This window comes from Ciconia boyciana, chromosome 9 (assembly GCF_034638445.1).
Source record: "Ciconia boyciana chromosome 9, ASM3463844v1, whole genome shotgun sequence".
NCBI lineage: Eukaryota > Metazoa > Chordata > Aves > Ciconiiformes > Ciconiidae > Ciconia > Ciconia boyciana.
Window position 1 is genome coordinate 15,519,973 of NC_132942.1, and position 144,179 is coordinate 15,664,151.

The window sequence follows — 144,179 nt, forward strand, 5'->3', positions numbered from 1 at the left end:
TTACAGAGAAAAATTTCTCTGTACGTTTTATTTAAAGCCTGTTGGATTCATGCCATGGGGAGTAAATTGCAATAGGAATTTTAAAAAGCCTGGATTGTTTCAGGATACTTGCAGTTGTTACTAAAATAACAGTAATAAAATTTCATGGTTCAGAGCCTTCACCGACCACAAAAGGAGTCAGGAAAGCATTTCCCTCTTATCTACACAATAGCATAATTGGCTCAGGGCGTTGATGGATATGTATCATCCCCACACAAAACAACAGGTAGCAGATGATTTACCGAGTTGGGACTTCAGGGACCAGTGGGCTAGTCTGACGCAGCAGTGTTTGCAGTCCTTGTGCTGATGTAGGAGCATATTCCTGAGACTCAGATTCCTATGCTAATATTTTATTATTATCTCCTTTTCCAGTATCAGGAGAACAACTGAATTGAAATTCCATGCCTTTTACTTTGTTTGTGAGGCTCTTGGTAAAATTCATCCCCATCTTTGACTGCTTCCTGAGCACCATAATCTAAACTCACTTGGGGTACCAGGAGTTCTAAGATCTGTCCTGCTCTACTGCTCTGGAAAACTCAGGACTTCATTCATCTGCCGGTCAGCAGCGAGCAGGAGCAGTGCAATAACACTGACAGCAACAAACTGCAGGTGGTGTGCTCACCTGTGCGGGCCTGAGAGTGCTACGTAAAACATGCACCAAAGGTAGAATCTTCTCAGATAAGCAGCGTTTTGGAAGAAAATAGCATTGCAGAGAGAAAGCTCCCACATTGAACTTACCTGCAGTAAAATAATTCTGAGCGCTCACAGCCTTATCCATGGATTCTGTATGGTGGGGAAGTAGGACATCAGGACCTCAGGCTTTCAGGAACATCAGTTAATAGGAAAGTCCCAACTGACTGCTTAGGCAATACTCAGGTATTCCAGAGGAAAGCATTTTTTCAATATGGCTGGAGGTGGAAATAAACAAGTAAATCTGCTACATTGCCTAATTAAATTCTCTAGGTAACATGCAGTTAAATCAAGGAAGCTGTATAATGTATGCAATAACATTTTTATGCAAAAACCACCAAAACATTTTCCTCGCATATCTGAGGCTTATTTCCACCTTATATTACAGATTCTTTTTTCCACTTCTCTCAGTTGTTTTGATTTTAAAAAACGTAGTTCACCCAGACAAACTATACCAAACTCATGTATGTACATATAGCTGTGCTACTTAGTCCTGAATATACCACCTGGCATGTAACACCTTCCAGTGCCCTTCCCGGGGTAAACCATAGCCTTTTGCATCTCCTTTGACTGCTGTCATTCTTCATGATGGTTCCAAGAGTCATCCTGCCAGCTGTCCCACTGCTGTGTGCGTTCATGAGGCTGACAAGCAACTGAACTGTTGCACATTTTATGAATGAGCATAAACTTAGACTTGATGGCACTTGCACAAGAATTCAACGGACAAGGAAGACTTTGTTCAAGCACTGACATGTCTTTGAAAGGGCAGCAAAGCAATTTTCCCTCCCTGTAATCCCATCAACCAAACCCAGTCAAACTAGAACTATAAAACAAAAACACATCTGAAATAAATGTTCCATGGCTTACATACCAGTATTTATTTGCTTTTAATTCAAAAGCATGCTTTCAGTTAAGTTGATTTTTTTTTTTACATTTTCAAGACATGTTTTTGGATAGTCGAGCATTTTCATACAGTAATTTAGAAAAATCCTAAAGAGAGGATGTATTAATGTTTTTAAGGTTAATGACATCTTTAGTCTATTGAGCTGTGTCAGACTGCTGCTAGGATTTTCTCCTGCAGCAACTGAACACATCCTTCATGCTAAGGACCAAACTCCCAGCCCACTACTGCTTCTGTTAATACTGACAGGTAAAAAGGTTTGCTCAGGATCATGCCGGGCTGGTGTGGGAGACATAAGGAGATGAGTGTTTGAGCTGAGATATATATGACCCAAAATAATATATGAAGCAAAGAAAACTTTCAAAATTCCTGTATTGACCTTGGTTTATACTGTACATTATAGAGACAGGATTTCTGTTTCACAAGGATAACGAGAAATATAGTGTGATTAATTTTTCATCAGCATGCATTTTTTGAAAATGCAAACTGACTTTTATATATATATAAAAACTGTCATGTCTTCATTTTCCTTTTATCTTCATTCCATCTTCATAACACAATAAGAACTATAAGGAGTTTCTAATTTAAAATTAAAAAGGGGTGTCATATTTTAGAGGGTAAGGACCTAGTAAGTTTGCTTGACTAAGATATATTTGTATGAGCCTATATTAGGTGCTAATGACACATCACTAGAGGCATTTAGGCTTCTAAATCCCTTTGATACATCTATTTGTATATCTTTCAAGTATTGAGCATGGATCTCATTAGAAGAAGTGATGACATCCAAATAGTGGGTTATTGTCTATTATTGAGTGCATTCTTTATTCCCAAAAGGTTAGGGTTATTCAGACAATTAGGCTTCAATACAAACTTTTCACTAGGCTCAGTAACAGACATATCAATTTGTAATATGGTTTAGTTCTTTCTCCTCTCATTCTGACTATTTCTTGGCTGTAAAGGAAAACTTCAGTAATGCTGTCAGTCTTTCTAGCTGCGGCTGAATTTCCTTGAATATCCCTGAATCTCTAATACCCTTGCTTATAACATTTCCCTTGTCATAAGCTCATCGTGGTTTTCATTTAAAGCATGTGTCAATAGCAATTCAAAGATTTGTAATTGATTGTTCTCAAGATAAATCTAGGGAGACTATGAAATCTCCTTTGTTTTGGCAATTCTTTGGTTTTGAGAATGTCATAATAGCTGAAAGTATAATTAAAAGAGCCAGTTTAGTATCCTGTGGGTCTCCTGAGATCAGTTACACTTGTCACACAAAAGAGTCAATCCACCTATGGTGGAATTAAACTTTGGACCATGACTCTTGCAGCTATATGATATGATGCTTTTTCAAATCATCAGCCTTGGGTATAGATTACAAAATAATAAAGTAGCTTCTTATGGTTGCTCTTTATAAAAAACCCTGTAGTCTTTCACTCTTAATCTCATACCTAAAAACTTCACTGCCCTTTTATCAGCAATTTCCTCTGATTTTAATGATCAGAAGAACTGAATTTCAAGAACTGAATCAGAAGAACTGAACATTTGCACTGAACTTCTACAAAACATATGGGTTACAGAAGACACTATTCAGTTCCTCTGAATATTATGGTGCTGAGGAGAGGGGATAAATAAGCCAATAAAAGGAAAAAGGAAAGATGGTATTTCCCCTTGGAGGCTAAAGTTGGTCAGGTTTAAATTTGCAAGCAAATGTGCAAGGTTCTCTTCACTAAACCCCTCCGGAGTAGGACTCTGCAGCTTTCTAATGATTTTGTCACATCAGAATAGATGTTAGGAAGACTTGCCTGAATACAGGGAATGTGTCCTTTCAGATATTCCATCTATTTGTCATTTCAGTTAGAGTTTGGATGGCTGACTTTTGATTATGATACAGATCTGATGTATACTTGTAAGAACCACAAAGAGAAATAGCCCTTATTCCACCATGTAGCAATTGTCAGCTACATGTCTAATGCTGGTGGGATTCTTGAAGTCAGTGGGCTCATTTCTTTCATGAGACAGCAAAGAGCTCACTAGGAGTTTTGTAAACTACTACTGTAAGTTTTAACTCCTCCAATAATGACTAATAATGCAACCTGATTATTATTCTGACATAGCTTTCTGCTGCTGGAGCGAGTCTGGTTTCACAGGCCCCAGGCAATGTGGGATGACATCTGATATGATAGAGTGAGTCCAGACTACATGATGCTTCAGCTCAACTTACTGGGTGATCTATGGAGTGGGACATCCGTGGCAGCTACACTGGAAGCTATTCATCCATCTTTTCACATGGTGGTAGCGAGCTGAGATAATAGCTAAATCTGTGAAAAGAATCAGTGAGGACATTACGGAAGACAGTGAGGAGGCCCTGGGCCTTTGTCTAGACCTCTTGGGACTCATTCTGCTAAGGGGAAAAGAACACTTTTCACGTTTGTGGTACAAAAATACTATATGTTACGGATTAAAGAAAAAGATCAGCTTTCTTACAATAGCTGAAACCACCACTAAAATTTCTGAGATGCAGATAGATCCCAAAACAAAATGGGAGTTAGGTGTTCAGATGTCAGAGGAGTTGCACAGTTTTGCCTAAAATTTGCATGTTGTTGGAGATAATAATGAGTCTTTTATTAGTATCTAGGATCAGATAATAATTCTCTCTAGCCTGTCAGGTAGGCTGGAAGCCAGCATGTGTTCCTACTCTCCCTCCCCCTCCAGTCATTCCCTTTTCCAGTAAAAACCATTTTGGCATCCTTTAGGAGGCATGCTCACTGGAAAAATTCAACATAATCAATGAAGTTACAGTCTCATTGTACAATTCCCCAAAACTGTGGGATTTCTCTCTGTTCATATCCACAAACTATTTGACCTTTTGACTTATTAAAAATGTCTAAATAGTTCTCATGTGTTTAGAAGTATTTGAGGTATTTAGATGGAAGAACAACAGACTAAAGTATTAGTCTAATATTTCTGAATGAATGGGATCTCATTTGATATGTCCACCGTTAATTCACAGGATTAATTTTAGTAACACTGCACACTGCAGGAATAATTAATTCAATATATTTGTATAGAATTCTAAGAAAAGTAATACAATAACTTTATATTTGTTATTTGGAAAGCCTTGTCCATGAAAAATTTAGGCAGAATTCAGCACTCTGGCTGTAAAGCCGCTGTGAGTTGTGCTTCAAGATTCTCACTGTTCAGAGCCCTGATATGCAAACTACCCGAGAACAGTGTTGCAATAAAGGGAGATATGATAGCAGTCTCACTGATTTTCATGCCTTCCTAGGTTTGCATCAATGATTTGGGTTAAATTTGAAGGTAATTGTTCACCAAGTTAAAATGCTGTGCCCTCAAATTTGTATTCTAAGATACATTCAGCCATATATTTAGTGAATGGTTGTTTGATGGGTGGCTCAGTAATTTTAAATAGGTTGGTGAAGGGGAGTGCAGGTGTGGAGAAGACTGCCAGAGAAAATAGCCAAAAGGAAGAGGAAAAATAAGTAATAGCTAGTGAGATGGTGAGAGATGCATAACCCCAAGAATAGCATATTTTCAAATGTATTTCCACTAGGATGGATATTCACAGCTGGGCAGCTGTTCATATTGCTTTTTTGCTCTGGCACAGCAGGGGCTTGTAGTTGCGGAATAGCCTTCCCTTATCCAGACTTGCCTTTGCTTCTTGCGTATTGCTCTAAAATAAGCCAGTGGGTAGGTTTCTGCTAGGAAATGCCACAGGAAAGAGGAGCGTGATGTTGGGTTGGAAGAGGTGGGTGTAGTGATGAGATATCCAAAACTTTGGGTAATCCACTGCCATTTTGATGGAGGTAACCTGCTTTCTAGAGGTCATATGGGCAATAATGCTGAACATCCTGAGTTTTGCTACTTGCTTTGCCAACATCTGAAGTTAAAAACTTGGAGACAGTTAACAAATTTGTTCATATTATCTGCAGGTTTTTTAACATTAATTGTTTTCATGAAAAAGAATTCCATCATAATAAATGGAATTTTCAGTAAAATACTAGTTTTAGTGGAAAAATACCAGTTATGTTTATGGATTTTTTTTTCCAGAATAATTTGAAGTGGGACACTTCAAAGCTATTTCACTCTGGTGAGGAATTTTGCCACATACTTCCTTTTCCTATGAGAAGAAAGGTAAAACGAGAGCTGTTTCAAAACATCCCACTGTTTCTATCCCGCTGAAATATCAGGTACTTTAAGCTTTGTTTTTAATAACAAGTCAAAACTTAAGAAATTGTTGTTGTTGTTGTTGTTATTATTATTATTATTATTGAAATAAAATTTCCAAGATTACTTCATTCTTAGCATTATAAGTTTTCTAGTTAATACCACAGGAATCATAAAAAACATTAACCTCTGTAGTTAGTTTGAGACACAATAATTTAATGCCCTCATTCTTTTCTGTGGACTCAGTGAGGCTACTTATCCTATGATAAATTAAGCTATGGTTTTCTATGATGCCAGCTGCAATAAAGATGAACAGGCCGTCATCGTGTACTCTGAAGTAATCAGGACTGGAGTTTTTGTGGACTTTTCTTTCCCAAAGAAAAAAAAATAAAACCTTTCAAATGCAGGCATCTGAATAATTTTAATATCTAAAAAAAATGCCTTTCAAATGAACAACAAGATTTATTTTGGCTTATTTTATTAGCTGTGGCTAATGAGCTATTTCTGGTCAGTTCCCTAGTGCAGCTTCCTCATATTGTAATGAAAGTACCTTATTTCAAACAAATGTAGTGAAAGAAAGTCTACACATTGTACTACTCAGAAAAAGAGAGCTATTTCTGTTTTGTATTCATTTCCACATGCATTCTTTAAATTTTTGAAGTTAGAGTTTTGTTGTTGTGTTATTTTTACTTTATACAAATTGTTTTCCCATATCTGTGAACGACTGTGACTGAAAAGAGCAAGTAAGAGAGAAATTTGCTCAGCACGTCTAATTATGTTAAATTTAGTGCTATGAAACAGAGTAAAAGGAATTTCAGTATCATAATATCTTAATAACTGTGTGTTAACTGTATGTTATCTTAATAACTGCAATTTTGGGATGTTCTCCCAAGAACCAAAATCCATTCTCTGTTACCTGAATTAAAATTAGGCTGAACAAAGTGGTAAGATGATTAAATAGGCCTTTTTGCATATGTTAGTTTTGTGTTTCCAGACACTAAATTAACATAGCCATGCACTTTTGTAACTGGAGTCCTAAAATACATACATCAACAATTAATCAATGGAGTTTACTACACTACTTGTAGGAACTTAGTAATAGCAAAGTTCATGGCTGAGAGAGGGATGAGAAGTCATGCATTAGATCTGATTTTAAAGTAATGAAGACTGAAAGAGCTATGTATAAGCAATAACAAGAATAATTTCAGTTTTCTTTAATATATTTTTGTTTAATGCAATTAGATGTTTTCTTATGCATATCCAAATGCTCATACAAGTTCTCTTTCTTCTGGGTTTTAATGAGAAATATGCTGAAGAACAGAGATGTGTCTGTTTAATGATGTTTGTTTCCCTTGGAGCAGCATGAAGCAGTTTAACATTGTACGGAGCTGTTCAGACAACTTTCTTAATACTGAAACTTGATAACTTTGAAGGCTGATCACTTAACTTGGAGGATTCATTATTTCAGTGTGAATGGGCAGTTACATCACTAGTTCTGTCATAGCTGGCCCTAACCCAACAGCATATCAGAGGTTTAGCATTCAGCCATTTCTTCCTTTGGTCATTGCTGTGTTTATTGTCAGGGAGAGGTCATGACCAATTCAGTTGTTGCCTCATTGTACAGTGTTTAAGTTAAGTTTTTATTACACTAAATCCCTGACATAGATGCAAGCTGTAGGTCTCCTTGGCGTGGTTCAACATTTGGCATACTAGTTTAAAAATTGTATCATTTGGATATACATGCACTGTGGGTTAAAAATGTGCCTCAGCTTCTTAATGACTAAGGATTTTTGAAAATACTGCTGCCTGTTTATTGCATATTTGCAGGATTTGCTAATAATAGTCATACTGACAGGTCTTGGCTCTAGCAGTGTATCTGATTTTAAACATACAAGGAAAGGTGCAGAGTGGGCAGAGCCAGTCCAGAGGATAGAAACAGATATGATCAGAGAAAATATGATCTCTCAGAAAAGATTGACAGAACTGGGCTTGTTTAGACAGGAAAATACAGCTGACATGAGAGAGGATACCAGTCTTAAAAGGAATAAAGGTTATCATGAAAAGGAAGTAATAAATTGTTCTCCATGTCCATTGCAGATCCGGATAGGGGATAGGACAGTAAGTAATGTGATTCTTTTTCAGTGAGGGAGCTTTAGATTGGACATCAGGAAAGAAAAGCAACCAAAACCACTTTTCTAACTGTAACAATAGTTAAGCACTTGGATATGTCACCCTGGGAGGCTGCAGACTTTCCGCACACCAGAGATTTTCAAGAACAGATTAAGGAAACAGCTGTCAGAAATAATTTTGGTATAGCTTATCCTGCCTTGTTGAGGGAGATGGATTTTATGACCACCTAAGGTTTTGAGGTACCTTCCTGCCTTATATTAGAAGACTTAATGAATTTCACATTTTTTTCATAGAAAAATAATCTTTTCTTAAATGAACTTTACTATCAAATTTACTTTTTCATGGAATATGTGGGTATAGGGATGTATATATATCTCTCCACATTTATTCCTAAATTATTGCTAAGTCATTGCTAAATTATTATCCAAGCTATTAACTATTTCTCTCTCTGCTCTCCATTATAAAAATCCTATCATACTTCTCCTTTACAGTTTTGCCTATGAGATATGGGGAGCAAGAAAAAAAATGGTAAATGTTAACCCTTTGTTCCTGTCAGCTATAATTACTATCCGAAATACTGTCTTGATTGCTTTATACAGATAAGATTCAAGAAATAAATTAGATTTTTAATTCCAATTCAAGTAAAATATTTCAGTCAGTCACAGTTTTACCATTTAGCAAATATGCCACTCCATGACCTGAATTCCAATTTTCACTTGCTGTTTTTTAATCAATAACCAATGTTTGGCTTTTGCTTTGGAATTCAGTATTAACTAAGCTGTCAAAAGTAAAGCATTTAAACACTATCCATGCTTTCCATAGCTTAGAAGTGACAAACCATCATGGCTGGAAATTACAACAAATTGTCAGTCTTCATGCAGAACCATAATGCTATGAATTTTTATTTACAAACTGCCTAAAATTTAAAAGAACATTAAAAAATACACATAGTGACTATATAGAAAGTGGTCTAATAAACATCGCCAATGGTAGTGCTGAGATTCAGCATGAAAATGCTCTTCTTACACTAAAAACATTTTTGAAATTTTGTAATTTTCTTGTAATAACGTAACTGCAAATCAAGTGAGTATGTGGCATCACAATCCTTGGCTCTTGGTACTCAGAAAATGTTTGTATGGGTGTTTTTACAGTTGTCTATGTTACATTGCTATCTACTTTCTCTAGTCATATGGTAGGAGTAATGTGGAACTTTGCTAGTGTTAAGCACTTATGCTACAAGCCCAAAAAGGAACCTAGCTGTGCTGCTGAATGACACTGTTTCTGTAAGACTGTGGCAATAAAGGAGTTTCCTGGGATTCTGTTAGAGGGACAGAGGCAGACCGTATCATTTAGACAAACCAGACCAAGTGTCAGATCTGTTTCCTTAAGTAGGTCATAAAGAAGTGGACCAGCTTCTGAAAATCTGCTACAGTGAAGCTCATATCAGCACAGCAAAATTTCCAGTTGAAGGCTTCTTTTATTGAAAATATGTTTTAAAGTATTTTAATAAATTTAACTTTAGTCCAGTTGGTAGCCTCTTCTAATTTTGGTTATAAGTACTTATTTCATTCAGACAGACAAAGCAACAGTGTATTTAATCCATGTCTCTGCAGATTTTCTTGAGTCCTTCCTTTCCTCCAGGTTTTCCTTTCCTTCAGCCTACCAAGTTCCAAATATTTTCCAGGGAAGTCAGGAATAATTTTCAGGTGTTTCAATAAGTCTTGTTCACTGAATCTCTTAAACTGATACAAGGCATATAAAATAAAAAATTACTATAAAGATTCTATTCTTTGGTGAATAACCTGCTTGATTTGATTTTTTTAAAATAAGTTGAATGCATGTAAATACGTTAGGTGTTTCAAAGGCATTTTATCCCTAGTCTTACAAGCAGTCATTATTGTTGTTAGGAGTTCATTTGCTTTCCCAGTATCCCCGAAATAATGAGATAATTAAAAAAACCACCCAAACCCACAAGTATATTTTGCAGTTCAGGAAAGAAGGTTAAACTCTTTAACCCTGAAGAAGATTTTTATTAGAAATTACTCTTGCTTTCTTTAAGTACACCTGGACTTAAACATGAGTAAAGAGTCCAAAATTGCAAAGTTCCAATATTTTGTTGGTGCATACTTTGAAAATATATAGAGTGGGAACATGGAGTCCAGCTGATTATCCTTGATTTTCTTTTAGAAGTAACTATAACTGTACTTACACAGCTATGGAGAAAGTATTTCCTATGTTACTGGAAAATTTTCCGTGAAGGAACAAGTAAAGTTAGTGGTATTAATGTAGATATGTCTCCTTTCCCACAGGAGGCTTTTCCAAGGACTTCTAAGTGCTTACTTACTTTTAGGTGGAGAAAGATAAAAGGACAGGGTTTGCAAAATGTTTCTTATTTGTTTGGAATTGGTAGTTTTACAAATGCCTTTCTATCTCTCTTGTCTGTATGATATGTATCTTCCAAAATGTTTATTACTTTCCTTGGAATAAAAATTCATTTTCAGCTTCAATTACAGCATCACGTTTATGCAGAAATGTAATATTACTAATAAAATAGCTGAGGAAGGAAGCAAATTATGAGAGCCAGCTCAGCTCCTCGTTCTGATCTGTACTTTTATTCTTCATATATCTTCTTCAGAGGTGAATTCTGGATGATTTCTTCTTCAGTGCAGGGTAGAGACTTTATAGGTGATGAGTAATTCATACATGCTCACTAAAATAATTCTAAATTTCAGATATACCTTCCACTCACCTTTGAAAAAGACTTTGAGTACTAATCTGTAGCGGATTGATGCACGGACTCCGATGGAGGGGTAAATCGAAGACCCTTTATTGAACTATTACATGGCTTATATACTTTCTAATTGTTTGTACATGCGCTACTGAGAGAACTCTTATTGGTTTATATGTCTTGTTCATGCGTCCTTCATGCGTTCCTTCAACTAATACGATTGGCTATTTTTTTGCAACTTTGCAGTTCCTTTCTTCACAACAAAAAATCACGTGCTCGCCTATCTCTCTCCAATCCCATCCACCCCTGCTCCTGACACACAGCCTCCTTCCCTCAGACATAACCCAGACCCTCAGTACTTCAATCTTGTTAACCCTTTCACTCCTGCTATGCCTAATTCCTCCTCACTAATCTTCTCTTAACTGCATCTTGGTATATGGGCTAATTATGTCTTTTATGTAGTAATAATATATAGATACATTGTGTGTACTTACATATCAAGAGTGGGATTAATAAGCATTCCATCTTAATAAGAAGGAGAAGATGCTATTTCATAGGTACTATTCTGCATAATATGATGTTTTGGAGAATAAGATAATTATCATGATATATTCAATATGGGACCTAGGATTCTGCTTTGCACATTTTGATTTGGAGATTGAGAAACTTTTCCTTGAAAGGGCAGCAAGGGACTTCTTCCATGATTACTTTATGAAATATTGTATGATCAGAAATTGAGTATGAATATATGTGCACACACATACACATACACAGAGCAGCTAAAATTTTGTCTTAAAAAGCATGTTGGCCTTATATACCAACTTCATTCTTTTTACATTTGATTCCATCTCTTCCTTCTTTTCACAGCTTTAATAAAATGGGAAACTAATGAAAAATGTTTGCAGTCCTGATTATAGAGCACTGAGCAGTACCAGCTCTGAGCGCATGCATATATGAATCACAGCTCAAATGGATCTTTGATTGCTCATGTGGCTTTATACAGGTTATGATTTGTGATATCAGGGAGGACCAGAAATAATTTTCAATACATTACATTATAATGCACTTCAAATCTGCTGTGGAAAAACAAGTCAAGTGTTCTGCTAGCCAGTTGCTATCCCCATTATTATGGAATACTTTGGGAGGTTTCCTTTTATTCATACCAGTTGTGTGGTTTAATTTAAAAGTAATACCAAGCATCTAACTTGCTCCCTTCATTTTAAAAGGGTACTTCTTAAAAACGGAGAGAATTCAATCATTGGTTGGAGACATAAGCATAATATAAATAAGCCCTGTCATTGCACGTCTGATGATTTCTAATTTAAATAGTTTTTTATTAAATATGAAATGTCCAAATTACCTAATCATTGCTGGTTGCATGATAAACCATTTTACAGTACTTATTCTCTAGCATCTTATCTCCTAGCTGCAGGATGTTTGTTGATAATGCTGCCTTCGTGTTAGACAAGCAGACAATAATTTGATTGTTCTGTTTGCTATGTTGTGCAGAGCAGTACTTTAAAACTAAAATTCTTTCATGTTTTGTGCTGTGACAAAGTCTATTGCTTTTATTTGTTGGTACATTGGAAAGTTTCAACATTATTACTGTAGATTTTCTTTCCTTTTTTTTTTTTCTTCCTTTTAACTTCTCCCTTGCAATCAGTTTGATATATGGGCATTGTGTAAGCCTTATACTCACACACATGCTAGATCAAGAGTGTGGAATCGTTACCCGAACTTGCTCTTCAAGCATTCACCAAGATGGCACCAGATGCAGAAAGAGTGATATAGATGGTTTCCAATATGAGAAAGTAGGCAGAAGTAAATCAAGAGTTGTTAGTCCTGTTGTCATCATAGGTTCTGATGGATATGTTTTTTCTAAGACAAGATAATCATACTCTTAATGTCTTTTGAGGTGATAAAGTATGTTGAAGAATTTTTTAATATGTATTTTCAGTGCCAGCATAAAGGTAGTTGAGTAAACATTGAGTATTGCAGTTCTGATCTCAGATGAAAAAAAAAAATCCCCCAAACCACAATTTCAGTCAATGTCTCAAAAGATAATGAGTTGGTGTCCAATTTAAGTGGAAACAATGTTTTTTAATTACTAAATGTTGCACAGTTTCATGATAAAATAAACATGTTTATAATGATATCTCAGTTCAGAGGATATTTGAAACTATGAAGCTATTTTCTGATGCTTATGATTGTAACTGCTTCTGTTCATAGTGGGTTACAACTTTGTCAGGATATGTCAGATCCTATCCGAGTTTTTGCTAGTATCGTCTCAGAGAGCCTGGTTCAATTCCATCAAAGCCAAAGAGTAGTTTCCAATTGGTTTTGGCAAGTATATTCACTACAAATCTGTATTCACCACCCTAGAAGGAAAACACAATACTGCTGGAAGACAGATGAGTGGAGTATATTTTAATTTTCTATCACAATTCCTCTTCTACTGTTGGTGCAAAACAATTTTGAAGGTTATCGATACCCAAATGGTGGCAGTCTTATTCTGCATCTGATTGCATCTGCTTCTTTACTTCATCCCAGCCATAGTCTCTGTACTGAATGCCTTCAAAACAAGAGGCAATGTGGCATCTACCTCCAACTTTGGAAACCCTCCCAGAATGTAACCTGGTGGGCAAAAGGACGAACTATCTGATTTTCTGAGTGTGGCAGGTTATGGTAATGATGCTTGTCTACTACCTGTTTGTAGTATGGCAGAGATTTCAGGCCCACCTCATTTCCTAATCTACATATGCTCTGTTGGGCATATACAAGTAGCTGCCCCATCTGTAGTCATGTTTATTTGTTTTAGAGAATTCAACTGGCATTAATTTACAAAAATGAGGAAGGGTTGCCATCTACAATTATTAATTAGCATGCACATCTGCCGAGAAGGTGTTTCCATAAGCCTGTCTGAAGTACTTTATTGTTGTTGTTTTTTTCATTTGAGGGGGATCAATGCTAATTTTCAGTGTTTACCAGCAATCATAGATGACTTGCAGTTAAAAAGCCATCAGCTCTGTCACATTTTTCAGTGAACAGAACCCCTTTCCAGATGGCCCTTCATTTGGATAATGGACAGCCTAAGGGGATAAAAATGTCACCTGTTGTAGCTAGTCAACAATATTAATAAAAACAGAAGAATAGACCATTCATAAAATGGGCAACAGCCCAAAAAAAAATTGTGAATTGTATAGTGAATGTTTTTGGTAGCAATCTTGCTTTAAGAATTCACAGACATCCTCAAATATGGTCGTTATTGCCTTTGCACTAGCTGTTACCTTGGTGTTTAATCATGAATGAATCTATTTTTTCTTAATGAATTTTCTGACAAAAGAGAAAATATATGAATGATTACATTGTGATTATGATTGCAAAAAGATCATTATTACAAGTAGGTAAATAATAGATTTCTTGGCTTATCTCTTACAGAAAATAATTTTGGAAGGTGCTTCAGGTTTAACAGAACGTTGAGATTGATTCAAAATACTGGAATTAATTGGTTTATTTTCTTCTTATTTTGGCTGGCTTAAAGGTATTTTAAAAGTTACAGATAATCAAATGATATTGCAAATATTTACATTAAAATTAACATTTACATTTGAAAAATTCTAAAAACAACCAAAATTTTAAAGTCTCATATAAAAAAAGTGTTTTTAAAGACAATTCAGAAACATTTTTCATTAATTTCTGAAACATTCTGCAATGGCTTAGTATGCCTTTTTTTCCAAATAAATGTTTTATCTGAAAATTTTTGTCCAGCAATTTTGGCATGATTATGGCTATCTTGCGTTAACAATTATAGCTGGGAATACACAAAACATATATTTCAGAGTTTTCTGATAATTAGAGCTAAGTAAAAGAGATAAAAGCTCAAGATAGGAAACCAGATCTCCATGTAACCAACCCAAAAAGAGGTATCTCCTACAGACTGTTCTGAGAATCTCTGAGGTCTTGCCCCACGTTATCCACTGGAGGACGAGATTCTCTGCTAGAGGACACTGCATCTCCTCACTGCTGACGAAAGGAGCCTGGAGATACAGACCTTCTAATCTGAGCATGAAGCCAGGTTAAGAGGTCTGAGTGTCACTAAGTGTCATTGAGTGTCAGTGAGTGTGCACCAGAAGAGCATCAGCTGGCAGCTAGAGAAAGACAATATTTCATGGTGGGTTATTGTAGCATGATTTAGAAAACCATCAGAACCAGTTAGTTTACGTCAAGTGTGAGCGTGTGTGGGTGGCACAGGTTTGGGCACACAGATCTAAGTAGAAGTGAAATTACTAGTATGACTGAATTACTACTTACAATGTGAAATATAGTATTCATTCCCCTGTGAGTCTGAACAATCTTGAAAGATGATTTAAAATATGTTTGTGCACTGTGAAATATTAGTTAAAAATATGGGTTGTGTCAAATCAGGGTCAAACTAGTTATACCTATGCCATCCACCCTGGCACGAAAGAGTGGGGATTTCTGAGTTCTCTGTCCTCTTTTAGCATGTTTTCCATGAAATACCCATTCTTTTTCTCACACACTCCCTTATTTATGCTTCACATGAAAGCAAGAGTTAGTTTATTCATAATTCATCTCTTCAGAACCTGAAGGCAGTCATTGACAAACAGGTGATGTACACACAGGAAAATAATTAAGTGACTGTCTTGCAAAGCTCTCACCTTGAAGGAATACACCAGAGCAAATGGAAGGAACTATGTCCTCTTTATATTTTTATGTATTTATAGTCTCATAGAAATTTAGATGATGATTCCCTGTCTTCCCAGAGACCTCAGGTTACTGTGCTGCATGAGGGTTGCATGAGGGTTGGTTTTTTCCATATGTTCAGGAATTCATTCAGATCAGGCATAAAATTTTGGACTAAGTTACTTGACTAGATTATGCGGTGTGAGGAAAACCCATATTTTTCTCTAATAATAACACTGATTTCCATGGTATATCCTTCTGGAGAGAAAAAAACATATGTCAGTGACTTGTTCTTCACTTATAACTCCCAGACAAGAAATAGATCTTGAATGTGTAACAGGTACCATAGAATTTCCACTCACAAGCACAGGATTTTTTTTTTTAAATAAAAAATCTTACTCATGCTGTGCAAAGTATTTTTACTAATTACTAGTGGCTTTCAAGGGACTCATGGTGGGTACTCAGCTCCATCCCTTTAAAGGAGGTAAAATTGATACCCTAAGTATATATTTACTTTTGAGAAATCATACCAGAGTCTTCTGAAAATGCATAGAAGGTAAACATGTAAAGTGATGAAACCCATGGAGTTATGCTGAGTTGTCCTAGAGTGACTGAATTAATGTAGTGCATGTAGCAGTAGTAGTGCCTACAGATGCGAACATTTTCATGTGTAATAAGTTGTATATATTTTTTAAAGTTAAAGCATGTAAATTGGAAGTCTTCTTTGCATGTGAACAAATGCTGAACATGTTGTGCTGAGATAACCCTCCAACCATTTGGAGAAGGAAGTGTTTTCCCTTGAAATTTAATGACCCCTGGTTAATGTAAAAGCACTGTTTATGGGCTTAACTGAGATCAGTAATTAGCTTTTTGGAGGTAGGAGGTAGATTGAGTTAACGTAAACTTTGAGTGGTAATGGAAAAAACAGAGTGGAAATCCTCAGAGTGGAAATTGTTTGAAGCAGTGTTCTCAGAAAAGAAGAGGAGAAGAAAACCTTTGAGTTCCTGATGGACTTAGAGCATATTCTGGAGTCATGCACAAGAATAATTGTGTTATAACTTTTTTTTGTGGCTACATATTGATTGAGTAGCCTGAGTGGCTACCTATCTGGGGACCACTTTTTATTTTTCTGACTGTTTTCCCATTTATTGTTTAAACTTAGCGTAGATTAGGCAGTTTATTTTCATGGTAGAACCATTTTTCTTCCAATAGCAGGTGAGTTTGAAAATACAAATGTATGTCAGCTTTACAATCTGATTAAAAAAACCTATTAAAACTAAGTATTGTCCTCACAACAAGCTGATAATTCTATTCACTTCTTTCCTCCCTCTGTGCTGCTTATAGCCAGGCAGGCGGAGGTGGCCTGGAATTGCAGCCGGAAAGCCTAATCACTCCTTCAGGGTCCTTCTTGCCATGGTTTTATTTGTTCTCCATATGAAGTTCTAGCCACCAGTCATGTACAGATGATCATTACAGGGTCAAAAGAAAGACATGTTTGTCATCTTTGCTTAATTTTTAGCTTCACAGTGGGTAGAACACTCTGTGTGTGTGATAATAAAACAACACCTCTATTTCCTAAAATAATTATTCACTTATGTGAATGGGATACATACCTACCTTTGTGGTACTGGAAAGGTGGTTAGAAATAGGTAGCTTTTATATATGAAAGAAGTATGTAAGAAATGTATTTTTATTTCAAAATGAGAGAATAACTAAATTTCTATTTGCTACCTATGGAAGTAGCAAATAGAATCTTCAGCTTTAAACTTACTATAAGGAATTTAGCAGGAATAGTTACAGAAATGGCAAAGAAAATCACATAGAATACAAAATTCCAGGGAATCTCTTCATACTAATTAAGTAAATTATAGTTAATTGGGCAAAATTTCAGTCAGACCAGCTTTTATTTTTTATTTGCACAATGGAGAGTGTTTTTGTCAAAAGAACAAATGCTTTGATATTTTCCTTAAATATTATGTCATGTGAAGTGTCCTCTATCAGATACTATGTTCACTGCTTTGGTTTTTTCTGTTGTTCTGAGTATCTTCCTCATCTGTGTCTGATATAAAAACCATCTCTTGCAGAGTATTACAAGGCTATTTTTCCACTTTGAAGTGTATTTTCTCTCCCAGATCTTAGTACTGTGAAAATAAATAAATTCAATACACCATCTATATAAGAACATGAAAGATGAAATTTGGATCTCATTATGTGAGTGCCAAAGCACTAGTCATCTTCTCCAAGGTACAGTTTCATGTCATATGTATTCAAAAGCCAATGTTATTTCCAAAGAGGCTATTCTAACATTTACTACTACTGTTCAATATTTAGCAACATTTTAATGTTGGGTCAGCAGTGAGATTCCATGAAATATTTAAAAAGAAACACTGAGTTAAAAATTCCACTCCAATCCTCCAGCATTTCCCTGGAGTTTAGGTGTGCATTTGCTGCACAGATGGTGCAGCAGCATTATCACACAGTGCTGTCAGATCCCTGATATACGTGGTGCAACACCATGAGTGCAAGATAAATGAAAGCCTGAGCTTCACATTTCCCAGTGTTTTAGGGATTAATTCTACTCTTTATTGATCCACTGATGCCTCCTGGAAAACTTCAAAAAAAATCTCTCTGTGAGAATATAATTCTACATCTGTGTTATACTAGATGGTGTCTTAGTTTACTTTAATCATTTTTCATTACTATTGACATTTCTTTGAATTTATGTGATATTTTTTATCCTGAGGAGTTCATCAGCCATTGGGTCTGATTCCATCAGATATCATAGTCATCGTTTGTGAGGTCAAAGGCTTCCATGATTTATCTCTGCTATTACAGAGCCATGGCTCAAGTGCTTGATTTTGTAAGGCCTCATATAATCTTCAAATTAAATTTTGGGGATGATTTTTTTTAATTGCCCATATTTTTTTTAGAAGGTTCATATATGTACTTATTGTGTTATTATATTATGTACTGCATATATGTTACAGGTAAATGTTAATTATTTGGTATACAGTATATTGCACCAAGGCTAATACAGACACAGTGAATGACTGTGATTAATGGGTTAAGCTTTGCACTTTTCCAAAGAAGTAATGTATAAGAGCTATCTGAGCTTTGCCTGCAGGATAGAATGGACTTGTGGGCCCCCTCATGCATCTGCCCAGCCTTTATTGGAATTATTTTTGTACTGTCTGGTCAGTGCTGTTATTTTATTTGTGTTATAGTAGTTTCTAAAAGCATCTCTGCATATTCCTAGTGAGGGACCCTCACCTTACAAAGAATTCAAAGTTAAATGGGCAAAGAAAAGAAAAAGAAGTTACTTTCTCTCTGTACAGTAAGGAACTGAGTTGCAAAAAATAGGTAATTTGTCCACATTATACAATGAACCTATAGCTGGTCTAACAAGCTACTCCTTATCTGCAAAGTACAGTGCCTTAAGCCAGTTCTCCTCTGCTACTATTGATGAGTATTTATGTATATACAAATATTCATTTTGTGTTGTCACCCTGCTGACATGAAAGACTGATACCAAATAATTACAAAGGTAAGGCAACCAAAGATGAGGTTAGCAACAGTCCATCTCCAAGTGATGATGTTGCAACACTTCTTGTACGTTTTAAAAACTGTGTATCGCGTTCTGCTTCTATTGCAAAATGAAACATCTGATTACAGCAGGTTATCTGAGATGCTGTCAAATCACACGACACAAATTAAAAATGAAAGTTTTGCTAGTGCCAGATGCCGGAAATAGTAAAATATTTATCATTCTCATGGGCTGGTGCTCAGTCAGCAGTTACAAAAATCTAAATTGTACTTAGTGCGCGTTATGGGTCCAGTAGTATTTTGCTAGAAGGGAAAGTGAGATTTTGCAAGATTTCAGGGAAGAGGTGATACTGCAGTATTTCCTACCTAATGTAGTATAATACCACATACATTTGTTATGTGCCTCATTCCCCAGTTGATTACTGGAGGGTAGTGTTCAACATGTCAGAATAGCATGACAACAGATACAGTGGCAAAGTTAAAAATAAAGCAGAAGTGGAGGATGAAATATATTGACTTTGTAGCAGTGAGAAAGCAGTTCCACTGGATCAATGCTGGACTTGGTCAGAGTTGTGACATAGGCCTTTTCTCAAGCAATCACTCTGTTAATTTAAGATCATTGGTGTGGAGAAGCTACAAGAAGCTGAATAGATATTAAATACTTTATTTCATATCACCTGCTCTCTTCTTTATCCTGTATTGAAGAATTTAAAATGTGCCTAGCCTCCCATGAAGTAGCTCTAGGCTTAAAGAAACTCCACAACTTAAGACTGAGAAAACAAAATGCTAGTACAGTAATTTTCAGCCAGTGGGGAACAAAATACTCTTTAACTAGTTCAGTTCTGGTTTTATCCCTTTAAAATAAGTCAGGATTATACATTAAACGTTATACAACTGGTTTTGTAGCAGTTTTAATTTGGATTGCATTTGATCAAATGTCACTTTTATGTCACACAATAGAGTGATTTTTATCTCAGAAGAAAGAAAAGGCCCAAACTTATGCCCGTTATGTTTGCCAGCAGTTTCATGACACTGACGGATGATGGGGATGGCTTATTTCTGGGACAGTGGTCTCACCACTCCTCTCTCAGACATTCCTTCTCCAGTGCAGGGAAGTCTCAGCTGTTCCTGTAGCAGCTACAAGGTATTTTTAGATGCTAAGCTGATCCAAAAGCAAAACTCTTGACATGTGGTACCCTTAAACAGCTACAAAGCAACCATATGAGGTACCTCAGAGAGGGACCAGGTAGGCTACTGGGGGTCAGAATTGCTACATCTATCCCAAGCTAAACCATTCTACCCTTCAGTTAAAGTAAGGAAATAAATTAGCTATTGAAGGATCAACATGTATGTGGAACCCTTAAAATCACACTCCCAGAGTGGCAGTCAGCTATTCTACTCTTCATGTTCTCATAGACCTTTTCCTGCACATCGTATATCTAACAGTTTGAAACAACATCATGAAACCCAGTGTGCGTATGGTAATGATGCTTCACACAGGCATGAGAGAAAATAAAATGACAATTTGTGCATGAGCTCACAATTATGTACAATGCTTATTTTTATCCAAAGATATCAAAGATGTTTTCATATCTGAACTCTTTTTCCCTTTTATTCAAATTGGCTGTAGCAGAACAAAATGATTATGAAGCCCATTAATCTTAATTTTTCACACTGAGATTCATTTTACAGAACTGGAAGCTACAGAAATGGAACCATCCACAGCCTTCTCTGTCACTAGGATATCTAAATGTAATGCAGATTGAAAATTAAATACAAGAGACAAGATAGCAGTTCTAATAACCTAGTAATTTCTAAATAAATAGACTTAGATTGATGGAAGAGAAAAAAAACCTGTTTTCCCAATAACACAAGATAGTAATACTTGTATAAAAAAGTCTCATGTTGATTAGGATTTTCTAAAACTTTAAATTTATTCCTCCAATCTATTTAAATGTACGTGAAGAGGAACTCATACTTACTCTCCTGTCTTATATCTTCTTTAGCCACTAACAGGAAGTTGTAAATTGTAGCAGATTGGATGGCAGTATTTCAAACCTCCTTTGTATAGTTTTATCAAAAGGGCAAGATAATCGAGAACTTGGCTCAGTATATTGAATAAATATTCACTTTTCTTAACTCAATATGTAACCCCATGAAGTCCATACTCCCATCCAGTAATATAACATTAAATGCTATGATATTTTAAGAAGACTTTTTGGATTCTGTTTTACTTAGTTGATATCAATTATTATCTAAGAAAATAACAAAAGAATGTTATTTCTACTAACATTTTTACAGGAGAAGAAAAAGAATAGTTTTCCACTACTGAAAGGTTTGTGTTTTTCAGTGGGTGTACAATAGCAGGATAGGATTCAGAAAATTGTTGGTTCAGAGGTAAGCTGTATACCTGCTTGTAACTGAATGAGTATTATTTTTTTATCTTTTAACTTGCTTTTGTAATGTAATGTTTCGGTATCCCCCCAAAATAAAAATACTAAAAACCCCACTTTGCTTGCTTTCATTTAAATTCAGATCAAGTGATCTGAAACTACCAGTTTCATCTGACATTGGTAGAAAACTAGTCCAAGGTACATTAAAATTTGGCATTTTCACAGTTGAGTTCAGCAACCTGGTTACAAAAATTTCAGGATAGTCAGGTAATTTTTAGAAGTGTTAATTTTTCATAAACTTTAGGGGATGGACTATGAACTTCTCACACACATTTATAATCTGTTAGCAATTACTGGGTATGTTCAATAGGAACTTTGTATCTTCTGCTTTGATTAGGAAAGCATTAACATACTTAACTCATGTGAGTGCCTGTGAGACCTTTGGATATGTCAGCAGCTTTTCAAATTGACTCTACCACTGGATGATAGCAAAGGTGGATTGGAATCATGTTTGAGTGCTTCTGTTCCTTACTTTCAGAGACATCCCAGAGGAAGGTGCTGGGTAATTGCTCGTTCACTCTGAGAGCTCTCTCTTCATTATAAAATAAATAAATGAATAAAAGTGAAAGAGGAAATTGCACCATTTGCTAAGTAGACCAGACGTTACTTCATAATTGTTCAGCAGAGAAGAGGGAGAACCAAATCCTGTGCTCTAAACCATGCAAGCACAAGCGAAGAAATTAAGGAAGCTTCCGTATCTGTGCTGTAGACAACTGTGTTTCATCTACCTATCTACCTACTAGGTAAGGATCTTCCCTTCTGTAAAGCCATTTCGTTGATCCACGTTAGACTGATATAAAGAAAAAAAGCTGGAACAGAATGGGCTGTTTTCTAAATTATGAACTCTGTTACAGTTCTCTTTTTGTGAATTAGTATATACGTGAGAGGTTTTTGAATATGTCAGTTGTATTATGACAGAGATTTAAGGAATGTATAATAGCCAGCTAAGATGGACACACTACCTAAGTCTAGTGGTAATTCTATTCTATGTACGTTTCTTGATTTACTTAGCATACCCCAGTAGAGTATGATAGAATAGCGAGGACTAGTATCTCTCTGACATGTTCTGTAAGAGGGTGCTGTGGCCATTTAAATCCAAAAAGGCAACTGTCAGAAGCAAGGCTGCCCATGCAATGAAGACCCCAGGCAGCAGCAGAGGGGAAGGCTGAGGTAGAACTGATGTACTGCTTGGTAGGGAAAGGGAAAACACAGGATACTACTACTGTTCTTTTTAAGTCTGTGTCAGGTGCCTTGTTGTGCAGTAGATGTGTCAGGGTGTCTCAGGGATCTCCTTTCAAGCCAATCCAGACAAGTTTGGGAAGAGAAAGAATAGCTTATAATTTGCTGCCTTCCTAATAAAGAGGAGATGTGAAAGAGAAGAGCAATTGTCTGCTGGGCTGTCTGACTGAGGAACAGACATCAGAACTCTACAGGTACACAGGAGTGTAGAAAAAACGTCAGGTTTGCAGTGTTGCCTGACAGCAGAAACAAGGATATTGGATTGAGGATTTTGTAGTGGACAAGGTTGGATGGAAACAGTTTAAAAGCCAGCTAGATAAGCCCACTCAGGGCTACAGCCTGTTTCGTGATCCAGGGTGCAAATAGACACTTTTTTTCACTATTCGTTTGGATTAGAACAACAGAGTTGAATTAAATGTGAGGTCTGTTTTGTTTCAGACCCCTTAGTGTTTTGGTATTTTAACATTTTATTTCTCTGCTTTCCTATTATAACATTTCCTACTACCAGTTTTCTAATTTGAATACGTAGGCAAAGAATCATATGTTTTTCTCACTGTTAGATTAGACAGCATGCTGATCAGTCAGATTTCCCTGACACAGGCTGTCTCCTGACATTGTGCAGGCAGCACTGGGGTTCTGTGCTGATCTAGGAATCTAATGTCACCTGGAGATTAAAGCTGAAACAAACCAACAAAAGTTTGCTGAGAAACAAGAATGCTTCTTTATTTGCACAGTGGTCATTGAATAGTACATTGATATCAGGATGGCATTGGATAAAAGGAAGATTTAAGATAACTCACTGAGGATTTGGAAGAAAAAATAACAGGACATTCAGTTAAAATACTCATGCTTTTCAGTCACGTCTCCAACATCTTTTTACTTTTTTATTTTTCTAACAGGAATCCAGAGAAGACCTGTACAACCAATAATATGTGATAGTGTGAGGACAAAACATTTGGAGTTACAACAAACTGCTTTAGAACAAACTTGATACAAGAATAAGCCTTGCTGTTTGATGCAGGTTCTTTTGCCATGCATAAAGCAGTAACTATTTGGCAGTTTCCTCTCCCAAATTCTCTCTGATGTCTCTGGTACCTCTAATTGCAATATGTAAATTAAAATAAAACCAAAAGCAGAACAGCGATATGGCATAGAGAGAAGGCACAATTACAAAGAGCTGCAAAGGTTTAGGATGTTACTGTCTTGTAAATGGAGGCTACCAGGACTGATGGCAATGAAAGTATGGGGATTCCTTAGCTGCTTCAGTTCAGATAACCATCGTAGCTTAATGCCTTGATGCTATGTTTTGGCAGTGTTGCTGTATAGGTGGAATCTTCTGACATTTTGAGTAGGACCAGATGAAGGTCTCTGCTCATGCCCACACACTGCTGGAAGTCTTCCCGAGTTTCACATTTAACATCCTATTTTATGCAGAATGCCCTCAAACTCTAATCATAGGAAGCAGAACAAAATCTTTAAAAGGGTGTCCATTAAAAATATATATATACACAATGTGCTTTATTTTTTCTTACTTCTGTGAGAACTGAGCTGTACTTAAGTATAATAAACGTGCGGAACCAGAAGGCTGTCGGTTTTGGGGACTTTTTTGTGGCCATCACAGGAAGGGGAAAATGGGGAAGATTATTCCACAAGCTGACAAGTCAGTGATCTTTTTGGTGAAGTTTAAGAAAACAAAGATGTGGCTATCATCATAGACTAGCTTTTTAGTGGTGTATTACACAGTATACTTCCAAAAAAACCCAGATTTTAAAGGTAGACCTAAATGTTTATAGTTGCATCCATAAAGTTTTATTCTAACTACACAAGGTAAGGCTGTGGATATAGAATGGGAAGCCAAAGCTATATATAGAAACTTGGAGCAAGTCGCATTGTGGTAGACCAAATGATGTATTTTAAAGTCTCGGAAATTAAAAAGCTGTGCCCTGAAAGACAGGCATCTGAAACCATGACAAATGCACTTGGAATCATCAGGATAAAGTTGCTGATCTTAGAAAATTTTAAGGTTCACTGACCTATATGTTAACCTGTTTATGTGTCTGTGTCCAAAGAAGCCAACCACAAATACTATGTTACTATACAAATACTATGAGTATGTTACTTTAATTAAAAGAAAATGAAGATTGGTAAATGAGTTAGCAGTAGCCATGTATGACTCAAAAGGAGTCATATAGTTTCAAGCTTCAATAAACTAGTGTGGACTGGAGGAAGACATTCTGTCCAGCATTAAAGAAGCATCTTGAGATAAGAAAAAAAAAAAAATCCAAACTAATCCAAATTCCATGGATTTGGAAATATAAGACCCACTTAACTCTCAGAATTAAGTGTTTTCTGAGTAATAAATTCAAGTTTAAGTACTGAAAGATCTATCTATCATCTTGATTTGGGTGGAGGAAATTAATCTCTGACAGAGGTGAGTATTTTTTGAAGAAATTTGTATTATCTGATTTCCAGTGAGAAACTGAGCAAGTACAAGTGTTAAGCCTAATGAAAAATAATAGTATGAAATCTCCTGGATGTGACCAATATGAATACTTGATTAAAAAATGTGGCAACTAAGGAATCATGAAATTTTATGAAACTTTACATAAAATAAAATTTTGTGAGTATTATAAGAAAAAATAATGAATTTTTTGCTTTGTTTTTGCTAGTAATATTCACTAATACGTATTTGAAAATACAGTATCTTGCATAAAATTGTACTACTGTATGGGGAATATACTCTCGACAGAATTATGATGTTTTGATTCACCACAAACCACTTAAAAATACAACTATAAGAAACTAGTGCACAAACATAAATAATAGTGGTAGTGTTTTTATGTGTCCATATAGTGAGTTTCTTGGAATATATTATGGCAGTCGTCATTTATTTAATCTTGAAATACCCAAACTATTATTACCTGTATTACACCCAGTCTTGTAACAATACTAAACGTTATTAGTGCCCAATGATGTGAAGTCAAGTGCTCATAAAAATAGCCTCTTAAGCATAGTACAAAGAAAACAACATCCTAAGAGTTATTTCTCATGGAGTACAGGACATTAAAATGCTGCTAGATGATATCCCAGCTTGGGTTTAAAGAATTAATGAAGAACAAATGTTCTAACTGACATGTAAGCATGAAATTCTCTCTGTGGGTTGACCTTCATTCTTCTGCAGTTAGTTAATGAGGGTTCTCTTTGTTATCTTTCTTGCCGAAGAACCTCGGGGCCTTGTATCATTATTGAATGAACACAATGTCACCTCAGCTGGCAGAAATGTTTTGTCTTTTGTCAGGAAAAGAAGTTTCCTCATGTCAGCTGGTGAAAGCACAACACAGCAACAAGCAATTGAGACCAGACATTTTGATTCAGCTAGCTTAGCCCAGTGGAGATGTTTAACCTGCTGTAGTTGTTTTGATCAGAATATTTAGGCTTCATTATTATATGACTCTTGCATCTACTTCTGAAGTTTGTGACTTATTGTTACAAATTAATGATAAACAAAAGCATTTTATCTGGAGAACTACTCTCAATATTCCCCTTTTAACAGTTAATTACCATTTGTTGCAGAACAGTATGTATTTTTTGAAATGAACACTTAAAGACCAGATGCTCTTCATCTGATTCAAAATGACAAGTGTATTGTTAACTATCAGTGGATCTTGTGCGGTGGGGATCACATCTGCTCAGAAAACTGGAGCTGTAACTTAGAGCTTTTCTGTGAGCTGTATTATATTATGCAGAGCTGTTTAAGGGGTAGAACGATAATTGCAAGTTTCATCCAACGTGAGCCCATTATTTGAGGTGTCTCCAATACTCATACAGTTTCCCCATTGCTCAGGGCACCCATGGTCATTATACACAGCAGCAAAAACAACAAAAAAAAAGAGTGAATCTTCTGTCTATATGCTTAAAAGTGGCACAGGGTGAATGTGCACATGGGAGGGGAGAGAAAGCATTTGTTGAAAACAGTGTAAGAAAAAGTTATTCATGAATCATTCACCCAGGTGTATTATACACAAGATAGCCTATATGGGACGTTATCATGGACATACAGAAGACCTCTGTTGAAGAAAGTACTAGGTGTGCAGATAGGAAGTGGTAACAGAGTTTTACAAATAAAAAGGCAAATACCTTTTTTCCATCCTTTTTGGCTAGTAGGAAAAAGACCTGACACTGAGGAACACTTTCCTCAGTTTCCTGTCCTGTGGGGACACATGGGGATGGGACAGATTCCACCCCTCCCCAGCTCCAGTCACATATGAAAATGACTTAAAATCTCAAGCATGTGGAACTACTGCTATGCTAGAGGTGAGACTGGAAGAGAGAGATGAAAGATATTTCTCTATACTGGGGATATAGGTCAAGCTGTTTGGGTGGGAGTAAAACTGACCCGCTCAAGACAACAACACTACTTCCCTTGGCTTCAAGTGAACTGACAATTTTCCTGTCATCTGCAATTTTTGTATATTATAGCTGAAAATGCATATTGATTGGAGAAAACTGAAATTTTCTGTCGGAACAGACAATTGAATTTGCAAGTATGACCAGCTAAATTGGAGACCCTAGTTCTGGGCTGAATGGTTAAATGTTTCAGAAGCACTGAAAAGGTATTGGGCAGTATAATTTAAATGTCTGACTTATGCCTCTTTCCATCCCACAAATACATATTCCGATTTTAAAAAATCACACTAGGACCAGTCTGATATCTTTCCAAGCTTTCTGTGAAAAATTAGATTCATCCTAGAAAAGGAAAAAATCCAGCGATCAGGCCTTTCTTTGGAAAGTGAGAGACACAGGCAGGAATTTTTATTCCAGTTAATATTTGTCTATTTTCTACTCCGAGATGTCTCCTCTCACTCTAGGATTCTGACCAGAACTTACTTCTGCCACTTTTTCTTTCAGAAGTGTGGGTGAGCTAGGATGTTTTAAAATAAATTACTTGTGATAAATCAATATTTTTCAACTAAAAAGAAAAAAATGTGGTTGAAAATTTCAGATCAATCAGCTGAACCTTTGTGTGAGATAATGTTGATTATTTTATTTAAATAGGGTTGCCTACTTTAATACTGTGAAGAGCAATAGTCTGTTATAGTCCATGTCATAAGGTAAGGAGCAACAGCAAATGAGACCTGAAATGATGTGATGTATTCAGAGGTATTGTTACGTTGCACTTTCCCTTATACTCACTTTCCTTTTTTTTTTTTTTTGAGGTAAGAGTATTAGATATGTATTATCATGAATCCCGTTTGTTATTAATATATAATGGAAAGGAATGGCATTTGTGCAGGTTTGTTATCCCAATATTCAGCTTACCTTCAATCCCATAAACTGCATTTTTGAGCCGAAAGGCACATATGTTTTGTTAAAGTCATTAAAATAATGCTGTATTAAATACTTCTCTAAAATAAGTCAAGTACAACTGTGTTACCTTCTGGTTATTAGGATACATATGTCTAATATACATTCATTTTGGAGTCCCTTGGGGGACAGCCTTGTTATTAATACAGCAGAGAACAGCTGAGTGAGCATATGGTTTATTAAGACATGCTTATATTAATTATATGTGGCTACTATTCAAAAGTGTCACTGGTCTATAACTGAGAGACCCTTCATGATCACTACTTTGAAACTCAGAACTCAGTAGGATTACTCTTGATCTAATCTATTTGTCTTTGACTGGAAAAATCATTAAGTTTGTGTCTAAGTTGGAAATTAATGAAACGCTTCAGAACCTAATACCAAGAAAACTCAAGCGATTAATGAATATACAAAACTGAAGGAAATTTTGCAGCGTGACAAAATTGCACATGGAAGGTCTAGAGCTCAATGTGTTTCTATAATACCTTATGCAGCAATCTGATCCATAATGGGACCTTACACAATGTACATAATAAAGCAGAATAATACTTGAAGTTCAAAATTAAAAATCAGTTACAATCCTGTCTGCATGACTTCCATCCCCATACTGCTCAACTGATTTGCTTTTTGAATATTGCAATTCCTGCTCTATTGCTTAACACCAGTTAACATTTATTATGATCTTTTATTTTTAAGGCTCTTTTTAATTCCACGAGGTGACACAGTACATGCTGTGTCCTGCAGTGCACCATTGTGTCTTTTACTGGAGTGCCAGGCAGAAGATTGTACAAGCCTGAAAATAAAATTACATGGATTTAAGCTTGGAGAAGAAGACCCAGTGTGGAACAAGCTCAGGACTATTCAGTTTCATATTTCTTCTCATTTTAAAGCTCCTCTGATCCCAGAAAAGGTGCAGTCAGTGCCTAACACCTAGAATCACACGTGCCATGTCTGCTTTGCCTGACTTACAACAAGTCTTCCTGTGATACTGCTGAAACAGAAAAGGCTGCACTTAGCCTTTTCCATCACTTGGCTCCTTAGCTAGTGCCTAGTTTCTTGCCCAGTACAGAACTGCAGGGAAAAAAATTGCACTGAGAGGAAAGATTGTTTCATTAATGTTTCTAATTGTTCTGCGGATATGAAAAGAATGACATGTTGGATACTTTCCTGTGTTAGCAGAATCTGAAAATTTAAACCTAATGAGTCAGGCCCCAGGACTCTGAAAGTAAACCAATACAATAAGTTCAATCTCTTAGTAATATTTTCTAGACAATGCATTTTATTTACACTTTTGGAAAACTCAGGTATACTTTTCAGTATTTCTTCAAAGGCATTAGGGCAGGATCTATTAATAAGTTACATCTGAAGCCCTACACCCATCATGCAATTAATCATGGGGTGTTGAGGCTTTAATATAAACTCAGCTATGAGATGTGATGGAGCAAAGTTGGTCCAAGTATGAAAATAAAAAGAATGTAGGTACATCTGTACTTCTGGGTTTATCACTAGGTGTCTTAAAATGTTCCCGGGATGTTCAGCAGCCTGCGTGGTGGGTGACTTGGAAGGCAGGGTGTCCACCGGGGCTCCCTGAAGAGGCTCTTCCTGCACGGTGGTGCCATTTGTGCCACTTCTCTGAGCCTCGGTTTCCCCAGCTGTGAAGAGATAGCACACGTACAGCCTTGTAGACCTACTATAAGAGCTATGGGTTTTGGTCTGGAGCATTTCATGGTTATCCAAAAAACTGAGGCATTTTAAATCTCTAAGATCACTTTTTAGAAATATATGCAAGAAATCTAAACCCTAAAATACCCCAACAATGAAATGTAATTCTAATTTATAAATATATAGCTGTCATTCTCAAAAGTTATGAAGTTCAACTATAAAATTATCCACAGAGTAGAAATTTGCAGCAATGTTTTGTACTGCTTCAAAGACCACAATAAAATACTAAATCAACTCTCAGTTTGACTGGAAAACAAACAAGCCACAGGTGTCTGATGGGAGGTACAACAAGCACAGTATTTTTTTTTTTAGCGTGAAGCAGCAGGTGTTTGGAATTAAGCTGAGCATTTCTTTACATAACCAGCTTGGTAGAGAGTCAACAAATATGTTCTTGTCTTCGGGTGAGAAGGATCAGCTCTGGCTCAGTTTCCCAGCCCTCCTCAAAAGGTGAGTGCAGCGGCTGGAGGAAGGGTCTGGCTGTGTGGGATTGGCCCTGGCTCCTGCCCCTGGCCCATTTACCCCCTCTGTGAGGAGCCTGGCAGCTGCGGTTGCTGGGCTGCTCCTTGGGCCCACAGCTTGGGTCTGTCGAAGTGTTTTGCCACTGGTGAGTTGCAATGCGTTTGGTGAGGAAGTAGCCTGAAACAGTGTGGGAATGCAGGAGCTGATTCAGGGAAGAGGACTTTCATAGCTCCCTGTGGCTCAGGTAAAAAAAAGACAAAGGTGATGGGTGGGTGGTGTTGGTTGGTTTGTGTTTGGCTTGGTTTAAAAGGTACTCTCAGGAAGTGAGCTGGCATTTTCCTATGCTGTTTTGTTTTTAATAAACTAGTTCAAGGTGAGAGGGAGCTACCTGCAGTTAGTGCGTGGCCATTTGAGGCACATGTGTGGGCGGTTATTGTGTCTCACAGCCCAGGTGTGTGGCGGTGGCACAGTGAGGCTGTGAGACAGCAGTTATGAACAGTCTTATGGCAGCAGGCATGACTAACCTGGTGAATTTTAATAATGTCTTTGGTAACGCTGGATTTATTTGGGGAGATACTTAATGAGAAACACCAAATCAGGGATCCTGAGGTTGAAAAGTATGGAAGGACCAAACCACAAAGGAAGATGTCAGGTGGCTGTGAGGCCAGGCTGCTTTTTGTGACTGGGTGCAGAAATCCTGGCAAAGCTGTGGGAAATGCTGTGGTGACCTCAGGGCACTTGTGTGCTCCTGTCAGCTGGTACTGCACTGCTTGCCTCGGCTTCATGCTGGTCCCTCCTCCAGCCTCCTCTTCTCTTAATTAAAAATGGCTGCTGGGAGTGCAGTGTACTGACCCTGTGGCCTTGGATACTCAGAGTCAGAGGTGTTGTATCTAACTCTGGGTTTGTCTAGCTCTTTAAATGACTTGCCTACATACAGCTTTATTTTCTTTTTTATTAACCTTTAAAACAGGGGAAGCATTTTACAGTGGTATTGTGAGGGCAGACTTTGATAGGTAGCCCTTGAGGGTAGTCTTTCCTCTACAAAGAAGAGGCCATAGTAGTTTTAAAGGCGCATTATTTGTAGCTTCTTATTTTGGCGTTTAGCTTCTAAAACTAAGCGGAAATCTTGTAGCTGACCCAAAAAATGTTTTTGTGGCTATTTATTTAGTTGCACGAATTATGTCAAAGAAAATAAATAAATGTAAGTATAAAAACAGTAAGGCAATAAGACTTTTCTGGTTTCCCAAAATATTCCCCTGGTCTTATCAATTTCCTTTTAGTGAAGTAACTAAAAGCATTCTTATCTCCGTAAGAAAAGTCTGATGCAAATATCAATGTGCAAGCTTCCTTCATGTGTATCTGATATGCTTTTATCAGCTACCTATAAGCAACAAACAGAAGAAAGAACAGTGACAGGAAACTAATGTTCAGAGAGAACAGTGCTGGTATTAGTGGAATCCCACTCCCTCCCCAGTACAACTGGTGAAGCAGCTGCTTTTGTGGAGATGGCCACAGTTGGAATGCAGTTAGTCCCAGTTGAAATGGAGCTGTGGGTGGCATGGTTTCCTTACCTACCTCTGTGGCTGCTATGGGTCGACTTAATGTTTGCAAGTATGAAAATGCAACTCTTGCTTTGGATGGTGTAGAGCAGGAAAGGTCATGGTGATAATCCACTAAAATTCCTCTAGAGAGGTGTGATTTCTTGCATGGCCAGTGGCAGTCTGGAAGGGCAAGATGCAGTCAGCAAAAGCTTCATCCCAGTTTCTTGCTAAAATAGGGTTCCTTTGTAGGGTGTGGTTTTTTTAAAGAAAAAAACCCACCTTTTCTGTCTCTTTCAAGCTAACTTTGATCAGTGTTGATTGTAATAGCTGTGAGTATAAAATGAAGGAGTTGTTCAGAAAGGCAGTAGTCATACACTGCTTCCAATGAGCCAGAGGTGACTTATACTATTTGGTGTAGTCTTCAAGAGCAAATACAAACACCTGCTTTATTCAGTGCAGGCAGGCATCTGTTAGTTTCATTGAAAGATGCAAACATATATTTGAAGAATGTTTGGCTATTAAAATGGAATATATATCTCTTCTTAAGTTTCAGACTTAAAACTCTCTTGTTTCTGGGTTTTTTTTTCCCCTTAACCTAATTAGTAAACACTGCTGGTGTTTGACATATATTAAGTGTCCTGGAAGTTGGAAAACAAAGCTCCTAAATGATGCTGTGTTTGGCAAAGGACTGAAATATTCTGACACTTTTACTCTGAAAAATACTTGAAATGCAGCAAGCTGAGTATTTGAAAATTGACTCGGTTCCATAAAGTTTTGATACCAGAAGAGCCAGGTGTTGTACTTTAATCACACTAGAAGAAGCAGCTGATGCATAGTGCAACAGCAATAATTCCAAGCAAGAAGCCTACAAATAATCTAGCTACAAATTATATTGTCAAGAGAATTCAAATACTTTGTAATATATTCTAATACATATTAATTTGAGAGCCCTATAGGGGACAGTCTTGTTATTAATACACAGAGGAACAGATGTGATAGCATATGGTTTACCAACTTGTATTTATGTTAATTCTATGTAAATAGGATTTTAATAAGGTAACATTAGTCTATAGCTTCATTTTCCTAATATATCTTTCTTCTTTGAAGATGATAATGGGATCATCTAAATTGGGGTCTAGGATCATAGAAAAGGTTAGTGGAAAGAGTCCATCTTGGGTAAGACAAAAGTGGGTAAAAAAAAAAAAATCCCTTATTGAGCATTTTGTGATCACTTAAAACTTAAATGATTAAATTCAACTGGAATTATTTTATTCACCAGTACTACCACTTCCAAAAACACTGCCTGATACCTACTTTTACCAGTTTTAAATTCTTATCTTTTCTGTGTTGAGTGTTTGCAGTTTGAACTTCCATTCAGCTGGCTTGGAGAAGCTTGCAAAATTTCATAAAATCCCATAAAATTTCCAGCATCACCTTAAATCTGATGTCTATTGAACTTGCTATGCAACTCGCCTATTCCTGTCAGTTGGAAAAGCTGTGAATGCAGTTCCGAGTTAGCTTAGGTTTCTCAGCAGCTTTCTCTGGGGCACAATTTTTTTTAATTATGCTCCCAGGCACTGCTAGGAGCCATTTCAGTTTGTGATGAGAACAGAGTAAGCAATCTGTGTTCCTGTAAGCAGGTGAAGAAATAAATTACTAATCAGCACTAGTGCTTCAGAGGACTTTGGAAAATTTTCTGCCTGCTATTAGGAATTTCTCTTTTAAACAATTGAATCAATTTTCCAAAGTATACCAGTTCAACTCAACAGAATTTTGTCTTTGAGGTAGCACAAAAGTTTAAGTTCTGTTCCTATGGCCTAGAAACCCTTACACTGCATGACCTGTAACTTCCAGTTCATGACTGAAAAACTGTAGATAGAGGTGCAATTTAGTTTTCTCCCCAATAGTTAGACATATGGTGGCTTTGTTTTTTCAAGGAAAAAAAGAAAAAAATTATCTGAAACTTGTTTTGAATTTCTAATGTACAGAGAGCTCTGGGTTTTTGTGGGTTTTTTTTTTGGGGGGGTGTGGGGAGTGTAAATACAAAGCTTCTTTAAGCTTAAATGTGTAAATACAACTTACAAAGGAGCCTAGGAAAACTTTGTGTAGGTATGTCATAAATACTTTGTTCATCTTTGGTTTTGTTTTTCCTCCTGGAGGAAAGGGAGGCTGCTTAGAATATCCTTTGTGCCAGAGTTGTATGTTATGTTTTGAATAAGTAAGCCAACAGCAGGATTTTGCATTGTAATTATTTGAAAAACACTGATGGAAGTAAAACTTCAGTATAAATGCTACAAAAAGCTTACAGTACTCTTTACCTTTCTGTTGTGTTCCTCAGGTCTTGGGTGTAATCTAGGATGCAGAAACTCACTCCCCACAAGGTTTAAGTTCTATGTTGGGCTAAAAGAGATGCTTCTACACTGTAAAAGTGCTATCCTTCTGGCCATCTCTCATGACTCTGTATACAGAAAGATCATATGAAACTTTCAATGGATGGGGGTGGATGCCACTTGGATCTGACTGGCTAGTTGTGTAGCTGCATCAGATGATATCTGCATTCCTGACTTCATGCTAGTTGCTTCATAGCTCAGTAAATTCTTGCCTGGAAAAGTTCAGCCCATCATCCTGGAGGACTTTCATCTTCCACTGAAATTTCCACTGACTGCTCTGGGGCTTTGAAATAGTCCTAGCAGCATTTGTGGTACCTTCTGTATGTACGTACTGCCATTGATCACAGATATGGCAGACTTGCTATCATCTTAACTGGTTTGTCTTGTTTTGTTGCTTAATATGAGTAAACTTTGTAAAGCAATTTGCCATATTGTGATTGTAAAAGGCATTGCACAAAGCCAAATCCTGTTCCATTATCTAAATCTATTCCATCACCTATGTGCTATGTAATAATGCATATGTTGTAAGAGTTAATTCTTTCCTGCAAAACTCTGCTGCTAGGGTCTTGTTGTGAAGAGTAGCAGTAACACATAATAATCTCTTTAAGAATGTTTAGAAATAGTAAATAAGCATTTGGGCAACATTATGGAAACAGCACTTAAGGGAGACAAGAGACAATGAAAATACGTTTTGATTCCCTAGACAGATAAGCAAATACACTGAAACAATGTGGAAACTAAACAAAAGAGAATTTAAAAAATTTAGGAGTCTTATATTCCTTTGTCTATATCTATAATAAACCATGTTTAAAGTGGTCAGCAAGCAATATTTCCCCTCTCACCATGAGCTCCATCTTTGCTTATAGTGAGAAGCACTGGGGATTCATAATACATCTAAAGTGAAAGGACAGTTTGTGTCATCAGCGGCAGAGGGATATCGCATCATATATCTTTATTTGACAAGAGGTGGCAATTTAATCTGACAAGTTTCCTGCCAATGAGGACAGCTTTAGGAGTTCAGCTGCCTTGGTAAAGATTTGACATGTCATTGAGGGATGTTGTGCAGAAGCTTGACAATAAACTGGAACTTGCTAATGCAGTTTAGGATTGCTGCAAAAATTTATTAGAAACCAGAGACTGTAAAATTACTGTACTCCTCCAGAAATGTTTTCTTTCCCTGCTGAATATATGTGATATTTAATGCATTGCACATGTTTAAAAACTTGTTTCCTGATCGTGTAAAACAAATCTATTACAATGCACATGAAATGGCAAGGAATTCAATTAAATGCACGTGAGAATAAGCAGAATGGGAGAGCTGCCTTCTGGAGACAGAGGAGAAGTCTGTATGAATTTAAGGTTTGATTGCTGAATTTATATGTCCTGCTTTGAAGTTGTGTTTATGTGCCTGGAGACAGCCCTGAGTGGTTTGTGGATTTTAGAAGCATGTAAAATGTTGGGTGAGGTGTGAGGAACCCATGTATTTGGGCCCTAGGCTCATGTGGGTGCTGGAGCAGAAGCTTGCAGACAGCTTTTCAGCAAGACTAGTTTTCTAAATGCCCTTTTAAGTCTGGCTACTATCTGAACATGGAGCAAAAATATCTTTGCATCTGTTTCACTAAATAAGTCATTAATTTTGATATAAAGTAAAATAAAATTATTTAATATGCAGCTGATGGTTTAAGCTTGGTCTGGGGATTTTTGAGGTGTTTAGGATAGGCCGTTCATAATCCCAAATGGTGAAACTGCTCTCATAGCAGTTCAGCACTCTGGGATGTGTTGACAAATGCCACCTGGAAGGATATTAGTTATGATTTCACAAAATTTGTGAATAAACTTCAGAATGAGAAGTGTGTATAAAAAAAAAAGACTGTGAAAGAACTGCAGGATATGCCAGAGTGTATTTGCAAGAAGTGTTCTAGGATGCTATGAGTTATAGCCTTTTTTGAATCGCTTCCCTGTTAGCTCTTGATAATCCTTGGAGAAAGACAGACATGTTTAATACACCTATCTTTCCTAAAGTGGATGTCTTTTTAATTTCTAACTAGGCAGTCATCTTGAGACTTCATGTTAACAGAAAACAGTATCATTGCTTGAAAATTTCATTGATTGCTGATGAAAGATGAATCATGCTCTTGCTGCACACTTTGTGAATTCAACTGAGGTAGATGACTCAGCCAAACTGTCTGCAATGGTGTTTGGATAGTTTTTTATAGATTATATAGATTTATAGTTGTCAATATTTAGGTGGGTCATAATACCAAAATCCTGACTGTTCTTTCTAATGATTACCTTTAGGCAAAAGGGAAGTAAATCAAATGACTGAATCTGTTTCAGTATAGAGTAAAGCTTGATACATATGAAGTCTTGGAAAATCCAAGAAGTATGCAAAGCTGGTTTAGTTTGTCCTAATTTGTCCCTTTTATTCCATTAGTACAGAGAGAATGTATTGACCTCACAAGCTAATGAAAAGCTTAAAAAAACCAAAACAAAAAAACCCAACCAAACAGTCTCCAGAGAGTCTTTACAATGATTTTCAAACACATTACAGCTAATTAGGAAACTGAGGTTAATATGGGTGTCACTGGTGCCCAGAGCAAGCCTGGTAGAGTGTAAAGTGAGGTGTACTCAGGCTGGACTTAAGCTTTCACCTAGCTTTGCTTTTTCTGAAGACTCTGTGTAGCTGCAGTTGCTCACTAATTACACACTTTGGCTCCCCTTTTGGCATATTTCTGGCATGTGGTGACATCACTATTCTAATCGTATTTTAATTAAGTGTACTTCATGGCCATTGACAGCATGTCTTGGCAGCTGGGATCTTGCTGGGGAAAGAGGCTTGAAAGGGAATCCAGTTGTGTAGGTTAGTTAGTGTTTGCAGCAGGGAACTCTTTTAATAAAATTCCTTGGGCACCGACTAGTATTTTGTAAGCGATAATAAAAGATTGAAGGTCACTTTGGGAACCTGGGATGTACTTAATTTTATGATGTTAGGCCTGATAACATTTTTTTCTTTTCCTAACTCTTAAGATAGCTGCTATAATGTTGTAACAACTTAGCAATTGAACTGCAGAGAGTGAGTCCTGTTCAAAGCCAAGCCATGTTAGATGGTATTTATATTTTGGTAAGGAACAAGAATATCCTGCTTTGAGTGTAGTGTAACTGTTAGAGCATACTCATAATAGATCATAGATTAAACTGGTAAAATACAGGTAATTTTTTTGTTTAAATTAATAGTGTGATAATACACGTATTACAAAAAGTAGTCCCAGACTTCAGGATTTTCTGGTAACTTGGGACTCTATTTCTTTAGCAAATTGTTTTGCAGGAGGCAGGTAGGGTGCTGTTTGTTTGTTCTAACAAAGTAGTGGGCTTCTCTGATAAGTCTTGCTGTCACGTATATTGTTTGTATATGTTTATTCTGTTTGTCTGCTAGAACTCCACGGTTGCACTGGTGCAAAGCCTGCAGCAGCCCCCCAGCCTTCAGTAGTTTCTCTGCTAGAGGGGGCCAGTGAGCTGCAGCATGCGAGAGTAGGTCATCCAGAGAGCCACTCTGGGAAGTGCATTACTCAAGCTGTCTTATCCACCTTTTTGCTCTTTATTTGTTTCTCTCCCTTGCTGCTTCAGGGGGATCAGCTGCATGTTGCCAATTAGGCTCATCAGCATTGTCAATAACAGATGTGGAGCTCCTGCTAATCCCCCACCCTTGTTAGTGGACTGCAAGGGCTTCTGGCTGTTTGTGATGAGATTTAACCCTTATCCCCCTACAGGGAGCCAAGTCACTCTGTCAAAGACCAGGAGTCGTTTTTTCTGTTCTGTATTTTAAGGGTTCTTTTACCACCACCTTAGCCCCAGTAGGTTTGATTAGGCTCTGGTTTTAGCTATGGATTCCAGCTTGCAGGAAAACATAATTAATTTCATCACAAATCAATATGAAAAGGATATTTTTAAGAACTCTGCTTCAAGCTAAAGGTAATAGCACAAACTTTCGTTACCTGTCAAGCAGATTACTTGGGCATGTCTTGAAATGCAAGCTGCAAGCAAAACTTCTCGGTGTTGCCAGCCAGCATGCCATTACAGGATAAACCTGTAAACATGTTCATTAGAGAGGATGCTCAAAGACTTTCAGCTTTTGCACTCTTACTGTCATCTTTGCTAAGGGCAACCCCTCAACGCATGTTCTTCATTTATTCCAAGATGAGGCACCTTCAGTGCTTGTGCTACAACTACTTTCCTCCTCCCAAGGGAGTGATTCAGTTTAGGGGGAATGTAACACTTAGTGACTTTTGCAACCAAGTTGAAATTGAAGCAATCTAGACTATAAATTCGTTCCTGTGAAAAATGTGTCTTGCAAGTATACTTTTTGAGAGAATGTTATAAATAATGTTAATGCTTTTTGGCATCTAACTCATTGCAGGGTGGGGGGCGGGGGGTTGGAAGGGTTGGTATAAAGTTCTACAGAGCCTGTAGTGGAACAAGGAATCTGCAAATTAGTTCTCTGCCCCTTAAATTAGAGTGTGGGGGGATCTCAGCACAGTGGTTGAATTTCAATTTTATTCTTGAGGTAGAATAGGAGGCTTGCTGCAATATTGAGTCTGAATTATTGTATAAATACTAATGGTGTTAAGATTAATATTTAGCATCTAAAGTTACTATCTCATAAGCAACCTCTACATTATGAGACATCAAAGTATTTATGTACATGATGCTATGGACCCTTGAAACTATAAAACAAATGTAAACAAAATCTCAGATGAGTGTTTTGTGAGCCATTTGCTAGTCTGAACAGCAGCCGGTGACAGAACAGCACTAGTGAGCCTTCGCATTTAGGTGCCAGTGCCAATAAGCCAAGAACACTGAAAAGCATAGCACAAAATTGAAATTTAAATAATTTCACAAGATATCTTCAGTTTTTTAATTTGGGAAGGAGTATAGGAGAGCCTCATACACAATTTCTATCAGGAATGTGAGCTGTATAGGGGTAGAAAAATACATACTGATCTGAAATGGGGTAAGAGTACTTGATTCATCTGAATTGCAGCACTGAATAATGGCCTTTGTGCTCACCAGTAGTGCTCTTGATACATTTAACTATTGAGATTGTATGTGTGTTTTGGGATACCTTAAAATCTGAAATCAGACTAAACCAAAGCACTTTGCTGGTGCATTTTTTTTCTATTGATCACTGCAGTAATCTCTTCAGAATTGAACAGAACATCCCAAGTTTTTGTTCCACTCACATTTTAGAAGAAACTTAAATAGCAATAACAGATGTGCTTCACAACACCACGGCTGATGGATTATTGATTCATAACAAAGTTTTAATCCTCTGGATGTTGAGTAAATTATGAAGCTATTACATTGATATATCTGCGTTGCATCTCGTTTGTCATTAACCAATTACAAAATTATTTAACTCTGGTGCTTTGTCGGCAAAGCTTTGTTGAAATTGGATTTGAAGAAATTGGTTTGTACAACAACATTTTTAAGTGAGTTATGAATCACTTAATGAGTTATCAATTGGTGAGTGCTTAGAAGTTCATATTTGAATTCTAGCTGAGAGGAGCCTCTAGGTTTTTTAGAAGGTAACATATAAGTGTTATACCTTAAAAAGGAGTTTAATATAATATTTTGCTCAAGGATGAGTTTGTTCTCATGTCTATTTTGCTGAGCCCATTGGGATGAGGTAAGCATTTCACAGAAAAATGTACACTGGGGTGAACATGCAGGTCTATATCGCTCTGTAGATGGGCAGAATAGAGGAGTTTCTGAAGGATATTAAGTTAAAACAAGAGGTGTCAACTGCATACGGATTGTTCAGATACAGCTGCTATACTCAAATCATATACCCTTGCCTAAATTAGGATTAAATCTCAATTGTTGCATAGCCCTATATGTTGATTTGTACTTTCTTTATATGTTTGAAAAGTGGGTTTTCATTTACTCGTGCTACCAGTTCCTGAGTTTATATCTTCATGTTTCCCATGGCAACAGATTTCTCTGAGCAAGTATCATTTTCTTGCTTTAGGTGTTAGCAGTGTTAGCTAAGGTATGAATGCAATTTTACCAGCACAAAGGGCTGGTAAAATATAATTTATAAGGAATTATTTCTCTGAACCTTAATTGTATTTTTTTTTTTAAAGATTAAATTGGTGTATGATTTCTTATCCATACAGTGCAGGTAAATACTGCAAGAGTTCATAACAAGATTTTATTGTAAGTAAAATGCCTTTAATGCTTGAGATCAGAACTCCTGTGAAAAGTTGAGGCAATAGCTCAAGCTGGCTGTTTGCTTATTGCTTTTATGCTTGGCTTGTGCTCACGTCTTTAATGCTTGGGAGAGATTGTGTGATGTTAATTACACAAAATAAAACACCATTCTCCTCTCTTCACAGAAATATCCATTTATATTTTGACATTTGTTGGTGGCTTCTGTGGAAAGGCCACCCTTTCCCCAATAAATTCCATTATTATAAGTTTAGCCATGTCCACTAATGCTGTCCCGATCTAAGCATTTTCCCCCCAGGAGTTACATTCACAAAATGTGAGCACATATATCTTAAAGAGCAGAAAGCTTTCTTCCAAGAGAGATGAGGTTGACAGAAAGACATTGTAGCGAGGAATTAATCTTTACTTTTCCTAGTTTGTTTTATTCTATATAATAACTCCCCCAGGCAACAAGAGTTAGAATTTACACTGCTGCAACTTGAAGCATCCAAACCAATGGAATGTAAGGCTAAACCAAATGTCTGTCTCATAATTAACAAGCAGTCAGAAAACACAAAACACAAATGCAACACTTCACTTCTGTGATGAAAACATACATACTTTTCATATTAATTGCTTATTACTGTGACTATTTGAGTTCTAAAACCTTAGATTATTATGGATAATAATTTGACTGTGCTATAGACAGCTACTTGAATCAAATTCTAGTTCACTTACTGTGAGTGGCATAATCTGCCAAGCTGGTCTTTCTTCGAAAAGCCAAAGGAGCAAATTCTTCTCGTTTATATGCATTCAATGAAAGGGAAGGCAGATAAAATAGTTAAAACAAACAACACCCACCCCCCATTTGAAGTTGACTTTTTATTCTTAGTAGAAAAATAATACTAGCTCTAACGAAGAGCCAGAATCAGATAATGATGAAATCACTAGAAAGTACTCTATATTAGACACTGACTATGTATTGCAGTTTGAGAACAGTCAATTTTGTGCAGTTTTGCCGCCCTGAATATTGCAAGAGCTTTACAACTTGACCATCTAGTCACTTGATTTTTTTATCTTGTAATATCTTCTACTGCAGTTGTTAACCCAGCAGTTGGTTATGTTGATAAGAACACAGTCTTGTAGCAGAGCTTAATTCTAAAAATGTGAGCTTGTTCTTATTTTTATGTCATATTCTGCCTTTGTTCTGTCACTTGTAATGTAGAGATTGGAAATCAATGAGTTTGACTATACTTGTTTAAGTGCCAGGATATTTTCCCACTTTTCAAGTGAACGTGCTGTAGCTCTGTGATAAGTAACATCAAAGTGCATTTTGTTAATTTATTACTTTCCACAGGGTTTAATGTTTGCTTTTTTCCCCCTTTGCAGCTGTATTCCTTAGGCCTGCGTTACCTCGTAACTTTTGATACATGATAAATAGGACCATATAATTTCAGTAAATTGGTTAGTTGTTAAGTAAGATGACTATTGTTTGAATAGCTCTACCAATACTGTTTCACCATTAAAAATGAAGAAGGAACTGTAGAAAACCTGGCAGAAGAGTATTTAGATGGGTTAAATATTTCAAATGCTATGGTAAATAAGATATGTAGATTTAGGGGCTTTTTTATTTTTCCTTGGTAAAAGAAATGGCATCACTTCTTGTATGAATCCCACATCTTGCTGTTGAAGCTGATTTCCATTTGAAATAGAAAAGGTTAGCTTTAACTTTGCCTGTCACTTCTCAGCCACAGGTTTCCCCAGGAATAATTGACACGCTAATTTATACCTACCTACAGTAAAATGTAGTTCCAAAAAGTTGCTCAATATTTAGCTTAATTACTAATGTGTTCAGTTTTTTTCTAGAGAAGTCAAGCTGGCATGAAGTGTTTCAGAGTAACAGTCATGCTGGCTTGTTACTTGTGCTGATTGATCTGTTTCACGCTCTTCTTGCATAGATTAAAGAGATCTGAAGTAGTTATTTTAAGTTTGTTTCTATTAGCTGGGGATATATTTTGTGCCAAATTCTCAAAGGCTTTCAATGTCCACCCAGAAATTACTAATACATAATAAACTGTAGGTGAAAAATGTGAAACCTATGTTTAAAAATATTTATCAAAAGCCATACCTGCTGGTACAGATGGACAGTACGTGCTATGTGCTGGTTTCTGCATGTTCAGTGTGGATGGGCATGGAACATGGATAGAATGAATATTTGAAGTGGTCTGAAATATCCTTTTGTCCAAGAGTTAGTTAACATTGGCTTTTGTTCTAGTTTAAATGATGATTGAAAAGATACACCAAGTCCCCAAACTCACTCACTGGAAAGGGTAACAATTGTCAGACAGTATTCACTGTCAGCATTTGAAGGATGACACTCTTGCAATGGGAACTAGAAACAGTTTAGTTAGCACTGGCCAGCTCTTATAGTTGCAAAGCATTTATTCTTAATCAGGGTGCAAAAATGGAAGGGTATCTCTTCATATGGTAATTTTTTTATAGTAATATTAATAGCTATTCATGAAGAATAGAATCTGGATACAGCACAACAGCCCTCATCAACTTTATTTTTTAGATAACATTGTATGTGTTTGATAAGGCATGATATTGATAATTCATCACAATAAGAAAAAGATTAAAATCCTTGTTTAATAGGATTGGTTTTCATCATATATTGAATTCTCAGAATTCAATATCGTAAATCTTTGTTAGAGAGGGAGGATATTTCCTTTGCAGGTCTGCTGATCAGATTTCTGCAAAATTGCAGACATGTTAGAAAAATGACTAAAAGAATAGAAGTATGAAATACTTGCCTTCATAATTCTCCTGTTCTTTACCTCCTGATGCAACCTTAAATTCGTGTTCTTATGAAAATCTGAACCTGACACAGAAAACAAGAACAAAGAATTTAATCAGCATTAACAATGGCAACTGTTTTGGATTATTTTGGCATAAAAAGGTCATAGAAGGGTTGTTAAATTTGTCTGGTTGTGGTAAAGGTGTCAAAACCCCAATGTTTCATTAATCTTTTGATTCTTCTTTCTATTTCCATTTATAGGTAATAAGGTGACAATGTTTGCTGGTTTTTGTGATTCAGTTCTCTTCCTCAGAATGGGAACAAAATTACTTCCCTTTCAATGACAGTAGGATAGGGTGCTATTGTGTAATTGGACCCAGCTTGCTTAGGTTTCCAGTAAATTCCTGCAGAACTAGACTTCTGTGTGTAGAGTCTGGTTTTAAAGATATGTAGCTGCAAGAAGAGGAATTTTTCAAAAGCACTAATGTAAAATTGTCAGTTCCCAAGGACTTTAATCAGCCATCCTCTAGGTAGTGTTCAATAATGTTTAAAGAGTAGTTAAGGAATACTCACAATTTGAGTATTAAAGGGTGTTGGGTTTTGCTTATGTAAAAGGGTTTGGGTAAACTGGAACACTTTGCTTCTAGGTTTGAAGATGGAACCCTATACTACAGCTTTCAAACTGTACAACAGCTATTGCATGTACCTTGTATTGCTCTCGTGTTGCAAGCACGAGAACAAAGGTAGCAAAGACTTCTGAGATTTTCTGTTCATGTTTTTATTAGTCTGTAACCAGAGATTTAAGAAATGCATATCTAAGAATGTTGAACTATTTACAGAAACTAAAGTTACCATTTTGATTATTTTTATACACATCTGCACACACCTTTTTTCACCTCTTAAATATGGATCACTTCTTTATCAAGCATCAGCCAGCTTTATAGTGTTTTTCACTGGTCATTCTAGTGTTACCATAAAAACTGCTTTCCCCTTGCACCTACAAAAGTCATAATTTGCTGCAAGCTCAGTGGAGCTATTTGTAATATTATTTTAGGTTTAATTGTTATCATGAGCCCAATGGGCAGATTTACTCTAGAAAATGAGACTACTGGTTAAATGGGAATAGGCTTTTTGGTTTGACTTATTTTATGAGTTTGCTACACGGACAAAAGTTTTTGCTGTTGCATGTATTTCTACTTGATGCTATGCTTCTAAAGCGATCAGGTTTTTTAAAAAATTAAGTTTATTAATCAACAAAGCAGAATTTTTAAGAAGAAAAGGAATTACAGTAATTAGCAAGCAACTTGATCCTATGTGACTTTGTTTATATAAAGTGCTATGATTTATAAAAGAAATATTCATGAGGAATGTTCTTTGAGGTGACTGAGAAATGCAAATCTACAAAATGCTCAGGCCTGGATGACTTACCTTGATGTTCATTTCAGAGTAAACAACTTTGACAGGGCAATTAGAAATCAACTGAGTGGTTCTGTTATACCTGGCAAGCTAAAATTTAGTGTATTAGTTCATTATAGCTTAAGCTTCACATTTAAATATCAAAAATGTAGTTATTGTATTTACAGATTAGCTTTGTGTTTATCTGCTTTTTATGATATGTGGGCATCTGTCTTTGCTAATCTTAGGAGAATGTAATCAGAGCGGGGTTTATTTCTTTTATTTGCAGTATTGGTAGCTTTCTCCCTATGGCAACAAAAGCCTTATGAAGCTTTTTTTGTCTCTGGATGTCAAAACTATAGATTAAGACCCACCCTTGAACCCTAGCGATATGATGTTTTTCAATGGCAAAAAGTTCTCCATTGTAAATGAGTAAACCAACTGAGTTTTTGTATTGATATTTATGAAATGGGAGGGAGGGGGGAAGCACAACTTGGTTCCATTCAAAAATCACAATTCCATTTTAAGTGTGGATTTTGAATAGATTTGGGAACTTAAAGCTCAACTCTGAGCACTGAAAGCTGTGTTCCTAGTGCATGTTGATTGTAAGAATGCAATTCTGGAAGTGAAGGTGCAGGGGGGCAGAGGCAGTACTTGTCCAGGGTTCTTTCACTGCTGCAATCTGCCTCACCAGGGTGGGTGCAATAGCAGCTTCACTTCAACGTGTTCTTCAGTGGTTGTATTTGTAAAAGGTGTGCAGATATCTTTGACTTCTTGTGGTTAGGGTACCTGAGGCCTAGCTGGGTCATGTCATTACTGAAACTAACTCTGCAGTAATTCCAGCCTTGGTCCTTAAATTGGTTATGTGCTCTGACAGTCAGCTGCTTGGATCCCCTTAACTTTTGCCCATAATGACTTTTTCTTGTAATCTAAAGAGGCCTTCTATTAATGCCTGTTACTGTAATGTCCCATTCATAAATGAACTGCTGTCCTCTGGGGCCTCAACTGAATTTCTGAAAATGCTTGGGCTGAAAACTTTCTTCTAGATTTGAATGAATTCTAGGAAATGACTCAAATAGCTGTTACGCTACTTAAGTAACTGTAGCTGACTTCATATTCTTCTGCTTTCTGTCACTTCTAATACCATTATTTTTTACCCAAATCTCTTCAATACTACTTGCTAGAAAACATCTAGATGAAGCAAAAATAATGTATTGCCTGAGGTATTTGCGTTAACTGGCTGCTCATGGCTTGGACAGGTGTACTCTTAGCTGGGTAAAAACTGGCTGGATGGCTGGGCCCAAAGGGTTGAGGTGAATGGAGTTTACTCCAGTTGGTGGCCGGTCACAAGCGGTGTCCCCCAGGGCTCTGTGCTGGGGCCAGTTCTGTTTAATATCTTTATCAATGATCTGGACGAAGGGATCGAGTGCACCCTCGGTAAGTTTGCAGATGACACCAAGTTGTGCAGGAGTGTTGATCTGCTTGAGGGTAGGAAGGCTCTACAGAGGGACATGGACAGGCTGGATCCATGGGCTGAGGTCAATTGTATGAGGTTTAACAAGGCCAAGTGCAAGGTCCTGCACTTGGGCCACAGCAACCCCATGCAACACTACAGGCTTGGGGAAGGGTGGCTGGAAAGCTGCCAGGCAGAGAAGGACCTGGGGATGTTGGTTGACAGCCGCCTGAATATGAGCCAGCAGTGTGCCCAGGTGGCCAAGAAAGCCAATGGCATCCTGGCTTGTATCAAAAACAGTGTGGCCAGCAGGACTAGGGCAGTGATCGTGCCCCTGTACTCGGCACTGGTGAGGCCACACCTCGAATACTGTGTTCAGTTTTGGGCCCCTCACTCCAAGAGAGACATTGAGGTGCTGGAGCGTGTCCAGAGAAGGGCAATGAAGCTGGTGAAGGGTCTAGAGCAGAAGCCTTATGAGGAGCGGCTGAGGGAACTGGGGTTGTTTAGCCTGGAGAAAAGGAGGCTCGGGGAGACCGTATCACTCTCTACAACTACCTGAAAGGAGGTTGTAGAGAGGTGGGGGTCGGTCTCTTCTCCCAGGTAACTAGTGATAGGACAAGAGGAAATGGTCTCAAGTTGTGCCAGGGGAGGTTTAGACTGGATATTAGGAAATTTTACTTCACTGAAAGGGTTGTCAAGCATTGGAACAGGCTGCCCAGGGAAGTGGTTGAGTCGCCATCCCTGGAGGTATTTAAAAGACATTTGGATGAGGTGCTTATGGACATGGTGTAGTGGTGGTCTTGGTAGTGTTAGGTTTACGGTTGGACTCGATGATCTTAAAGGTCTTTTCCAACCTATATGATTCTGTGATTCTGTTATTTAGGGTATCTGGCTTGGACAACTAAGCAATTAGGGCATTTACTTTGGACAATTAAGTAAGGAGCCTCAACTTCCTGATTAGTCAAAGGAGTCTGAGGAAAGCTACGCTCTTCATTTAATGGTATGATTACCCATGTGCTATTTCTAGCCTTCAGTGAATCCTAGTAAGGGTACTTGCACATCTAGTTACATCATGCACTTCCTTAAAGAATGGGCATTCCAGTGTCTGTACTTCTATTTTTTTTTTCAAAATCTGTCTTTAAAAGAGAATCTTTTCCTGATAGCCTCCACACCTCACCACCTTCCCTGCAAACAGTCCCCTTCAGAAGGGGGGGAACTCCCCTGTTCACTTGAGCCCTCTTAAAGAGTTCTGGGGCAGGCTCTACAACTATCAGTCCTTTCTGGGCTATGTCCCTTGTTTCACATATTCTTGGACTCTGTCTTTTACTTGGTTTTCTACTTGAGCCCATCCAAAGTCTGCTTTTCAGCTTTGCTGCTTGCACATCACCCTTTACTGTGCTTCTATGTTCCTGAATTTCATATTTGTCTTAATTAGGAATTTTTCTGGTGCTGTAAACTAGTTAAACTTGGGGGTCCATGAAATCAATAAGCAATCAACTGATTGTGGAAAATGAGAAGAGGAATTGACTTTTGTTGCATTTTTCTGGCATTGTATAAGAAAATACTTCCCTTTGTTACTGTAGGGGACAGGACCAGTGTGCCCGGCACTGAGGATTCAAATGCCACCAGGCGGAGCTGGGCTTATGCCTCTGCTAGCTGGGACATCGGCTGTCTCTGTACCAGGATGCCAGTGCAGCTGTCTTCCTCCAGTCGTGTGGCTGTTCTGCCTGCAGGCTGAGAACAGTAGCTGTTTGCAAGGGCAGGTGTCCGGCTCTGCGAGCAGACGTTCCTGCATCTGGGTGCTGTTTGTCACTATAATGAGTTGGCTTCTTACCATCTCATCTCCAAATGCCCTCAATGTGTTTGTAACCACTAGTTTGCATATTGTGGCCACAGACTGATTTATGGGTTCCTGTCTTGCTGACCACTCTGCTGAAGCTTCTTGTGTGCTGCTAAAGCATTTGGAATGTTTGTGGCTTTAAAGTGCCTGGACAGTCTCAACATTATGGTAGCCAAATTGGGCCTCTTGCCCCAATGAATACGATCCTCCCCCCAACATATCCTTATCCATTCCTGCATTGGGTCACTTAGCCAAAAATAAAGTTCTTTTATGACTGCCAGTATTAAATAGTTCCTGCTTTCACTATTGGAAAGCGACCAATAGCTGCATATGAAGTTTGCTTCATTTTCTGGCAAACTATTGTAAATAAGCAAGAAGATAAGAGTTCAGGTAACAATCTCTTTACTCAGCTCTGCAGCATAAGTAGCTGACATAGTATTTGAATGCATTTCTCTTGACCTTCATTCTTAGGACCCTCCTCTTGGAGGGGATTTCTGTCTGATTGCCTGATGACACAGACTAGAGTTTTTCTTTGGGGAACTGAGGAAGTCATTCTGATAGTCTGGAGGGAAGCTAGGAAAGAAAGGCATGTAACGCATACTGCGAGTGGTGTGCAGATGCCTTTGGTCTTTGCTCAAAAGCTTGCCCTGAATTTCAGACTACTTAGGTTTATTCCAGCTCAATTATTCAGGTCTCAAAGGTGATGGTTATTGTTGTTAGTTACACAGACATAACAAAACTTGGACTCAGACATTTGTAAAAGTTTGGTTTATGAATTACACCTTGAATAATAATTTTCACTCCAGCTGGTGTAGATATAAGCTGCTTCTAAATACAGTTTATGCTTTTTTGAAGCCAAAGAAAAGTGACATATGAATATGAACATTTGTTATGGAATTTAAATTTTTAACAAGGTTTTTGCTAGTCAGTTTCCCAGTTATTTCCTTACCTGGATTTTCCCTAGTGATGTTCCCGGGGGAAAGCTGCTACATGAAGGGCACTGTTTTGCTTAAAAAGACTGGACACTAAGGATGACTATTCTATACTGAGTTCCTGCAAAGAGTGTTAGCAAAACTGCTGTAAGTAATATATTTGAAACGGATGGTATTGTTAAGGCCAGGCGAGGACAAAGCTCCCCAGACAGGACTGCAGTGCTGTGCAGGTGGAGAGCAGTCAGTGTTAGCTTGGGCCGATGCTGTGCTAGCATGGCTGTGCACACGGTCTACTTGCTCAGTGTGTGGACTGTGGGGACGTGGTGCTGTTGGCAGGTGTATGCAAGGCACTGCCTTGATTATAGGGCTGGCTGAAACAGGGCACTTCAAGCTCTGCTGTAGTAAATATAACAACTATGAAGGTAGGTTGTCCAAAGAAGTCTTGCTTCAGGGTTGTTGATGTTTGGCTGCCTTATGGTACAACCACATAGACCAGCTTTATTGCTCTTTGGTGCTTCCTGTGCAGTGCTACCTGGCTAGATATCACAGATGAAATATAGCCCTACAGTATGCCAGAAATGCTTAATTTGGAAACAGTGTCACAGAAACAGTCAAAGTCTTCAAGCGAAGTACCTGGAACTAATGCCTGGAAAAAAGTCAGATAAAGTGACTGGGACTACTTTGTTTGGACAGACTCTCTTTTCCCCCATCAACTTCTTTTTTGAGGAAAACTTTGCTTCCCACAGAGATCGTAGATATTGAGAAACAAAAAGTTTCCTCAAAAGGTGATATTTCAGTCACAACCAAAAAGCACACAAAGTATTTAAGCACATGACTTCAAATCAGTTCAAATGAGAGGTGGGATAGTCTGCAGCATGGCTTTTCTACTTTTTTAGTATTTATTTCTTGTTTTTGAAATTTCAGCAAAATTAAAGTTCATTTTTCAACCAAAAAAAATCTGTTGTCAATTGTTTACTAGGAAAAATATTCTTGAAGGAGAAATACCAGGTTTGTGCATGGGAAATGCATCATTGTGGAAAACTTCAGCTGTTCCTTCCTTAGGAGGTGTGCTTCATCTTTTTACCAACAGAGGAATGAAGTTACTTTTCTCAGTTGCCCTATCATTTAAATGCAGAAAGAAGGATGATGGGCTCTTTACCTATGCCCCTTTGCAGACAACAATACACTGCATTCCTTTCACAATTTTGTCTCATAGACAAAGTAAACATGCCAGTGCCCAAACAATTAAATGGAAAATACATTATATTACAGTGCTGTATGAATGGCACAGAATATTCAGTAAGGCCTGAAATAGATCTGAGTGTAGTTAAGTCAGTGGTCCAGGTAATGGTTCAGACTTTGAGAGTAATTAAAGCAACTTGAATTGACTTCCCCCAACCAGCACAGCTTAACAGGGTAAAATTGAGGGAAAGATAAGCACTATTGTGTTGCATTAATACTGAGTGCTTCTCCAGTGAAATGCATGGTTGTATGTGCACGTACTTACATGCACAGGTGTGTGCTTGTTGGAAATAATTCTGTAGGGCATTGCACTTAAATTTGAAAGGTTGTTAGCAAGGACTTTGTGCCCAAAGGGTAGCTTGTAGGTATCATTTAACTAAAGAAGAGGAAAACAAATGTCTGAAAAAAAATAGGTCTAATTTTAACCCTTCATTAAATGAGCAAGAACAAGTTTGGGTTTGTGTGCTTTAGACATGTTTGTCTACTGTGTACAAATTGCTTGCCAGGCTCCCAACTCATCAGATAGATGGTAGGCAATAATAGTGTAATAGAAGATAAGTAACTAAAACTCTGCTTTGGTTGGTAATAGATAGGAGTAGAAATAATTCCGCCAGTTTGAGTCATGAGCCAAATGTACACTAATGTCAGTAGGAGAAAATTACTGTTGATTAAGTTTAATGTTGATAAAGCCTTCTCAAGTGTGTGCTTCAGAGTTTTTTTCCAGTATGCCCTAGTAGGGTGAAAATGAGTGACACCAAGGCCTCATTTAAATGTGAAATAGGATTTTCTAAAATATCAGTGGCTGGTGTGTCACTTAAAAGTCAATTTTGTAGCTTCCAAAAAACGGATGGAAATCCTTACAATTTGCCAGGCCAATGAGGTGTTTTGACTGAAACTTTTCTTCCTTCCATAGCTTTCAGCAAAGAAGCAGGGAAGGAAGGTAGAAGTGCTGAAAGTACTGTGCCAACACTTTAATGTCATGTTTGATACTTATTTGGTTATCTAAGCATGTAAATGGTGGCTGATTCATAGAAATACTACCTAGTGACTCTCCAGTCTGTTCAGATTTCCTCTGCCAAGACTTCATTGGGTGAGCTGGGGAAGAGTTGAAGATTTCTTTATAGGTTCATAAAGGTCTATTATAGCTCTAGGGACTTGAAACGTATTTAGAATTGCTCAAAATATGAGAAGGCTTGGGTCTACCTGACTTCCCCAGGACAGGCTTTCCTGCCCACAGTGGGGGGGGGGGGGGGGGGACACACACAAACAAAAAACCCCCCAAAAACACAAACAAAAAAAGCAAATGCAGACAAAAACCTCCTTTGAAACTGACCCCAACAACACATCCCAAACTGATAACTTAGCTACTAGTAAATCCCTCTGAGGCAGTAAAACAATGTACTGATATCAATCCTGGTAAGAGTTGCTTATTAAATGTAAACAGTACAACCTTGATTACAATTTGGTTTGGTTTTTTTTTTTTTTCCCCAAAAGACACTTGAAAGTATTTTTCCTCTTCACATATACTAGTTTCCTTGACTAAATGGGGTGGTTGAGAGGCAAGAGGGTTCTTATCTTTCTTTCAAAGATTCCCGCCTAGTGGCAAAATATTATCAACAAGAGGCAGGGACATACTCCTTAAAAGCATGCTTGGGAGAAGTCGGATAAATGCTGCTAGCTGCAAGCTTTGTTTCAGTAATGAACCATGCACAAAGAGTTCACAAGAGCTAAATAAATGTGCAAGACTTTACTATTTTTCTCTAACAATATTAAAATAGATTAGTGCTAATCTGGTAAAACAAATGTGATGATACTTGTTCCTAGAGAAATTAAATTCTACCACTTAACCAAAAACCCTTTCAGCTCCTACATTGAGGAAAAAACAATTCTTAGGATATAACAAAAACTGTATCTGAATAAACTGATACCAAATGCTAACTCTAATTAGTCTATTTCTGATAGTTATCAATTCATATGTTATGTATGCAGTAACCAAAAAGAGTGGGTCTTAGTTGGGATTTTAGATGAGATTAAGTATTCTGACAGATGTTCAGCACAAAAATAAACCATTCCCACAAAGACTGTGTGGGGTTTTTTTGGTGTCATTGTGTCCTGTCCTCCTGCCCCAGAAAATGTCTTATGAACTGCATATTATATGTTTGAGTGAATATCTTCTCATATGTTTTCCTCTCTAAACATGTTTCTTTTCTGTATGTTACGGTTGCCCAGGTAAGATATGCAGTCTTTGTGAGTAAGAATATTTAATGCACATCTACAGGACAATGTGGATGGCTTAATTAGATTTTGGGGTGTGATAGTAGCAAAAGTGCATTCAGGGCTAATTTTTAGTGGGAACATGGAGAAGATATGTTAATTGCATAAGACTACAGAAGATGATGGTGATACTGTCTCACCACAACCTGAATTGTTTTCACCACAACCTTTGCTGTTGTTTCCTAAATCTGCAACTGCTTTAGATTGCTCTGGGTCCACTGCAGTATCAGTGAAGTTACAGTACTGTCCAACAGATACTCAAACTGTTTGTGTGTATGACTGTGCTTCATGCATTTCAGCAAAACTCTGTTGCTTCAATTTCTTTTTTTTAATTCCTAATTAAATCAGATCTCTATGGGAATGCTTTTAAAGATATTATTTTAAAGCTAATAAGACGAAAAACATCCATTATAACATTGCTTGTCTCGTTTAAGTAATTTCTCTTTGTTTTCTGCTTGTTTTGGGATTGCGCTAATTCTAAGTTACTGGGTTAGTGAAAGCTAGAGAAGAAATAGAAACACTTGGGGGTGAGAAAAACAAACCTTCTTGATGCTGCCAGTGAATCTGAATCCTAATTTAATTTGTCCCTCCTTGAGTCATTGCTGGACTGGTATATAGCCTGCCTATTGCTAAATAGTGTGCAAGCAGGAACAATCACATTTCTTACTGAAATGGTCTAGAGTTGCATTTTTTTTCTGTGGAAAAACTGCTAGAGCTGACATAGTCTTAAAAGACCAAAATGGAATGGTGCAGTAGCAGATCAATGAGCTAAGTGGGGAAGACTGTGAGAAAACTAATTTATGAAATATAGGAAGTACATTATTGTGATTGTGCTCAATGTGTGTCATTCTTGATTATCCTGAAAATGCCAGCGTGTAGGCATGTGTGATGCACTAGATGTGCAAGTACACATTTTCCAGTAATGTGAACAAATATGATATGTCTTGATTTTTTTCATGAAGATCTCTTTTTGGGGAAGAAAATCCTCCAAACTTTTTTGAAGGATAAGTCTCTCCAATGACAAAGAATGACAAAATCACCCTTTTATAGTACTAATAGATATAAGCGAGAGGATTAATTATTGACAAAAGACATGGTAGCTTAGACTTGCTATGATAAATTAGTTGCATCATTTGTGCAAACTCAATTTGGGGGCACCTGAAGAATGCAGGCACCTTGAAGAGAAACTGTTCTCAGTGAAATTGTAGATATTTACAGAAGTAAGCTTTGCTGTGAAGAGCTGTAAAACTGCCGCAGGGCATAAACAATGTTTGAAATGCATTCAAACACACTAGTCATGAATTATAAATGCCTTCGTGACCCTTCCTCAGCAAGATGGCCACTGGGGTTAACTGTCATCTAGTCAGGTTTTATGACCCAATGGAAATGTGCATGTTGGCTTACTTTGTGGTCCTGCAGCCACAGAGGAGCTACTAAAAGCAGAAGAAAATAATTACAGTCAGAGAGATTTGAAGAGAAGAAAGAGGAAAGATATCAGCTTTCTAACTTCAGTTTTTGTTAGCACAGTGTTTATTTCTTTAATGCTTTGTAAATTAATTATGGCAAAGAGAACTGCAAAGCTTGTGCCATTTTCTCAAAAAATAGTAAATGTAATTCTAATGCTGATAACCTTATTTCTGTAAGGCAACACTACTGCTTAATTTTATGCTCAGCTGGGAGGCTTCTTCAGCAGACTAGAAGTTGATATGGAAACCATGATATACACAAGAAAATGTAGGTTCATAGAAAAGAAGAAAGACATGTATGTCTTTCTGTGGTTTTATGTGGTAACTTGTAATTCCCGTAAGGATTGGGTGTAGTACAATATAGTGATCCCCACACCAGTTGCTTTCTGTGTGTACTCCCTAAAGCAATGATGTTTTCTATACCTTTACTAGAATCATAGAATGGTTTGGGTTGGAAGGGACCTTTAAAGGTCATCTAGTCCAACCCCCCTACAGTGAGCAGGGACATCTTCAACTAGGTCAGGTTGCTCAGAGCCCTGTCCAACCTGACCTTGAATGTTTCCAGGGATGGGGCATCTACCACGTCTCTGGGCAACCTGTCCCAGTGTTTCACCACCCTCATGGTAAAAAATTTCTTCCTTATATCTAGTCTAAATCTACCCTCTTTTAGTTTAAAACCATTACCCCTTGTCCTATCACAACAGGCCCTACTAAAAAGTCTGTCCCTATCTTTCCTATAGGCCCCCTTTAAGTATTGGAAGGCTGCTATAAGGTCTCCCTGCAGCCGCCTTTTCTCCAGGCTGAACAACCCCAACTCTCTCAGCCTGTCCCCATAGGAGAGGTGCTCCAGCCCCCTGATCATTTTTGGGGCCCTCCTCTGGACCTGTTCCAACAGCTCCATGTCTTTCCTGTGCTGAGGGCTCCAGAGATGAACACAATACTCCAGGTGGGGTCTCATGAGGGCGGAGTAGTAGAGGGGCAGAATCACCTCCCTCGACCTGCTGGCCATACTTGATGGTCAGAGATATATCTAAAAGTTGGTTTTGTTAAAACAACTGAAGTTTTCTAAAAGTTATCAGTTTTGCTAATATTTGCAGTATATAAAGCCCAAATTCAGTAGGTACTGTGCAAATAAATTGAAAATAGAAACATTTCTGATAGTGAATGGGAATTGGAAACTGCCTAGTAAATCCATCAGTGGCTGGTGTTGCTATGAATATAACAAACCTCTGGTGGTATTCTCTATAAGGATCTGAAAATGAGGTGAGGTCTTCTGTATCCAAGCAGAAAGCTGGAGTGTTCTACAGATTATCCCTGGTAACTGAAAGGTGATTTTCTTCTAATACTGCAATGTTTGTTTTCAAACCAGCCTAACAGTCTTTGACAAATTATTTTACTGTTTTGGAGAATGTGCTGGGAAGCTAAAGCACTTGTAAAGGAATCCCAGTACTCCACTCTATAGACTTGCTCTGCCTTTGGGAGAGATGTCCTTTTTAGAGAGTTACCTTGAAGTTCCCCTTTACTCAAGCCAGATTAAGGTAAAATGCAAATAAAGGATTTATTTTCATAATACCCAGAATACACAGAACAGTTGCAAGTGTTTATATAGAAGATATAGATGAAGGAATAAACGGGGCAGGGGACAGAGAAATCTGAAAGTTCTGTCTTTTCTGTATCTGTTTCATTTGCTGCAGCTGCTTTCCTGAGCAAACCTTATCTGGGATCATTTTCCTGTGTATCCCCTATTACAGGGAGCATTTATCAGAAAGTGACCTCTTGAATGCTCTGGATTACTTATCATGGTTCTCCTTTCTGTACAATAATCTTTCAGGATGCATATGTGACAAATGGTAAAGGTGACTTTGAAATAGCCAGTTAGCAATAAATTACTACTTCACCTTACTGGTTGTGCCAAACTGAATGCAAAAACACTTAGTGTGACCTGGTACATCTGTAGTAATCAAGTCAATTTGTGTGGAAATCCTACATGTACAATTTTAAGTTGCAGATATTTCAGAGGAGAAGAATCATGAAATTAGCTCAGTAGTTTGCTATTCCTAGATACATCAGCCCACGCCCTCCTCTCCCCCCCCAAATACAGAAGAATTTCCTAGTTATTCATTAAAACTGTGTTTAGCTGGCAGTTGAAGACTTCTGTGGGTATCTGTTTGATTTTAATTAAAATAGCAAAATTCATTATTTTACTTCTGGAAAAAGTGAACATCAGTCATGCACTGACTGTGGACTACAGGTACTGTCATGTGAGCTGACCGTTCAGCATCCTCCTGAATGCTAGAGTATCAGTGGCAAATTGTTTGTCAGCTGTGATCTTTCTTACTAGGCACTTTCCCCAGGTATTGCCCTCTGAGGCACATTTTTATTCATCCAGGAAGTGTACCAGTTAAACTTGAGAAAGAAATAAGAAAGTTGGTGTTGGATGCACTAAGCAGGATCCTCTTTGCAACAATGCTCTCAGCAGGGCTGAATGAAGAGCATTTGGAGTGCAGCACTGATGGCAGACGTGGTAGACAAGTTATCGTCAGATGATTTTTCAGCTAATGACTGTGCAGTGCTTTGAAGAGGTAAAGTGCTATATCACTGTTAAGCATTATTATTATTATTAGTATTATTATTATTATTCCATTCCCAAAAGATTACAGAGCAGATAAGGTTTTTATGGTATTTTTCCTTTTGACTTTTTTCTAGTGTGGTTGAAAGTAGAATGTGAACAGGGCTCTTTGGCTGTGGCAATTTAAATGTGTGCAATTTAAAAAAAGATTAGATGTGATGTTTTTAACTATCTCATTCAAACTCATTCCAAAACACTTAATCTTCTGAGTGAAACAGTTCTACTGCCTGAAAATTAATCCAAAACAAGATTCTGTGCTAGCTGTAAAGAGCTGGATCAAGCTAATTCATTTGTTGGGTCCAATCCATCCATACAAATGCAGGTAATACAAATCCTGCTTCTCATTTCATAGCCTTCTCTAGACTATGCAAACCCTGTACTGTTTTATCATCTTTAATAAAATTTGAGCCAGGGCTAAGAAATCTGCACCAATTTCTGAAGCCAGAAGGAAGACGGGGAGGACAATAAATCTGTAGAACTAGATTATTTACGAATCTCAACACCTGCATGTTGTTTTTCCCGAAAAACAATAATAAGGATGAAATTGTACTCTTCTGTAATTCTACCAATAGCAGACTTCACATTACACTGCATCTCTCATCAATATTGGTTAACTTTAACCTTGCATTACGACCTTCTTGTCCAAGTCCCATGGCTTTTAGAGAGAGAGCCAAACACAAATAGATTTGTGGTGTTTTTTTTTTCCTTTTCTGGAATGCTTTAGAGATAGCAATGCACATTCATGTATCTTACCCCTTAAGTCTGATGCAACATAGTTAAAACAGGTTTTTAGTAAGAATTGTTGCAGAATTTAGCCAAGAGAGACAGTTGTTTTGATTTGAGGGAGGCTTTGTTTCATTATTTTGAGTCAATGCACACAGTACACCAAAGATCTTGTCTTTGCTTGATAATGGTATTTGGACACTGGGTACAAGCTAAGTTAATTTTGAACGTGCGGTCATCTTCTGCTATGGTGAGAGGCGGGTGGTGCCTAGCTGCTTACTGTGTAGCTTGCTGTTGTTTGAAGGGTGGTTGAAAAATCCTGTTTTTCAACATATGTTGTTACAGTTTTTGAAGTTCTGATACAGTTTCAGTACTGGACAAAATCCTGTCAATTTTACTGAAATTTTATTTTGGAGAGAGGGAAACATTTCAATGAGGAGAAACAATAAAACATTATTTTTTGTTGTTGTTGGAGAGTGAAAGCTTTAAATTGTGTTATTTATCATAGTGAAATTTTAAATGTTAAAAATTCACTTGACATTTTCCTTCATACAAAATAATGAAATCTTCATGACCTAGATTTATCTTCTGCACAGCTGCTCTTTTAAAATGAAGAGTTGTTAGTATCCCACCAAATTTATGGGAGGTTTTGCTTTGAAAAAAAAACATCTGATACCCTCAGTGACAGGTATGAGTTCAGCCTCAAACTTGATTACAGTTGTATACGTAGGGAGGACAGAGATGGACTCTTAGTGGTATCCAGTTACAGCACAAGAGGCAATGGGCACAAATTTAAATACCAGAAATTCCCCGTAAACAACGGAAAGAGCTCTTTTACTGTAAGGGTGATCGACCACTGGCAGAGGCAGTCTGTAGAGGTTGTGGCATCTCCATTCTTGGGGATGTTCAAAATCAACAGGACATCACCCTGAGCAACCTGTTGCAGCTGCCCCTGCTCTGAGATTGGGGTGGGACTCCAGGTGCCCCGTCCAACCTCAACTATTTTATGGTTCTGTATGTTTATGAGTGTGTAGTCAATTCTTCTGAGTATTTTTGTTTTTAAAATATATACGACATTTGAGGGAGACTGTTGCACTTGGGGGTTTTTTTGTTTGTTTTGGGCTTGGCTTCTTGTGGATCTTGCTCCATGTCTCACTTTCACCCCGTTAAGTATGTATCATGGTTAATTGTGCTGTCTGTCTTAACTGAAAGTAAATCTTATAAAATGATTTTTAATCCTAAAGTAAAGGATCTGGGTGAATGAAAAGATTGTTACAGATTTAGATCTGGAATAGACCTAGATCCATTAGACAATGCAGTGGTCAGGTCTGAACAGGTGCGGGATGAGCATACTTCATGAGCCAAAATTTTCGTGGAAGATGTTGAAATAATTCTGTTCAAAAATGTAGTAGCACAAGCTAACATGCAATTTAAATAATTAAGTTGAAAGACAGACAAAGCAGCAAGGTTCTAAACAGCTCAAATTTGAAAGTGTGTTTCAATCTATTTTATTATTTAAAAAGCCATAATATGCCTTGTGAATCTCAAACTACCAAGCAGCCTAACATGCTAATACTGGGCAGCAATTTTTTGGTTTTTTTTTTCTTATTCTACTGGTTCCACCAGTCAGCATGTTTGTCAGCTAACTTCTGGCATGTGAAGAAAAAAATAAAATTTGTCATTGAAGACTGAAACTTGTCTCTAAAGTCGAACAGTAATATAAAGGTAGTTAGGTTGAGCTGGATATTGTACAATGCATCCTCCGCTGATTAATTTGTCTATTCTAATTCTGTCTGATCTGGTATCTGACTTATTTAACACTGCAGGCCTGAGTTAATAATGTCTTCAGGGAATTGGACACTGTGCTGATGTTAAACCATCTTATTTGGAGGAGTAAAAGGGGACAAGGAATCTCTTTATAGTTTGGGACTTTGGTAATAAGTTGCAGTTGTCCACGTTCCTACTGTTAGCCTTAATATAGTTAGTTTTGGTATTATCAAAAGAGCAATTAACACCTGCAGATATGCTCACAGATGGTATCAGAGAAGAACAGGAACTCAGTTTTACACTGAAGCTCAGCTTAGACTTTTATATCTGAAACATCAGTATAAAATTAGCTACACGGCACAGTTGTGACCTATTTATATTTCTAGATGTGGCTTGTTGAGTCATGATAAAAACAATGCAATTACTATGAATAATGGTTAAGTTACAATGTTACTCAGTGGGAGTAAACATGGACTGAATGTAAGGAAAGTGTACTCCTCCCTGGGATGAGGTGAGCCAGCCAGATTTGCTCTCAAACGTAGCAAGGTTCAGCAGAAATGATACTGCAGAAAACAGTTGTAAACTTGGAAAAACAAGACCAGTAATCAGTGATGGCTGTGAAAACTTGTAGGCAATAGTGTATCGGACCTGAATATGCATTTTTTGCAGGACAGACACCACAAAATCTTTGGAATGGGAATGGCAATAGTAAAAAAAGAGATATAGGAATCAATTGGTGCACTACAATCCTCTTTCATTTCCTGTAATGAATAATGTGTCCATTCTGTAGTCAGTGTGTCTTACTGTGGCAAAGTATCTTGTGGCAGGTTTTCAGAGCAATAGCACCTGTTTTAGAGTCCTTCTGGAGACCAGCAGGAGTACAGCAGCATTATAGCACAGACGTATACACATGCTAGCTATGAGTCAGGCCAGATACTAGTAGCACTCTTGGCAGAACAGAGCTCAACAGGAGCTGTAAAACATTTCAAAGATGATAAATTATATAGTACTGAGTTATCTGCCACCATAGATCAACTGCCACTGGTTCCTGAGCCAGTTTGGTTATGGCTACTGGAGGTATGAATGCGTTTGGAATGAGTATTGCACTCCTGCTCACACTGAGACTTTGTCATCATCTTTGAAAATTACAATCACAAGTGAACTTCTTACAGTTATGGTGGAGAACTTTGTGTCTCTTCCCTGGTGTTAAAATTTTTGCTCTCAGGAATATCCCATAGAACTAATTAAAATAAATCCTAACACCAACAACAAAAACACTGAAAGTCAAATCTAGTCTGAAGTTGTGGTAATCCAAGAGTTAAAACCTCCTGTCATATTTTCCCATTGAGTAGAGCTATTACAGGACAATACTTCCTTGTTTTAATTTTGTGTGAGAGATTATAAGGTCTAATTAAGTAATATTTCTAGTGATCTTCTAGATCAAATACTTAAAAATGCTTTCAAATAAATTTTAAAGGTGCTTCAAGAAAGAGGGTTAAGTATTTACAATAGTTATAAATAAAAAGTGACTCATTGACCTAGAATAAATTCAACTTTATTTGTAAGGTCATCTTTGCTGGTTAAATCTGAATCTATAGTGCTGAAAGCATTTTGCACAAGGATGCAGATTTATAAGGCAATTGCCCAATCTAACTGACCGATAAAGTTAAAGAGAAATAGATTCATGGCAGCCTGTTGCCCCACTGTGCTGCCTGTAAATGAGTGAAAGGAACAAGATAAGAAGAGTGATTTGAACTTAAGATGTTAAGGCGTGGTAAAGAAAAATGGCATACCCTTTTTAACTAATGTTTGTAAACCTACAGATAATGAGTTAGTCTTGCTGTATTTCTCAGTTTGATTTTACTTTTTCCAAGGCTGCAGATTGGTTACTCCAGTACTAGATGTCAATCCTGTTGTTCCAGTATTGTCTGAAAGACGCTTCTGCATTATTTTCTCTTTAGTGAAAATTAGATATCCCTTCTATAAGATGTTTCAAAACACTAAATAACTGAAGCTATAAATAGAAAGTCACTAACCAACTTCACTCACATGACACAACTTGCTGACTTGCCAATAAATCTACTAAATCTACCTCCAAAAGTATTCTTGTTTGATCTTGTGCCATTCACATATGAACACTTTATATATTCATGTCCCAGCTACTTTCCAGTCACTGTCCACAAATGTACCCCTGTGGGAAGAGTGGGTGTACTCTTTCCTCAGGAAGAGAAGAGTAGAAAATAGTAGGGTGTTGCTTCTTTCTCTTCCCGCCCCATTTCCTGTAGGCTTTTCTTCTGTATCTCAGTGTCAAGAAGAGAGGCTAAGGATTGGTGACAAGCTCTAGTGCAAGACAAGGAGAGATGTTAAATGTTAACTAACATGAACTGGAGATGCCTTGTGTGTCCATTCTGAATTTACTCTGATTCTAGCAATAAAACATTAATACCTGTAACATAATGACAGGTAAGGGGAGGACCCAGCTGTAGTGATCAGTTGGATACAGACAGATATCTTTACATACAAATTCTCAATGTTGGTGGTATTTGTTGGCAACTAATAGATAATTGCTTTTAGACAACTGAGAAACTGATAGTGTCTATCATTCATCATCACTGCATAGAAAGAAGTGGAAAGATGAGAGCAGGTGTTTGAAACTGTTGATACTTGCCTTTTGACTTCTGGCACTCTTTCTCTGTGGAGTTTCATATTACACTAGGGTTCCCTTACATGCTGTTCCTTATCGGTTTTGTACTTTGCATGAGCTGTGGTTGGGGTCATTGGTTGTAGTAAGCCACCATGTGCACTGGATTTGTCACCTTCCATGTATCCTCAGGAGTTCTGCAAGTGCCCTTCTGGTTGGAGGTGAAATACTGAACTCCTGTTCGAAGTAGTCAAAACAAACAAAATGATGAGGACTTGAGGAAAAAATGTCATGGGTCAAATTGAAGGGAAAATATTTTTTTGTTTTTCAAATAAATGAAGACTCCACTATTTCAGGTCAACTTCTCCTGTATTATATCTGGTAGTAATATAATGTTAAGTCACTTCTTGCTATGGATTCTACAGTGTCATGGGCAAAACAGATTTATCACTGCCCGTGGGCTGAGAAACTTGGATGCAGCCACAGCAGTGGGTTTCTGGAGCTGTGGCTTTCACCATCCCAGAATAACCTGACCTAGAATTTGCACCTCAAAGCCCCCTTCTCATGCCCCTCCTGGAAGAGGAGCCTTTGAATACTCTGACACTTGTGTGCTGTGTGTACTCAGCTTTTCTTTTCTATACCAGCCCAAGCAAAGCAATATAGATGGTAGGTTGGATGATCCCCTCTTCTAGCAACTGGAAATTGCATCTAAGTAGTTTGTAGAAGTGTCACGTGCATATACCAGCAGTGTGGCAAAATCAATTTGGATGGAGAAGTAAAAATGCAGACTTCTTGTAATGAGTAGTGTGTGTCACATTTCAGGTTGGCTCCTAAGAATGCTTTGTCTCTTCTCAAAATATGTATTGTCTTTGTCTCTTCTCAAAATATGTACTTAGAAATACATATTTTGTCAAGAATAGTGAGCTAGGATAGGTTTACTGATGTTTGTAAAAGGACACAGCAAATCGGGCGCAGTAAATGGTTAGCAATGTCTTGAAACACTTTTCAGTTCCAGTTGGCTTTGAATAAGTCATGTTTAAGTCCATTAAAAGTTCTTTTGATTGAGCAAAAAGCATAATTCCATAGGAAGTATTGAAAAGCATTCTTATTTTCTTAATCTGTAATGAATGAAGAAGTAAACAATAATTACTTGCATCACAGTAAAGCTGAACATCTTGAAGGTTCCTGAACTATGAATTTAATGAGTTACACTGTAACTAGCTTCTAGCAGCAGAGCATTTAGTTTCTTCTGGAGTTTTTGTACCTCTTGTTAATTAACAATAAATATTCACAGGGGAAAAGAAAAAGCAATTAAAATAGATGTTGTGTCCTTAAGAGTTCCAGATTGAGAAACTAGTGCCTTTTTCTTCTGGGAATCGTGAGGTCTTATGTCATTAAGATTAATTTCTCGGATAGGTGGTAATAAGGAGACTTTTTTGAAATACCACTTACTTGCACTATTTTTTCAGCGGTGGGTGGGAGTCAAATCCTATTTCTTTGAGTGCAGTTATGAGGCATAACAAACTGTAACAGCAGCAAAGAGTTTCCTTCCTTGCTTGCTTTCTCTAGCCTTATGTCTACATTACTGGTGCTTTATAACCAAGGAATGATGTTCATCCAAGTAAATGGTCTTTCACCCTTGGCCTAGTTATCTGTAGTGGTGGGCTAGTAGTTCAGCTTAAAGAGGCTGTGTATGTACTCTTCCTGACTAAAATCATCTGGAGTGAGAATAAAAGATTTTGCTTTATGAAAGCAAAACACAAGAGCTGCCCTGTCATCCAGTGCTGTGAAAGGGCACCTTCAAAACCAGGCTTTCTTCTCCAGTCAGTTGGGATAGGTGTACACAACCCCTGTGCCCTTGCTGAGAGCTGGCAGGTGCAAGCCAAGGCTGAAACAGAAGCCATGTAATGGTGCTGCCAAGGTCCTATATTTGCACAAATGTGCCCTATCTTTTCATGATAGTCTCCTGGACTACAGGGAGCAACTGCTTTTCTGTTCAAACTTGAAGCTATTTTTTGTTGCTGTTCCAAAAATTGCTTTTTTGTTTGCTTATTTAAAAAGCAGTGAAGTCTGCTTAGAATAATTCTTCAAAATGGTTTGAAGAGAAATAGCACCAATACTTCCTGAAAAAATTACATCCTTTCACTTTTATTTTTTGGTCTCAGTTGAGACAGAATACTGTCTGAAAGGAAGGAGGAAAACTCTAAGATGGAAAACTGTTTCCTGTTCCAGCGTGATAAATAATTACAGTGTGCTGATTGTCCAGTTAAATCCTAGAAGGTCTAACCTCTGTGGCCTTGATAATGTAATCCTACAGGCTCTAGTATAATTGCCATGGTATAATACCAATGTGGCGGTGTAAAGAGTAAGCTCCTTGGAGCATGCACCAGCTTTTGTTCTGCATTGGTGTAGTCTCTAGTTCTCTGGGCTGTGACAGGAGCTCCTATGGGCTTTGGAATACCAATACTACAACATTGCAGAGCTTCAAGTAGGTTTTTATGTTTCATTGTTGGGGTTTTTTTGTGTGGTGTTTTGGTTTTTTGCTTTGTTTGTTTGTTTTAAAATAAAACCAGAACATATACTCCACCCATCCCAGCAAAAAAAAACCCAAAACACCCAAAACTATTTTCACTGAAGAATTGACACTGATTATTTCCTTTTGGGTTTTGCGTATTTTAGAAACTACTCTATTTCACTTCCCCCTTCAGTTTAGGTTTCTGTCTACCTGAAATATTTTTTCAGTTTTCCATTCCACTTCTCATGGTCAAACGAGTGTTGTCTGAACTCAATACTGCATACTCTTGAAAAAGTCTGAATAGGCTTTTAAGGTAGACATTTAGATTTGCTTCAGGAAAAAAAAAGCACTAAGTGAAATCAAGGATTTAGCAGAACTGTTTCAAGATTTGAGATGTTTTAAAAAAGCTGCTGGAGATAAAAATAAATTACAAGTAATAAAACACTGGCACAATGGGGTTTCTTAATATATTCATTTGCTGCTTATGTAATATCACTGTGCAGATTTAGTATTTGACAGAGTTGTATGTAGGGGGAAAAAAAAAGCCTCAAAACACCTCCCCAGCAAATAGAAGAGCTCACAAGACAAAATATTGTTCCCTTTGACCACTAGGTGATAGTCTTGCTCAACTTATTCATTTTATCAAGGTCATTTATATAAAGATTAAAAATGTTGCACACTGAAGCTCTTAAAGAACTGGATTCATGAAAAATAAATCTTTTTTTCTCCTGAACATCAAACCAAACTTTACTGTTTTTCTGGTTTATAAATATTTGAGTAATAACACAACCTTTTTTCCATTGCTGTGTTGGATTTATTTTACTGTGATTAGTCCCCAACAAACATACAACAGTATACAGTAAATGCACATATACTTATTAGTCTGGCTCAATGACACCAATGCAATTAGAACTGTTGGCTTTGGTGTAGACTGAAGTGTTGACATTTTAAATTTGATTTTTATCATTTTTAGTCTTCATAGCCAAAGAGAGGCTAAAATATTTTTCCAAATGTTGGTAGCTTCATATCTTCTTTAAAGGACTAATTATATAAAAGTCATCTTTTTATGTATTGAAACACTGACACACAAAAATGTTTTGATTTTTTTAAAGACCTATCTCAAATCGGTATGATAAAAACTCAAAATATAACATTTGACACTTTAAACATCAAGTCTTCACAATATTGAGATCCTTTCTGGAGAATTTACTAAGACTTGTCAAGACTTGACCAGCAATAGCATAAGTAGCTTAATTAAGCTAAGAAATATCCAATATTTACAGTACCAGAGGTGAAACTAGTAACTCTGAAGTATATTGCTTAGATCAATAATATATTAACTTTAATTTTTGTAGTACTATTTTCTTAATTCTTAAGATTATGGTATCTCTTTAACATAATTTTTTTAGAAGAGTAACAAAAGCTTCTTGATTTTCCCCCCCACACACACACACACCCTGAGCAAGAAAGGGGCAAATACTTGTGAGTACTTTGAATTGCATTCAATGTCTTTGCTTTGATCTGCTGACAGTCTGACATTGAAAAGTATTTCTCTACATATCTACCTTTATTTTCATGCCAGAAATCTCATATGAAGGTGAGTATGGGAATAAACTAATTCTATGGAAGTAATATGCATACTGTTGTAGTGTTAGGAGTGGAAGCAGGACTCCAGAGAACATGCTGTAATCCATATTCTATGAATGTGTCCTTTGGAAATACACACTGTTCGGGTTTCATTTATTTATAAATCATCTGCTGAATGTCTCGCTAAGAAGATACTAGTGCTTTGTCGGGACTCAACTGCCAGTTTGTAAAATCACTTTCAGGTTCTTTTCTGTGAAGCTCAGGGCATGTAGGGCCCAGAAATTGGGCAGAATTTTCTGAAGGAGTTGTCATGATCTGGAATCAATGATCCATTAATGACACCTGCATTCCTTTTCCAGTGCTGGCAGCAGTTACCCTTCCTTCTCCTACCAGTCTACAGAGTGTGCAGATGCTTTCTAAAAAGCAACCAAATTGGCTATTAAGGTCATTTCTATTATTGGCTTCTGCTTAGAGTGCTCACTCCTGGTGCATTGTCAGTTGATGTTCAAATCTGAGAAAGTTGTCTTCGCTGGTGTTGATTAAAATACAAAATACATTACCTTCCTTGCTGTGGGGAAGTGATTTCACTGAGACCATGATTCAAAAGATCTCTAATCCTGTCTACCTGTGGTCAGTAGTAAGCTTTTCTTAGTCCTGATCTTATCTGGAACTAGGAAGATAAAAAGTTCTCATGGTTTAAAAAAAAAAAAAAAATCAGCCTCTTAATTGTACTCTGGGGATGAGTGTGTGATGAGTTTTAATGTGTGGTTTATGGCTTCTTGAGATCATCTTCTTTAGACATAGTCAGGTCCCAGTCTTCTGTCAAAAGACCATTCCCTGATTTGAGAGCCTTTTTCCAGGCATGACTATCTAAAGTAGAGCTGTATTATATGACATCCATCTCGTCTGATCCTACCTTGCCGTTGCTTCTGTTGCCTAATCATCCATATTAGTTCCCCCCAATTCTAAAAGACATTATTGGAGATCCATAGGACACAGAGCTTCTGGGAAGAAGCAGCTAGAACTGGCCATACCTAGACAGGGAACAAAAGCTGATGAGAATTTTGAATTAACTGAAAGAGAGGGTCAAAGAAGATAGCTTCACAGAAAACAAAGAACACTTTCATTTTTTTAGCTTGAGGAATCTCAGTCTACTGCCAAAGCCATCTTAACCCATCAATGTATGCAAGCTTCAGCTGAGAGAGGAGAAGAAGGCAAAAGCAACAAAAAGTAAGGAAGCAGGGAAAATATTGCTGTGACACTTTGTGAGGAGTCAGGAAAAATGAACATGTGCAGCCCTGAATGGTTAGGCACTCTGTGATGAGCAGCTGGGAGGAAAGCTAAGTGACATCTGCAATTACTGATGTATTCACATATACCACCTTCCATTCAGAATAGGACTTAGAGCTCATTCAGATACAAGCTGATGACTGATCTCAAACTTGCCGTCTGCTTTTTTTTTAATTTCCTACTGCTGCTTTGTGTGGCATGTGCCTAGCCCCTGCAATATGAGATCAAAACATCTTACTGCATACTCACTCCAAACACAGCAGGCACTGGAGAAAAACAGCTATTGCTGTGTCAGTAAAACTGCTGGACCTTGGGCCAGTACTGTGATTTCTTGCACTTAGCTGGCTGAAATTCCATTTTGCTAATTAAGTGGATGGTTTCTTGACTAGATTTTGTATTTTGGTCTGCAATAGGCATTTGTTTTTAATGAGGGGGAGGGGGGAAAGTGCCGGTACTTGCAGAGAAAAGTTGAACTCAAATTGGGAGATACAAGAGTTTTGCTGTCATCCTCCATAATTCCATTTCATATTACAGTCCTCTAATTGTCTTAAGTGAGAATGAATGAGCTTTTGCTGCTGCCTGTAGAGGTCGTATTTCCACATGATTTTCATGGTCCCATGCTTGTGTCACCTGTTCTTTTCATATTCTAATAGATATTGGGAAGATAAAACTAGTAAATGACATCTTGGTAAAGAAAGAGGGCTCAAACCCAAGCCTGATTTAGAATCCATCTTGACTTTGGTCAAAAGTATTCTGCAGCCATGCAGTACCTTTTTGTATAATTGAAAAAAATCCTAGAAATGAGTGACCTCATGAAGCTACTCAGTGGCAGCAGTAAGTAGAGGGTAGCAAGGATGGCATGGCGATACTGCTGAACTTGGTAGTATCAATGATATCAAAATATAATTGTTAGAGGGCTGGAGTGTGACATATAGGGAGAAACTAGAAGAGCTGGGTCTCTTCAAAGAGGAGATTAACAGGAGGATCTCACTGCCATCTTCAATTACTTAAAGGGAGTTTATAGAGAAGATGAAGATTCCTGGAGGTGTACAGCAAAAGGGCAGAGGAGACAAGGCATGAGCTGCAACAAGAGAAATTCCAGTTGAATGTAAGGGGCGGGGGGGGAAACGGGACAGGAAGGATTTCACAGTGATAGTCAGCCACTGGAGCAGGTTGCCAGGAAGAGTTTGGGTGATCTCCATGGATGGAGATGTTCAGAACTCTGCTGGATATATGGCAACCTTGTCTGGCTTTGAGGTTGGCCTTGACCAGATAATCTTTAGAGATCCTTTCAAATCTAAATCAGTCTGATTCTACTGCCCTACTTGCATGGCCTTTTAGAGTGTGGAGTTATCGTGGCCCTTGTCGTACCACCTGCAACTGACAGTGTGAGAGTCCATAGTATTCTCCAATGACTTGCAGTATGACAGACTAAAACTGCTTCCTGTTGTCAGGCTGGGGGACAAGTGCATGGTCTGAAGGGCTCAGCAGTAGTATAGCACACATCTTTTTAGGATAAGCTTCCTCAGGTAGTGTCATGCTGCCTGGAAAAGACCTCTTCCAAGATACCCAGGGGGATTGCATTGCTTTTGTGAAATAAGGTCCCCCAAGCATGCATATGGGGAACTGGGCTTTCCACTCTATGCAAGCAAAGCAAACAGCAGGGAAGACTGTTCAACCTGAGACCCAGATAGCAGGGTACACACTGGCACAAAACCACTCTGAAGATATTTGGCAATTTGTAGCATCCTTTTGAAGTGAACAGTGAATTTTTGAATTCGGCATGAGCTAGTTGAAATCTGGTATGCCAGCTGATGCAGTATTGCGGTACAGTACAGCTACAGACCAGCGATTCACGCTCTGATGGAGTACAGTGGCCAGGCAGCTGACTCCAGCCAAGCATGTATTCATTTCTACTGCTTTATCCTTACATCTACCTAGTGAAAATGATCTTAGAGTTTCATCCCCATTTCTCTGGAATATCTCCAAGGAAAAATGGAAAGTTTTCATCTCTCTGTTGTGTTTGTCTGGGAAGCAGTCAGTTTTGTATGGGTTCTGTGAATAGCGTGTTTATATTTTGAAATTACTTACATAAGCAAGCTAGCTAGATATTCAGAAGAGACAGTGTGGCTTTTAGAACTAATTTGTTAGAAAACCTATTAATGACTGTAAAGCACATCTTGTTACAATTTTTTTTTCATGTATGTCATGCTGTATTTTCATGTGTGTATCACTTTTAGTTTAGATTCTAATTACAGTATACATGCAGCTATTAGAAATCTGAAGCTACCAAGTATTTCAGAGTCTTTTAATTCTTTTAGTGCATTCCACCCCACTGAAGCTGCACAAAAGCAGGCTTTCCTGTCATTTTTAACTCTAACACAAACAATAGTAGTTTCTCTGCTTCAACAGATTAAAAAAATAATTATACTGTACTTGAATAAAATAATCTATTAACAAAAAGACTCTACTAAGCAGTGTGTCAAAAGAAATACTGATCTTTTGTATTTTGCACACCTACCTGAATGTGTGAGGTGTCCTAAAGAGCTTGAAAGAACATAAAAGCATATTTTTAGAGACTGGATTTCCTTTCCAAAGTTAGAGTATTCTTTTAGGGAAAGAAATACCACACTTATCCTAATGTTGTTGAACTCAATGATGGAAGTTTAGGAATGCTAATGATGGAAGCATATATGTATTAGTTTCTGGCTGATTTGATATTTTCTCCTTGAATAATTCAGATAAATTATTTGCCTTTATAGTTGGACCATGAAAAACACTTTTGGATTTATTTGTAACTAGAGTATAGACTTTCTCATCTAATCTTTTCTGGAGAGGTTTTATCTGAAAACTGAGATGTGAATGATACACTAGGTAACAGCTACTTTGTAATTATTGTACTCTCCATGTACTGAGGTTGTATTTTCAATATGGATTTAACTAGGGCTTTATATTCCTTAATTTTAAAATGAAGATTTGTTTAGGCTACAAAAGCTTTGTATGAAAAATGTTTGCAATTGAATGTAATATCATAAAGCTTTCAATGGTTTTGCCCTTTTCCCAGAACCAGATACATAATAAAAAAAAGTTCTGGTACCAGATGATAAAATGTAGACTACTTCTGAATACTACAGAATACTACATCTGACATGTAAAGCTAGAGGTTCTTCAGTGTTTCAGTTTGCATTTAGGAGTATGAATTGAGTGTGTGTCAGTAGTGTGAACTTAAAGTATCTTCTTTGCAATTTCATTTATGGGCTCAAACATTGTTTCAACATCAGGAACCTTTTTCACTTTGAATTTCACTTAATGGCTTTTGCTGTAAGTTCCTATACTACGGTGTCTCGTTTTCTGCAGTGATAACAAAAGCTAACTGCCATCACATAAACTTAAAGGATACTCTGTTTTCTTCAAAACATACACCTTGCCAATTATATTGTTATGCTATTTAATGTATAGTGCAGCTTGTTGCTTAATACTGTCGTATATGAAAATAAAATGATTGTGAGGTGATAAATCTGTCACTATTTCTGTTCAGTGCAATGTGATGTAGCACTGGAACATGGAAGGACTCCACAAGAGTAGCAGTGTTAACAATTATAATAAACCTCACGTATCTTGATCTTAAAATTCTTCATCTTTATGTATACAGGAGAAAGACATTCATGAGAGAACAGTTACTGTATTTCTCTTCTATTTAATCAGTAAAGATGACTTAAGTCAGGAAAGAGAATTAGTAGAAGTACAAAGTGAAAGCTTAACAAGTGGTTGGGGTGAGAGTCTGTTAGTCCTGGAACATGTCCAAATGACTTGCACAAAGGTGCAAAAAATGTATTAGCAAGGGGGGGTAAGATTAGTCATAGTAGGTGGACTTTAGGAATCCCCAGTTACTGAGTGAAAAATTTAACTGACATCTGTTATTCCTTTCTCTCAAAAAAAAAAAAAAAAAATATTAAAAAAATTGTTCTGCTTTTAGTATGTGGAAGAAAGTTAGTACTTGCCATTAAGCAGAGGCTTTCACATGTGGCTTGTTACAGAGCTGTCTAACAGGAGACACATGTCCTGATCAAGTTAGTGCAGTCATTCAAATAAGAAAAGGCTTTAGCATGAGAAGAATTGGCTGCTACTGCAGAAGGGAAATATGGACACGAAGGGCTCATTTCTGACTTACCTTACAGAGCAACAGAACAGCCTCGGTGTTAGCAAGGGCAGCATTTGAAGCCTAATATAATGCTCCATTAATACATGTGACTGCTTCATTAAACATGTTGGCATGACAGAATAAATGTGCCATCCCATAATGAAAGCTGCTACCTAGTGATGGACACCATGTCAAAAGGTCAATTTCTGTGAAACAGCCTGTTGCCTGAACCTCCTTTTTAAGCAACTGTTGGGCAAAATATGTGAAAATTCTGGTAGATTGATCTATGAGAGTGTGCTCGAACCCACCAATGTGTCTTGCCAATCACTTGACCATTCCATAAGATTTTCTAATTGCAGGTTGACAGAAAAAAGTGTTGAGATTTTTTTACTTGTATAGCCACACAGCATACTGTAACCAGGAACACATAAACTCTTACCTGTATTAAACATGAAATGTTTTAAACTAGCCATTCTGGCTTAGAATAGGAATATAAATTCTTGTCAGATTAATTTGGGCCTAGTGATTTCCACTCCCCACCCCCCTTAGTTCTCTGCATCTAAACTCTCTAATGTAAAGAACACGTATTTTGTTCTTTAACAAACATTTTATAACTTCTTATGTCTGTATGGTATTAGCACAAAGTACTCTATGCCCACAGCTGGAATCCTAGGCTCTCTGTAGTAGAAACAGTAAATTATCAGGCATAATAGCTGCTCTGCACTTGTGAAAATGTCTGTCTTAACATGAACTTGGTGAAAAAATACTGTTCCAGAATAAGACTGTTATTAAAAAGAATATTATTATAAATAAGAATACTTATTCCTGAGTGAATCCATACTAATGCTACATAAACAATCTAAATCATTTCTGTTTTGACACAAAATTTTTGAGCTGCCTTTTCCTGACATACATTTCATTTTATGTTCTTTCAGGAGAAAACTTAGCTGGTTCTCATCAGAGTACATCAAATACAGCACTCCTGGTAAGAATATCTGATTATTTAACTTGTTTTATAAAACAAGTTAAATAATCTGGAATCTGATACATTCAGCTGGTTTTTGTAACTGCATTTAACAGTTCCATCTTCTTTTCAGCAGCACTTCTAATTCTTTTTATTCCTTTGTTCCTTTCTCCTCTGCTTTGTGAATTTATTCTACAACTTCATGAACCATGCTGTAAATCTTTCTGCATTCAGTATTTCAGACAGTCACAAGCAGCATGTGGTATGTGAAATCCAGGAGTTCCAAGATCTACCTTTTTATCCTTTTGTGCTTCTCTTAATTCTGTGAACTTTTTGGCATCATTAGTGGTATCAAAATTGAGCATGTTGCCCTAGCAAGGTCAATATAATAATGACGTTGCAGTGGAAGAGGAAAATGTTCAGGAGACCCCTTCCTTACTCCCCTGTTTTGCTATTTAAAGACCATACAACAGGGATTTTTCAGCAGTGTCCCATCCTTTCTCTCTTGAGGAACATGTTGTTTCTAGTTCACTGATCATTGCATCCAACTTTATTTTTTTTTTAATAAAAATTATGGTATTTATAGTTAGGATGTGTTTGAAAGCACTGTCTATCTAACTATGTTTTATTTTGCTTTCTGTGTTTTGGATAATAAACTTAATGGTCTGGTGTAGAATACTGTTACTGCACTTAGTCCTGATTCAGCAACAAATACTATTTCTGGATTATTTGAGTGTGGAAATAGTGCTGGTACATCAGGATCTACCATTTTTCTACTTTTCTTGCTCTGTAGATCAAGAAGCTGACTGACAAAGGAACTTTGTTTCTAACTTTGAGGGGAAAATTAGTAGTTGATTACTATGCAACCGACTGAGCTCTATTTGTCCATCTCTTCGGATGTAAGAGTTGTTCATGTTGTCATTGCGATACTCGCATTCCCTTTTCTTTCATATTTAATTTTTCAATTTTAAAAAGGCACTTATGAAAAAATAAGAAAAAGTGATTATATTCTTTAATACAAATACTAGAGATCCAACTATTTGAGTTACTTGATGTAAGTGAATAACTTGTTTGAGTAGGAGAAACAACTGATATACACACAAGATACATCCACAAAACTGCCATCGAGTGTGTAGCCTTCATTCTTAGTTGAATTCTTCTTTTGTAAGGCAAACAAATGATAGCTTCTTGCATAGCACAGAACTAAGCGAATATGCTTTGGTTGGTTTGACCTATTCTGATAATTTCTAGTGCTCTAATCTCTAATTGAGCTTGGGCAAAAAATTACATCTTCTGACTCTTAGAATGACTTGGATGTATTTGATCTGTGGTTATAACAATTTCTTTTTTCTTCTTCTTTCCTTTTTTTTTTTTCCTTACTGATGAACTGTTAAAATTGAGGAGGGGAGGAAGCTACCCCTTCAAGTTCTTAAAAACAGCACAAAGGAATATATTCTAGATCAGGTTCTGAAACAGTATGCATCTCTTCCTTTTGACTATTCTGTGTTTATAAATGGAGTGCTGAACTTCAGTATTAGGTGGCCATTGGGGATCACAGAAGCCCAGACATAGTAGCTATGAAGCATATGTGCAGTTCTCCAGGAAGGGAGCAATTCTTAAATACATAACTTAAAAGGGAGTTATGCTTACAGAGGTGAATTATCCCCTCCTAAGTACATGCCCTCATATTTCAATGGAAAACATTTAAGTGCACAGTGTGTAAACTCATTTCAGGTTTAAAAAAAACAAAACAAAAACCAAACCCCAAAATCAAACAACAATACAACCCCCTGAAAATTATGTACCAGCACTTCAATACATTAGCAAGTTGACTCTCAGTTACAGAAAAGCTCAGAATATGATAGCGGCTCTCTCACAATGCAAATATTTGTAAAAAATAGCATGTTACTACTAAATTGAAAGCATTGCAATTGAAGTATGTGGAGAGGATTAATAGACACAATGCTTGATGTCAAAATGCATTTTTGGATTTTCTGGATCTATAGAAACTTTTTCATGTGTTCAGAAATAGAAAAATTGAATGCTGACCCTAAGTGAGACCCAGCCGTTTTAGCTGTGTAAGTTGGAGGGTCCAGCTTTTTCATCTTTTGTTTGCTGGTGATAACAAAAGTTCTATTTCTTTTTAATTTGGCAGTCTAGGAGAAAGGATTTTTTTTTTTTTCCCCCCAATGAATGTGTGTGATGACTTGAGTTGCTGAACTCTATTTTTATGCCCACTTCCTATTACAATCAGGCAATTTATTCAAAAAACAGAAACCAGTTCTAGTGTCGTAACTGGTACTGCAGTCTGTGGTAAGAGCTGCATTCTGTTGTGTACGGGGATGACCTCCTGAAGTCCTTCCAACCTGAATTATTCCTTGATTCTGTGATTCATATCAAAGTACAATTCTATGGGCCTAATTTTTAATTCACAGTTTGCCATCAATCATACTGGTCTGAACTATGCTCTCTATAGTCCATAAAGGATTCAGCTCAACCCAATGAGTGGTTGCACTGCAAATGAAAAACATGGCATATTCCCCTGCCCCCCAAAGTTTAGTAACTGGCAATAAAATCTCCTCTTTAAAGTTAGGCTCTGTGTCTGACTTGAAGTTTTGGGGAATTATGTTTATGCACTTGGAAAAATACTAAAACTTAAGATCTTTGCTCTGTTTTCTGAAGAATAGTACAGAACTGAGATGGTTTTATAGTTAGGTATTAAACATAACTGCCTGTGGTCAGTCTATTTACAGATCTGTCTATAAGGTCGAATATACATAAAGCCTGGGGATGAGCAAACAGAAGATTCAGATGACTACTCACTAGCCCATCTTCCTTGCTGTCAGTTCTTTTTTGTTTTGTTTTGCCTCTTTTTAGGATCTCTATCGTATCCAAAGTATCACCACCTTTCCTCATAGCAGAAGTGGGGAAAGCATTTATATTTTCTTATCTGAAATAGTTTGTAGAGGAACTCTTCGTTCATCTAGAATTACTGAATTTGGGTGAAGGTTCAGATTGATTGCACTTAACTTAAACCAATCTTTTTGCTCTTCCAAATGAGCTTTCCTTGCAGTTTAGTTCAACAAAAAGTCTTAGTTCTCTTTTGTATGAGAAAAAGGTGTAGTTGCGGAAAGCATGTATCTTCTACTTCCTTGAGTATGTTTGTGACAGAGTTTGTATTCAGTCTCATTCCAGTAAGTGTATAAATCTAATCCAGCAATAGGTATTCATCCTTGTTGTTAGTACTCCTACACTATCATTCATCCAGTGACCTCCTATTACAAAAAATTAATTGACTGAGCTTCAAGATATAACACTTCTGTGAAATATGTAAGAAATATACAGGGGTCACTTCATACAGCACTGATGTGCAGTCACCTTTGGAATAAGAAATGGCAACTGTTCAGCTGTGTGCCCTCAGATGATCACTACATCAAGCTGAAGCTTCATTCAGAATTTAGGGAGCTGAGAATGTAATTATTATAACTGGTATTTGGCTGGTATGCTTAGGTCAAATAACACTCTCCTAACAAAATGAACTGGGGAAATTTTTATCAGACACAAGAGTTGGGATCCTGATTTCTACCTTAAAAGTAAAAAATTAAAGAAAACCCCAATAAACCCAAAAAACAAACCCAAAAAAACCCAAAACCAAAACAACCTGTATGAAACTAGAGACTAGACTTCATGTCTGAAATAACAAAGTATCATGTGCTAAATGACTGATACACCCCTGTGTTACTCAGGTATTGATTTGAAGTCTCTCCAACATTGACTGAAGCTAGCTCACAATATTTGACAGAACTTAAGCTCAAGACGCAGGATAAACTCAAATGCCTAAGATGCTTCAGATATATGAGTTGATATCAGCAGGTGACACTATACCACTGATTTAAATCCCTCACAAATCATTTGGTGTCAACAGGAAAGAGAAGTAAGTGGAATTACTGATAGGATATTGAATGAGGAAGCACCTGCTTGTCCAGGTGTTTGTTTAGATAGATATGTTTACCCTTCCACTACATAAAACAATTAATGATTTTTGTGTTTACAGTCTTAAACTGGGTATTTTTCAAACTTGAAATATATCAGCTTTAAATTACAAAGACTCAAAGGGCAGGATTAAAAAAGACAATTTTAGCATTAGCTAATCTTTGTATTTAAAAAAACCCCAGTATCTTAAAACATCAGGATTGATGCAACTCCATTCAACTGAAATCAGTCAATGAAATACTATTTCCAGGAAAGTCCATTTTTTTAAGAAGTCATTGTTTTTGTAGGGACAAGCTATTAATTTTACTATTAACTTCAAGGGATGTTAAACTGGACCAGAGTTAAGGTCTTAAAAAAATTTTGTCTCGAAATGTACAATCACTGTGATTTTGTTGTCACTGGGCTAGCACAGAAGTACCTTGGCAAGGGGCAAGTGCATTACAGGAGTCAGATACATGGCTTGTTTCTGCCCTGTCTGCATTTACTGGAGGAGGTAGTGATGTGTGTCCTGAAGGAGGATGCCTAATAGGAGGCGTCCTTGGTTTCAGCCCCTGTAGTGTAATTCTCTACTGCAAATACACATGGGGTCAGCAGGAGAGTCTGGGAAATTTTCTAGTTAGAAGCCAGACTCATATCCCTCCTCTGGTGAACTTTTCTTTATCTATACAGAAAGAGCTGCTTCCAGCAGGACATATCAAGGCAGACCTACTTTATGTAGCTGAGTGTCTAACATGCTTGTGTAGGTTTCAGGGAGGTTCAAGGGCTTGCACCAGTTCTCCCATGTCAGTGCCTTCATCAGTGTTGCTCACTGGTCTGATTCTGAAGTGCTTCCCTCTCATTATTTGTAAGCAATTTGCTGTTTTATCAACAGGAAGAAGGGAAGAACCCCATTATGAGGGGATTTTCATGTGTTTACAAGCAAGTGAATTATAAGTATGATGGAGGTAAAGGTGTAGGTGAGTCTTTCTCAAACTACAGCATGTGAAGCTCGTGCTTAGTACTTTCTCGGTTCCTTTAATCAGGCAGAAAAAAAAATTATTACTTCCTCTCAGAAAATACAGCAGCAGCCCAGTTTCTCTAGGATAAGGCCAGAAGTAAAACACAGCTGCAGTGCTCGTCTGCTACTCTTTATATGAGCCAAAAATTTCCCAGATACCTTTGATTTTGGGTCTTATACTTTTACCAGGGAGAACGAGTTGCAGGTCATAGTTACGAAAATAATTTTGGGTTTAGACTATTCAGTCAGGATGAGGTTTGCACTTTCAACCTTTTAAGAAGAATCATCTTCATGTGCCAAGTTGATGGGTAGATTTATAAATCATTAAGAGTGAATGCATTTCAGTAAGGCTTGTATTTTTAGAGTTAAATTTCTTGAAAATCCCATCTTAAAAAGACTGACATAATTTCATGATTCTTTATGTAAAATGAAATATTTCTATTATTTCCAATGACTAACCTCCATATAACTGCTTCCTAATAAAAGAAAATACTAATAATTTTAAAGGAATAATTAAACACGTGGGAAGAAGGGATATTGAATTGAACAAGGAGCATTTGCTTTAATCCTTGAGAAATAATAAGGAAATGAAGAGCTAACACCATTTATGATCACAGTCCTGTCAGAGCTAAACAAAAGGGTGCTGCAAAAGATGTGATAATGGCTCAGAAGGGATCACATCCTCCCTGGTGAACACGAACAATTATCAGTTAGGTGGTATTTGTTATCGTTTTGATTAGTTGCAGTGTTACTGAGCTATAAGATCTACAGCACTAACATCTCCTAATCCTGCAGCATGAGGTAGCAGCAGGGCTGTGAAGTGTTGTGAGACAGCAATGATGCTGGCACTCACCATGAGAAATAGCCTGTTTCGGTACCTGGTTCCTATATACATTTTAGGATACTTTTATGGTAATTCCTCTTTTTTTCCTCACTTTGGCTTAATGAAACTCAACAGCATTTTGTTACAAGAGAGCTTATTCTCCAGGAGTGTTTGGGTGTGGTGGTGTTTGTTGTTGTTGTGGTCCACCCCCCAGCTTCCCTCCCCAGCTCTTATTATAATCCATTTTCTCTCTTTGTTTTTTTTCCCGTGAGATAAAATCATAATCCTCTCTTTGCAGCATCACAGAATAATAACATCATGCACACACAGAGCGCATCCCCTGTCTTACTGAGCTTTTTATTTCTCCAAAAATATTAATAATGCTTGTGGCCCTTAGGGGAGGGGGAGGGCAATATGAACCAAAGTGAAACAGTAGTCCAGTTTGTGTGTGGTATGGACTTTACAAATAATTTGGAAAAAAAATTAACCAGTTTGCATTAAACCAGTCATACTTCAGCCTTTGCCCAAAGCCATAGGAGGCAAGGCTGCTATTCTCAGACTTAAAAGCTGTGGCATTTAAAAATGCCATCATTTGGCTTTATGCTCTCAGGTGTCCAACACCTTAAGTGTAAGGTAGAGACTTTGGACCCTTCTGAAACTAGAAAATGCTTGGTGCATGCTTCAAGGTAAAGGGATTTGAATTGTCTAAGAATTTTGATCTTAATCCTAGCTTGATAGTGGAACACTGTGAAGGTCTCCCATCATTAGGGATTGCTCCATTATGAGGTTACTTTTTGAAATCCTAAAACTTTCTTCATCTTCTGCATCAATTACATTGCATATCCACGTATGCACTGGACTATCTTTCCTGCATAATGTCTGGTTTCGGCTGGGATAGAGTTAATTTTCTTCCTAGTAGCTGGTACAGTGCTGTGTTTTGGATTCAGGATGAGAATAATGTTGATAACACACTGATGTTTTAGGTGTTGCTAAGTAGTGCTTACACTAAGGCAAGGACTTCTCAGCTTCCCATGCTCTGCCAAGTGCACAAGAAGCTGGGAGGGGGCACAGCCAGGACAGCCGACCCAGACTGGCCAAAGGGCTATTCCATACCATATGACGTCATGCTCAGTATATGAACTGGGGGAGTTGGCCGGGGGGCAGTGATCTCTGCTCGGGGACAGGCTGGGCATCGGTCAGTGGGTGGTGAGTGGTTGCATCACTTGTTTGTTTGTTTTTTGTTTTTTTTTTCCTGGGTTTTGTTCCTCTCTCACTCTTTTGTTGCTTTTATTTTCATTACAATTTACTATAATTATGTTATATTTTTTCTCTTTTTCCCAATTATTAAACTGTTCTTATCTCAACTCATGAGTTTTCTTACTTATGCTCTTCTGATTCTCTCCCCCATCCCACTGAGGGGAGGGTGAGTGAGCAGCTGTGTGGTGCTTAGTTGCCAACTGAAGCTAAACCATGACAATAAGCAATTAGTTGAGAAAAGAAAAAAATATTCCTGTAAAATTAAATAAAAAAACTAGGAAAGATGGGTAGTTAAAAGGAATACCATTACAGATGTAGCTTCACTACTAAACTCTGATTTATTTGCTATTTTTGTATTGAACATAAGAAAAAAGGCATAAAAGAAAGTGATATTTCATGTGAGAGATAAACCTTAATAGGTTTATCAGGTTGACAGCAAAAGAAATAATTTTAAGTTCTCAAAATGCAGAAGAAATTTTTAGAATTTCTCCTTTCTCTTCAAATTAAAGGTGAGTCAGGGTGATGGAGGGGGAGTTGTTTTAAGATTTTTTTTAGTGAATTGCAGTGCAGGTGAAGAAGATTAGACTGATAGTTTTGGGGATTGAACATTACAGGTAGCAATAGTAATAATGTTCTTGTCCTAATCCATAAATTTAAATTACAATAAAAAACAACTGATGCTTGCAAAAAGCTATGTTTTCTGATATAAATTTTGAAACAAAAGTCTTGGACAACACTTTTCAGTTGAGGTAAGAAACAAATGCTTCTAAAGTTCTGGAAATAAATAATTTAATGAGAAGTGATTTTTTAATTTCAGTTTGGCATTTAAATGCAAAGAGTTCTTTTCAATGAATTTAAAGTTATAATGTCACTTCATTTTGGTTTGGCAGTTAAAAAAAAGAAACAAAATGACATTTCAAAATGGAATAAAAATATTATTTTGAATCAATGTTAACATGAAAGGTCCCTTGTTTTCATAGCCAAAAAATCCCTCTGGAACAGAATATGTCACAGTTAAGCAGGAATTAGTATTTTTTCAAAATGTCTTATAAGAAAATGTAAATTATTTTATATGTATAAGCATCAGCTTTGAGACTATTTGCATGTGAAATACGTTGTCTGTCTGTATCAAAAACACACCTTGTTTGAATTCTGTATCTCTGCTGTCTTGGAAATACTTCTCAGCTCTTTGTAGTTCAAGCTTTGTTAGAAATGTGGACATAGGGCTTCTACATGTGACACTGGGCAGGCTGCTTCAGCTTTCTATGCCTGTTAAGTGATCCCACTCCTGTGAATGCCCTTCCATCTCTCCTGACTTCAATTTCCCCTTGTGGGTGCCAGAACTCGATGGAGTTGCACAAAGGCTGGTGTTATCTGTGTGGCAGGAAAGGTCCTTCCCTGTCGTGTAATGGTTGAGCATGGTGTGCAGAGAGATTGGGGTCCCTTTCCTCCTAATCTCAATCCTACAGTAAATTCACAGCTGTTGGACTTATTTGTGTGTGCAGTGCTTCATCCCTCAGCTAGAGAATCTACAAATCAAGATAAGACTATACTCAACTGTGGAAGAGTTAAATATTGGGTTGCTCACTCTATTATATTTTTCTTCTTTCCTTTCCAAAATGAGTGTCTCGTACCTTGCTTTGCAGTGTACTCTTGCTTGTACTACAGAGATATTTACTGTTTTTTTCTCAGCTTTTACAAGCAATTACCAAAGATGCAATTTTGTGCTTAATGAGCAGCTGAGCACTGAACCTTTTTAAAAAAAAAAAGCTTCCACTCTCCAAATATTAATAAATCTTTGAAGTTAAAATATTTTAACCAAAGCATCCAATTTTAAACACCCTGACTCGAAATACTTTCCTTTTTCAAATGGCATTTTTCTTTGAGGAATCACATGCAGCATAGCAAAAAGAAGCAAATAAGTCCAAGCAGACTTGCAGGGTTTTCTTATTTGTTTGTGTATGCTCCTTTTACTATGTACAGTGTCCCATATTTTTTCGTATTAAGGTATTATTAGTCTAGCACTATCTGGAGACTGACCAGCTTTCCCCCTTCCACTGCCTGCTGTATGAAGCTATCTCACTGGCATTGTTTTCCTGTTAGTTTAACATCAGGCTAGGGCTGGCCATCTGCCTGTGCACCATCGCAGCAGGAACCTCCATCTTGTTGAGCCCCCCTCCTGCTATTGGGTCTAACCTTGATGTTAGAGCAGGTTGCTCAGGGCTTTGGTCTCTCGAGTTTTGATTATCTCCAAGAACAGGGATACCCTCTGCACCTCCTTGTCTGGGGTGATGCAAGTATTAACAGGCAATAGAGCAGGAAGCAAGTTACAACCTCTAGTCTCTATTTCTAATTAATTAAAAGGGGTATTTGGTGGAAACTTTTCCAGTTTAGGTTTTTGTCAAACTAGTCAATAAAAGAAGATAAATTACTGTACTTCTCCACAGTTTGCACTTGAAAAGAGAGAAAAGAAATACTCCAGCTAAGTTCATAAGTTTTTCACTCAAGGTCTTTTGGTATCTCTAGGAGCTTTTGAGTACGCTTTAGCATTTCTTGGTTGTCATTGAACTCAAGCACTAGGTGTATGAAACCAATACTTTAAACATCAGAAGAAAAAACAGGTGTAGATAAATCAAACTGGATGATATGCTGCATTCCTATGGTGAATTTTGCAGAGAAAACAGACACAGAGCCACGTGCTTGCTTACCCGTTGGCAGCTTTGCCAGTAAACAGTGATGTAAATGCAAGATATAGGAGAAATGAACTTGACACACTTGGTCTATCTTTAGCGAGATTCATAATATCAGAGTTAATCTCGAACAGGGAAACAAACCCCATATATAGTGAACATGTGTTTCAACAGAAAAACAAACGGACAAAAGAAACCTTCCAGTGTGCCCACCCACCCTGTTCTGATGAATAGCAGCTTGTGCTCCTGCTTGCTGCTAACTGCAGTGGATATATCCACCAGGGCCGGGGAAATCACTTTTCTGAAATGCATGCTTAGTATGGAGAGGCAGGAGCTTACCAAGCAGCTTTGCTGCAGCAAGGAAAGCCTACAGTTCAGTAAGAAGTGTGCATGTTTTCGTGGGTACAGAAATTATAGCTGGTTTGGATAATGTGGATTTTGTCAAGCGGACCCTTTAACAAATACTAAATGTTCTCTCATTGTCCAGTTTGCATTCATGTTTCCAAGAATGAAAAATGTTTTTTTTAATTTTAGTAAGTTGAAGGCAATGCTATTAGCAATGTCAGCAACTGGAGAAGTAGGGAGAAAGGTGTGATTATGGCACATAGTAATTCTTCACTGACATTGATATGCCTGGTTTGCAAAGTTATAAACATACACTGTGCAACTGTGTTGGCCCACTGTGGTGTTTTCTACTTGTTTTTTCAGCTTTAGGTGCAAAAGTATGACTCTGTTTTGGTTTTTTGTTTGTTTGGCTTTTACTTCACTGGAAACACTGAGAGTGAGTAATGTGGAGTCCCATGCCCTTATGTAGGGACATTTCAGTTTACGTTCAACAAGCTTATTCTAGTAGTCAGTCACTTGTAATCAAGATAATTTAAAAACATGCTAATAGTATTTCACAGTTGGATAATGGCAATACGCTGAACATGGTACCCCTAGGTCTCCAGATATGTAGAATGAAGTAGATGTGATATTCTCTCCCTGTAATTTTCCTATTAAGAATGAAAATACACCATAAGATTCAACTACACAGGGAGAGATACTAGTAAGGTCTTTGTGTTCTACTTATCTGCTGAGTGCTTCAAGCCATAAATAAATAAATAAAACAAACAAAAAAATATTCAGCTTGTCAGCCTCTGGGCAAAACTGCCTTCTGTTGTTACAGCCCTGTAGGTAGTAACACTAAAAAGTGTTAGTAGAAATACAAAAGTGAAAATACTTTAGAATTTGTTTTTCTTTTCTTTCCCTTTTATTCACACCTAAATTTTGCATTCATTTCATACCTCTGTTTGAACAAGCCAGAGGGCTCATATATTGATGAAAAGTTAATATGTTCTGTGTGTGTGTATATATATGTAAGGACATGCAACATATAGATATATGTATGCTTTTGCTAGGGAATGTCTTGCATACTAAAACATGCTCAAGTAGGGAGAACACTTCTTCCTATTTTCTTTTTTGTTTCTTGATACCTTCTTCAAACAGGGTATATGTATAAAAATGCATCTTGAAGATCATAGATTTATAAGCAAGCTACTGTATTTTTTTATATTTTATTGGCTATTGCATTATACTCTGATAGATTCTCTCAGTGCTATCTAATCTTAGAACTGTACCATGCAGCAATACATTTATGAATTATTAATTCCTAAAAGGGTCATATCAAGAGAACATTTTCAATGAGATGGTTAGAAAATGAAAGTACAGCATTGGGCAGAAAAGTGACTGCTTAAATGGAAGAAAAACTCTTAGCTAGCATAAAAACTATATGGTATTGTGTTATATTTGCCTTTTTCAGGAGTTGTATGTGTGCATGTTCTGCCCTTAAAGGCTTGGGGTTTTCTACTTTTTTTCTTTCTTTCCTTTTTTTGGTTCTTTTAAGTTCTCTGTGTTGCAGGATCTGACTGTGCTTTCTATTTTTGTCTGTATTGTCAGCTGAATTCTAATAAAAAAGTAATAGCAAAGTCAAAACTAGGAAGATAGTGACTTTTTGTAGTACTTGGAGCTAATATTATCCCAAATATCATACTTTTATTAAGAGAAAAATTATAAATATTGTTATGAAACCTTCTATAATTGCATACAATCTCTATTCTATCTGGTGGAATTCAACCTTCAGTTACGAAAGCAGGCAGACTGCTGCCTTCTAGAAAAGCTCAAATGACTAGCAAGAAAGCGATGTGCTGTTGAACTTGCTTTACTGCTAATGTGTGCTACAGAATATGGTGTTTGCATTAGCAATCTGGGGCTGGCCATGTTCTCAAGCCGGGGAATGATATTTAAATAGCTTTCCACAGTAGGGTAAGAACTCAGTAACTGTACTGAGATGAGTGGGAAGCACTCACACAAAGCAGTGCTCCAGCTCTTGGGAAGAAGCTGTAGTGACAGTCAGCTGGAGAGATTAATTTGCATCTTTAACTGGCAAGGCTGTTTCTGAAGTGAACATCCAATCATAGCTTCAGATTTCTGAGGGCATATTCTGTGGTGTATTTAAAGCACTGACTGCAGTCAGGTGAAAAATTCATCTGTGGCTTCCTTTTGGTTGTTTACATCCCATCTATATAGTCTAATGAGATTCTCCTGAAGGGTATATGCTTTGGATGTGTTATGTCTTTATTAGCTACAACTCTTAAAAGAGTTTTAATTTATTATTGATTAAGGAAGATTATATCATGAAAGTATATTTCAGTTGATCTCTTAATGTAATTGGTAAACTTAGGCCCATGGTGCAGAGACTGTAAAGAAAGTTCAAAACTGTTCCTGTTTCAGTTGTTTTGCTTGAAACATGGTAGACAGAAAAAAGGTCTTGTGTGACGCATGACTGTGCATTTGTAATATATGGCCATGTGTTTGTAATGCATGTCATGCATGTGTCTCAGCACAAACAAAATAGTGCTGTGGGTAAAATTATATTTGTTAAGCATGTTTTTCTTATTGCCTATTACTCTTTGAGCACCTAGTAGGTTTTGTATGTTTATCATACTGATGGTGCTTCATAGCAAGGCAGAAGCTCTAAACTCAACTTCTTTGAGGGGAAGAGCATTTCTTATTTCACCTGATCTTCCAGTCCTAGAGGATCTGGTGAAAGGCTTTCCTGGAGGCAAATATACCAAATAAACTAGTCTTTTTTTTTTTTTTTTTGTAGCTAGATTATCAGCATTTTCTGATACACTGTTTCCAGAGCTATTGAGTTTTCTTCCAGTTAAAAATTGTCTTTGAGTCAATAAGAACTTTGCTGAGATGACCAGTAAAGAACAGAACTTACAGCTGCACAGCCCAGCAGGTGTGTGCTGCAAAGTATCTAGACTGCTTCAAGCTTGGCCAGCCTTTTGCCTCATGAAAACGGTCAGAGGAATGCAGACAGAATCCTAGGACCCTCAGCTTCCCCCAGAGAACCTCACAGAAATTTAAGTTTTGCATTTCAGAAGTACTTAGACATGAGACTACTCTTCAGTTGTTGGTTTCAGCCAAAGTTAGGCAGTTAAACGTCATTTTAGGGTTTGTGCATTAATAAATTTTTATTGAATTTCTTTCTGTATTTTGCTGAATTTTTCCCTTCCCAGTGTGTGAAAACCTGTTAAGTTTCCCAAGAAGTTATAAAACTAACAGATAAGGACTATTGAACAGTTCTTATATGCAGTAAAGAGACTACTACTAAATTAAACTTCTGAGTTATGTGGTAACACACCCAGATGATTGGGTTCTTTTAAGTTTTTTGTTAATGAATATCTGTAATTGGTGGGGAAAAATTATTTCCATGAACTCTATTCATCCACTTTATTTTTAAGACGTTTCAGTACACTTATGTCCACTCCAAAAGTTACATCTTCCAAAGGTAAACCTCTGAATGTGAGATAACAGACAGTGGCTGCAAAGCCACTTGAAGTGTTTGTCCTACATGCAGGTTGGCTATACTCAGTGTAGATTAGTAGGATATTTTAGTCACATAAACAGATGGAACATGAGTGACACTTTTGGTCCCCTTTACAGACTAATGTTTGACACTGACAAATAGAATTAGGTTAAAGCTCTGTTGATGTAAAGGCATAAATAGATCTGCAGCTTCTTACATTGACCTGCAATGAAAACAAGCAGATGTTTTATGCTTAATGTTTGCTTGTGAAGATGATTACCACAGGTTTAGGTAATATATTTACACTGGCAAAAATAATAAACATGATTAAAAGACCTCCTTCAGAGTCTTCTCCCTGCCCATTGAGTTAATGTGGAAGCTTTATTGACATCTTGACCCTGAAAATAAAAGAAAATGGTCCTTTCTGACACTTCATCTACCTATCACTTTATTAGCTGACAGAATCTGGCACAGAAATATTAACTAGACATAATTAATTTGCATTGATTTCATCAATCAACCTCTATCTAACTAATATAATCAAGTCCTGTAATTTGTTTTAAAAAATGATAAAAGATGTAGTACTCCATATCCAATTACAAAAGGAAGAGGAAAACCAGTGGATGTTATAACAGAAACTTCCCCTACATTACATGGAGGTCCAACATAAAGTGCCTGGACAGTGTAGCTATTATTTTGTATTTGCTGCCTTGTACCTAAAATGGCAGACAGAACACAACATGTTTAAAACCAGCAATCTGCTTCCATGTTTGTGTGTGGTGCTCATGAAGAATTGTGGGAGGTCATAGTTTATGTTGGTGGGGGTTGGGGAGATGGTAAGTGCTGACTGAAACTCGCCTAATTTGAAAGAAGGTCTTTGGGGGGGGGGGGGGGCGGGGAGGGAAGGGCATATTCTAGCAATTTAATGATTGCAAAAATTCTATTCTCATGACATCGCCATTCTATCCACTACTATAAATTCTCTACTGTTACTATGTGGAGAACATGCAATATGTAACTGCTTGGCAAATAAAAAGAATAGTTGTGCCACCAATTCCATGTTAGTGGATAAAAAGATCCAGGGAGCACAGGGAGGGTAAACAAATGTGACTTCAAGCAATAAAAAATTTAAACAATACAGGCTAAGTAGAGATCTGCATTAACACTGTGATTAACATACATGAAGCTAACAGCTCTGCTTGGGAGAAACTTTTTTTTGTTGTAGGGCCAGAAGTAGGGGTCAGTCAAATCTGCAATGATAATGTGAATCTTTATCTTGTCACAGTAGTTGTGTTAGTTGCTCCTTAAAGGGTCGAAGTACTGTAAATAGAAGATACCCTGAAATGCACCTCTAATTGTCTGAATGTCTTACATAGTGATGAAAGACAACAGGTATCTTTTTTCAAAAGATCTTTTGATAGAGTATCACATTAAAGGGTTGTTCACAAAACTGCTTTTTCTGTGTAGTTTTTTGTCTGAAAAGATCTTGAAACAAGTAGACAACTCAAGGTAGAGGATGGCATTCCTTAAAAGACTGGGTATCTTCTGTAGAGAGATTATAAATACTATTGAGATTAAAAAGTATTTCCTTAAAACCTACTCCATGCAGTTCATGGTCAAAGTAAGGTGGTTTTTTTCCCATGAAAAATACTTGGCTGTAACTCCAAGTAAATACAGAGTCATTAATTCTCCATAGTTCAGAGATGTGAGACAAAGCAAGTCAGCACAAATTAACAACTAAACAGAGGCAGGAAAAGCCAGAACACCAGGTCTTTGTCAACAAATACCAAAAGTAGAAACAACACAAAAACTTCTATGATATTTGTATTGGAAATACACAGTTGTATGGAAGAAAAACATCTCAGTAACACAGATAATGAGCACACATTTTGATAGAAGCAAAAGAAAGGATTTCACAGGTAAAATAGTTAGATGTGGTTATTCGTGTTTTGTCTGATGCTAAACTTCATTTTAAAATTTCTTTTAGAAACACATTGTCAAATTCTAGAATCCTTTTTTGTCTAGAAAGAAATAGAATAGTAATATGAATCTTAAAGTAATTGAAGGGAATTGATTATAGTGGGTCTCTGATCTTGCTGTCACTAGTATGTATTTCGTAAGTCCCTATGGGTTGAGAAGTCAGGGTGATATTAGATCTTTCCTACTTCTTTAGTATAATTACATTATTACCGATCATATTTAGTTTTCTGGCTTGCTTTGCTTCGGTCTCCCCTTTCTCATTCTCTTCCTCTTATGCAGCTCTTTTTGTTTACTTTCCACATTTTTTTATCAGTGTCCTTATTTGTAATATTTTGCAATGACTCCTTGTCACTGTTCAGATTCTTGTATTTTTGTAGACTTATCACTGTTGTTTAATTTAGATAGCATACTGCCTATATGAATGGGTGAACTGCATATTTCTTTATCGAGAGTGCTGTATCTAACACATTCAGTTTGAGACCAGGGTCTATTGAAGCTAATAGAAGTCTGGATCTCACAACCTGTTTTTCTAATAATTGATTTGACTTAGAGAGGGGTCATTTGTTTATATAATTGATCTCCCTCTTTTTTTCTACACATACTTAGTCTAGTTTCTCAACTTCCTCAGCAACAAACTTTCGCCTATATGCTTGATGTCTGGGTAGTATATGCTTAGAGCATGTGATGATTTTGTCACTGTTTGGGGAAAGAGGTAAAACAAGGAGTTAATGTATCACTGTGGCTAACTAACCTGTAGAGTAGTTCTGCAGAGCAGGTTGAAATCTTTGTGTTCTAATATTCATAACTCTCTGCTTGGTAAGCATTTTGAAGTTATACTGTCACTTATCCATTAAAGTAGCAAGGAAACTGTTTACTAATTTGTAGCAGATAAACAAAAGGAGGAAGCATAACCTCTAGCTGATATAATAAATGAATCATTTATACAAGGCAATATAAACACTTAGCTGTTTCCATTCCTGTTTCTTTTACTGAATTATTTTCCCTCATTTTCTATCTATTTCTGAACACTGTTCATATTAAAGGGAAAAAGGTCTGTATCTCCCAACTTTATTTCCTCATTGTTATTCATTGGTCCAAAGAAGCTGAGATGGGCATCTCAGTATATTTAATCAGTAGCTCTCTGCAAGGGAGGTTAGGAATCATCTCTGTGTATCAGAACTGATATGTAGCGATGCCCGTCAGAAGAGATTAGTAGGTCCATGTTGAGGTGGAAGCAGCAGGGTAGAATGAAACCTGAAGCTGGGTTAAGTAATTGGGTTCTTGTTCAATAAAAGTGCTTGTTTGTGTGTTGTAATGAAAGAACTTCGGTGCAATGGATGTCTGAATCCAAATATCCTCCGGATTTTCTGATGGATAAAGTGATAAGGGTGAAAGGGATTTAATTTAGGACTATTGAAAAACTTTAAAGAGATTAGAGAAATTCGTAAATGTACGCTCTCTCTCCTATCATGGTGGCTTTTGTGACTTACTAGAACCAGACTGGGTGAGGAGAGGGACCCAAGGAGATTAGGGTTTTGATTTGGGGTGGGGGTGCTCCTGGGGATGCTGCTACTATTAACTTCCTATTTGAGGTGCAAGTGTAGAAAACATAATGAAGAAATTTTTTACTTTCTTTGTGTTCTCTTATCTGGACTTAGGAGGATGATTCTATAATCTTTTTGCCAAAGTCAAGGTCAGTAGTGCTAGCAAGTTTTATTTGAACACTTTTTTATTTATTCTTTGCTTCATATTAAGAATTTTTTCAAGGCTAGGTTACACTGTTAGATCTACTGAATCTCCACTGACCATGTCTCTTAAAGCTAATATCCAGGTTTTTTGTGATATTCTATTTAGGTGTGGTGGCTTTCTCTGACTGCATAATTATGTTCCTGTGAAACTTTAAATTCTCCAGCTTCATTAGATGTGTTTATATAGACAAAATAACAAACATGTAAGAAAGGAATGCTGAGGAAATGGATTATGAAATCTTGCCTGCCTTTGAGACAGCACTTGTAATGTTATGTCTCTAAATCTTTCCTCTGTGTCTGAACAGAACTACAATACCTACCTTGGAGCTAAGTTTTGTCTCAAGCACAGTTGTCCATAAGGGTTAATTGTCTTTTCCCATTACTAAGTTAGCTTCAGTAAAGATATGAAACTCCTTGAAAATACTGATGATTTTTTTTGTAGTTGGTTTAATGTACTTATCTAGACACAGATTCAGAAGAGTTAAAGGTAGACTAAAACCAAAAGTTTTTAGAACCAAAATGTTTGTTTTCTTGAAGCATCAGTCCTTGGAAAACTATCTCTGATTTTATACATACACATGCATGCACACATACGAGGGGAAAAAGCTCCATGCTTCAAGGAATCTCAACAGTGTGAAGCATTTCCCTTCACTTGTTTATATATATAGTGAAGTCATATAATGCTTGTTTTATAATATTGTTAACTTCAGGCATTCTGATGTTGCTCGCACCTCTTGTCTATGGCATCCTCTTTCTTCCCTTTGTTCCTTGAGATTACAGGATGAATTAGGGACACTTTTTCATGGCTCTTGCTACAACTACAAAGGGTAGAATCCCAGAAACAAACAGAAATCTTGCATGCTTATTTGTTCTAAGGATTCATATAGTAAACACTTCCAGAATTGTATTATTAAAAAATAAGACTTGCAATGAACATGGGAGTTGGTAGCCTGTGGCAGCTCAGATGATAAATCTGAAATGCTCAGAGAAACCTTTCCTTGTCATGTGGAGTTTTTCCAAAAAGCCTTGCTCTGTAGGTATCTTCAGTGAGAATAAGATTTTACTTCTAGTTAAAAAAACCCCACAAAACAACAAACTATTCTTTTCAATCTGGGACTGGAAGATATTCTGCAAAAGTTAACATATCCTGTCCTTGTTGTGATTACCATATTCTATCTATGCATTTGTCCTCAAGGTCATTGTAATGGGATAGTCAAGGATTTAATCCAATTTGGAATGTAGATGAGTTCTTAAATGTTTGCCATTTCCGCAGATGATAACATCTTCTGATCAGGTCTTAAAATCTGAAATCTTGATTTTTCTGAATCAAGCTTTGTCTAGATTTCTTTTTATTTTAGTTTCCATGATAGCATAATAGAGTAGCCAGAAGAAGTAATCTCAAAGTCAGAAATTTTTCTTTGGCTTGTGAGGTCAGGGGATGGCTACATAGCTCATTAATTTCCTCTGATATTGAGACTAGGCACTTCCCTTTAAGAAGTGTGTAACTGTTGCCTCTGTCTGCATGTATAAAAGGAAATTTTCAATATTTCCCCCCTACTGACATGAAACTCTCTACTTCTCAGCTGACAAGTTTAAATCAGATGATCAGATTGTCTGTGCCTATCTCAATCTTATAGCTGCAGGAGACAATATAATTAATGTCCCTCTTATAGAAGAAGCGGGGGGGGGGAACCCTGTCTTATAACAAGGCCATTTTCTCTCAGCCTGGCAGACAGGAGTGTAGGTGGGCTTTTCCTGATGATAACTGATATCATAGGAAAAACCTTGTCCTTACAGTTGTATACAAACAGTGGTGCTACCTGATTGAATGGTGCTCATTTTGTCACTTGGGGCTAGGTGGAAGTAGAGGCTGTGACTCATAGTTACAAAGGAAAAGAGGTGTTATCAGCAGTAGTCTGGTTGATGGTGCAGCTCCACAAGGGATTCCTGGCCCCAAAGGAGGGGAAAAGTGTTTTGCTCATCTCCCTTGACATGCTTTTTAATTGGCATCTGTGTCTGCTTGCTTAAACCTTAATCATATTTTTAGCTTATACCCTCCAAAGCTCATTCACTGCTTCTGTTGTCAGAGAATATCAGACAACCACCCGAGTCTCAAACGGGTAGCGTTTGTCTTGCAGTAAGCAAGCCTGTGGAGTGTCCTCTTACCATATTTTGACAGCGACTACTGGCAGCCTATAGAAATAGCTTGTGTGCTTGATAAATGTTGTCTCTTACAACATTTGCATGGATATTATACTGACATTTTTTAGTGGGATAGGTGTATCAGATACTGGTGACATAATTTTTCCAAGCCGTGCTACTTATTAAGAATAACCCTGATCTCTGCTTTCCCTAATTAATTCAAATGATTAAAATAAAACAATTTCAGGAAAAGCAGAGCTGAGTTTGGGGTCTAAGCTTGTATTTTTCAAAGGGAGTGGTGAATGGCTGGTCAAAATATATTCAGGTACAAAAATGTACACATTTCCTCTTTTGTGCTTTTTTATACATTTAGAATAAAATTGTTTCAGGGACAGAATTATTTTTCTCTTTCATTAGCAGCATATCTTCTAAGATTTTGTTCATTTGAACATTACGAAATTACTTGATAAATAACCACAACTTTTTGTTGAGTCAGCTAGTGCAGAAAAAGTGCATTTCTCAATACTCTATTTCCAGAGATAACAAAGTTTATTGTAAAAATTGCTTATGCATATTTTTCTTGGTTAAAAAAAACCACCAAAACCTGCTTCAATTTCATGAAAAGTCAGCTCTGAGAAGGAATTTTACTTTATTGTGAAAACAGGATGATTTGCCCTGCATCAATTTCTGTGTTTGTATGTCTGTGACATTTTTACAGTGATGAAAGATCTCCCATGATCTGAGAATCCACCCAAACTGGCTATCAATATGCCACCTTAATATTTTTTTGAAGGATTTAACCTACATTTCAGTTTGTCAAAATCTGACCCAACTTAAATTCTATGTAGTTTCATTTTTTGAGCTAAAGATTTCACAGGTAGGCAGTGCCGGTCTGAAATCCCCACTCAGTCCAATGACTGCAAACCTGTTCATGTGAAGAGAAGCACAGTACTTCTGTTTGTGTCACCGTGTCCTATTCCCCATCCCATGGGAATGGTACTTAGTGCTCCAAGTGCTGTCACTCACATGACTGTAGAAAAGGAAAGTCAATACTTGTGAACGGAGATGTAGGCCTGTTTTGTTCCATGGAACAAAATTTTAGTCTGAGACTGGCTATTTCTGTTCTGCATTTTTTTAATGCAGCAAACTCTGTTAAAAAGTTTTTTAATATGGCTTTTCTTACCAGAATATATGGCCTATATTAAAAGTAGGCAAGCTGTTTCTTAGCTGGCTAAGCCTATATATTATTGTTATTTTGAATGACACAATGCCTAAAGGGTAAAGTGGGCTTACACATCTAATGACAGGGAATTTGTCTCTTAAAACTGACATTATTGGACAACTTCACAAGGATGATGCTGATTTACACCAGCTCATGTTCTGAACCACAATATGCAGCCTGTGGTGGTTAATCACAGACTATGTTTGAGTGAGCTGTCTCTGTAATGAAAATGATGCTAAGAAGAATGACGAAATACTAAGAAGAATGAAGAAGTAGTTCTGAGTACCAGGGAAAGAAAGTAACCTTTAAAGCAATTGATGTTAAACTCAGTATTTTCCCTGTGCCAAATTCAGTGCCAACTGTTTGAAAAATACGAATAGGAAAATACCACTGAAAATAGTCCCCTTTTAATACCTGTTCTGCACAACTGTGTAAAGCTTTCTTTGCTCCTTTTCAGCACAAATTTATACAGTATTTTATTCCTTTGAACCACTGTTTCATCAGAGGGATAAGATATTGTCAGCTTTCTCAGCTTCAGTCTCAAATGCTATTAATATTACCAGCTAAGCAATGACTCTAAAATCTGTCCTTTATTGGTGGAAATATGGATGCTTCAGATAGCTATAAATAATGGCCCTTTCTGGGAACGAAGGAAATATTCCCCACAAAGTGAACAAGTAAATGAGAAATCACTCTTGTTGATGTGTGCAGACCGTTCCTCTGCACTTTTTGAAAAAACAAACAAAAACCAAAACACCCGCAAAAACCAAAATCATTTTTTAATAACTAAATATCATACAGAGGAGGAGAGTCAGCTGCAGTAGCTCTCCAGGTACCATAAATCATTTGTCAGAGATGTAGCTAAGAGACATTTGACCATTCATAATTACAGAAGCTCTGATAACAAAATAGTGGGGGGAAAAGAAAAACTGTAGGAGCAACATACAACTGAAATAGAACTACCATTTTCTTTTTTGGGGAAATAAGCACTGTAAAATATCTTTTTCATGATATATTTATCAACACTTTTGTTATTTAGGGAGAAATAATTGGCACAATTAGTACTTTTGCTGGTAAATGGACAATTGCTCTATGACAGGAATTTCATCCCACAGCCTTTATGGAAATAATTATATCATGTTTTAGTGTTATAAGAAGCTCTTGTTGGAGCGAAGAAATAGAGGAGCTAATGACATAACATTATCTTACGTGTCATCCCACAGTGCTTAGCAATCTATACAAGTGTGATATTTTAAGCCTGTGCCCCCACTGGGTAGCAGCTTGTTACACTGAACGGTTATACGGAGATTACATTGTAGACAAGAATACTGGAGTAAACTCCTATTCTTAAAGAAAAAAAAAAGCCTTGAACTTTTTTTCTCTCATATTTATTACTAGCTGTAACCATCTAACAGTGCATGTACTGAAGAACAAGCTATGCCAATGAAGCTGATTTAGCCCTTTCTGCCATTGAACACCTTTCTAGCAGAGCTGCTTCTTCAGGGATACTATGACAGACTCTGGGCAATACCCCTTTTTGAGAAATCTCTGGAAACAGATCTATGCAGATTATGTATAGAGAGAAATAAAAACATGCAGGGATGCATAATTGTCTGTCATTATGTGCTTGGGTCTTTTTTCCAGAAGCAACCTTTTTAAAGCAGTATAAAGCCCAGTTCAGAGTAATTTGAGAGAAAGAAAATGTAGAAGTCCTCTTGTGCACTAAACCCGGAAACTGGTAGTGAGGGTTGTGTGAGGAAGGGCTGGGATCTAAGGGTGATTCCAGTACCACCATCTCTCCTAGGTGCTGGTACCAGGTGTCTGGCTGGGGTATGACTGTGGTCACCAGCACTGCACTGTTTACTGCATTTCAGTCCACAGCGCTTCTGCAGATGCATTGACTTTACTGAAACTCATGGGTGCTGTTGTTCGTGCTTTTATAGACTCAATATATGGACTAGAGAGGATGAGCTGGCAGGTAGTAATGTACAACTGACATCTGCTTCGGGGTCCTTTGTGTGTTGCGCTTTGCCCTAATACCATCAGACCAGGGCTAGTGTGGAGGAAAGGATGTGAGCATGGCTTCTATGCTAATATATTTAAAGGTGTTTGAGATTTGGGACACTACAACTTTGGATAATAAAAACCAGTGAAGATAAAATAAATGTCTTCAGGAAATGTTGCAAGTTTCTGCTTACATACCACCACCACCACAACAGCTGAATGCATATCACTTTAAGCCTTTAAAATTCGGCTAATCCAAGCCTTGTCTTTTCTCCTCCCTTTTTCTTCATTAAAGTGATCAATCATCCAACTCAGTCTTTCTTGCTCTGGAAATTTGAAGTAAGATGAAAAGAGAAATAAAACCATAATTAGGACAAGGTTGAAGGGAAAAAAAAAAAATTCTACTTAGGGAAGAGAGAACAGGGTATCATGTAAGTGCTCAAAGAAATAGTGAATTGCGAGATGTGTATCTGTTATTTGAATGCATGACAAGAATTTTTGTGATGTGTAATTTACAGAAAGGCACAATTTATATAATGTAATAGCTGAGAGCATGCAGTTGTGCGCTATCAGATGAATAATTGGGATTCCACAAATCATGTGTCAGGAGCCCTGGATGGCAGCTAGGAAGAAAACAGAAGATAGATGAATAGTCTGGTAAAGAGAGAATTTTTATTTATAAGCAGCATATGAAACAATTTTGACTGTATTTTTCACTAAAAATTGATGTCTGCAAACTTTCTTTTAAGCTTTTTCTTTATAGGAGGAAAAACTCATCTTTAGAGGGGAAAACTATAGTTGAAGGGAGTTAAAAATACCTCTCATTTAATCTGGGTAAAAGTCAGAACACAGGGAAGAAATGGTTTTTTTCTGTGTCTTAAATTTTCCTAATGCTTGAACAGATGACATCTGCAAGCTTCTTTAAGATAATGATTAAGTAATGGGTGCTGAGTGTGATTATCAGTGCACTGGAGGAAGTTCTTTTATGTTGTTTTTGTTTAGTTGGTTCAGGAAGGTAACTGTCTTGGTTTATATAACCACTTAGCAAAATAAAGCTATCGTAAGCTGAAAAAACACTTTTCTCTCATTTAGGCATTGCTTGAGAGAGCTATATTGCTACACAGTACATTATATAACACCCCTAACATTGAATAAAAACTGTAGTAAAATGGCTCTGCCACAGCTGAAATCTCAGCAGCTTTCTCAGGAGGGTTGTGGCATGAGTCACAGTGCCTCTAGTGTTACAAGTTTTAAAACTATAAGCAATATCTCTTGGTGATCCTGCGTGTCACACAGGTCAGTAAGGGCCCTTTCTGTGTCTGTATATTCTTCAAGCATAGCATGGGTAAATTCCCTTCCATTTGTTTGGCACTAATGCAAATAATAGCTGGATCTGTAGGTAATTTAATTTATAGGGAGGAAATTCCAGTCTGAACTTTGGCTCTCAGTGTTAGATTGAATGCTGATTTTTTTTTTTTTTTTTACTGGGGGTGGGGGGAAGTGTTTCTGAGAGACCATCTGTTTGCTCCTTCTTTCTGTAGAGCTGTAAAGGTAGAGAGTGTAGAGAATACTACAGCAATGAATTTTTTTTCAACTTGTTTGAATCTTACTTCTCTACAGTCTCCTTTAACCAGTTATTCTAATAACTTCTATAAATCATTTTGTTTAGCTTCACTAAATCATGTGAAGGAGGCACCAATGAGGAAGCTGTAGAGCATAAGATGATTTTTTAAAATAGGTTTCACATTGTGTTTGTAATAGTTCTGAAAACAGAACAATGATTTCACCTAACCACCTTCTGTTCCTAGGACACACTGAAAACATATTCAGTTTGTATTATAGCTACCTAATTTGATAGTATGAAAATGGCCAATCTACTCCAATAATGACCACAATGACAGAGTCAAAGGGAAAACAAATAATAATGTAAAATATATTTACCCTGCAGTCCTGACTATATGAAAACAGACCTACACATCAAAACACTAACTTTCATGGTCAGAGTCCTGTGTGAAGGTTAGCGGAAGCCTGCAGTACAGAAGAAGAAAACTGAGTTATACTTGGTTCTGGTTTGTTAGCTTTCCTCATTTTTAGAGAGAAAAGGGGAGGAGATGAGACTGTAGGAGCAATAGGTATGATATAAGGTCCAAGAAAGTACAGTGATATGAAAAGTCTGAGTGACATTGACCCAAATATAATCTTGCTAGTAGTTTGCTGGATAGGAGAAAAAAGGATTGATTTTTTTTTTTTTAAGCTGCTGCTGTATGATTTCTTAACTCTTGTGGTTTTGCTTTCGCTCTATTGATCGCTACTGATGCTTATCTCATAGTCTGCACGAAGTCTATCCCAAACAGTTATCTGTTCAGGCCTCAAGTCCACTGCATGCTTTCTCCAGTTGACCTCAGTTAACCTTTCTTACTTTGTCAAACATCAAATGCTAGCAAGAGAAGTCAACCCTCCCCTTCTGGGATTATGATTATGACTTTTGTGTGCAAGACTTCGCTGTTTATGGAAACCTTTGCTAAGGAAGGCACTGTTGTAGTCCAGACAGTTGAGGCAGTTTGGATTCAGGTTGATATTCCTTTGTAAATATGAAGAATTAGCCCCAGACTTAGTCAGGGAAGGTTCTCTTTTAGCTTTCCTTTGCATCTGCAGAAGACTGCAGAGGAGCAGATTCTGATCTCATAGTATTATAAATCTGGGATACCTAGCTCTTCTGAGCATAATGCACTAATACCAGAATAAAACCAACATAAATGTGATCAGAATCTATTCCTCAAAGTACTAATTTTATAAGGGGAAATCCATATCTTGAGACAGTTTTAAGATGAAAATATATTAACTGATTTATTTAGCACCTCTTTAAGGTCAGATTTTTTTTTAACATTCTTACTTGGAATGAGGGTTATAGGTCCCAATTAATAATAAAAGCAGAAGGTAATTGGAGCAGATTTTTTAAAAAAATATTTATGGTATTCCAGGCATTAAACTCAAGGTTAGTATGTTGAGCTGTAGTTCTCTGAATGTGAAATTTGGGGGCGGGGGGGCAAGAGAGACCTAAAGTACTATTCCTTTTATTATGGTATATCTGAAATAAGTAGTATCTGACTCTACAGCTTGTTAATGTTATCTGGCATTCTGTAGTAGATATTTAAAATCAATGACAGAAGCAGTAGTGTGTAAATACATACAAGACATTATAAACAACTAACAGAAAGATATTTCACAGAGAGCTCATGCTATAGGGTTTAGAAAAAGGGAGGGCTGGACAGTGAGATCCAACAAGGTGCAATTGCATAATGATGTGGTCCTTGGTACTTGCCCACTTAATTGCTGTCCAAGGTATAAGTATTGTCTGTTAGCTGAAATCTCTGTTCCTGTGCCAGCATTTTCTGCCTCCACAGTAGGACAGGAAGAGATAGGTACCTTTGCCCTAAGTAAAGCATATCACCTTAAAGTCCTTGTTTATACCCTTTGAGATAAATCAGAATTCAGAGAAAGTAAACAATAAAAAGGTATTTTAAGACTGCATTTTCAAAATACACAAATTTGAGAGGCATTTTAAAAAATCCAAACTTCATCAGAATTGTTGACTTTACTACAATTTCCTGCTTCCATATTATTCATATAACAAAGAATGGCTCTGAAACACTTTCTGTGCCCTTGTTCAAGCCACAGTCCTTGTATGAGCATTCATGGGAATTAATGTAGATCCTCTATCCAGATCTTTCTCATGAGGGTACATTTATGCCTTGATGCTCACAATGTGTGGAACAAGTGCAGGATTTTGATTAATATTTACGAACTCTTAAAGACATTTGTTGTTTTTGAATATGAAAACTCTGTGGATGCTGTTTATCTGAACAGTGACTGCAGAGATCTCTATAAATGAAAGCTGAAATAGGTTTACTGAACTGTATGGAGAAAGAGGCCTTCAGCATGTATTTTTAGTTCCTGGACTTTCATGGCGTAAGAAGAGAAACACATTAATCAGTGCATCAATCACTGCTATATGCAGACGGGACAATATATTATTCATAACCATGGCTTGAAGATATCAAAACTGATCTCAGTTTCCATAGAGGCAAGCCTTCATAATGTCCTCTGATCATATACAAATGACATTTGATTAGCACTCACAGATAGAATCATTTTTATGTAAAGTTTATGCTGCAGTAGGAAACTGCTCAGTTGCCCTTTTTGAGATAAGGCTAAAAATAAATTTCCTTTGAGGAGCTGGACTTTTAATGTGAAAAAAGAGTAGGTTTAGATTTTACACTAAGTGCAAATGCTATTTGATGCTTTCAGACAGGCTTCATGGTATCCTTTCTACCAAAGATAACATTACTGAGTGTGCCCCTATACCATTAAAATTATTGGGACCAAATTATCTTCTGTTGTGGTAACTTTGATCCTAAAACTTCCTCTGCTTCCAAACATCATCCATGCTCAAAAAGCATCAATTTACCAATAAAACGGCTGTTATTCTGAATTGTGTGGCATGCACGATTTATTTTAATTTCTTTTAGAAGTTACAAACAATTCCTTTATATGCAAGAGAGATGTGAAGAGACAGGGGATTAAAAAAAAAAGTATTGCTTGTGTATAAAACATAAATGTGAACTTTTATAGAACTAATTTCATTAAGTATTTGTAATGCTTATGCTATTGAGTTGCATGCATGCTATAGTCAAAAACTGACTGAAGGATGTATAACACCACTGTTAAAATGCATGATAAATCATTATCACTTCTCTTAGCATTCAGATAATTAGCTTGAGTGATTCTGGATTATTCCAGTTTTCAAAAATGTGTCACCTAGAGTCATAAAATTCTATTTTAACGTAGTCTGAATGAATGCTTACTTGCCTGAAAGTGTTAATAACTACTGCTTTATTGAAATAGCAATAGAAAAAGAACTTAAGAAAGCATTATTTCAAATATATATTAAAATGTGTTTTTATGATAGTGTCAAACTGCATCAAGATTTTTTTAATATTTGCTTTCAAATTTTTAATTTAGAAATGACCTTTCAGCAAATAAGCATTTGGCAGTGAAAAATGATGTCACAGAAGTACGTTCCCTTTTCCAGTGCTAGCTGAACTACAATACAGAGTGAGTGAGTGCGAGCAAAGTGTAAAATCAATAAAGGAAGTTGATTGTTTTGTAATATCCCTCCATTTCCTCAGCAAGTCATAATAACTTGTTCTGACTTTTGCAGTACCGAGTGCATTCCTGCTGTTAAAAGTAAGAAAAGGTGTTTGCACAATACTTTTTAAGTGTGTAGTTGGAAAAAAATGACCACTTAAAGGTCATTAGATTTTCTGTTTGTTTTGTTTTACAGGTGTTTACAATTCAGAGGAGTGAAAATAAACTTACTAATCTGCTTACATAACAGGGATATTAAAAAAAAAAAAAAACCTGTAGGAAAAATTGTACCTAAAATATTTGACAAATCTTAACCTACTCACATTGATAAAACAAAAGGATCAATTCTAAAATAGTTGAGCAGGAAGCGCTCTCTTTCGTGATTTAACAAGTTGAATTTAAGTATGTAAGGCTCTAATCTGATAAAAAGCTGTTTGTAAGCTTGCGCGTATTAGTAGCATTGAACTTAAAGTAGGTATAGGTATGCTGCATGTACACCTGGAGTCTGAACCTGTGCACTGATTTATAACCTTCTCTTTAAAACCTGAAGTCTAAATTTTGGTGTCTCAATGCAGGACCCTCTGTACTGGGGTCTTCAGGGCCAGTCTGCAGGAGAAATTGGAGGAAGATTCATCATACTGTGTGAGCAATTAACTTAGTTGTCATTTTCTGAATGCTTGTTACATAAAGCTATGTAACATGAGGAAACAAGCTGGTGAATATAAGTAGTGTGAATTTATCAAGAAAAAAATCAGCTTAAACCTTTCTACCTTTTTGCTGTGATGGACGGAAATTATTAGTGAGTCTCAGTCCATGTTGAGGGATATTCTAGGTGAGTTCCCTAGGATATGTCTTAACCATGCTTTTGCTTAGTGTTTTCATAAATGGTCTGCATAATGAAATAGAAAACATGGATGCTAAATGTGTAGATGATACCAAACTGGGAGGAATCATCACTGTATTTAAGGATAGCATTAGATTTCAGGGAGATCTCAATGAACTCAAGAAAAGTTTTATGTTGTTTGGAGAGAAAAAAAAAAGGATTCAGTGTGGTGAGGATATTGGTCATATTAGTCATAAGGATAAGAACATACGTAATTAGGAAAAATCAACTCTGGAAACTGTGAGTGCATAAGAGTGATCCAATACTCATAGTGGTTCACAAAAAAGACAAAAGCACATAAGCAAGGTCATAGTGGCACTCATGAATAGGAGCATAATGTTAAAACATAAACCTTTCGTAAAGAGCACTTTACTCAGTTTTGGGCATCACACTTTAAAAAAAGACTGGGACCAATTGGAGAAAGTGTAGGAGAGAATTAAGAATAATCACAGGGAGCAAACCCAGTATTTCCTAAGAGGAGAGGAACTGGCATTTTTGGGGTTAGAATAGTGGAAACCCAGTGGACTCATGAAAATACTTCAAATATATGGGCAGCCACTGCAAAGAGAAATGAAGATGACCTACTCTGATCTTTATTTTGAAAAAGGAAATAATATAAAAATGTATCGAAGGATAACTTGGATATAAGACATTTAAAAACCTTTTCTAACAGTAAGAGTGCTGAAGATTGGAATATTGCTTTGGGAAACTGAGGAAGCATTGTTATTGAAAGTCTTTTAGAGCAGGTTATGCAAATGTCTTTCTGAATCATAAGCTACAATGGATGGATTAAATGGTCTAACACCCTTCCCACCTTATTTTTTTTTATATTCTGTGATTATTATATCTTTATGCATAAGGATACGATATGGGAAATAAGTCTTTTCAGAACCAATCTCTATCTCAGTGAAATAATCAGAATGAAGCTCTAATCCACAAATGACTGGAATACATTTATGTCAGTCATGATTTTGAGCTGCTTGTGTTATCCTTCAGCAAAGTTAAGTGAATAATTTGTACTGGTAAAAATGTTAATGGAAAGTGATTGCTCACTCTGCTACTCAAGAAGTAGGTACAATCCTATGGAATGTATCTGGCCCAAAATAACTGGGGAAAGCTTGTACAGTTTCGTTGGAAAAGTACATTAGACTTTGAAATTACTCTGTCATTAGTGTGTGTAGGATTTATTTATTTATACTCTTGCTATATTTTTACTGCATTGATTCATGCTTTTTGTATTATTGGGTTGAAATGATGCCAAGTTTTACATTTTTAACTCCTTTTGAACTACAGATTGTGGGAATAAATTCCATTTTTTCCCCTTACTCTTCAGTGTGCTTTATCTGCTCCAAATTGCAGTATGAACCAGTGCGGTTCAAAAGTTTTCCTTAATAGGAGTCAAGTATTTTCACTATTTGAATGCAAGAAGAAGAAAATGAGTTTTGGTTATTTATAGGGATATTCTGCAGCAGACAATCCAAACACATTTCGATTCAGATCAGATTGGAATGAAACTTGAGAAATTAAAGCTCCAGTATTTAGTATAATGTTTTAGGGCTTAGCTATGCCCCCTAGCAACCCTACACTATCTGTTACTTCTGTTCTCTTAAAAAAAAAAAAAAAAAACCCAACCAACCAAACAAAAAAACCCACAAACAAACAAAAAACCCCCAAAAAACAAACAAACCCCCCAAAACCCACCCCCACCCCCAAACCCCACCAAAACCAAACAAACAAAAACCCCCACCCCAAACAAACAACCCCCAACAACTGTAAAACTAAAACAACATTTAAACTTCATGCTGGAAGTGGATTTCTGTCATAGTTTAGCCCCAGCTGGCAACTAAGCACCACACAGCTGCTCACTCACTGTCCCCCTGCCCAAGTGGGATGGGGGAGAGATCAGAAAAGTAAAAGTGGGCACACTTGTGGGTTGAGATAAAGACAGTTTAATAACTTAAATAAAACAATATAATAATAATAAATTGTAATGAAAAGGAAAATAACAAAAAGAAATAAACCCCAAGAAAGATAAGTGATGCAAATGAAAAACAATTGCTCACCACCAACCGATGCCCAGCCTGTTCCCGAGCAGCAGCCACACCCTGGCCATCTCCCCCCAGTTTATATGCTGCGTTTATACCATGTCATATGGTATGGAATAGCCTTTTGGCCAGTTGGGGTCAGCTGTCCTGGCTGTGTCCCCTCCCAGCTTTTTGTGCCTCTCCAGCCTTCTTGTTGGTAGGCTGGTACGAGAAGCTGAAAAGTCCTCAACTGCTTAGCAACAACCAAAACATCAGTATGTTATCAACATTATTCTCATCCTAAACCCAAAACACAGCACTATACCAGCTCCTAGGAAGAAAATTAACTGTATCCCAGCTGAAACCAGGACAATTTCAAAATGAATAAAAAGCTTAGTAGAAGCTGAAGCCTAAAATTCTCCAAAAAACAACTTTATGCAGGTTTTTAAAATCACAAGAACATCTTAATGCAATACATCTTCAAATTATTTTGCTCTCCCTGCTGGAAACATAGGATCCTCTAAATAATGAGAAAAGTGTGGTGCGAAAAATTAGGTGTTTTGGAAACATTAAGTGAAAGACAGAGACAGAGATTTGCAGAGTGAATGAAGTATCCTGCCAGGATGCAAAATTATTTCAGGCCAGGAAAATTGAGTCCAAGCTGTTAGACATACTGTGGGTATCGTGTTTGGGCAAAGGAATGAAATGCTAGATTGGAACATTCTCTAAAGTGTTTGAACCCAGCTGGTATTATATTTCACTTTGTGGTTGCTAGCACAGTCACACTAACAGAAGTTTTCAGCTACAGTTGGCAACTTCCAGAATGCTATTCTCCTGAGGGCGGTGAAATTTGCTCCCAAAATCTCAAGTCATGAAAGGTCATGGAGCCAAACATGCCAAGAGAGTCTGCCTGAAAGTGTTAGATCTGGGAAAATCTGATCTGATCACTGCTCTTAATGTAGCTATCAGAATGTCTTAGTGAGCTGCTAATTACATGTTAGAGAAGCAATGTGTAGGTGTTTCCCTTTTATTGGCCAGGTTCTGCCTGATCTTGGCTCAGAAACAGAGCAAATAATGGAGCATGCAGGAAACAGGGGACCATAATGTTGATGACCAGCTAGTCCTGGTCAAACCCAGCAGTGCAAGATATATTGCATGAAAAAGTAGTATAGGCTGTGTAAAATCTGTGTAGATCTGTGAACCTCCTCTTTAAATGCCAGTAATACTTTGTGTGTAAGAAATACTGCATGTGTAGCATTTCAAATAATAGGGATCATGTTTTAATTATTGTGTTAGATTGAAGTAATCTCCAGTGTTATACAGCTTTGTGGTCATAAATTCTGACAAAGACATCATGCTGAGTGGGCTGACTTGTTATTGCATTTTAAAATGCTGCAGGCAGAAGAAAAAGTGGAAGCCAAAATTTATAGGCTCAAAAATCTTGAATTTTCAGAAAATATAAGTTTTAAGATAGTTTGATGTTTAAAACTTGGGAGACAAAGTTTGTTACAGATGTGGAAGTTTCATTTCAATACAAGTATAATAAAGTTTGAAATTAAACTTGAACTACTGAGCAAAATTACTTAATACAAATTGCTTTTAGAAACAGAACAAGACATAAGGAATAGTTATCATAATGTTCACTCATAAAACCATGATATACTTGGTAGACCACAGCAAACTTAAGTATAAATGGCATTTTAGACTTTTCATTTACACTTGTACGGTTGTGGTTCATCACAGACTAATTTTTAAGGCAGAGCAATATCAAATCATTGCTCCTTATCAATTCTGCAGACAACCTAATAACTGCTAAATCATCAGCTAAAGGCATTTAGCATGTACTGAACCTAAAAATGCAGGCACTTTTCAGATAATATACAGTAACTACAAAATGATTAGTATGTTGCATCCAATGCCAAAACCTTAGAGAGAAAACTACTATATGCAGCACACATTTGTGCAACTTAACTTTGTTCTTAGCCATGGATGTATTGATTCAGGCTTTGAACGGACAAACAATGTGCATGGAGAACGTCTGACTTCCAGAGTCAAAGGGTAACATCTTAGCTCAAACTGCAGCTAAAGCTGACAAGATGGTCCCTCTCAAGCACGCAGAGGGCAAAGGGAATGGAGCTGACAAATGTGACTCAAACACTGTTTAAAATTTTAAGATTATTTTCTTCTCCCTATCTGCCCTCCCTCATCTTCTGCCTGCTGTTGTGGTTATTGGTTGAAACCTGAGAGACCTAACAAAATTTGACAAGGTGCGTGGCAAGACTTAGTTGAAGTGCGGAGGAATGCTAGGGCAGCGGGGTCTGTATGATGGAAATAGCTAACAGATAAAGCACGTCCCCATGTAGTTATGGCTACATCCTATGGGATTCTGCAACTTTATTAATACTAGGCAAATCTGATACCTAGTGGCACAAAACATAGTGGTTTTTTAAGGAAGCTTTCACCTCTCTGAACTGCAAAAGTCATGCCCAAACCTAAAGGATTCCTTAACTGAAACTTCTATGGAAGTTTTTGTATATGAAGCACTAGAAAGCCTTTATGGACACAAAGTCTCACAGGTTTCCTCTAAGGTGGGGTATTGATATTGTCTCTCTCTACTTTTGGAAAGCATTGAAGTGTAGGAGAACTGACTTATTCCTAAAGACAGGTTTTTTCCAAGAGTTTTTCTCATCCAAAAAGGTTTGGATACTTCTGATCAGGATCTAGATTTTCAGGATTCAACATGGAATTTTTACTTGATGTAGACCTGTGCTCTGAGGTTGTTAGTCACCTTCTAAATAGGAATCTACTGCTTAAGGAATGACTGACAAGGAATGAAATGCTACCAGCATAAAAGAATACTTAGTGAAACTGGGCAGGGGCTAAAATCTGTATTTTAATAACTAAGTAAAGCTTTGGGTGCCCACTTCTTATGAATTCAAATATTTGTTCTTTCAGCAAAGGAAAGGAAATTCTGGATGATCTTAGGTGGATAACTGTGGCTATGACATGCAAGCTTAATGAGCTTTGTTACTCAGTACATTTTCAGTATCAGTTAATTCATGTTTAAGCTGATTATAACTGCATTAAAAAATTCCATTCGGTGCTGAAACAATTAAAGATATATCTGCACATGCTTTTACGTATACCAAAATGCATTTATATTTATACAGAAACTCAGTACAACAATGTAGTAGTATTATGGGAGGCAGCAGCAATAGTGGTTACCAAAAGTTGATATTTAAGGGTTAATACCAAGCACCTAAACGGAAACTTTTTTTTTTTCTGAAAAATCTGGCAGGTTGCATCATGATTTTCCTTGTTTTTGTGGAAGTTTATAGCAGGTGACAGTTTGAATCCATATTTGATCATTAATGCTCATAAGGCTGTATTGCTATAAGCAACTTACTGTGTGGGTCTAAGTTCAGAAAATACTTGCTCAGCTCCAGCATAGTTTTGAAATTGTTGTTTACTGCTTGTATTAGATTTCAGTCAATCTAAAAATGATTTCTGACCACTTCTAACAGTTGGAAGCAGTGCCAGAACTTCTGAAGCAATTGAAATGAACTTTAAATGAATAAACAAGAAAAGGTGTACTTTATGAAGAAATAAAAAAAACTAGACTACAAATTAAACATTAGTTGAAAACTTTCAGTACAATATTGTGTTCTTCTAAAACTGTAACAAATTTCAGTGATGCCCGTTTTTGAGAAAATGAGGCTTTAACTATTGTATTTCCTAGAAAAAGAATCTGTCTGAAAAAAGGAACTGCCTCTAAAAGCAATAGAGGCAGTTCTAAGCAATAGCTCATTACCTCTCTTTTGAGACTTGGATTTTGTACCATTCACTGCTGATACTTGGTTATATAACATTTACCCAAGATAGTGAGAAAAATCTCATTTGTTTCTTTTATTTATTTATTTATTTTTTTATTCAGCTTTTAAGGAAGATTACTTTTTTTTTTTGGGGGGGGGGGAGGTAATTGCATTCCATTAGGAAAATATTACAGAAAAGTTGTGTTTATTTCACAGTTGTGTGACTCTGGGGAAGTAATAACTGTGGAATAACCTATCCTGCAATTTTACCCTTTTTGCTGTACTCTATGATGTCTACATGTAGATCATCATTTTGCTAAACTGAACCTGTTATTCAGAACCATTTAATTTTGTATGTCTATTTCTTAGAATGTGTTTTTAATTTCATGTATTAATGACAGATTGATTATGCAGACATTTCATTTAGATAGACACAATCAAGGCTGTGATTTTAGCTATGATTGGTTGGATGTATTCTACTGTTTCTGATCCTAGGGTGAATGAACACTTAAAACACTTCTGCTGTGAACAAACTTCATTATGAATGTAAAATTAATTGCCCACAAGTTTTTTCTCATAACATCTTTTGATGTTCAATTTCTATGAACATTTCATGCCAGTTAAAATCTGTCTCTCAAGAAAAGCAAAAGCAGAAGAGGCCAAACGTCACCAAAGCAAGTTTCTTGAAAAACTCATCTTTGCAAACCTAGAACAATTCCTGGAACATTAATTTGAGTCTACTTTACAGATAATGTTGAAAATATTGATATTTCAAAGCTCTCATTGTCAGCCATGTTATATTTTGCAGATGTTAGAAAAGAAATTAATAATTAGAAACACTGATGCTAAAAATAAATCAAACGTCCCTCTCATTTTAATAAAATACTGTTTTGCTCTCATCTGAGAGACCTCTGTACTATCAAATAATTTTGTTCACTGTGTAAACAGGCAGTGGTATGTGTGGTTATTCCAATGGACAATGAATGTACAGTTACCAAAGGGATTTAACTTTGCCTGAAACTGTAACAGCAGAATTTTCCTGAAAACTGGTGATTTAAAGCTACTTGCTCCAGTCTTTCTAGTTTTTCTGATACAACTGAAATTTGGTGATGACTGCATGGCAGTCACTGTGGGAGGCTGCAGGGTGGCTTCTTCAATCATGGCGTGAAGAGGTGGCAGCTCAAGTGCTGCAGGACCGGATCCTGCAGCCCAGGGCCACGTGGAGCCCAGCTGCAGTGAGCAGGACAGGGAATGTGCATGCAGCCCACGCTAGTGAGCAGTTTGCATTGAATTAGAACCACTTTGTTTTAAATGGAAAGAGCGCTCTGATAAAATACAGGAAGAGTGTGAAAATGTGTTTGCAGTCTGGAACAGTGTGGAATTGTGGCAAACAAAACAGGCACTTTGGCAAAGGATAACTTACCTATGTTTTAAAGTGGTCTGTACTTTTCCTATTTTTTTTTAGTCAGAACCCCAAGGGGTTGACAGCGCAGACCAATGGTAGGATTAAGGCATTGAAAATAAAAGTTCTGCAATAATTTGCTTTCTCTCTGACTTGACTTTGCTCTCAGTGCTGATAGCAGAGGTGAACTGCTGGCTCTTCTCACTGAGGCTCCCAGCTGAGGTGGCTTGAACAGTTGACAGGGCAAATGATTGAGGCCACAGTGTCAGAAAAATGATCGAGGGTAGGACTTGCGCACTGTGTGAGAAGCAACGTGGTGTTTCCCTGACAGAGGTAGTGAACGGGACCCAAGGCTGTCAGCAGTGCCACTCAGTTGACCTTGCTAGGCCTGCAGTTTCCTTAAGATGGAGTTGTGCTGAATATGATTACATTGTTCTCTACTTGTTGTCCTACAGTGTCCCTTTTCCATATAACTGCTGTACAGCATATGCAATCTTTACTCAGTATTGTGTAACACGCAGCGTCACTGTAACTGCCTGAACCTCAATTATCCTAAATTACTTGTTATCCAAAAAAGGGTCTTGTCCGCTGACACATCTGTTAGACTGAAAATTGTCTTGATCATCAAGATGTATTAAACGTCCATTTGCCTTCAAGTTTCCCTCTGGGAACCTGCTGTAGTCCAGGTCACCTTTTACTATGTTTGGTACAAAGTTATGCAAGTTAAATATATATATATATATTTTTTTTTTTAACAGTACAGGTTGCTGAACAGGTTTGCTGAATAAATAATCAAGCTGGTCCTCCAGGGACCCACTATAATAGTGAGTGTGTCATTTTTTTAAGTTCTGCATAAACTTTGCTCTGATTGCTGTCTTGCATGATTTACCTACTTTTTTTTTTTTAATACCTTTGTTCCCCCTTATACTCTCAATTCCTTCCTTAGGCAAGAAAGTGTGCAAATGTTTCACAGTGGGTTTTCAACAAATACTTTTTAGAACACAGAAACTACATTTCACCCTTCATAGTTGTATTCCATCAATTGTATTCTGTCCTTTTTTAGCCATTTGACAAACAGTTTTCGTCCAAGCAAATGTTCACTAAAACATGTTTCAAGCTCTCCTAGACATGGACTTACTGGATTTTTTGTTTTTAATGAGAAGGGGCACTGCTTTATGCAGTAGGAAAAATAAAGGTTCTCCAAACTTCAGAGTCCTTCCAGATGTAATAAAACGGAATAGAAGGATCTGTTCCATACACCTTTTTCTAGGACTTGAGATGCACTTTTCTGTAAATATCATTTGACTCATGAGGCATGAGAAAATACTAAATGAATTTTGTGACTAGCTTATGTAACCCAAAAACCAATGTGAGTTTCACATATCTAATACAGCAAAATGTTTCAATCAATTCATATAGTCCAAGTCTCACAGAAAATGATGGAAATCAGGAATTTAAAGCAAGAAATCTGGAGAAAGTGTAATCAGTTTAGAGAACTTCTTATAAGAAAAGCATAAGGTAAATCATTCATTCTGATTTATTTGCTCAGCTTGCAAATCTTCCATAATGTTACTTTTTCAGCTCTACAAATCTAATAATTTGACTTTTAGGACCATCAACTTATCTTCCTCTCATTACATCATAGCGCTTTTACAATATGCCCTGCTTGTTATACCAAGTAATTGTTTCTATCAGTATTACCTTCTCCCTTCTTATCCATCATCTCTCTGATAACATCCTATTTCTTTGCTAGCTCTGTTTCACAGTGTCTGCATCGTATTAATAATAGCACAGATGGAAAAGTTCTCTGAGGTCACTCAGTACAATCCATTTTCTGATGCAATGTTGGGCTTTTATATATTCTTCAATATATGTAGCCTGATGGTAAATGAGTCAAGTGACTGGATTTTCACAATCTCATTCAAGTCTTAATGCACTGTTTTTTTCTTCTTTCTCCCCTTCTACCTTTTTATATTTCTTCCAGTAGCTGAAAAGTGCTTCTTGACAGATAAGAAATTGCATAGGCTTATGAAATCTCTGGCACAGAGTCAAGCACATCATATTCTTAACAGCATTATTAATATGTTAACAGGTGGAAGCTTATTATTGTTCAGTGCTTTAAGTGTGAAATGTCTTATACTCTTTTTTTTTTTTTTAATTCATTTATGTAGTTTCCAGTTAACTTGATTAACAGCTTGGCCAGTTAGCTTCTTAAATTGTTTTATTTCATAAAGACAAAATATAGTAGTTGGAAATTCTTTTGGTTTTGATTCAGCTACGTCACCCACTTTGGCTTTTAGTCTACACAAAATCTAAATTGAATGGTTTTTTTTTATCAGTGTTGAATAACTTTTTAATGTTAATTGCCTAATAAAACTGGCAGAAAACAAGAAAATGAAAAAGGCAGGGAATTGTCACATCAACTGAAGTGGTTGCTTGCTCCAGTTGTACAAAGCAGCTTCCCATATCTTGTCAGCAGGCATTGCATCAAAATAAGAGATTTTAACAATTACTGACTGATGTAGCCCCTTTTAGGCTTTTTACAAGCCAGCTGTTTAGAGCAGTGAAAATTGCCACAACAGAGATCTGGAATAAAGCAAGAGATAAACTGCTCTGTTCAGGGCAGCCTAGGCACGTGCTCTCTAGTATCGCCTCTTTGAATCTTCACCTTTTTGTTAGAGTGTGTTATACTGACTTTTCTACCCCACACCACCTGATTTACATGTAAAATATATAATGGTTAAAAAAATTATAATTTAAAGCTTCCTAAAACTGTAAAAGGAAGAGGTCGTAGGAGACTCAGAGATAACCTTCTCAAACATGAAGAATATTCACTTCTCTCCCTCTTGGTGAGGGGCACAGATTTGTCAACTTGATCCAATGACCTGGTAACCTTGGCTTTATGGCTAATATGCTGAGGTGCTCTTAATCACTGCATGCTTACCAGGACAGTTGTCTGTCTCAGCTCCACACTGTTCTGTTGGCAAAGGTGATGCTTACACTGCAAGTCTGACTGTTCTCTGCAGTAGTCCTTCTCCCACTACAGTACAAGCTCATATACACACACGTGTGTTATGTATGTCAGGGTAATACTGTGTAGCCCAATTTTATCTTTTTGCTCATATAACTATTTGATTTTTGATTTTGAGTATCCTGTGAAGTCTCTAATTCTTTTATGAAGACTTAGAGTTGAAATAATTTTAGTATTAATATACTGTATAAATTAAGTATTCAAATCTAAAATATCAAATCCACAGGCATGTGCTTCTGTTTAGAGGCAGTCTAATAATGTCAAAAGTGAAAGTAAGTAGTGGTCTGGCAATTGTTCTTTCAAGTGATCTTGGCCAAGTGATTTTACTTTAAAATATTCTGGCTGTTTCTTTTCTCATGCTTCATTTAAATAAGATCTACAGGAGAAAAATTCTCTCCTACGTTGCAGAGTACCTAGTTCAACAGGGCATCATTCTCTTGTCTTCTGGAATATAAATTTTATTTGCAAATATAAATTAAGGAACATATAGCTATTGTACACAGAATTTCCTAATAAAATTCCTGGTTAGAATGATCTTCCTAAACTGTGCATCTCAAATACATTACAGAGAGCCAGTATTGATCCTTCACCCCCTACTTTGCACACACACACACAGTCACCTAAGACTATTTGTACCCCTGAAAATACAGGGCAAGACTAGAGGGGGTAGTCTTGATTTTTAGTAGAAATTCTCCTCATATTAGAAATTCTGCCAGTTCAGAAATGTTAGTCAAGTCTTATTTTACTAAGGCTTCTCTATGAGCAAATTAATGCAATGCAGTAATGTATTTGCAGTGTACATGCGTTAACATTATTTTACTGATACCACTTTATTTGGGAAATAGCAAAACCTCTATCTCTAGAAGCAACTGTTTTGCCAACATAGTGTTGTACCTACAGCAGACATTGATCATAGTTATACTGGGTGACATTTTTAGGGCTTATTACAATTTGCAAAAGACACCTATTCAAGCTATTTGAAATGTTAAGTATGTGTTATAGTTCCACAAGCACTTAAAGGTAATATAATCCCGCCACTGGAGGAAGCTTTCCCTTCCCTTCCATCCATTTGTGCTGACTGTGAAATGAACCAGACAATATGTTGCTATGGCTTAAACTGGCATTATTCCTTCCTCCCCAGTTTAGTTTGAAACCCATCGATTCCCTGCATGGGTCATTTCAGAATGGTTTGGAGACTTGCACATGTAAAGAGGGGAAGAGAGAAATGAGCAGCTAAGCATGAAAAGGGCATCTTTTGCATCAGTACAATTTCTGCCAGGTTAAACTGCTTGCAAAACTTAAGTGTTACCTGTGTTATGCTCACAGTGTTCAGGGGATGAAGAAGTGGGAGATAGGAGTAGTTTTAGGGATCCTCCAAGTGTCTTGTTAAAAATTCTAATACATTTCAAGTTTCGTATTGGTCAAATGTTTTCAATATTCTTTCAGTTGTTTACATCTGTTTTTGCATATTTGTGGGACATTACCTGTCACACTCTTATTTATGTCACAAATAAACTGTTATTACTGTTTTGCCAACAAGCTGCTCTAGGCGATTCTTCTCAAATTTCTAAGATGAACTCCACATATCTTAGTAATTCCTTGGGCACTACCGTTAGTTACTAAAACTTTTCATATTTTAAAAAACAAGGTTTCTATCAGACTGCATCTGCTTTACTGGCTTAATTTTCCTGTGAGGTTGTAGCACTGATTGTGTCATCCTAATCACTTGAAAGAGCTGGCTTTCTGAGTCTGTGGATTTGCCCTTCATTTAGTTTTTGTAACTTGTGCCAAAGCTAATCTCAACTTTATTTTTATTCTTGTGATTTCTTTTTAGGGACAAAAAAAGTTCCTGCTAGTCCTTTTATGTGGAAGCACTAGCAGGACAATAAAATCAGTCATTGATACTAAGATGCTATTTTGTACAGTGTAGGAACTCTGTATCTACCAAAAAGATCAGATCCTAAATTAAGATCTGTTCAAATCTTCTATCTACTGATATCAAAGATAAATTCAAGGGTGGTTAACAGAAGGAACAGGAATATTGTTATGCACTGTCTGTGGTGGAAAAACTACCGCAAGCTCCATCCTTTACGCATCAGGCCGCAACACGCTTATCCAGGGTCTAATACGTGGCCTTGGTCAGGTTGCTAAGGGTCCAGGTGTGATCAGGTGGGAGTGGTTAAACATGTTCAAACACATTGCCCAAGCCACAGTGGCACGCCCTTATTTGCACGCCCTTACCTTGGGAAAATGCAAGGTAAATCAATTCAGCATAAAACTCTTATGTTTCAAACAAATCAAACTTTTACTATTTCATTTGTCATGTACAGATAGAGGAAACTGAGCGAATGCTACCAAACGTGTTGAACTACCACTACACCAAAGGTAGCTGAGCCTTTAGTCTCTCTGTTGGTATTTGCAAAAGCATAGTAATAGTTACTTAAAGGATTTCTGTGACTCTTTGTGAGGTATTTAAAAAAAAAAACCTGTTAAAATGGAGAGTTACAAAATGTTAGTGAATTGATCTGTTTTTATTTCCAGCTTGATCTTTTGGAATGCTTTGTTGGTGGAGCACCTTATTTCTGGTGCTAAGAATTAGTACTGCTTTTGAATGAAGCTGCTGTGTTAAACATCACTTGTATTTCAGAATGTTTTGTGCATGAGTGACCATGCTGATGGTAGATATTTTGTTACAGTGAACATGAAAGTCTACCTAACATATATGGTAAGGCTTCATAGGTAAAAACTATTTCAATCTGGTATTTGTGGTTGTAATCTACTGTCTTTGTGTGATAGCTGCCACTTTTTGTTCTTTTTTAACAACAGTTCTTTTGTGATATTCCTGAAGGGTAATATAGCTATTTTGAGGTTGAAATATTTGGGTCTGAGTGTACTTTAACTTTAGATGCCTGACTGCATATCTGAAGGTATGTAACTGCGTAGTTGCCTTAAGTTGCCCTACAATCAGCAAGGAGAGAGGGGTTTCAATCTCCATTTAGTAAGAGAGAGGGAGGGACTTTGAGGAGTTTATAAACAAGACAAAGCCCCCCCCTAACATGTGCTAGGGAGACAGAGGAGGGAGGATTTGGAGGAAAATCATGGTTGATGAATGCAGATAGATTTGGTAGCTTGCACAATAGCCGATGTAGGCAGTGCTCTGCTGAAGAAGAACCTCAGAGCAGTGTCAGAGCCTTGGCATGCTGAGCGAGTTGCTATGGCTACTGGCACTCAACAAGCCAGGTGTTGAAATCGGGGGAGAAAAATGTTGCTATTGCATTCAAAGTTATGACACTTGCTATTTTTTTGCTCTTTTCTTTTAAAGGTTGTTAACTGTCATTTTTCACCCAAGCTATAAATTGGCTCTTTTGGTGAGGTTCTGTGTGGAATTTAGACACTCTTATGCCTTCTGTGCGAATTCCTAATTTGATGTAATTGGCTTTTTGCTTTGGGTTTTTCTTGGAGGGAGGAATAGAATATAGGAGAGGAGAGTGAAAGAAGAGAGGGTTTTTACTGCAGGGCTGATCCTTTTCTTACATGTGTTTTGTTTCTGAAATAGTATATGTAGTGTTTGTCCTGATTTAAAGACTAAATATCCCACTGTTTAATCCAAATTAATATAGCACAGGCTTGTATTTTGATATCCAATATACTGAATTAAATATTATGATTTGGAGCCAAAACTATTAAAGAAGTGCTATTTGATGAATGCCTGACAGCCCACTCTGTACCAACACTCACCTAAACACTGAGTCGTGCTGATGGATCTATCAGACAGATACAAGATTCCTGTAATACGCTACATTGAATATGACGCTGACTGAAAACCTTTTCAGTGTCCTAGATTATGAAATAAGTAATTTCTTGCAATTATCTGGGAAGCAGCAGTTTTATTCACAAACAGAATTTTTCTAAAATTCAGTAAAACGTATATAAAACAATTGTCATGATTATTGCAGTTGATGTTTTATCTACAGTGGCCTTACACTTGAATGCTTAGTGATAATTTGAGTGACATCTTTTATTTAAAGAATATAATGCCCTTTTTCAAATGCAACGTATTGAAAATCTTGCTCATAGTGAGAGAAAACAAAGGGAAATAATCTTCCAGTTAAGTGTCTGCTAAATGCAACAAATGGAGCCAATGATTTGTTTTGTGTGGGTTGCATTTTGTTCAAATAAAAAAAAATTGTTGAGAACTGTTTTCCTGATGAATACTGTGAAAGAAATATTTTTAAAAAAGAACGTTTATTTTGAAAAAAGTGTTCAAACACGAACACATGTATAACACATATATCACATACATATGTGTGTTCAAATACGTATCTAAACGATAAGGTTTTAAGTCTTTGTAAAACATTTTAGATTCCAAGGAAGTTAAAACAATCCTTGTGTTCTACTCTTGTGCTTACTGGATATTCCTTAAGACAAACCATGTGTAGTAACTTTCTGGAGGTCTGGAAATATTCCTCCAGAGATGTATTCTGTTGTCCTTAAGTCATCGTTGTCTAGGAAAATTCAATGAAGTTCACATGAATGCTCAGGAATTTTTGCCCAGTGCAGGAGTGCAGTATCTCTGCAGTCTGAACTCTCATGCAGTAAATGTGTAACAGACTTTGATCTTTTGTGCGTGATAGTAATGATTTCTGACTTCAAATCCCTGTACAATGAATGAGAAAAATCAGATTCTTTCTGGGTATTTACGATGTTTTGGAATAAAAAACCCCAAAACACTATAGAAAGGATTGTATTATCAAATTTTGTAATAGTGATTTTGACAGTATTTTTATTGGTTTTATACATAGTTTTTATTTAAAAAATCCTTAATACATTAAAGTAATAAAATGGTAGGTATAGTAAATGTGTAGGTGTTAAAAACAAACAAAAAAACCAAACAAACCTGTAACAGGTAGGATTTGGAACTGTGTTGGGGTTTTTTGTTTGTTTGTACATGAATAGCTAAAGATATACTTCTGAGGGTTTAACTGAAATTGCTAACAGGGTCAGATCACCTTTTTATCTTCAGGCAGTAGTTGGTTTTAAAATGTAGCTCCTCTATTATTTTCTATTTGTCATGTCAAGAGAAAATAATCATCTTGATAACATCAATTAAGTAATGCTTTTGAGATTATGCTGAAGTCCAGCATCATGATTTACCCATGGCATTTGAACAGCAGTTATTGTGCAAGCACCATCTCTTCAGAAGCATGAGCAGGAGTCTAAGTAGTTTCTCAGGCTAGTGAAAAATGGTAAAAGTACATTCATGTTCTTTATTAAATGTTTCTTTCTATGTATTTTGGGTCTGAGATTTTCAGCAAGATACTTATATCCCAGGAAATACAGTAGGAACTGAACCTTAAATCCTTTGCAAAGCCCAGCATATGGTAGTTTGTTTTTTCCTCTCCAAAGTTCTTGGTGGAAATAACCAAAATAATTTTGCTCTGTATCGGAATTGCCCTTATAAATATCTTACTGGCTTTTGTCAGGCAATGCTGTCATCCTGTCTTATCCTTTTATTGATACTTTACAAAATATCCTCTTTCTCTCTTAACCACAAAAAACTCTGTAGAAATTACTCAAAAAAACCTATCCTACACAAGGGTTTTATATTCCTCCTTTGTGATGTTTTGAAGTGCTGTTACAGTGTACAGGAATTCTTTCAGATTTTTATTCCATTGATATTATAGAAGTATGGCTGTCTACGGCAAGGTGTGAGAGTGTTGTACAAGGAGAGCGGTACGGATGGTGGGAAACAGCACAACTTTACAGTCATCAGGATGCAGCAGAGGCTCTTTCTTTGCTCTCCATTGCTTCTACATATACCAAGAGGAGAGGGGTGCTTGCTAAAATAGCTTCTGCCAACTGAGCAGGGAGGAACTGAGAAGTCTGCTTAGCTTGCGGTCTGAATGAGGTGCAGGAGGTGATAAGGCAAAATATTGGGTGCAAGATGGTGGTACCCCTCCTGTTATGTCTCCCCAGTGCAAAGGCCAATTTCTCATCACAGGTGGTTTTGTTTATTCTCTGTGGGGGTAGGAAGATTGTCCTTACTTTCTGCATGGTGGATAAGGGCCATTTCTCCTTTTGTTTTTAGTTAAAATTAGGTCTTGTAATGTAGTGTGTATTGCCCTGCTTCTCTGGACATTGCTGTCTCCTCTGCTTTATTTTTCAAAGCTTCAGAAGGAACCTGAAGGGGTAAAAGAAACACCATTTTTAAATAGGACCTTTGTGCTTTCAGGCTTTTGGAGAACAATTGCTACATCAGAAATAATATCTTGAGTGTAAAGATTTCCAGAACAGAGGAAAATATTATTGAATCTCTCCTCAGTTAGAGGAATGGTAGCAATATAGCAAAGCATTACCCAACAGACTGAAACTTAGACTATTAGAACTATCCACATGTTATCAGCATCTCATCCGGAGGTACTGTACCCACATATCTGACAGTGTTAGAAAGGTAGTAGGTTTGCCTGGATCCTCAGTCTCTACTGCCTTTTTTTCTTCAGCCTCAAAACAAAAATGTTCCTCTGAACATCAACCCTTTGTCCTGTCAAAGTGAATGCTGCAGATGCATCAAATACTTGGTGGAAAGAAAACCATGTTTTACATTACCAATATTGTGAAAACAACATAATTATAGAATATTATAATTATACAATAATTTAAGTTGGAAGGGACCCCAGAGGATCCTGCTTGAAGTTAGGACCAATTAGAGCAGGTTGCTCAGACTTTGGTCAGTCAAGCTTTGAATAGCTCCAAGGATATAGTTTCCACCACCTCTCTGGACGCTCTGTTCCAGTGTTTGATGATTTTCAAAGTGATTCTCCCCTGCCCCCCAATATCAAATCAGAATTTTTCCAGGTTGCAACTTGTGTCTGTCACCTTTAAGTGAATTTTCATCAATTTTGCATTTTCTAAAAAAAAAAAAAAAAAAAAAAATAATTCCTGGGTAAGCCTGGGTATGTGTTTGACTATGTCACACTGTGGGAAGACTAGTGGCTTCCAAGATCTCAAGTCACGCTTGAACCAGGTAGGCTGACAGGATGCATAGGATAATGTCCTCATGCTCTATCCTATTTGTTTTCTTTTACGTAAAAGTCTTCCAATATAAATTTCATAATTTAAAAAATCCAGTTTATTTCATATCTACTTACTAAATCTGTCTTGAAATTTAGTGACAATTTATAGCATTGACTAATTAGAATTTACAAAATAATCTGTGCAAACTTAGTTCATTTTGCCCCTTACATTTTGTAATATTTTTTCTTGCTCAACTGACAGCTGATCCTATTCCAGAGACTTCACTGCACTGAAATTCTTTTGCTTCTTTCAGTCCCCTGTTGAATTCTTTATATTGGTGCATTGAATAAAATACAAGTAATGCATGACCACATAACTAAAGAATGGATCCTGATACAGCTGGGAATCCTGGGTAATAGGAACACCCATGGGTTGTCTGTGTTGTGTAAAAACAGTCCTAAATATATGAGCAGACAGCAAGGTCAAAATTTTAGCTCAAACAACAATGACCAAAGAATGCAGAAAATAAACAGTGTTAAAGAGTATAACCTGTAAGCATTGCTTCAATTACAATAACAAGAATTTTTTTTTCTTATGGAATACAGTGAAAATCTGTAGAACTAAATTTCATGTTGATGTAAAGTAGCTCACCAATACATAGAGTTTGAGTGACAAATTGTGCTTTTCATGTACCTGTAAAAAAGTCCTTTCTCTGAACTTGGCAAAACTGCCTGAATATTTGTGAGTTTACCCTCTTCACTTCTCTGCATCTTTTTAGTCAGCTTGTCACTTCTAGCTCATGCATGTGCTGTAGCCACAGGTTTGACAGTTTTTGTTCTTGTGGTGTATTCAGTTTTTTCAAAAGTTGGTTTCTTTCTTGTTTATAGCTGCAGTTCATCAGGCCTGTGTGGCAAGCATGTAGACAGTATATCTGCTCAAGTATTTTCAATTCTGTTTATTATTTCATCCAAATACTCAACTTCCTTAATTTGCCCTTTGAAAGAACTGTAACATTCCAAAACATTTCTTTGTATCATACTACTTCAATGAATTAACAATTAAGACATATGTAAATTAGACATAAGACAGTAGAGTTCTTAGCACTGACTGGGATCTCTGAAATCTTTCAAAATTAATCCTTGCGTCCTCTATATACTGAATAGATTGTTACCCAGTCACGCAAAATATATTATACACAATGTTAGAAAGTTGTGTACAATTATTAATTCAGTTATGGGTTGGACAGCCAAGGGCTTACATCATCTCTGTTAACTACAGTGCACTGAAATTAGATCTGTGTGTAGTTTTAAGGAGTTAATTTACGCTCACGACAGAGACTGAAGGGTTCATGAAATTACGCATATTTCAGAAACTTTGTTTATTAAAAGTATATAACTAATAATTCCTGACATTTTATAGATCTTTGGGAAATGCTAAGAATAAATTTGAGGAGACTCACTCCCAAAATGTAAACATCCTTTGATTTACTTTTTTGGATCGTAGGGATAACTACTTAGGAGACGGAATCACATGGCAACTAGCCAAGACCTTCCAGTGCGATACGACTAAATTATCAGTCTGTTTAATCAATGCCACATATCCTCTTGCTAGAATCAAAATATAGCTAGGATCCAGTTTATAAAGTTGCACTTAGTTTGCCATATCTTGCTATTCAATATTTCACTCTCTAAGTGACTGCTGAAGTGATTTACTATGGGTGTCTTTTTTTTTTTTTTTTTTCCCCTCAGCAAAGATAGAGATGATGTTGGCAAAACCTGGAATTTTTTATTCAAATTGTAATTTGTTGATTGCAGCACACTAATCTTTCCCAGGTTATAGAAATATAAATCCACTTTGCACAGTGTAACAGTGTGAAATTACCAACATCTGGTAAGAAGCTCTTGGGGAGTTATTTCCATTTTCCTCAGATCTTTACAGGGTTCTGTCCAATTCCTCTTCACTGGCTTTCTTTTTTATTGCTGTATCCTGCTTCCAGATTAGGGCAATATTGTAATACATTTTACAATTATTATATCCAAATGACCTTACTGTTTTTGAAAATGTGATTTCTCTGTTGGTTCCTGAATGCGCTAGAGAGACTGTGCTACCTCATGTAGCTTTAATGTGAACTTTTGTTCATGCTTTGTCCTATGATGCTCCTGTTCTTGAATGCTTACATGGAGGATAATGAAATTTCTTACATTTGTCACAGAGGTTGAAAGGTTCGTAACGAAATGGGTCTCTTATTCATTACAAAGGCCTTTGGGATAAGTTAATTAGAGCAATTTAACATAAGATGCTATTGCAACACATGCTGTACATAAACTACGTGAAATGCTGAAAGCAAAACCTTTGGCTTGTGGCCTTGGACAAGGTTTTATTCTTTATAACCTTCCCCAATACATGTTTTAGGAATAGTCAGGTTTCCACCTCTGTGTATGCACTGGACCTTTCTGGCTCCTGCAGAAGTTCTCCCTGTGCCTGTCAGTGAGCTGTGCCACGTGGTACCACTGCGTTTTGATATCTGCTCCCCAGCAGTCGCTATTCAAATTATGAATGCTGAGAGTTCCTTGAAAAGCTCGTGCTGGCTCTGGCTGAACTTTGAATTAGTTCAAAGCCCATCAAGTCCAGCTGAAAGACCACTTGATTTCAGCTTGGTTTGGGGTACACCTTTTGAGCATATGAAAAATGTACGCATGTTCTGTATGAACTACACATATATTATTTTTTTTCCTTCTGGGAGAGTTTAAATCTCAAATCGATACTTCAGAAGAAAATAAAATCAGCTGATTTCAATTCATCTCACAGACGTGACTCTCTGCTAGGACTCTTCCTTTGGTGGTTAACAATATGAAAAAGAAGAATGAAATGTGACGTGTGGGCCACCAGCCAATTTAATCAGAATGTTCTGTGCAAAAAGTAGTCAGGAGTCTTTGGTGAAATACGTTGGTGTATCTGTTACCCTTAGTGATAGATACAATAAGATTTAATTATCAAAACTTCACTTTTACAAGCAGTGTTTTCTTTCTTGAGTAATTTACACTTGAAATCTACATGGAATCCAAGCACTGAAAGATATTTCCTCTCTCTTTTTTTTCTGAAAGGGAAGCTGTATGTTTGGCTCCAATACTTTCTCAGATATGAAAGGTGATGCTAGTGAACACAAACAGTCATTCTCCAGACTAGAAAATATTTCTCTCAGGTGTTATGATTTCTTGATGTTCAGAGAAAATTCTATGCTTTAATCACTGCAAATACCAAAGCATTGCCTTTCTCATCTGTTGTTTTCAGCCCACGTAGTTCAGCAAGTCCTGAACAACAACAACTTCTTCGAATGTCAGGATTGTATACAAGGACAGTACAGTTTTGCATATATGATGCACATGCAGAGGCAAGAAGGCTTATCAAGACATACATATATGTACTTAAGTAGAATCTGGAGTAGATGCTCTGTAAAAAGTAAAACCTGCAACAAAACCAAGATTTTGAAGGAGTTAAATTTTTTTAATAAGCCCAGATCCCTTATTTATGAATGTTTAGATTTTTCCCAGTGGGAGAGAGGCCACATGTCATATTTCCAGACAACTTGTTGGCTGATGATTTTTTCCAAGAAATACTGGCTTAAGAAGAGTGATTATTATGCACAGTAGGTATAAATGAATTATTTATCAAACATGTTTTCATTCTTACTGAAAACACTGCTGATCTGTTTTTCTAAGTGCTTTATTGTAGTAGTTATTTGCACACAAAGCAAGTCTTTACTTAAGTAAATGTTTATGTATCAAAATTTGTATGAAAAATGAAAGATCTATTACAAACAGAATTGATCATGCTTTTTTTGATTATGGGCTTTTTTAGAAAAAGTATACTTTTCAGAAAAAAAGAAAGAAAAGCAGGTGTGGGAACAGATGTGTTTCAACAAAACCCACATCAAAAAAAACCACAAACCACACGTCAAAAAAGTTGCCCAGATGGTGGGTGGGTACCAGCAGTTGCTGGCCCTGCTTCAGATAAGGGCTTTCTTTTGGGTCACCCAGCTTTCACCTAAATGTTCTGTCCAGCTTTTGACTTCTCCTGGGTGGGAACCTTTCTGTCTCCCATATTGGAACTTTTTCATTCTTTATAAAAAGTAACTATTAATGATTAAATATTCATCCATGGAACTTCTGTGCACAACATGCTTATCAAGTCGGTCTCTGTGACCTAGTTAATAATTTAAGTGGAAAAGCTGAAGTGCAACACTCAAAAGAAATTTTCTTTAGCTTCCTTGTCTCAAAGACAAAGAAGTACTTGACTTTGGGACTCTGTCATCCCAACTGATTTCCCTGCTCACCAGACTGTTAGCTGTTCAGAGGCATAAAGTGCTTTTGTGAGAAATTTTGAAAGGTTTTGGTTTGTCTTTGCTTGGAATGGAAAAAACCTTTTGCTGCGCCATTCACTGTGCAATATTTTGCATGCAAAAAAAGAGCAGTTAGTGAATAATCACTCCATTTCATAAAACTCACACAGATAACTCATTCTTAGCTTTCAGCACTAAAACAGTATTTTAACACTGAAACAATATGTTAGAATTTCAGCTTTTTAAGGAATCGGCTGGTGTGTGTCGGTCTGTCTTTTTACATGGAAGTAATTCAAATAATGGTATAGACATTAAAAGAGAAGACTGAAGGCATTAAAAGGAATTGGGAAAATAGACTTTCACGTGTAAGAAATTTACCTAGAATGAATATTTGAAATTGAGTTGTCTGTCCTGAAGTTAGCTCAGGCAAGGCATATGCTCTATTTATGCTGATTGTCATGCCTCTTCAGGTGAGTTTGTGACAGGATTGGTTTTGGTGTATGTATTGGTAGATCAGATGAGAATGAGGGCCATTGGGTAGGAGAGGCAATAAGTAAGTCTAGGTGTGAAACATCAAAAGCGTTCAAACACAATATTCAGATCAACAACCATGAAGAAATCATTCTTCAGTCTACCTTGCTATTTCACTGAATCTTGGACTCTGAAGAACAAAATACAATCTATGTGGGTGTAAAAAGGGAGAAGGGTGCTAAAGAGATCAGGGGACACCAAGACTATGAGCTTGTGAATATTAAGTCAAAGGAACATAATGAAGAGAGTCCGTTTTGGCTTTATGGTTTTAGTGCAATCAGAAAGATTCATCATGATCGTAGGGGCTACATAAACCTTTTAGAAATGAAAGAATGTAAACCTTGAGGTCTTCAAAGAAAAAAAAATGAAATCCATCATTTTCCTCTGAATAATTCTAAATTAGGGGGAAGAATGTGAATTTAGTGCTTTCAGCTCATTCACTTCCAGGCAAATGAGTGCCATTTGTGCTATTTGGAGGCACTGCTTGTATTAAGGCAAGGACAGAATTTGGCTTTTGAGGAGGAAAGGGGAAGATGTTCAACCACCACTGTCCCTGGGGAGCCTCAGAGGCCAGGGTGGTTTGGGGAGGGGGGGTTCTCTCAGGAGCCTGGGTTTGGGCAGGGGTTTGGTGCTGGGGGGGGTCAGAGCCCTGACCCTAGATTTAGAAGACTGTCACACATGGGCATGTGCATTCACAGAGTGAATTAAAACTAATCTTCTCCTTACAAAAAGATTGGTAGCCCAAAGGTCAGAATGTAGTAATGGGGAACTGCTTACATTTCAATTCAAGATGTTACATGGTGCTTTAAAGGATAAAACCTAGGTGACAACCATAAAAACAGTTACACTAATTGACCCCTGCTGTGATTTGTAGTTCTATAATGTAAAACAACAAACAGCAATGTAAAACAACAAATAAAAAACTCCATGCTCTAGAAAACTGTCAGCTGCTAAACATACATGAAAGGATTGTTTACCGGGTTTTCTTCACAAGCTGTCAGGCTGTAATAAGACATTTTGAAAAGACAGATAACCCTTCCCCTGCAAAGTTGATTTTGACTATGAACTTTAATGAAACAATTTGCCTCCTGGGCATTTTCAGATTGTGCAAAATCTCTTTTCTGCTAAAGTACTTACTAGATATGCATAGACACATGCAGAGTGAACTTTGAGACTGAATGAGTTAACTGCAAACATGGACACAGTTTTTAAATCACAGCAAGCTGCCTCTATTTTCTTGCAGGGAACTTATTCAAGCACAGTAATAAAACCAGACATTATGGAAAGAAGATTTTTGTTGCTGTGAGTTGTAACAAAAAATTTAAGGAATGACTTCAGTGTGAGGAGAAAGGAAGCATCGCCTTCAATTGGTTAAGAATGAGCAATGAGTTTCTGAGCTTGCGTATGTCATGCAAGGAGGAATGAGGTCCAATCAAGTGCTCTTATCTCTGAACTAGTCAGGTCAAGGAATGAGCATAAAAGGACTGTTTTTCCTCAGAGTATGATATTCCAGTTATGACGTAAATGGTGACTTGCAAAGCTGCTGAAAGTAAATGACAAATGGTAGCAGTGTGGTTGTCAAGGTATTCATTAGTACTTACATGCGTGTCAGCTGTAGTAAAAAGATCAGAGTTCCTTGTTCTAATAGGGAAGACTTCCAAGAACAACTGTCAGCTGATTTCTGACACCTGCAAGAAGACAATTAAACTAAATTGAGGACATTGTTGGGAGGTTTCTAAAGCTGACATTATGCACTGTAAAAAAAACCTCCAAAAGAAACTTGACACTAGTTGAAACCTGACACTAGCAACTTAACTTGGAGAGAGCAAAAATTACAGACATAGGTAGGCATTCAAAGAATAATGAAGTTTGTAGTATCCCTTGGGAGTAAAAATAACCTAACAGGGGTCTGCATGTCAGCAACTAACCTGCAGTCTTTTCCCTAAAAGAATGTGGGTTTTTTCATCTTCTTCACCTCAAGAACCATTTTTTCCTTGTTATAAAAAGAATCACTGTGAATCACATGCACATAGAAATACACCACAAGAGAACATACTGCAAGAGAAAATCAGCAAGGATTTACCCATGGCAAAAACAAAACCAAAGCAAGCAAAAAAATGAATACTTATTGCCAAGACAGTTTACATGTCCAGAAAAATACAGCAGTCATAGACATTGCAGAATGTCACATAGCTAAACACTGTATGACTTTTGAGTACATGTAGATTGCGGTGGTCAGAGATGAGACTGCACTACTTCTGCACTTTCCAGGTGTGAATGTCTGAGGTACAAATGGGAACAGTACAGGGATGTGCACAGTGCCAGACATTCTTTTTGGAGGGGGAAAAATTAGGACACTGTTTGTTTCACATATGATGTAGTGAATATAACTTAGATTTGCTAGTGGTTATGGAAGAAAGCTTGGTGGTCAGTCTTTTGTCCCTGCACAGCATTTTCTGCAGTCTTTGTTAAAATGAAATTTCTTTCCCTTGTGTAGCTCTCTAAATGTGAAAACACCAAGAGAGTTCAAGTAATTTACTAAACAAGTACAGGCTGAAATACGAAGCTTTACTTTTGCCAGACAGGAACACCTAATAATCCTGAGGACACGGTTTGCACCAAGGGTCAAAAATGATAATGAACTTCTCCCACTGTCTCTGGAAACCGTATGACTTAACAGAGATGCAAGGCCTGGACATTTTCCGAGAAAGGCTCAAGTAAAATTATTTATTGCAAATAAAAAGAACAAAGGGTTATCTAACTCCTGCAGATAAATTTAGGATTGATGCGATGAATAAACTTAGGGCAATAGAAACTTCCTATGCCAAGATGCAAACTAAAGGAAGAGTTAATTCAAAACTAGACTGAAGATTTAATGATGTAGAAATTCATGTAAATATTATCATCTTCTGTAAATTTTTCTAACACAAGCTATAGGATAATATACAATAATCTGAAGCAGGACGACTTAAACATTTTCATGCAGGAGACTTTTGGAAGGGAGATTCTAACCACCCACAAATGTAGAGTAAATCCATTAAAGGATTTTCACACAACAGAATACATCTTAAAAAAAGATCTGGTTGTTTGCTGGACGCAGTTCCCAGAGCTCAATATATGGTAATAGTAATAAAAAAAGAGAGCTTGGAATAATCAAAAAAAATACTGGTTCATTCAATCTATACCATTGTGTTGAGGATGATTCTCTGCTTTTCTTATGTTTTTATGTATTTCTTGATGTACTACTTCTAGCCAATTTTCTTTCCACCTTTTAACTAAAAGCATCATTTTTATTGTCAGAAGGATTTCCCTTGATAGTAGGGAACTTCTAGAGTACTTACACTGGAATGCATGATGGTTTATTCAGCTTCATGGGCGTGAGGAAGAAGGTAGGCACATACTGTAATTTTATCTTGCCATGTCAATAGGTTGAATAATATAGAATATTAATATATATTCTGAGTGGTTCTTCAGTTTGTGCTTGTTGTTTGATACAGTTGTGCAAATGCCTACAAATGTCTGGGAATTGGTATTCATTCCTGCACTGACATACATTATAATTTCCTAAGTCAGTACTTCCTTGTTATAAGGAAATAAGCACTTCTTATTATCACCTTTTGTGGGGTACACACCAAAGTGCGTTTACCTATTGTGATGCTTATTCTGAAACTGTTTGATGAATACTTGCAATTTACTCTAAACATTTATGGAAAACAGAAACAGTTTCAAGGTATTAGGACAGAACAAATTTTACTCAGATTTCCCACTTTTACTCGTTTCTGTACTATTTTAGATCTGCTTTAAGTGTATCAGTACTTTGGGATGTCCAGACAGAAAAGCCTTTGTAAAATTGCTAGTCAGCTTAATATCCAGAGTTACTGGATTTCTAGCTTAGAATTACAAAGCGTTAGTAACTCGCAATACTGCATGAGTGGATGACAACATGGCACCTAACGTGCACATTCATAAATATAAAGCGTATACATTGCAAAAATAGTCCTTATTTTACTCTTTCAGTAATGGGCTCTGAGTTTACTATGCTATAAAGGAATGAAGTAACAAGAAGTCCTGTTAGTGCAGAACAGCTCTCAAATGGTTTATTCAAAGTTAAGAATTATTAGGGAACGAATAGAGAAGATGATGTCATCATTATTGCACTATAAAGTTCCATACTATGCCTGCATCCAGAATGCTTTGTACAGGCATGGATAAAGTAAAGTTTGTATGTAAGAATGTAGTGATTACTGAAAAGGAATAGAGAAGAAAAGCAAGGAAATATAGAATCAACTAAGGTGTGAGGATTCTTCAGCTTACAGAAGAGATGGGCATTACGATAGAGATTTATGCAGTCAGGAGTGATACAAGGAACCAAAGGGACCAAACCATTTGCAGTCACTCGCAATGAAGGACTTGAGGGCAAGGTGTTAAATGAAGCAAACCCATGGCAAAATTCAAAACAATCATGAGCAAATACTTTTTCATATGACAGGTAGCTGAGCTGTGAAGCTTATTGATGCAGAGTCTTGTGGATGTTAAATGTTGATGTGGGCTCAGAAAACAGTTGAACAAATTTGTGGAAGGAAAAATCCATTGAGGTTATTTAGAATAATATTTCTGTGTCAGAAAGTCACATACAAATTGATGGACTATATTTCTGTACAGATGCCCAGTTCTTTTTCTCTTTCTTAGATAGTCTTTTTGTGTGTGCCAGAATTGGAGCAGTTTTCAAGATCATATGTAAAAGATTTTCAAGGCAGGGCAGAAAAAACTTAATAATAAGCTAATTGGGGAAAAAGCTCACCATGATGCACAAGTAGACACATTTGTATGCACAAACTGAAATCTCAGCTCTTTGGTGGTGAAATCTTAACGTGCACCGGAAGTGCATGTGCTTTTAAAACGTGGGACATTTCCCTTTTGAAAACACAGTTGCCAGATATGCTAATCTTCCATTTGTGAGAATTGGTATTATGGTTACTTACTCCAATCTCATATTTTCCCCCTACTTACTACTGTAAGACCTCTTGGTACCTGCCAATTTCACTTTAATACAAGGTCTGCATGTTTTGTTATGCATTTCTATCAGGTAGGATTCTCTTAATCTCTCTTCCACAGTCTTTCATGTGGTACTAGCTTGAACTTTTTAAGCTTCTCAAGTTGATGTGATTGTATTTCCCTTTTTTATTTTTAGTTGGACTCTTAGGCTATAAACATTATATACTGATTTTTTTCTACTTCCCCTCCCCACAATGTGAAATATGAAATTAAAAGTGTTAAGAAGGAAAAGTAAATGGCCATATAACCAGCTATTTGAAAATTTATCAAAGAAATCTTCTTACTGAATTATATTAATTTTAGAACTGCCAGCATTTAATAATAGTTTCTAATGGACGTTATATATTAGTGCCAACACCATATTCTGCTCATAGTGAAAGAAACAGTGAATCTTGCATGTGAACTTGTGCTAATTCTGCCTTGCTGGGTTTTCTTTTCAGAATGAGTCAATGGAAAAGCACTGCTGTGGCTGCATTTTATAGAACTTTTTCTGCACAACAGGAAGGCTAAACCTGACTTTTCAGGAAAGCACAGATTCACTCAAGCTCAACTCTGTTCTTTAGAAAAGCTGAAAGAGTGCAATCTGGAGTCTTTGTTTCACTTGCTCATGAAGCTCTGCTGCTTTCAGTTAAGCCCTTTCTCAAATCCAGATTCACTGTTATTCATCCCCCTCCTCCCCTACCTTGTTTTCCGAAATCATATAGGAAGTTTCTGATTCTTCCTTTAAGTTAAACTTCCATTGCAGCAACACCTACAATGAACTGAGGAAGCACATTCCTACCTGTTGCGCTGGTTTAACAGCTTGTCTTGCCTGAATTGCTATTGATTTTAAAGCAGAATACGGGTTGCTATAGCAATCCTGTACTTGAACATTCAAAGGAGAATACCACTAAACCTATTGCTTTATAAATCCTAGAAACTCAAGTTCTTAGGCTGAAACTTTCAAATGTCTCTTATGTTTTATATTGTATTTCCAGTGATGCTTCATTTCAGTTGTTGATAAGTCGTATGATAAATTTGTAAAATTAGTGTTTTGTGCATTTTCTGCATGTGTCTGACCCAAGATGCTTTATCCATTACTGGATTGTTCGTAACAAAGGGAAAAAGAATAAATTTCATGTATGTAGTCTCAGGGCAAACTTGTCACTTGTGGAATAACAATCTGAAATGTGTGACAGTACTCACACCAGCCACTTGACATCTAGGCAGGTGCAGGAGCCCTAGGAAATGTCACATGGTCAGATGCAGCTTCAGAGTGTGCAACTGGCAAAAAAGCTTCTGGCCAGAGGTAGCACCCCAGGCCATAGGTAACACCCCAGGCCACGTTATCCCTTACCTTGAAACCATGGCTGAGCTGTCACTTTAATAAATGAGTAGCCACTTTGTTTTGATCAGCATTGTCAGGGCTTATTTCAAAAGTGATTCTGATTCCATTGCACAGCCTAGCCCAGCCAAAGTCAATTGGTACAATTTCAAGGTGAATTTATTCATTCTTTATAAAAGTTCTATGCACGAATATATCAAGACAGTTGAATAAATTGAAATAAATAGACTTGGAGTTGCATAGTCTCCTAGTAATTGAAATAGTTTCCCCCCAGTATATTTGTAGTAATAATGCTACCTTTATGAAGACTGGACTGTCTACAGATGGGAAAGTGTGGAATTACCATATTGATAACATATTTGGAAAATGGAATTGGACCTAATGTTGAAAAGGGCAGCTGAAAGTTGTCCTTGCCTTCAGCTTAGCACTGAAGATAAAGTTAGAAGAAAGCCTACCACCAGATAACAATGTATAATTCCTTCTTCCAGTGAGAATTGCTTTCAACTAACTTTCCCTCTGTTTTTAATGCAGGTGTTAACTTTTAGAACAGAGAATCTATAGGCAATACATGAAAAGTTGAGTTCTGCAATAGTGTGCTGTATGAACGGCCTGTTTTCCACAACCTTAGGACAAGAAAAGAAGTTGAAGGTGTCAAGCCTGTACTGTTTTTTTGATTCAGAATATCAATTGCTTGGGTGTTTTTTCTTTATGTGTAGCAGCATCAAATGTCCACAAGCTCCAGTCTTCCTCCTTGTTTCATTTAAAAAATAATTCATGGTTGAAAATAGCTTCTATTATTCAGAAAAGAACTTAAGCTGAAAAAAAGGCATAAAAATGTTCTTGCTTTTCTACAAGGAGGAGAATGAATAGAGGTGAGGGAAACAGGAGGCATCAATTAGAAGGCAACAGTTCATTACTCAGGTGGCTTTTCAAAGTTGGCAAGTACATTAGCTATCAGAAGTGCAATTCTGATTTGAGTCTGTCTTTTAAGTGCTCTCAACAGATGTTGCCAGGACAATGGAGGTTTTGAAAGCTTTTCAAAAGAGTTTTGTTGTTTCTTTATTATGCTTCTAAAACAATACCCCAAAATAACCAGAGTGATTATCATGGCCATAAGAGGTGAAGACATTTTTTTCTTCCTCCTTGATCTGCTTTAATGTCATAAGTATCTACCACTGACTTAGATTCAGGAAGAGCTGTAATCATGATCAGCTTCCTCTTCAGCATGATGATCCCTTCCCCTACGTCCTGGCAGACAAGGACTTGGCATGCCACCTTGCCTCCAGGGTTGAGGGGTGGTCAGGATTTATTCTTTGCATTCCTTTCCCAAGGAGGAAGGAGTTTGGGGCTGGTCCAGGCTGTAGCTGCCACTCTGCAAGCTGTCTTGCCTTCATCATGGGGGACTCAGACACAGCCTGAGTGACTTGAATGCAGGGTGGAGACCCTCCTTCTTGACCCAGTGTGAGAGCTTGGGATAGGCAGGGGAAGAGCAGGGATCTGCAACAGAGTCCTAGGAAGGTAAGGGAGAAAGGCTGATCAGGCTCTGGCAACATGGGAAAGGAGGCAGCAAAGCAAGTGAGCACACACTTAGTAATGAGCAGGTACTTAACTGAATCAGGGAAGACAATGAAATGCTGAAACTTTTTTTAATTTTTTTTTTTACTCTTGCTTTTCATTCTCACAATCTTCTCACAGTCTTTCTTAATTAATGTGTCATGAATAAGCAAAAGAATGGATTAAGTGCCAAGGTACTATGGTCAAGATTGGGAATTAAGAAACGGGAATTCTGAGTTTTCCACAGAAGTCAGGGAATATATTTGACTACTGGAGCCCCTATTTTATTAACATTTTAGCAGTTTGAAATGTTAACATATTACATACAGTTAAGAAGTTTTTTATTATTTACGTAAAAGAGTATATTTTGTTCAACAATTAGTACCCAGAACTATTATGAACTAATAACTGCAACTGCTGTAGTTTAAGAAGCAAAATCCGTTTGATTTGAAAGAAGAAAGAGCTGTCTGAAATGTCACTTCTAAAAGTCCATTTGTGTTTTGTTTCTTTTTAAATCATACCATTGGAAGGAAAAAAAAAAAGGTTCCTGACCTAATAACCTTGCATAGTAAGTTTCGTTCTAGACCAAAATTTTATAGATAACTTACATATTCCCTTAAAAATCAAAGTTTTTATAGTAGCAGCATCAGCTCCTTAACTGGAACAAACTGTGCTGCTGTGATAAGACAAAAATATATGTTTGACTTTGGGAGATTCATCTTTTTCCCAAATCTTGATTAGTAGATGGCAGAACAATATAGCATTGAGCTGTATGCAAAGATAACCAAGATTTGAAATACAAATCTTTTACCAGTGTAAAAGATGAAGATGACAGTTGTAATCTCTTCAAACTCATAATTTACTTGAGTTTTAGGCAAGTCTGAAGTGACTGATTTGAAAAGCATTATATTGCATTACGCAAATGTGAAATCTAAAAGTTTTAGTCCATCCTTATCTATAACTTGTACAGCTCAGGGGAACTGATCTACTTTTGGAATGTAAAGGAAAAAATGTGGAGCAGCTGCAGTAAATCTACTGTAACTTATCTCTTTTTACATAATCTTCTATATAGTAAGCTATACTTGGTAAATTGCATGGCCCTCAAGAGGCCAAGAATTATTCTTTCCATCAAGAAGAGCAGTCTTGGCAAGCTTGGGTTAAACACATTCATTAACACATGTTATCACATGATAACGGTGCAATTAATTTAGGGACCCAAAATATTTGCATATTTGAATTCATTTGGTTTAGTGTATCTTGAGAGATATAAATGAAATAGTTCAGTGTTAATTGTTTCCAAACACTTGCATGAAACCAAGGACATATACTAATCTTCAATGAAAGGGAAGTATATTGCATGAAAAGTGTAAAAGGTAAAGGGTGGATGGTTTTTCCCAAATTCAATAAGGCCTCAGGTGTAATATTTGTCTGATCCATCTAGTGGCTAATTCTCTTGACTACAGCAACCCCTAACAGTTAGGGAACTACTTCTTAACAGCTAGGAATGTCTCTGTCAGTATTTCTTTATACAATTCTGCAAAACAAGATCAATTCTGGTAGCTATTCATTCATTTAATGCTGCAATTTCATTCTCTTCAGCATAGCTAATATGGATTTACTTGGGATCAAAATCAGCCTCTGTAAATGTCTATGAAATATTTCACTAAATCTTCCAAAATTTTAATTTCCCCATCAAAAATCTAACCATTTCATTCCCCTGACAAGTCTCTTTGGAGGCAAAATGCATACAGGATTTAAGGAATTAAACAAATGGTTCAAAAAATTAAATTAACAAAAAAATTAATTCAAAAAGTTGAAGGGAGATGCTTCATTTAATTGGAAATCTTTTTCCAGTTCTCAACAAATCTCCCCAAACTCTGAAAAAGCTTTAAGAAATTTTCATGAGGATATTTTAAATTGAACTATTTTGTAAAGTACTTCCTATGTTCCATTATGATTTGATGGTAAACTAATCTGTCTTTTCTGAGCGCACCTGAAAAAAAATAACCTGATAAGGTGTGCTCCTTTGATTGCTAGATAATCTTAGTCAGCTTTCTTGGGTTGGCAACACTGCTAGATATGTGGTTTTGTGGTGTGGACAAGAGCTGAATCAGGAAAATCATTCTGTACCCCAAAACTGTATTTGAAAACCAAACTGAAGCCTTCCTTATGCACTTAACTCCAGATCTGTCTGAAGCCTCATGGGAGCTATGCAGAATTGACTTTTGTCACTGTTTCATTATTTCTTTAATCAGCTGTCCTGGTTTCGGCTGGGATAGAGTTTATTTTCTTCCTACTAGCTGGTATAGTGCTGTGTTTCAGATTTAGCATGAGAATAATGTTGATAACACACTGATGTTTTAGTCATTGCTAAGTAATGCTTACACTAGTCAAGGACTTGTCAGCTTCCCATGCTCTGCCGACTGAGAAGGCTGGAGATGCACAAGAAGCTGGGAGGGGGCACAGCCAGGACAGCTGACCCAAACTGGCCAAAGGGCTATTCCATACCGTATGACATCATGCTCAGTATATAAACTGGGGGGAAGCTGGCCAGGGGTAGCTGCTTGGGGACTGCCTGGGCACCAGTTGATGGGTGGTGAGAAATTGCATCATGCATAATTTGCTTTGTATATTCTGTCGTTGTTGTTGTTATTACTACTACTACTACTATTTTTTTTTAATTTCAATTATTAAACTGTCTTTATCTCAATCCACCAGTTTTCTCACTTTTACTCTTCTGATTCTCTCCCCCATCCCACTGGGTGGGAGTGAGTGAGTGGCTGCGTGGGGCTCAGTTGCCGGCTGGGGTAAACCACGACATCAGCCATCAGCAAGTATTGGAAAAACCTCATCTAGGCAATAGCGAGCAGAAATACAAGGAAGGTGCCTATTAGTAATACACAAAATTCAACAAATTTTATATAATAGCCTGAGCAATCAGATAAATTAATTTTTAAAACTAGTTGAAGAGAAAAATTAAATAGATGCATTCATTCAGCCATGACCATTCTGAGTTTCATGTCCACTGGGGTGTCAGTACTGACACACTATTAAAAAGATCAGATTAAAATATGAAGAAATTTAGCTAATGAAACTGAAAGGAAAAAATTTGGTAATGTAATTGCTTGTTACAGTTTTCAGCCCCCTGTCTGCCACCTGCCATGCTCTAGTAAACTGTATTTTAGGAAAGGCCATTGTATAATAACTTTTTATATTGTAACAAGATTATGTTTTCTTGCATTGACATTCAAGCACAAACATTTATAATTAAATGCGGGAATATGCCTAAGCTGTATCTTGTTATAGTGATATAGCTGTTTCAGAATGTGTACTGTACCATTGCCCTTTTTAGCTCTATCTTCAGCATTAATAAATGCATACATTTTAATGGTCTACAGACAACAAAGAAATCTAAAGAATGAGAAGATATGAGAGAGGATTTGCCAGACCTTTGGTTTCATAATTGAGAACTTATTATCAATCAATGTTTTCTGTGATATTGTCCTTGTGAAAAGGTAATTATAAAAATAATGCCATTTAGTGGTCCCATACACTGCTTTCTAAAAGGATGACTAGATTTTTCTTGTTATTGCTTATTGTAGTTATGCTGCTTTACCAAGAGAATGAGTAGTTCTGAAGCTACCACATAGGCCACCTATGCCTTGAAAATTATTAAGAGAATGATGATTTGAGTAGTTTTCTTGTCAATATATTTGCAGTCAAAAGTGTGGTAGTTGTGAAACAGGTTTTTAAATCTAAGAGAAAAACCAGTACAGCTGACTCAGATATTGTCCTGAATTCTCTGAGACACACACAGCTGCTCCCCATGCCTTTCTTTCACTTCCTTCACTTTCTTCATCACTTTCTTCATTGCAGCATCTGAGTATTTTGCATTTCCAGTGCATGAGATAGGATGTAGGATCCTAGACAAGATAAGAATGAGAGAGAGATCACAGCACTGCTGAAATTAAGGGTGGATGGAGCATAACATTGTGGTAAAAAAAAAATTAAAAAAATAAAATCTTCAAGCAATATACAGTGGCTTTTCCAATACCTGGTAATTAAGTCATCTGAATGAACCCCATTCTCAATATCATATTGCACAGGAGGATACCACAACTTGTGGTACAAGAACAAAGATGTCTTATAAAAGATGAAAGACCTTCTGAAGGACTTCACCCCCCGGTCACATAATATACAGGCCAAGAAAAAGCTAGATAGATTTTTTTTTTTTTTAAATTAATTGGAAGACCTCTTTTTTAATGCTTTAGGTTGGGCAATAACTATAAATTCAAAGGTAGTAAGTGGCATTGCACAAGCACTTGAAAAATTTGCTGAACTATCTGATATCCAAAGCTTTTTTGTTGTTGTTGTTTTGAAACTGATATACTGCAAAATTAGCTACAATAGTCTAGTCATTGACAAAGGAGTTGGGTGTGGTACCAAAGATGACCTGCAGGAATATGTATTATGTGAAGTGGGACCTAGTTTCAAGGGGAAAAGTCTACTTTTCTTTCCAGAGCTGTGAGGGGATGGTCTATTCAGAGCAGAATGTCCTTACTTCAGCACATTCACTGTTCTTTGAAGCTTTTCTTTTAGTGCAAAAGGTCTCTGACACTGTGGGTTTTAACATCATCGTTATCAAACTTTTGAATCTCAAAGATCTACAAAGCAAAACATTTCTACATCATGGTAGATAGATACTTTATAGGGACAACTACTTAGCTGATTTTTTATAACTGTGCCTTCACATGGTGGGCTTGCCTTTTTTTTTTTTTTTTTTTTTTTTTTTTTTTTTTTGATAAAACCACTTGGAACTTGTTATTAATGGTATGGAAGGAAGGAAGCAACTCTGTGAGGCTTCAGGGATCTCTAAAACATTTCTGAAAGCAGTCAATGCCCTAACATCACATATCTCATGAAACCATTGCTCAACAGTTTGAATCCTGCTGTGGCAACATCACAGCTTTTAAAGCAGTGAACCAAAGGAAGGTGGTCCTGCTCTCAGAGTGTCTTTTTAGGGGGAGTGGAAGGAGAAGGAGGACAAGTAGATGAGAAACTTCTAGAAGGCAGTAAACAACAGATGATTTAAGTTGGGTGTTAACCACTGTTCTTTCCATTATCTCTGGCACAAAGCAGTGGGATAAATTTAGAATCTTCATAGCTATACCCATGACTGTCTTTAAGGTGAAAAATTGTGAAAATGTAGAAATGTTGAAATGTTCCACAGGAAAAAAAATTTGTTTATTGACTAGGTCTGTCTACATTTCTTCCCTAGCAAACGTATCCTTCAGTAGCACATCTGCGTGTATGTTTGAGGCAGGTATTTCTCCCATAAGTGAAATACTTCAGTGTTGCTATTAATCTTGCAAGGGTATATAGCCATGTGTCTGATCAACATATTTTTGTTATTATATCTTGCAATGTTTCAATATCTCATTGTTATAAGAATTGTACAATACTTGGTCGAATTCTAGATACATAAAGTGAAAATTTAGTAGAGATTCACTGCAGTCATAGTTTAGACAGATATATTTACATAGAAATGTAATGGGTTTTGGCAAGTAGATGTCTTTGGTGTAAACTTACATTGCTGTAGAAACAGAACTAAACTTTAGAAATCTTTGGACCCTAAGTCATTCACAAGAGAAAAAAAATACTCCAGTTTGAGGCTTGGTATGATTAATTCTTTATGCCAAGAGTAAAATGGTCCATTTCTCTCTTTATAGAAAAAACAAATGGTCATCAATTCTAGCACTGACTTCTGCTTACAATTTGTCCTCTTTGTTTATTTCACAATTAGTGTACATAGATTAATAATTACAATTCATGAACCTAATAATTTATGCATTAGTATTTAGCCCTTGTCATGTCTTTAATTTTTGCAATTAATTGTTTTAATAACGGAAAGGTTAATTGCACTATTCATCAGAACTGCTTGCTGTGAAACAGTAGACAAATAAGAATCTTCAAAGATAAAGGGCACGCTGACTAGTCAGAGCTGTCATTCCAGCCAAGGGAAACTTGCTGAAATAGCCTAGCAGGTTCACTCAGTTGCTGAAATCTTGGGCATCAGAACTGATTCCATTCAGACAAAGAGAATTGTACCAAAGTATAGGTCACTAAAAATAAAAAAAAATCTTGTGAACAATATCTTATGTTCTTCTGTATGCACTGTGGCATGGTACATAGAGATGCATTCCTCTTCAGCTTACTTTGAATGGTGGTGTTTAAAATGTGTTTTCAGACTTTTTAGGACTGCTGTGCAGAACCTGAGTACTGCTTATATCTCAGTTAATCCTTTTTACTACAAGGCCAAATTTTGTTGCTGACTGAACCTGTCAGCTAGCTGCTGCTCAGCCATTAGATCTGTGATACAAGCAAACCCACAATTAATGTGTACCTGTGATTATACATAAACAAAGTTCTTAATGACCCTTTATTGTCAAACATGAATTAAATATGCAGGTGTAAATAACTGGCAAAAATGACCACATTTGGATTTTCAAGTCCTTTTTAATTTTGATTTCTTGAAATATTTGCCTAGGAATTGACTCATTAAGGTAAGAAGTGGTTGCCCTGATATAATAGTGCTAAATTTTCATCTTTTTATATGTACGTAGTAAAGTCGAGTAGTGTGCGCTTAAAGGAGGAAACAAATTATCATTCTGGAGCCAATATGAAGCATTTTAACACAGCCCTTTGGTAATCTTCTTCATTCAGGCTATTGACTGAACCATACCTGTTCTGGGTACAGAAAAAGAAAATTGTGTTTGGTGTTCAGAGCTGTCGGTCAGATCTCTCAATTAGCCTATTTTACATTTGAGAAAAATGCAAAATTTTGAATTTACTTTTCTGTATCTGTTTACCACCAAGACTATACTATTTAGGCTTTCTTCTAGTTTGAAGAAAATCTTACTTCAAAACACCAGAATTGCTGTCTGAATGAAAACTATGTTTTATAAACAAACCTATTAAAACTATGCCAAAGTTTTGTTAGGCTTATAAGAAATGACACGGAGTGTCTTCAGGCAGCAGTTTTTTGCTTCAGCTATCACATACTGAAATGAAGAGCAGATGGAAGATCAAAGGAAAAGTCATGCAGGTTAACCATGTCAATGTAACAATATTAACAACACAAGTGTCAATTTTTCTGCAAATAGGATTATAAAATGGCATAGTTTATTGAAATCTATGCCTTAGCATCTGTTTTTTTGCTTCATCTGTATGAGTGTCCCAATTTGCAATTTGCCATAGGATGCTACCAGTGGTAAACTTAGTGGGAGAAACCCAAGACAATTCCCACCTTCAGTTAGACAGAAGTAAGTTTGCATTAGTATGGACTTTTCTCAGGAAATGCACAAAAAATAATTTTCATTCCCTTTAAGCTAAATCTCACAATTAAGTTGTGCAATAGATGTTATTTTTATTTTGTATCTAAGAAGATAGCTAAAGGACTGCTGAAAAACACCAGACTGATTTCTAATTTGGCCATGAAGGCTGTAAACCATAAATCTCCAACAAGGGTATGTTTTCATGATCCAGATATTCGATAGGATCCTCTCAGGAAATACACATTTTCTCTATCCCTCAATATACTTTTCCTTTCTATATTGGGCTAAATCAGTAGTATTGTGCACAAAATGAAAGAGGGGGGACTAAAAAGGCACACTTAAAAAAATGCTGTGTGTTAGAAAATAAATGTGATCATAAATAGCCACTAATTAGTTTTTATTAGACCACAACCTTTTAACTTGCCTTCTTAAAGCTGTATTTCATAATGCTCCATGGGATTACATCTGGACCACAGAGGTGCCTTCCTTAACGTGACTGTGATTAAGATTCTCTCCATGCAAACACTTCTGATGGCATCTTTGTTCCATTGGCATCAACATAAAATTTTTAAATTGAATTTTCTGGGCCAAAAAATTATATCTGTCTTTTCTACTTGAACACTTGAGTTTCATTTCTCTTTTCTGCAGCCCATAATCAAGCACCTGACTGTCATTCGCAGATGACCAGCGCTTTTCACTCCAAACACAAAACGTACTCCAAGGAAAAGAATCAAATGAATCAAATGCTTTTACTAGATAGCTTTCTGAATTCCAATACAAATACTTTTTACAAATCATGTATGTGCGTACATATATATTTAATATATTGTACTGTAGATTTTTCTTTCCAATCTTTTGCACAATTTTTATTCTTCCTGTGGCCTCACAGAAGCTGATATTCAATATCAAGGACTTTGACAAATGCAGGACCCTAACTATTCAGTCACTTTTTCCTCTATATGTGATGAAAAATATAAAGTTCCTTGGCTCTTGAAGGAAATTGGCTGAGATAAATTCTCAAGTCTGCACTGGGAAGTTACAAAGCAAAAGGGGCAGGAGGCTGCTGTGGGCTCCGTCCCACGCTTAGCTGACACTGCAGTTATACCAGACTGCTGGGCAAATGTCTGCTTTAAATAACAGATTCTTGAGAGATGTGTGCAAAGCAATGCAGAGGTGTGCTATATCCAAGTTAACTGTAATTTTGAAAGAACAGATAGGGATGGCAAAGAGGGTATAATGGCTTGGGCTTCCGTAGCTGGGGATGGACTAGGCTGTGCCACCTGTAGTGATGGTCGCCAGCTGTGGTGGTGGTGTGGCAGAAGGATGGCAGACACCATGGGCTGAGGCTTAAATGATCTGAAGCTACACACTTCTGCAGTGATAGTTTTACATGCATTTGGTGAAAGGATGTTTAAATTTAAAACAAAGCTAAATGTTTTTCAACCTGAGAACTTGAATTTTCTTGCTAAAATGTTAGCCCCAGCGGGGTGGACTGTTCCTTTCCTGACAGGCATATTTGTATGGTTACTGTTTTCATGGAGGGAAGGAGAAAATAGACTTGATCCTCTTGTCCTTGTAAGTACCTTGAGTTTTGGTTCACATTCAGACAATACTAGCTGCAAATTAATTAGTTATCAATATCAGAGTGATATGAGATTTTTGAAGAGCTGGTAAATTTTATTCAGCCGTTGAAATTTTACATGGTCTGTTGACATCCTTTTGAATTTAAGTATTCTAAATTACTTTTAAGTTATTCTAACTGGTTAAAAAAGTGCTTTTTGTACTTCTTTCAGCCTAATAAATAGAAAAAATATAAAATACATTAAAGTCTAAATAACACTTGTTTCTATCATTGTTTCCAAAACGATTCTCTCCTAGGTAAGCCAATCTTAAAAAAAACCAAACAAACAAACAAACAAAAAAAACAACCAAAAAAAAAAACCAACAAAAAAACCACAACAAGCAAACAAAAACCAAAAAACAAACCACAAACCCACAACAACGGCCACCCCCCCACAACAACAAAACCCCCAAAAACCCCAAACAACAAAAATAAACAAAGAATCCCAAACCCAAACACACACAAAAAGGAAGCAAAACAGAAGAGTTTCTTTGTCTCCACCAAATCTATGAGTTACTGTTTTATACAGCATTATTGTTGGGCTCAGCCTGATAAAAATGAAACTCTATATAACCATTCCCAAGCTCCAGTCACAGCAGTCCAGTTGCAAATGACCTCATCATGAACTCTTTGAGGAAAAAGTAATTTCTTTGCATGTGCTAAAGGTTAACCCATGAATCGCCTAACTGACATAGGGCAGAGCTATTCTGTCCTTTGATTGTAAGACACAAATTTTTCTTCAGTCCATACTGTTTTAAGGGATGATGCGGGCACAAGTCTCACTTTATAGCCCCTGCTGTACTTACTGGGAACAGCCAGCCTCAGCATGCTTTCCTTGCAGAATCCTAAAGTGTGCGTTTTGCATAGATTTGGATCAGCAGTCACTAATGCCTAGCTTATGGTCCACAGAAATGTCTGTATCGTCCCTTGCAAGAGCAGCATGGGAGCTGCGGGCAGCCGAGTTACTTGCACACACATTGCTGTATGCAGCTGTTTGGTGATGGGCTAGCCAGAAAAATGTGCTTTTAGGTCATTCTCAGTCTTGCCTGTTACGGAGAATTTAGGTGTAGCCATAGATGCTATTGATAATTAAAGAACAGAAGTTCTAAAAATAAATTTAACATGTATTTTCTATACAGAAATAGTATTATTTTTCTTTTACTTAGAAGTGAGCTATTTTCTATGACTGAGTGTTTTGCTAGTACTATAAGCTGCCTGTAAGAAAAACTCTAACACCACTTAAAAATACAGCTTGCATTAAATGCTCCTAGCTGAAATATTGTTTGTAACAGCATACTACTAATTATGTTTGCCTTTCTTCCTCTGCTGCAGTGTGTTTACAGATCATGTGTCAGAAATTGAACTTTCTGATATTTATTAATACTTTTAAGTGATAAGCAAAAATTATCTATTGGAAAACACAATAACTGCTTATATAAAGCAACTACTCATCTCCACCACAAAGATGGATTTTAAGCACCAAACAGAAGGTTTTGTACTTTGGCTGTGCTGATGCTGAAGGCATCAGTTAAATTAGAATCCTTTGATATGTTAATTATTTATTGTTGTAAATTATGCATCCTCTAAAATCAAAGAGACACATAACCTATAATTTATTATTCATTTAGCATGAAAAGTTGTCTTCATATAACAATTTCTCTGTTAGGTACGGAGGTCTGATTTGAAATAAAACCTTTTAATATGGGCTACAATTAAAACAAAAGAGGTTGAGGTTTTTCTGAAAATGTGAATATGATCTTTAAGACCCAGTTTAACCCCTCCAACTTCTTTAATAAGCTTCTGAGTTCACTGAGAGATGGAGTTACAGATTCATTAGACATAGGCTAAAAGTGACTCTATTTTAATTTGTGTATCTGTTAGAAGATTGGTAGTTGAAGGTGGATTTTGTTATTGCAACAACTCTAAAGAGCAGCTGCCTGCGTTTTCATATACAACAAATTTTGTAGATCTTGATTCATTTTTACTTTGAGGAGGAGGCTATGAAATTCCTGGACTGTGTCTGACTTGCTTTTTGAATTTGTTTTATTCTGTTTCAAAATTTAGAACAAAAAGATGGGTTTTGAATCCAGACAAAATAAAACAACAGATCTATTCTGCCTGATTAGAAACCATGAATATTTGTATAGCTGTAACAAAATTGTGTTTTCAAACCAAAATTTCACGTCCTCATTCACCTTTTTGTGCATTTTGTTGCTGTTGGAACAGGATGGAAAGTAAATGCAAATTCTTGGTTGCTAAGATCTTGGAATTTCTTAGAGACTACTTCTTTTGTTCCAGAAGAGAAGTGCGTAGGAATGAGATTGGTTTTGTTTCTGACTAAAAGAAAAGGAATGGGAAATGGATGAAATGTTTCTAGAGTGTAATTCATATGTGTGATTTTTGTTGATGAATAAAATCTGCATTGTTCCCAGTTTTTGTGCATATGCAGTATTCATGTACATAAGGTATGTATTGAACACACTGTAAAGTCTTAGAGCCAACAGAGAAACTGAAAGAGAGAGGTCCTATTGATTAATTTGTATGTTCTTATTTTTGATGTTTTGCCATAGAAAAAAAATGCTACATTGCAAAATATTTTAGCAGTCTGAGTTTTAGTGTGAATAAAGAAGCATGAACAGAAATGCAGTCAAACACAGGTAATGGCTGCTCTTTAATTTGTTCAGAAGAGTTGGTTTGATTGTCCCATTATACTAAATGCTTTAGGGATATTTCAGACTCGTTACAGCCTTTAGAACCAGTATATAGTATATATAGTAAAATATTTGAAATTACTCTGTATGGAAGTGTGTATACCAAAGGTTAAATCTTCGTAGAAAAGAGTAAGAATTCTGTGCAAGAACTGCTTTTGGTGAAATGCCCAATTCAGCAAGTGTGTGATACCCTCCTGTCATCAGGCCAGTAGACCTTTCTTCCTTTGTATTCTAACAAAGTTGTAGCACAATAAGAATGGGAGTGAAAGACAAATGCCAAATCCACTATTGGCAACTCATGTGATCTGATTAGGTTAAGATTAATTTGGGCTGAAGTTCATGACATGAGGAAAAAGTCCCCAGAGTGTGTTTAAGCAGTTAAATTTATTTTCTGTGCCCTTGTTCTGGGCAAAAACAGTGGACAAAAACATTGGCAAAATGAGCGTGCATCTTTTAGAGTATCTGGTGATGAGTTCTTGCATGGATGAGGAAGATCCCTTATTTTATATTAAGCATGCAAGACTCGTGCATATTTGCGAATAAAAATGAAAGAAATGTTTGCTAACAGTTTCCACTGAGAATGGGAAACTGAGCCTCTTCACCAGACTAAGAAAAGAAGGGACATAAGGTGATAACAGTACAGTTATTGTAACAAATCCTGCATTCCTTGTAGTTTTGCCTTGAAGATGAAGCAATGATTTTTTCTTTCTGCCATAAAACTCTTTAAAGCTGCTCGTGTGCATATTGGTATTGCACACTGTTGAAGAGAAAAATGATCCAAAACAAGAAGAGTTTTTCAACAGTTCTTGCAAACTCAGCAGGGGAGCCAAGGTCTGTCAGCTCTGTTCTGCATGTGAAATATTTTGAATAGCTCGGAGCGCAGCTAATGTTTCTAAGGCTTCCTTAAGGAAAGGTCAATGCAAACTACTAGAAGCAGTAGGCAGTAAGTCAAAATAATAGAAAAAAGTATATTCTTCCACCTGTTTGGCTGTGTTAACAAGCTCAGCTATTCAGTGCTTATAATGGTCAGTGTCAAAATAAGAATATAGTCAACCATCTTGTAGAGATAATGCAAGTTTTTATATACATAAATGTAAGCTCTCTGTATATGTATACATATATGTTTTGCTATAGTTTTCTGCTTCTGTTCTTTTGTTTCAATTAGCAATTGCTTTTTCCTCTCCCTTAGACAAGTTTTCCTGTTTGCTAGTTGACCTTAGAAACAAGCTTATTGTTTTATGAACTAAAAAAACCTTTATTAATGCACTTCTCTGTAAGTGATGAATTGATATGTGTTAGCAATTTCTGTTGTTCCTGGTGTTCCATTTGTTTAATTATTGTTAAGGCAATTGTTTAAGATTGGTACGTACTCCTTATTTTTTTTGTTGAACTCAGGTCTCCCTGAATATAATGCTGCAAAAAGAAATCCCTGTCATCAAACCATTTTTCCTATCATTTCATATAATCATAATCTAGGACTATATTCTCTGTAGTATAAATCTTTATAATGTTAAACCTTAATATTTATTACATGTTCCATCTTGCTGCTGACATACCTATTAATGCTTCACTTAGCAAGGCAGAAATAGTACTTCTGTTCTTTATAGTGCTAGAAAAGATTGAAAAAACTCTTTGTGCACAAATCACAAGAAAGCATAACTTATCTATTACAGAGCAAGAAGATTAAATACATGGCCATAAACTCCTTGCAATCATGGTGACTGGGTAGAAGCTGCTTC